The sequence below is a fragment of the Dermacentor silvarum genome, chromosome 5 (genome assembly GCF_013339745.2).
Source record: "Dermacentor silvarum isolate Dsil-2018 chromosome 5, BIME_Dsil_1.4, whole genome shotgun sequence".
NCBI classification, from domain to species: Eukaryota; Metazoa; Arthropoda; class Arachnida; order Ixodida; family Ixodidae; genus Dermacentor; species Dermacentor silvarum.
In genome coordinates this window covers 34,495,245-34,632,499 of record NC_051158.1, presented here as the reverse complement: position 1 = coordinate 34,632,499, position 137,255 = coordinate 34,495,245, and the positions used below count along the sequence as shown (strand labels likewise).

The 137,255-nt window shown below is 45.5% G+C and overlaps 3 protein-coding genes across 3 annotated transcripts; all 3 read right to left on the bottom strand.

The window, feature by feature from the left end:
- Positions 1-17,118: 17,118 nt before the first annotated feature.
- LOC119452346 (fatty acid synthase) lies at positions 17,119-24,246 on the bottom strand. Its single transcript, XM_037714557.2, has 4 exons — positions 23,893-24,246; positions 21,716-21,959; positions 20,485-20,724; positions 17,119-17,376 (listed from the first exon to the last, which is right to left on the bottom strand). The coding sequence occupies exons 1-4, from the start codon at positions 24,244-24,246 to the stop codon at positions 17,189-17,191; spliced, it is 1,026 nt and encodes a 341-aa protein (XP_037570485.1). The 3' UTR covers positions 17,119-17,188.
- A 2,543-nt stretch (positions 24,247-26,789) lies between these two features.
- Positions 26,790-47,055, bottom strand: LOC119454057 (fatty acid synthase-like). The gene is made up of 11 exons (XM_049667896.1): positions 46,846-47,055; positions 43,591-43,807; positions 40,845-41,099; positions 39,094-39,267; positions 36,965-37,923; positions 36,706-36,920; positions 33,171-33,325; positions 31,000-31,218; positions 29,627-29,956; positions 28,915-29,034; positions 26,790-27,140 (listed from the first exon to the last, which is right to left on the bottom strand). Exons 1-11 carry the CDS (start codon positions 47,053-47,055, stop codon positions 26,875-26,877), a joined length of 3,120 nt encoding a protein of 1,039 aa, XP_049523853.1. The 3' UTR covers positions 26,790-26,874.
- A 1,096-nt stretch (positions 47,056-48,151) lies between these two features.
- Positions 48,152-74,739, bottom strand: LOC119454056 (fatty acid synthase-like). Its single transcript, XM_037716069.2, has 10 exons — positions 74,607-74,739; positions 66,596-66,922; positions 64,767-64,967; positions 62,244-62,366; positions 58,703-58,936; positions 56,306-56,607; positions 55,489-55,881; positions 53,099-53,288; positions 51,577-51,806; positions 48,152-48,406 (listed from the first exon to the last, which is right to left on the bottom strand). The coding sequence occupies exons 1-10, from the start codon at positions 74,737-74,739 to the stop codon at positions 48,152-48,154; spliced, it is 2,388 nt and encodes a 795-aa protein (XP_037571997.2).
- Positions 74,740-137,255: the final 62,516 nt, after the last annotated feature.

Genomic DNA, 137,255 nt, shown 5'->3' with positions numbered 1-137,255 from the left:
GAAGTACCATGAGGTCAAGAACGGATTTTTTCTCGACAGTATCGGATTCGTAAACATATTGGCATATGTTTATGAAATTTCGTTATGGCATTTCGTTTATGTTTCGTGTTAGTGTATAGAGGCCTGCATATTATGCGTAATCACGCCATCAAGTGGTCGTTAACGGGATATTCTACCCGCCGGGGTGGCTCAGTCAGCTAAGGCGTTGCGTTGCTGAGCACGAGGTCGCGGGATCGAATCCCGGCCCCGGCGGCCGCATTTCGATGGAGGCGAAATGCAAAAACGCCCGTGTGCTTGCGTTGTAGTGCACGTTAAAGAACCCCAGGTGGTCAAAATTAATCCGGAGCCCTCCACTACGGCGTGCCTCATAATCAGGACTGGTTTTGGCACGTAAAACCCCAGAAAGAAGAACGGGATATTCAATATCCCAATACCACCGTACGTTAAAGCATTCACTCGGTGGCAACGCTGCTAAGCCTAATCAGCTACCGTGCATAATGTCTCGGCGATGGAGCTGGAAGTTATTATCGCTTCAAAAGTCGGCGTTTTGAAGGAAAGCTTGCAATGCAGTGCCCATGTAATCTGCGAGACCTTAAGCGCTTGTCCAGGTCGCGGGATGGAATCCCAGCGACGGCAGCCGCATTTCGATGGGGGCGAAATGCAGAAAACACCCGTGTACTTAAGTTAGGTGCACGTTAAAGAACCCCAGGTGGTCCAAATTAATCCGGAGTTTCCTACTACAGCGTAATTCATATTGAAATGGTGGTTTTAGCACGTAAAACGCCAAAATTTCTTCTTCTTCGTAAGCACTTGTCCAGATGCTCTTATGGCAGCACTTGCTTCCGCGCGATTTGATTTGGCAATGCGCGTTGTTTCCTCATTCGGTGAAATGAAGCAGCGTGGCCCGCATTTTTACCATCGGCTCTAATGTTCTCTCCGCAGGAATACGACGATGCCCGACTTAATCCTTGTGGTCGCCCATGATTTCTTTCCCGCTGCTGAGATCCAAAAACAAGTATTGCTACCTCCAAACATCTTCTACCGGCCCAGTGATATGTATTATGAGGCCTACTACGGACACACTATGGTAAGCAGCACGCAGGTTCCATAGATAATTACGGTAATCACCTCCTGCGCGCGTTTGAAATACTTTGCGTCTATTTGTATACCTTTACCGAAAGAAAAAATAAACTCTGTTTTAGCGCATTTCACTGCCATGGTTCATACTGCGAGCACTGGACAGTGTGTTGTTGCATCTTCCAGCACACTCTTAACAGCACTGGTAGCTAATTGGGGCAATCTGCTGCAGGTTAGGCGGGTGCTGGCTGCCAAAATACTGGGATATTGTCACAGTGGGATCCACAGTGATACGCTGCCAACGGCAATAGTTTGTCCGGGAGGACGCCGGATCGTGCTGGAACACGGGAGGGCAGCGGGACCCTATAACTGTTCCAATCTGTTTTTATTACAAGCTTCTGACGTCAAATTTACGTAACCGCTGACTAAAGCATCGGGCGGCGACTCGGAAGATTTGTGTGAACAGGCCGACGAAACGCTCTCCTCGTTTTTAGGGGGTCACTTTTGTTTGCGTCCACAGGCTTACAGGACTTCACAGGCTTTTTTACCTAATTGTCAGACCGGATTCGAGAAGCATGCAGACGTGGAGAGGGGTTCGGTAGGGCCGGGCAAGCGCAGTGAAAGTAAATAACCAGGGGTGCTATGCAGGGTGCGCCGAGTTTCGCGTTCGCACGAGTTTTGCCCGAGTTTGCTCGATGGCAGTCAGTGAACGGAGATAGCAAGGAAAGCGCAAGAACAACGGGCCAAAAGAAATGTCGAGATAAAGCCGCGTATGACAAGATGAGCTCACCCTGCGCGGCGTTTCATGCAAGCACAGAACACTGCCCAACGAAACGTTCCAGCGCCGTGTATTGTTATCAACGTATTATCGCAATTTAGCAATACCGTGACTGTCCCGCTGTCTATCTGCACACTTGCTGTAAGCCGCTTGCCACGCCTTTCTCGGGCGCGTCAAGGGCGTGCGCCTCCTCTTTCGGGCATTATCTTTCTATCCTCCGTCGAATGCGAACAGGGCACATGCTGTGCATTCCTGCATCTACACTTTCCTTCAATCGGATACTTTAAAATACAACAAATAAAATAACGAGCAATTTATTTCTTAAAGTATCGGTTTTTCGTTTTGAATGCTATAAATTTCTGATGACAAATGGAGGTAGAGCGAATGTAGATTTTGCGCTTTTTTGCCGTGAGTGGTGACAGTGAGGCGACAGCTTACAAGCGGATAAATTCTAGTGGGTCGCACGCACGAGGCAGTTCATACGGTGACAAGTCGCCAGGGGCGCTGCAGTGCTATTCTCGATTAAGTCAGTGATGCGCGGAGCCACTGCGCCGCGCAGAGTGCGCTCATTTTGTCGTACGCGGCTTTATCTCGACATTTCATTTTGCCTGCTGTTTTTTCGCGTTACTTGCCATCTCCGTTCACTGACTGCCATCGAACAAACTAGGGTAAAGCTTGTGCGAACGAGAAACCATAGCACCCCGGGGCCCGAATCCACAAAAATCTTTTTACGTTAGAATTGTTCGTAAGAAAGAATTTAAACCAATACGAATGCAAAACATATTATTATTATTTGAGGCGGCCGGACAGTGCAAAGAGCACTTACGGAAAGAAAAGCTTTGTGAATCTGGCCCCTGATGGGGAGGGTTATGCCACCTTCTGCCATTGGTCCGCTTCTTTATGGTTAGTTTTAGGTGTCTGGCAGAAAATCGCAACGGCGTGGAATGGAAAGTTAAAAATGAAGCTGAAACGGACCATCAGCGAAGAAAATTTGGCACAGTGACGTGGTACACGTCCTGAAGGGACCCGACGACGTTATACTGCCAAGCTAACTCTTAAATTATACACATATACTTCCTTTCTCCCCGGCCGCGCCGAGTAACTAATGCGAGAGCGATCGGCGGGCAGCCATATTGTATGCATTTCGGAACGGGGCAGGCTCCGACTGCTCCGCAAAATAAAAAAATCAGTTCTGTTCCGTATAATAATGTTTTCTTCATGCGCTAAATTCACTTTGAGGTGAAGATTTGCGGTTTTGTGACGTCGCGTAACAGACAGGCGAAGTGGGAACAGCCCGGAAACATTTGACGAATTGCCGAGGGCTGATGGTGAAAAACCGTAGAATCGGAAATATTTATTTTTAATTTGTTTGGTCCAATCATCCATACTCAGTGAGTACGCGTCATGTTTGATGAGGAAATTTCGCGGTTTCTCTGACGCCGCGTGGAAGACAAGCGAAGTGAAGTTGGCCTGAAAAAAAATTTTGACCATTCGTGGACGGCTGATTGCAGTAATGGAATAGAAACGTTTGGAAATAGGTTTACGTTACAGCGCCCCTGGTTATACCATGTTACCACTAGAAGTTCGCTTGACAAATACATTACTAGCTGGTGTCGTGTCGTAAAGTGTCGTAATGTAGCGACTGACAGACATTCTATTACGTTGTAAGAAATAATGAAAAATCCCCTTTTTGACAAAGCATTATTCTGGAGTGATATTACGGGTTGCATAGCATTCACTGAGCCGGCGCTCACCCTTCGTACTAGTTGTCACAATTATATGGTTAGCTCATTCCACTGATCAAAATTAAGAGCGACAAGCATATGCTAACACAAACATTTAGAGAGCGCGAATTCTCTTACCGTTGTGTTGGTGCCAGCATCTAGCAAATCATATTGTGTTTACATAGCTGCGTCGACATGCGCCAGGCTTGTCATTCGCTCCACAACACACAATCAGTGTTAGTCAGATAATGAACGAAAAGTTACCCTAGCTCTTAATCTTTCTGTATATGCCTACACCAGCGAAATACCGCGTCGGTGAGCGTTACCGGACAGGTCGCCTTTAGCCGCGTTGGAAGAAAGTTCTGTGGACAGGGGCTCAATTTCAACACTTGCATGCCACTTCTTAGGTGTGCAGTAAGAGAAGTCGATGGGATTTTATTTGAGTCTACCATGGTCGAAACTTCTCTCAAACAATATTTAATTCTTCAGAATAGATGAAGGGAAGGACCGCGCGAAGTGCAATGGAACGAAAAATGTTAGGCGAAACGTTAAGAGATAGGAAGAGAGCGGTGTGGATCGGAGCAAACGGGGATAGGTGATATTGCAGTTCGAGAAAGAAAGGGCGTCGAGCGTGAACGGGGAGCTTTGGGTAGATAACCGATGGACCATTTTACAGAATGGGTGCCAAGGGTAGGCAAGCTCAGTCGAGGACGGAAGAATATTAATTAGGGGGGGGGGTGCAAGTTTTTCCACGAAGTGACATCTGTTGAATCAGCGGAGCTGTGGTCTTTGTTTCTGCGATTGTCCCGTACGTTTCTGTTTTTTTTTCGCTTTTAACACGAAAGTGTTTTATGCCGGGGTCCACCAAGACGTCATAGAACATAATACAAAGAAAGAAACCAGAAGAAAAAGTTCCACAAACATGCAAAATTTGGAAATCGAACCCACGACCTCTCGGTCAGCGACGATAGATCGCCGAGCGTTTAACCCATTGCGCCACAAACGCATTTGCAGAGAGCTACACAGACGCGCCTTATATATCTAACACTCCTCCGTGTACCCGCGCTCTTGCTCGGGGCGGTGCCGCCGCCTACGAGCAGAAAAGAGAAGTACTGCATTATGACACTAACGCGCACCGACAGTGAACGCTTCGGTGGTCTCAGCACTACGACGCCTCGATGTCAGCATTCGAAGGGACGCTGGCATCAAGAAGCACTACCAACGCCACTTAGGTGGCGTTCACCGTACTCAGCACAGCGGAGCGTGGCCTCCGCAATTAGCTCTGAAAATGTTTCTGAAGTTGATCGCGGAGGCTGCAATTACGACGCGCTGTACGCGCTGATTTGACTCGGTGACGATTCAGTTACGTGCTTTGTCTTGCGCGTTGTATTAGTGTGTCAGTTACGTGCTTCGTCTTTCGCGTTGTGCTAGCGTGTGCAGCGTAGTGCAGCTTCCATATGCACGACGGTTGCTCATGGTCATCGACGTTGGTAGTCGTGATGGAGGAGACGTGCCACCAGGCGTCAGCGTGGGTGCATCAACGCCTAAGGGCGCTTTAGCCACAAAACACCAATAGACATTATATATCAATGTGCAATAAACATTACACTACTTCTGTGAAGACACGTTTCACTTTCGTGTTCTATACCGATTCCTATATAAGAGGGATCAACCACATTTTTTTCTTTCTTTCTTCGATTCGTCCAGATTCCTTAACTATATCCATGTTGAAGGCCCCAACGAGGATAAATGGGAGTGCTTCTATAGCACTCCGATTCATACCAAGTTAATGGATCAACTATGAACTCTTTTGCGGTCTTTACCACAAGCCCGGGACTTAAGCGGACGCCGTGCGACGTCCATCGTGCGAAGAGCGCGCGGCGCGAACTCCTGCTATTATACCCCGGCGCCTCTGCTCCTCCTCCACGGCGCGAGCTCCGATTGGTCGGATACTCTCCTCCGGGCGAGCGGGTGACGTGACCTCTCCGGCCCTGCTCCTGCGTGTCGGCGCCGTCATCGACGGCGCACGCTCGACTAAGAACAGCTCCGCTGTTAAAAGAGGCTGATGATGAAGAGGATGATGATGATGATGATGATGATGATGATGATGAATAGATACCTGTCCCTAGAAGCCAGCGCCGCGCACGCTGTGTCTGTCTTGGCATCGGCGGCGCATGAGCGGTTCATTCACTGAGGTTTAGATGCCTTCCCGAGACGCGCTGTGCGCTTAGCTGCGAAAACAACGAAGCCAAGTGGGTGCACCGTCGAGCTTTGCTCAAGCTGCTCTGCCGGAACCGGGACAGCGTTCTGACTTCGCACGAGCCTTGTGCGCACACTCACTGGCGTTCCTGCAAAGAATCTCTGTGCGTACCACACCGTGGTACATACACTTGTCTGATCGGAACGCACTGTAAAACAATTTACACCATTAAAACTGAATAAGAGTGTAAATCAGTCTATACATCAAATCATTACACCCTTGTGGACGTAATGTCGTGAGTACTAGACAGATTTATATCCTTATTCAAGAAAGGTGTAAGGTTGGGAGTTATACACAGATTTACAGCCTTATTCAAGAAAGGCGTAAGGGTGAGAGTCATACACAGCTTTACATCCTATTCACTTTTAATGGCATAGATTATTTTATTTGCAGACGCTGAGAAATCTATACAATTTTTTTTTTTACTGGGCGCCAACAAACGCTTACAATCGCCCAACAGCGATGTGCGACCTGGACAACGTCGCGGCGGACGTTTCTAATCGCACAAGTATTAAGTTCCTGCCTAGTTCCTGCCAGGGCGCCGTTGTTGCTAAGCAGAAGTGGTCTGGTGAGCTGTGTCGCGCCATGTCGCCTTTGCATATTGTTGTTGCTGCCGCATTCAGTGGTTGACCTTTGAGGGAAACTACACATTTTTTTGGGCGGTAGTATACACTGTATGGCGAAATGTTGTGCTTAGAAATATACGTGAAGATTCCGTAGGAACGTTCCAGGCGTTAAAGGGATACGGACACGAAATCTGAAAATTTTACGAAAATGCTGAAAATGAATCCTGTGTGTGATTATACCGAAAAGAAGTAGTCACTTAGCTCATTTTTGAGCCGATGGCTTTATTTTTGGCGTTTTTGTGAGCGCGCACCTCGCCGCCCGACCCGCGGGAGTTGGAAGGCGTGACGTCACGACACCCTCGTCGGATAGCCAGCCGGCCGGCTGCGGTCATTCGAAGAGCGCCGACGTTGCCATCGTGAGCATGGATTCAAGTTCTGGTGCATCTACCAGCGATGAGTACACGTCTGAAGACGAGAACCATTCCAACTTGGCAAGAAATATTACCGCTTACGGTTACGAGCCTTCCGCGTCAAGCGACAAAGAAGAGCAGGCGGCCGTGAAAGTGCCGGTCAGGTTTTCGCGAACCGCAGCGCGAAGATTGCGCTCTGCACCAGACACTTGTGCAATAATTATTTTTCATTACCTCTGTAAACTTGCTTTTTCAAGAGCGCACGCAGGCGAGGCAGCTGCGGGGTACTTCAGCATAGCGTGGATGACTGAATACATAGTAGTTTATGCCGCCGGCGTGAGCAACTGCTGTGAGGTATCAATACCTCCGAGACTTTCACGTCCACTTCGCCAGCTGTCCGACAGATGGCAGCACCTCTCTGGCGTTCTCTCCAGTCTTTCTCGCTTTCCTGTGGAGAAGCAGAGTTGTGTGTGTGTCTGCCCCGCTACCATAGGACTGATCTCGTGAGTCGCCATCACGCGCGCTAGCCTTGTATTTTTTTACTATGCTTTGCCAACATTTTTAAAGACATTACTGCCTTCGTGCCCAGCCTCGGGCATCTCGCCCCAGCCTCGCCCTCACACTGCACAAGAAGACTGCAAGTGAACGAAAACAGTACCGACATCTTTTCGCCTCCTCTTTTCCAGCGCGCCGCTGATCATTCCTGCCTTGCGTTTTCGTGAGAAGACCGATGGCACAGCGTGAGGCTTTAGGCATTGCCTTTCGAACGGCATGGCGAGGCTTTTCAGCACAGCCGGGCTGGTCACTTAATCATCGTCGACGAAGTGGTCCGCGCAAATGAAGTCATTCTTTAGAGATGTCCAGGCTGCGCATGATGGCTGACAGTCAGGTATCCAAAGTTTACGCGCCTTCTCGTCTCTGGGAAACGTGTGCGACGGCGTGTCACGACCGACGATGCTGTTATAACAGCAATGTCTGGGCATTGCCTTCCGCCGGGACGAACGCGTCGATACCGTGGGAAGGCGCATGGAGACGCACCACCTGCGTGGAGCGCCGACGGGGATAATGTTTCAGACGGACCACGTGCGAAGATCTCCGAAAGGGGTTAAACAAACGCTGCAAGGGACCGACACCCCCGGAAACACTGCGACGGCTGTGACCGACCTTGGCCGCGCGCACGCGGGTGGGTGTTATGACGTCAAATTTCAGCTTCTGCCGGCGGCCGCTTGGAGGCAAGGAGCAACAGAAAATCGCAAAAAAAAAGATGTTTCTCGTTCTTTTTTTTCAAAGCAGCTTGTTGTATTCGTCATTTTCAACAGTTCAACTTTTGTTCCTACGCAAAAAACCACCCGCCAACTTTTGTTTTAACACCCATGGAGCATAACCAAAAGGCACGTGTGAGGATTGATGGCTGCTTTTAAGACGTTTGGTACAAAACACATTATTTTATGGTGTACCCCGTTCGCAAAGAAATTAAAATAAAGGCTCCTTGAATAAACCTGCGATTGAAAGGATTTGTCGTAGTATGTTAACGTCTATCACGTATCCGGTGCTGCTGCCATTTGAGCTCTCACTCAAAACTCTCCACCCCTCTTAGAGCACGTTGACGAAACGGTGGTAGCAAATATGCAGATAGTGCGTGCCTTGAACTAATGCAACAATTTTTTTGTATGTTTAATAATTTGCCTGTTGTTTTCTTGCGTAATTAGGCAGATGGCATGCGACAGGTTTCTCACAAGAGGCGTCAGAAAACACTGCAAACACTAAGCACAACTTGTTTTACGAAGTAATATGTACAATCATTCGTGCATGTATGACCGCTTCAGTTTTCATTAGGCCAGAGATGCGGGACCAAACGGATGAATAACAGTCAACCTCCACCGCTGTCTTTGACATCGTATAATTCTTTGTGCGTCAAGGAGGTTTGTTTAAAACCTCATTGGTGCACGTCTTCTTGCGATTCTTCCAACTACAGACATCTAAAATTTCCATCATCCTCCTGTCCTGGCGTAAAAAAAACATAAACTTTGTATGACGTAGTTGCGATTAATGTTACATGTACATTGCGGTAAGTTAGGTGTTGCTTAGAGGGACAATGCAAATAGGATCGAAAGTTGGGTGAGTTGGTACGGTAACATTATTTCGTTGCGGCGCGAAAGGCCGATTACGTAGATGCCTTGTTAACATGTATCTGACCACGTGTTCCTTGGTTTTCTGTGTTTGTTGCATTCGATTATATAAAATTAAAAAATAATCTTCAGTTGAGAGTCAGCGCTCATCCTGTGTATGTCGTCTGCATCGTCGTCCTGCCGCGCTGCAACGCAATTATGACAATAGAGACGCTCGAACGCATGGAATTCAGTTGTAGAGCGTTTAATTAATCCCTTTGCGAAAGCTACGCGTTTCGTGGATTCCCACGTGTGTCTTCGGCCTGCATAATATCTTTAGGGGTGTGGTCACCATATTTAAACTAATCACTGCGTTACGTCACGACATGTTGCTCTCTGTTATGACGTCAAGATATTGTCGATGGTGCCAGCTGATCCATTAGGCAAACGCATTACACGAGACATGAAGCGAGAAGCGTTTGTCCAAAGATGTTTACAGCTTGCAAGACGCGTGCCAGTACTCGTTAAGGTAGCCTTTCTTCTTCTCACAACTATCCCTGCACGCAGTTTGACGCCATGACGGATGCCCTACACCTGCTCAGAGAAGGCTTATCTAGACCTATTGTCTTGATGCTCACGGTGTCAGCGGCACATGCGAAGGTTCAATTTCCGGACCACCGAAACCCAAAAGCCGGCCGCTACGCCATCTACCAAGCGGCCGTTTACCAAAAGGCAAATTGGAACACCTACTTCGATAACGCAAAAAAGGTGAGTTGAAAAGCGGTCTATACGGGATGTTATTCGTGGCTTTCGTGCATTCTTGCACCTTCCATGCACACCGTAATTAGGCGTCGCTTAACCCATTGCGCTGAGGAACGCTAGTTGGGCCGACATAATTAGAATACACCAGGAATAGCTCCGCAATTGACGTCCATAATGGTGTTCGATGAGGGCGCCACAAATTATTGTGGGCATGTTTTGGTGGACGGCGTGACGAAGCGTTATCACGATGGCGACGGCACAACCAGGAGGAGTCAGGACGATAGACAGACGGCGTGGATATGATGACGCTGCAAAGATGACGTCACTGCCACCAACATGGCGAGGACGACAACGCAATGACGACAGCTTGGTGACGATGACGAAGAGCTGCGCACCAGCGCGTTCTTCTCCGCTCGTCTACTCCACGAAGGCCAGGTGCTACTACCACCATTCACTCGGATTCCACGCACTGCGGGAGTCGGTACTACAGATGCTGTGTCGAGCCGGCAAGACGAAACACCACATCTCAACGCGACACGCTCCGCGGACTCGGCCAACGAACGCACCCCGCAACCGACAACCCTCCCCGCGATAATGATGATGATGATGGTTTCTGGCATTCTCTTCGAAACGGAGCAGCGACGAATAGTCGCATATTCTGTCTTGATCGAAGCAGGTTTTACTGTTACTGTTACTTTTGCGCTTCAATTCACAATAAAATGTTTTGTTAAAAAGTTAAGCGGAACAACACTGCAGATTTACGGCGAGTTTGATGGCGCATATCTCAACTGGCGTCATTTTGGTAATTCATTCCAAGTGGATACATCGCCTAGCAAACTCATCGGCTGCAATTCGTAAATTGCAGTATGCGCCGTAAAGTAATTAATAAAGAAGTTAATTAGTGACTTTTTATTGCGATAGAAATTACATGGACACTCTAGGCGAATTTCTGCCGTCGTCGCCGTGTAAAGTCCACGGGCGATAAAATCGTCGCCGCGCGCCCTCTGCTGTATGTGCGAGTGAAAGCATGGAACAGTGAGCCGGCGAACGCGGCTCGCGCACGCAAGGGCTGGAAGCGGGGACGGAGTAAACAGTCTTCCAGTCGCTCACGTTGATACGCTCGCCAGCGCGAAGCTCAATTCGCTCGCTGCGGCTGCTGCGTTCACTTCTCTCCAGCGTTTTGACAGCGAGTTTCCGCGGCCGTCAAGTGATACGTGTTCATGTTTGCTTGTGCGCGCGTGACACCATGCTTGTTATTTAGTTGGTGTGCCTATGTTTACAAGTTTACGCGGCCGCTTAAACTACTATCCTTACTTTGTATAGCTGTCCACTAATTGCTCTCGCAATCGATGCTTCGGCTTTCTGGCGAAGCTGCAACATTTTGTACAATTAAATGAATATGGGTTTTGATTTCTCAGGCAAGTAATGTCCGCCTCTATGAACAATCCAACTCAAGGAGTTGGAGCCAGCGCCGCTCTATCATGTATATTATCTGCAACAGGCCGTTCTTTAAAATTGCGGAACGCTTGAAAAAATCGCAGTTTCACCCGAAAGGCGAAGCATCGATTGCGATAGCAAATGAGTGGATAAGTATATGAAGTATGAACTTGTAAACATAAAGACACTAACTAAATCAACAAGCATGGTGTCACGCGCGCACAAGTAAATATGAACACATGTCACTCGATGACCACTTGAACTTGCTGTCAATATGCTGGAGTGAGGAAGCGCGGTGGCACCAGCGAGCGAATGGACCATCGTGCTGCATCTAGCATCAACGCGAACTAAGCCGCCAAAACACAGCGCACGGGGTCAAATAACGAAGGTTCTTGTTATATATACATTTCGACTAGAAAGCCTGATCCTCTAGTATGCTTATTTCGCGGCTTACGTGTACCCAAGACATGCACGATTCTAGGCAGGCAGCAGAATGAAAATTAGTTCGAGTTATTTGAAAGACTTCTTGCCTGTTTGATTTTGCAGTTGTGCTCTGGACAAGGAACTGAGTCTTTGAGAGATAACATACAGTACCAAGAGAACGCCCTTACCTGGCTCACGTATAACAAGTCTCACCGTGTGGAGCAGACGTACGCCTTCGACACATCTGAGACGCTGCGCTACAAGGTATGCTTTCCTTTCGGGGCAACTTGAACAACTGATATACGCGTAGGCCGCCAGTCTAACAAAAGAAGAAAGGAAAGCAAGGCAAAGAAAAGTAAAGCGAAGCAAAAATCAAAAAGCAAAAAGCAAACTAGCACTTTGGACGTCGAATCGCCGACGCGACGCCATATTGTGATATATTGTGGTAGGCTTTTTAGTCTAAGCAGAAGTAAAGACTGGTCGTCAAGTGACGATGCAACTGCATGCGCGAAACGAAGGAGCGCGCAGCGAACGATGCAACGAAATATGATGGACATTGTAACGCTTAAGAGACACAAAAAAGAAACACTAAGTCAATTTGAACCGAATAAGTTTAGTTTAGCGGTGGATAAGTTTATTACGAGAAGAAAAAAAGGAAGGCAAAAAGTTTAATTTCTCTAATTTCGCACCAAATCCCAGGTGCTGCTACTTGAATGCGACGTCAAGAATTCCACAGTATCTGTTCGTTCGTCGCTCGTTGTGACTTAGTTCTTGAAACTTGCCGAGTTCAGTCTTTGGCTATTTTGGAAAAAAATGCGGTCCACCTTTACGGATGAAAACTGAACTCCAAACTACGGTGGCTAGAAGGGGAGGTGGGAGCAACGCAGCCGCCGGAGAGCGCGGCGCGTGTTGCAGTGATTCATGTTGCCGAGTGGTGGCGCGAGCGTCGACGCTTAGATGCCTCCGCTGTAGTTTGGCTGCTGCCGGAGCTAGCGGGTGCGCTCGGTTTGCATGGTTCTGTTCCGTTCTTTTAGCTCCACGGCTCATTTCTGTTCGCATTCACGCTGCGCAGGTGTACCTCCTTGTGGTGACAATAGTTTTACACGTTGTCATGCCGTAAGAAGCCATAGCAAGTCGCATGAAACGACAGACGCACTGTTTTGCGCCGGGCTGCACAACAGGCTATGTTTCTGCTAGAAAAGCAGAACAACAACAACAACAACAACAAAAATCCCTTTTCTCGGTGCCTGAAGGCACTTCAAGCGTCGCAGCGGCCCGTGCCCCGTGCATACAAGGCCTTAGACAGGACTTCGAAGATCTGCGAGCTGCACTTCGAACCCCAGTTGAATCATCTACAGGGTGTCCCAACTATCATGCAACATGATTTAAAAATATCCTAATGCCTCGTGGCTGGGCAGAATCAAGGCAATGTTGTTTGCCGTCGCTTGTAGATACTCCAATTATTTTTTGCATTCCGCCTAATTAAATATTTTGTCTTAATTAATCAACTTCTTGAATATTATAATTAGATGAAAAGTGTCAATGTGAAAATTGTAGAGCAACTTAAAAAACTACCGATACAACTTTCTTTTGCTCAATACGTGCTACATAAAAGTGTTTTTCCGAGCGTGAAAGAAGCCAGCGAATACACGCAAAGTGCCTCGAGCGGCCAGTCGCGCGGCAATTTTGCGTGTATTCGCGGGCTTCTTTCACGCTCGGAAAAGCACTTTTATGTAGCAAATATTGAGCATCAGAAAGCTGTATCGGTATTTTTTCAAGTTGTTCTACAATTTTCACATTGACACTTTTCATCCAATTATAATATTTGATAAGTTGATTATTTATTAAGACTAATTATGTAATTAGGCGGGATGCAAAAATAATATGAGCATCTACAAGCGACGGCAAACAACAGTGCCTTGGTTCTGTCCAGCTACGAGGCATATGCAAATTTTTGAATCTTGTTGCATCATAGTTGGGACACCCTGTATATTGGATCATATAATCAAGTGCTGGCTGTCGTCCTTTTGAGTATTCTTCAAGGTCCCCACCGTTCTAATTCATCACATTAGTGACTAAAATAAGTTTGTTTACTTGACTCCTATGTGGAATGATTTCTAAAGCATAATATATTGGTATTAACCAATTTGACGAGCAGGATGCAGTGCGTCGCAGTAATATGGCCTAAGGAGCTCTTCACTGCGAGCCTAGAAATCGGTGCAGCTTTTTTTTTTACCCACACCAGTAGCATAATGTTCTTCCCATTAGCTGAAATCATTTTTTTTTCACTCCCGACGATTCGGGAAAGCACGTAGAACGCGTGCGACCGAGACCAGCGAAAAATATTTGGGCCGGCCGTGACCTGCCCGAATCTAATGCAATCTTTAACACTTAACCACTCATCAGCGGATAGCTGCTAGTCATTTATTGTCTCCTCTACTAACAAGGTGCGATATGAATTAGCTTAACGCTAGTTACTTCAAATATGCGATCGCTAATTGCGAACAAAAGCACCCGCTTCGAAACCCGCGGCACCAACCGTCGTGCCTCCGCGCCCGGGGAGCGATCTTGCCATGCATGGATCTTGCTGTCGACTGCAGCGCCGCCGCTGCTGCCATGATTGCTTGCAACACTCCGTCGCCGCCTTTGCTCTCACTTCCCCCTTCTAGCCACCGTATCCAAACTGTACCTCGAGCAGGCGTCGTCGAAATTGACGTCTCCCTACACACAGCCAGAATGACTTTGCTCGTATTTCAGAAGGGAATTATTTACTGTAGAGCTGCAGTAAATTTTCACTTTGGTTGAGATTAAGTGCAGTAAGTTCGACAGATCATGTGATCGGTGGAGTAAAGAGGGGCTGTTCTGGAGTTGTGCAATCTGTTCTAAACGAAGGAATATGCAGTTGAGGACGATAAAGTATAAGACGACGTGATAATCAGTAGAAAACTTGCAGGAAAAAGACGGAAGCTTCTGATCCAGGACAGGGATATAATTTGAGATAACTGAGGGGAGATCGCAGCCGTCATTCTGCAGAGGGCAGAAATATAGGATAATGGGAATGATGACGATGACAATGCGACACTATTTTCTGGGCAAGCCTTTTGCATGTGGTGAACACAAGTATATGTGGCAGTTGAAAAAAAAAAAAAAACAAAGTGTGACTGATCGATGCGCCTCACAGTGCATTCCAGCAAAGATATGGTGTAGTCACATGAGTCTTAATATCGGTTCATGGTTTACAGTGGTGACCAAGAAGGGACGACGCCGTAGGAGGCCATTGAGGTGACGTCAGTAGTGACGGCAATGGGTGACGTCAATGTACGTGAAAGCGGCCTAAAACAATTCTGGTTGCGCCTGTCTGAAGTGCAATTTAACAGGATCACTGCTTCCTACTACAGGTCATTCCCGGTGCGCCTTGAAATAGGCTAGACGGGCCAATTTTAATGTTTTTGATACCTTAATGGTAACGCTCGAGGTTTGGCAACGTAAATAACTTCTTAAAGCTGCTTACGAATCATAGTAAGATGTGTTTGCGCACCAGGCTTCGGTCTCTCGCGTACTGTCGGGCGATGCTTGTTATGCCATCAATGACTGTTGTCAACGTCCCCTTGTGAGGCGGTATTCTGAAGTAAGAGCAAAGACGCGTCTTACCGTACTCCTATAGCTTCTCTCCATCCTTGAGCTTGAGCTCCCAGTGGAAATGCCTATAGTGTTTCTACGGCCTCTGCGAATCGTTCTGCGCAGACCCGGAATTCCCCTCTGACTCTGAGCTGTTGTTGCGATGGTGTCTCGGTTGGGCAGGTGTACAGCATATGTGCGTGAACGGACTAACAAGTTTACCTGATTTCCTAGCTCATAACTCTTCTCTTTTGCAAAATAAAAAAAAAATTAAGCAAGGACAATGTGCACTGCTTTGCGACAGAGCAATAACTTTTGCAGGCTTAAGGATGCTAGTTTGTCCTATGTCTAACACCCTCATTCTTAAGGCATGAGATTGAATCTTCCATGGGAAGAAATTAACCTTTCACTTTGGCAACTTTGATTGACAAGTGAATCTTATGACATACAAAAGGACGGCAGGACAACTGCACGAAACAGCTTACTGATGAAACGAAGCCCGTATTGGACAAACTTCCATAACTGTAACTTTTGAATTAACTCCCCTGTCGGATATTTCGATGCGCCTCAGGTGGGAATATTAATTACAGTTTTCAACTACAGTTTCTCTCAGCGCAGTTGTAGTTCGAGCTCTCTCTCGTGACAGTAAAAGCATCTGCACAGCCTTAAGTTCAAGGGGGTAGCGACGAGACAAACCAGCACTCACAGGCGTGCAAAAAAAAAAAAAAATTAACGTACGCGCCCAAACCTATGTTCAGACTGCAACAATGACGATGTCTTTGGGTGTGTGTCGCGCCTTTTTTTTGCGTTACAGATGTGCCACATGTTCGTGAATTATACCACCGAGCCCCTATTCGCGAACATCAGTTTCGGCGTAGCTGATGCGATATGGGATCAGGATTCGTGCGACCTGCCTAAGTGGAAGAGCCCGCCGTACGAACGGGTCCGCATGGTGCGTGCCGTCTACTACTTCATGGCCAAAGAATTCTGGGATCCGAGTGACCTGTACTTCTGCATGAGGGTGGAGCCGTAGCCTCAGCTCAGCTGGTGCGACGACGACGCAGTCTTTCGAGCTGTGCTTGCCTTGGCTTTAGAGAGACTGCGCTTGAAGTTTGAATAAAAACATTTTTTTGCATTACAAACCATTATTTATCACGCACTTGCGTCGCGTGGCTGGACCTAGTGTTATTTCCGCATAAATATGCATACAAAAATATGTACGCTTCTGTAGACAAAAAGAAAAACAAAAACAAAACCCACTTAACGTTGCACTCGACCGCGCAACGCTTGAAACAGCGAAGCTGGGCGATCGTAGCCCAGCATTTTCCGGAAGTGCGCGCGAACTTTTCATTTCATTACTCATGATCATCATAATTTCTTTTCGCGCGTCTCGGACTTACGGCCGTCACTGCGCGTTGCAGAGCACAGCTTGCAACATCGACACCGCGTTGCAATGCCGACACCCCGATTCACCGCGTTGCGAGGAGGAATAAAAAAAAATTACACCATCTTCCCGCAGGGGAACCCTGAGTAGTATGCGAAGCAGCCATGGGGTCGGCCACGGCACGGCCCACCTGATGCAGGAACAGGTGTCCCGAAAACGGCTACATACATTGTGGTTGTAGACGTTGTAGACAATGGGGAGGTGACTGCCCCAACGACTACTCTAGCATGGTGTGATCACGCGACAGGTGAGTCATTGAGCACACCGGATGATGTCCTGTTTGGTGAGAAAGTGACAAGTTGTTCTTTCCTGGCAACATTTCGGGGCAAAGAAACACGATGATGATGTTAGGCAACGCGAAATGCTACCTATGACACATACCACAATCTATAAATTACTTAGGCTTGACAGTAATTGAAGTAAAGCAAAGCTGAGAAGGAAACAAATGGCAAGCACCGTTAACACGCAGTTTATTTGAAAATGTTATCAATGTAATTGTGGTGGTCTAGAAATAACTTTCACGTCAACTCCAGGTGACTTGAAAAAAAAAAAGAAAGAATCAGAAAGTGTTCACGTCTACTTTAATTTACACGTTGTTCTTTGCTCATTTCTCGCAATCCATTGAGGGTCAGCGTGCGTATTCCTTGCACGGACAGAGCCAGGCCGGTGTATTTCTCGATGACCGTCAGTGCCTGGACTCCCATCACAGAGTCTAAGCCCAACTCGCCGAGATTGATGTTATGGTTGAGCTTCGACGAATCTTGAAATCCTGCGGGAGCATCGCGGGATGATCAAATGAAACGTGAGAGTAACGTGGTCGAAGTTCGCATACGTCACTGCAATAACAGTGATGCATTCACGGATCTTGAAGGCAGAAGCGCATAATCATGGATGGTTACAGCCAAATTGATGCCCGTACCTAGTGCAACGGTAAATATGAGAAGTATTTGTAAAAACACGACTGGCTGCTGTGTATGAAGCAAGCTTCTGTTGCGATCGATAAACAGTAGCAGTTCCAAGATTCGGCACCTTTGCAAGGGGAAGAGAGTGGCTGGTTTAGGAAGAAGCTTTACTGCAGGAGCTCCTATCAAAACGCAACAGGAACGAAAATCCTTTCACTCCGAATCTACTGTAGAAAATGTGACGAGGTTCGTTGTATATAACAAATAGTCAAAATATATCATCAGGTCGGAGCCAATTTTTCATTTGGCCATCGATGCTTCTTCAAGTTGTTTACCAAAATGTTCTTGTAGGAAAACCAAGATAATTTAAGAAAACTGTAGCATGAGCCCTAGAACTATGTAACTTGGGAAAATGAACGGTATCGCAGTTGCTTAAACTAAACGTATTAGGAAAAAAAAACCACAATCCGAAAAAAAAAACTTATGTATTATGGACACCCTAAACTGTACCGCTAATTTTTGAGGAAGAGTTTCGAAAAGCCTAACTAGACATTGTAAAATGTTGACATAAACGGTACACTTATATATGACATTTATCTACCTCAGATGGTCAAACAAACAAAATCCCCAAAATAGTAATATGTTTTTCATGCATTGGTTTGAGTGTACTCTGTTTTATACTTGTTTATTCTTACAGATTTTAGGCAATTTTTGTAAAAACAATAAGCTCCAAGATTAAACTTCTGCTCAGAATTGGTAGAGCTGAGCTTTCTCTGCTAAGTGCAGTAAATATCTTTAATAAACGTTCATAAACTATCTAATGAAAGCATCCGCGTTTCACGTTTATTTGAAAGGGGAAAATTGAGTTAACCTCAACCTAGAACTTCCTCAACCTTTCCTTGGCCAATCGCTGGTTTTTATTGTGGAATAATGATTGTGCCGGTTCATAATATCTTGCAATCTTTTTGTATCTTGAGTAGTTGTTTTTCTGCATTAACATTGATATATGAGTGCAGTGCTTGCACATTGTCTTGACTTGTCCTATGCTTTTCTTAATATCTGTAGCTCGCATTGACAAAGCGAATCATTAGTGAAATTACAAATAAAGAGGATAGCGAGATATAGAAATGTGTATACGCCCCAAAAGAAAAAAAACAAGAGAATCCTATATTACAACAGCCACGTCGACGAAATTCTTCTTCAGTATTTGACTACGTTTTACTGTATTTACCATTTTACTATTGCGCTGCAGCTGTACTGTGCTCATTTTAAATTTGCGAAGTATTTCTCCCTGGTTATATTGTGAAGCCAACATTTTATTACGGTGCTGGACTGAAACAAGAAGCGAAGTGCATTGATTATTACTGAACTTTCCGTGATTTTTTTTTATATCTTGCCATCTGTGAGATTTTGCTGACTCTTACTGTATTTATGTGCCATGTCTTTATCATTTATATTCCACCTTGTGTTCTTTAAGTTCGCCACTAACTGGTCGTTTGGGCTGGGCCCTGTGAATATAACATACTAATATGGCATTTTTAGGGTTACCGCGGAAATTTGACATTTAGTATTGTTAGCTACGCGCGGGTGAACGTACTGCACAGGACGTCTTCTTTGGAAGTTTCAGATGATCTTATGGTAGCCAGAAGCTCTACTGCTTGAAGTTTCATTGAGTCGTGCTAGACGTTACCAGCCTAATAATGAGAATGCAGCAAATGTAATCCATTCGACAAGCCGAAGCTAAGGTATTTGAACGAATCTCATTCTCTAAAAAGTCCTCTACCTGGCCTAGAAATTCTTTGGGAAAACGAGCTTAGAGTTTTTTCAACTGAGCCTAGCGGTCACTCATTCAAATGATGTCTTAGCAAGGAGAGGCGCAGGTTATTCTAAAAAAAAATGCTGGTGCAGGGGAAGATAAATTTAGTGGCTGCAATGGGCTCAGTCAAATATTTACCGTTAATCGTTGGCGGCATGAGCACTTTACAGGTGTGTTCAAACGTGCGCGAACATCTGTGTCCTGATGAATACGCTGCACTTCGTTCGCGGATTACACCCTTGCTTCTTACGACGTCCCGGCGTTTATGAATAACTTGGAAATCACCATTCTAGACCATCTTCAGAGCTGAAGATTCTTGGCCCGTGGCAGTGTCCGTCATTAGGTCAGAAACTTAAAGAGTGTCACTGGAGTACCTGAAGTCGAACAAGTCTCCACGACCGTTCATAGACTCTGTGTGCACCTTCGGCTGAGCGCGAAACTGTGGCATTTACTCTTCCTTCTCTCCTTGTGCCCTATCCGTTTGCCGACCTTCAAGGTAACAAATCAGACGAGCATCTCAGTACCCTCCGGGCGCCTTCCATGGTTTTCGCTCCTGAATCCCCTCCTTAGCAAACGCGCCCACGGTCAGAATCAGGTGGACCAGCGGTTCTGCTAAAGATAATAATTTCGACGCTGTGGCACGCAACATGAAATTAGAGACTGAATGCCGCAGAGACTCGGCGTTGCAAAACATCGTATGGTATTTATTAGCTGCAGGTTGTCAGTCTAAGTGTACAAGAAGTTTTTTTTTCTTTGGTTGCTTAGAACCCCTAGTCCGCACACTTGTAATCACGAGTGTGCATATTAAAACTGTTCTCGGCAAAGCAATCTACTAATGGTTCATTCTACGTCCTTCTTGATATCACAAAGGGTTACCCAAAGCATTAAATGATTGTACCGTGCGCAAATCAAACAGAGTTATGACAAACTCCTTGGGCTTGTTTAGTATCTTTGTGCGACTATTTTAGGCTGAATGAGTGACCATCATTTTTATAAACTGGGTTACGCTTGCCGATCTCGCGTTCGAGGTGAGCTAACGAAGACATTTAGCGACGACTAAGCATGGTCTTCGTATTGAGCGAAAACATGCCATATGCCGAAGCACTATTTTTTCTTATGCATTGCAGACGAACAAAGCTTAAATGTTTAAGCATCTCACCGAGAATTCGTGCCACCGAGTCAACGAGGGGGTTCTTTTCTTGTTTCTTCTCTGAACTTGAAGTGACTTCAGCCTTGACCAAGCTGGAGACCACGGGGTGACTTTGGTTCAGGAACTTCTCCATGACCGCTAAGGAAGACTTTATATGCTGGGGCTGTGTCGCCTCGAATGCCGCTTGGTGGCGCTGGGCCTCGTAAGTGAGGCCACCCTCATCGATGGCGCCCCATTGGATGGCCACTCCTAAGAGACAATTGAGAAGACAGAAAGAGAGGAGAAAGAAGTCTAGCCTTTTCACGTGGCACGTTAGATGCTACCCAAGAGGCTCTTGTGCTTTAGTAGTGACTCTGAGGTCGCCGTCTCTGCGTTTTCATATGATGGTTCGTAGTGAAGATGCGTTTGTACGCATCTGTACATATTCTAACATATTAGCATGACACGTAATATTCCCAAATTCTCAAAAAGTCAAAATTTCTTTCGATCAGTATTTTTCCAAAGAACTCTAATCGGGCACAATATATCGAAAATGTTGCACACCATGGCGTAGTTACATAAGCGCGACCAGATGCCTCGTTTGTGGCTATTTCGCACCCCATTTTCATCAAAGTTCGAGTGTAGCAAAATCACAATCCGACAAAAAACCTATTTCACTCGGTAAACCATACCCTTATCCTTTTCTGCTCAAGTCACGCGATCGTGCACTCAAACAGCAGGTTGGATAGGCGGCCTGGCGTCTTGTAAACGTGGGAAAATGGTCCTACATTTTGTTGTTCAAAGACTGCAAACAGGTGGCAAGACAGGCTACATTAATACCGGCGATACTTTTACTTAGTTGCGAAATTGTAACTATCCTTTCCCCCACAAATACGCACATAAATAGCACAAACACTGAAACATACTAGTCGCCGATTTGACTTGCAGCACCCCCTGTCTCTGAATTAGAATGCAGTACGTCGGAAGAAAAACCCCTTGTAATAAGTCTGGGTGGATAAACACAACAATAACATCTACATGTTTTCAAGCAAGAAACGCGTGTCTTCAGTCGTTATACGGAAGTTAATTCCTTGCTTTTGTCGCCAGAAGAAACCAGACATAGCTTAAATTTACAATTTATGACCTTGATGACAATTTTCCCTGAACAGCCTCACACACTGGACAGATAAAACAAATTTTCTTGCATAGTTCAACCCCTAAAGTGCGTTGCATTATACATGATAAGACGTCGTCAACTTACCGGGAAACCCGTCCGCCACGCGGCGCTCACACAAGCGCTCTAATATGGAGTCGACGTAACCGGATAGCGTCCTGCCCGAAGTCCCGCGACCAGAACAAACTGAGGAGAAGATGACAAAGTGGTCGAGTTGCGGGCATAATTTTCGGGAATGCTCGTCTAGATGCCGCATGCCCTCGGCTCTGGTCTTGTAGTCGGTTTGGTACACCTCGGTCGCGTGATTGGCTACCCAGCTGTCTTCGTGGCACTGTAACGAAAACAAAGTTTTTCGTGATTACGCCTTCAAGTAGGACATGGTGTAAAAAATCACTTGGAAGGGAAGGCTGTTAAGGAACAAAGCGTTGACAGATTGAAAAGATAGCGATCCGCCTCGTGAGATGTCACACAATTATCGCGACTATTGTCTAACGCAATCGTCCATGCTGCAGCAGCAGCATCAGCAGCGACAACGAAAGCGCCTAATTCAAGTGATTAGTGTTGAATTCAGAAGGTCCGCCTATGTTTAAGGTATAGTGATTTCAGGAACTATTCCATCATAGCCGAGCTTTCATTACTTAGCGTCATTTTTTGAACCACATACATATTCTCAAGCATACAATTCTTAAATGTGGTTTTCACGTTTCTTGAACCAGTGTTTCTGAACCATGTAAATATATCTTGAAATCTATTGAAAGATATTCTATTGAAATCTATTGAAAGATTCAGGAATCTGAAACTGAAGACTTCTTCAAACGATCGTTGCACATGCTTTGCCTCTCATTCGCAGTGAAGCCTTTCAAATCTGCATCATATTGACACGTGTACGTGTTTATCTTGCTCGGGTGACCGCCTTTCACCGGCTAACAAAGGGTAAACGTTATCGATCAGCGCAGGACGTGCCTGCATGTGTCGGAAGTTTCTCGAAAGTTATCTTTAGTTCGATCCGCTGTCACCGAACCTTGTGTAATCTGATGGTGTGCTACGCGAGTTGTGTAGTACTTTCTGGAAGAAATGCGGGCACCAGTAATTACCCTGGAACTGTCGATGACTCATGTATAAAAGCCAAGACGCTTTACCCGCAGATCAGATTTCGACGATCGTCGACTGTGTTCGCCGCTATTGTTGCGCCTCTAGTGGCACTTTCTTTTGTGGGCACACGTTCGCCCAATAAAGAAGTTTGTTTCGTCATTCACAGTTTTGATACTGTCTTCTTGACGGTCACTACAACGTGACAATATGCGATGTAATTAGTTACAGCGATGCATGATATTTCGCTGCGTCCCAAACAGGCTCTTCACTGAACGCGGGTATGAGGAAAAGCAATTCCACGATACTGTGACCTTCCCTAACTCATCGTATATGTTTTAATGCGGGAGAGGACTTCACTACGTTGTGCATTGCGTTTCTTCCTTCGTGATGTCATTTTACGCGTAGATAGCAATTGAAGACATCTGTGTGTTTTTTATTTACCGATTTGTTTCTGCTAAATCAGAGGCACCTGTCGTTCCAGGTGATCACGGAGGGCTTTCCTAATGACCAAAGCTCTGTTTCCATTGAAACAAACCCGCTAATCACTCTATTCTCGCTTAAGCAGGCGCTGACACAATATTTTGGGTAAAAGAACACAAATTAAACACGGGAAGAACGGGCCTACAATGAGAAATGCCGTAATGGGGGAGCTCCGCGTTAATTTTGACTACAAAGTGTTCTTTCCAGTAAACGCAGATATCAATAAATCTACGAACGTATCTGATTGCGGCCACATCAAAATGGGGGCGCCAGGTCATAGAATCGAATAAGCGACCTCGTATTAGCCACTCAGCTACAGCGATGGGTAAGCGGCCGCTCAGCCAAGACGAGTCGCTGACTTCTAGGGCAATGTATGTTGGGATGATACAACATTATGGGACATCTTTACTTCCTACGCCTCCAAGACGGGTCGTGCAAACGATCAATACGCAGATTATATCATCTGAAGAACTTGAGGCAGCACCAGCTCGCTGTGCCTAAGACTACTGCAGTAACAAATTTCGAAGTGAAAGAGGTGATTTAGTATTTTGAATATATTTATACCGACAGTACTAACTAACGCAGCTTCTAGCACTTGCAGTGCAGCAGGATTTATGGGCAAAACGAAGGTACTGTGGAAAAGTGCTCATCTGCAGCGGATGGCTTAGGCTGCCAAAATGTTTCCGGCTCACCACAGAAACGTTGAAGATGCCGCCGATAGGACCCATTGCTTCGGCCTCCTCGATAATCTGCAGAGCACCATGCGTGGTCGACACGTCGGCTTCGCTGACGACTACCGAGGCGCCGGCTGTCTGCCACCGATGCAGGCAGAGACGTTGATACCCCGTCAGCGCACCTTGACTTGCGGTGAGAAGAAGATTCCGGCAGCCTCGACTGACCATCCAGTGCACGAACTCGAGAGCGAAGCTGCTCGCTTCTCCGACGATGACGTACGCCTTGTGCCTGTAGAAGTACGTGCGGGCGATGGCTTCTACCGTGAAGGGTGGGCTGCTGTCCTTGACTTCCTGGCTTTTCTCTGGTCGCATCTGCACGAATTTGCCACACATCTGATTTTGAGAGAGATAGCGAGATAGAGAGAGATAGAGAGGGAAAGGCACGAAGGTTAACCATATTGACTAGGGTGATGCACAGAGTTTGTTGCCGAAGGGTCGGAGGACAAATTTTGGAAGCATTGCTTTCTTTGGCGTTTTTCGCTCCTTAGCTTGGACGGCATTTTCACGAGGATGACCGTGTAAACTGGGCCGGTTCCGGAGACAATGTAATGAAAGCTTAATCCTGTAGACAGTGTGATCAAAGGTTGTTACTTGGTTGGTCGATCCTGACACCACCGACAATACCAGTGCGCTACTTGCATGTCATCGTAATAGTTAGAATGTATTTTGTAACGTGCACTGCTCCTGGAGGCACTGCAGCGTCACAGTACCACACATCACATAGCGGTAACCATCAAGTAGGCCAATAATATTTGCCGCAGCATTATATCAGCATGTCTACCGGGGACTTAGGCGGAAGCTTTAGTTCGGGGGCTTCTGTACAAATACAAAACGACAGCAACGAATTTGGTGAGGTTTGTTTCACATCATTTTACCTAGCATATTTTTTTAGGCCACCCTTCTGTAAACAAAAGGTTGAAAATTTGAAAATATATATAAACAAAGCTTTCTAGTTTGCAACTCTTTTGCTTGGCAATGAAAAAAAAAACACAGCTATTATCAGATTTGTGTAAACTGCGTATAATTTATACATATAAAACGGACAAAATACACTGGTCTGAAACACACCACTAATATGTGAGCATGATTTTCGCAATACCTTCGCGAACATTCTTATAAATTCGCGTAAGTTGTCAATTTATATACCAAATTTGGTGACATTAGGCGACTCAAAAGCAGTTTACAATACCGCGATATCTCTGTTTGACGCGCAGGTTTAAATCAGTAAATCCGGTGGTATACTTTTGTAAACTTACGGTGGGTTCAGAATTTTTCTGCAGTACTTTAGGCCATAAATCAAAATATTTTCTGGTACATTCACTCGGATCAAAATTTGTTTCCCAAATGAAACAAATTTCGTTCAAATTGATCAAACGGTTGTCTCATAAAAGCATGTCTGCGTTTTACATGCACGCGAATTGAGGGCATCAGCGTTGGTGCCGAGATAAAGCTGCCTCATAACATTTACAAGCACCCTCCGATAATTTCTGGCCAATTATCTTTAAGCTCGTCTTCCCTCACCGGGTCTATTATTACCGAACTTGCCAGCCTAGTATTGCAAGAAGTAACTAGCTGTAATTAAGCCTTCCTTTCTTACTAGTATTCAGAGCGTGCGAAAAACAAATATGGTTTTTCCACGCGAAAGGAGGAAAGCGGGAATGCATTGCGGGAGGGAGGGGGGCGGTCGACTTCTACTCTTCTAACAACTGCGTACTATGCGCCGGTGCGGGCTGTCGCGCGCAGCGTATCTTGAAAGCAATCTCCAGACGGCTGTGACCTTTGTATGCGCTGTGCTTTCGCAGCTCAGTCTCCGTTGAAGCAATAGACCGCACGAACCTTCGCTCGCTGCGGCGGCCACGCTCGTTCGCGCCAGCGTTTTGACAGTGGTTGTCTGAAGTCATCGAGTGTGATCTATTCATGTTTGCTTGTGCGCGGTGACACCACGCTTGTTAATTCAGTTAGTAGGCGAATGTGTCCAAGTTTATGCAGCCGATAAAACTACTATCGCTACTCCGTATAGCTCTCTACTAATTTGCTATCGCAATTGATGCTTCGCCTTCCGGGCGAAACTGCGACATTTTTTAATTGTCCTGAAAAGCTAGAAAACGCTGTTCTAATGAACCTCTTCACCCCAACTTGGATCACTGGGTATTGGAAACAGGTTATGTGCCTCACTTCAATAAGCCTGTTTCACGTGAATTTGGGACATTGGGTATCTGCAACTGGGATGTGCCGCTCTTCAATGACAAAAGAAACAGACTTTATTTTTTCCCGTGGTGGGCGGAGTCGAACCCACGTCACAAATATCCAAACAACCTTGTGTAAATATATATCCACACACACTTCGCTTCGCGGCGCTAAATGGTGCCGCGTATCCATAGGGAAGCGTACGAAAGCATCGCGGCTGCAAACTTGCCTCATATATGACGCGCATCGGTGGTTGCGCTACAATCTATGTATATATTGCTTCAATGCTAATCGCAGTCACGTCGACATTAATGCTGACATCGGTTCTGCTGATTTTTTTCTATGATGGAAAATAAAGTTATTAGATTCTACTAAGTGTAGACAAAACTGGGGACGTATTCTGCGACGATCCCTTTGGGCGATAGTATCGCCTCGGCGACAGTATCGCCGTGAGGCGCGCGCTGATTGGCTGGTTGAGCAAAATTGGATGAGCTGATTGGCTGCTGGAGCACTACGTCACGCGAAGGCGATACGTGCCGTGGACAATAGCTACGCGCTTTGCACGACATACCGCGGACGCAGTCACATGTTTTACCACGCGTTCATGTTAACCTGCGAGGAGACTGACAAGCTTAAGGAGCACTTGAAATCAAATTACCTGGAGTACAACTTTGCCGGCGTTCGTTTCGGAGGCTTGTAGCGTGAATGCATCCACTACCTGAGCTCGCGGAAAGACTGTGGCAGGGAGCGGCCTCACTGCACCGGATGCGATTCCAGCACGCAGTAGTTCAGCGACTCGCCGCTTATCCTCCGCAGCGCTGGCAGTCGTTCAAGGGAGGGGAATCTGTCGGAACGGCGCTGACTGCTGATAACATAGCGCTTCGGGGACAGTTCTTCACGCGGTCGATGCGAAGATGTGCCTATGGCATCAGTAACAAGGTATCGGCCGTTCCATGTCAGGCAGTGAGCAACAGCTTTACTACTGGCACCGTGAAGAGTGTCGAACACGAGGTCCACACCTGAAGAAAGAACGAAACAAGAAATTGATGGTGCTGAAAGCAGAGAACATAAAGGAAATTTGTAAACACAAACATTGAGACTCAGGATGATAGGAAGTCCAAGGATCCTTACAGAAAACCTAAAGTTCAAATTAAAGCTGAGGGACATAACGGTGCCAGTATATAAACCGAGACTAAATACAAGCAATATGAATAGATGAAATCGCCTGCAGAGTAAAGGGGTGAAATGCAGTGAGGGGTGACATAGCGAAAAAAAAAAATACTGCGCCACATTAGCAGAAGGGTAGGGAAGTACGAGGAAAACATACAAAAAATAATGAAGTATCTTAAGCGCGAACACTTTGGCACGCACTGGAGATGGCTGCTGAATGACAACGTGCCGTTGTAGTTCTTCGCATGAATGGCATTTGTGCGTCAGAGTAGCCGTGAATTTGGCCTCGTGTTTTAATTTCTATGGAAACGAGGGTAAGTGGAAAGCTCGAAACCAAACGAAGGTCCCGTTTTCTTTGCAAAGCTACAGGCTTTCAAGCTTTTGGTTTTGTCCACATTCATATGATCACCATGACTGTCCTTACAATTGCAGCTCTTCATTGGGATTAGTATTCCTAGCATACTTCAAGCAGTTACTGGCATCTATCTATCTATCTATCTATCTATCTATCTATCTATCTATCTATCTATCTATCTATCTATCTATCTATCTATCTATCTATCTATCTATCTATCTATCTATCTATCTATCTATCTATCTATCTATCTATCTATCTATCTATCTATCTATCTATCTATCTATTGATTATCTATCTATCTATCATCTATCTATCCATCTATCTATCTATCTATCTATCTATCTATCTATCTATCTATCTATCTATCTATCTATCTATCTATCTATCTATCTGTCGATTGATCTTATGTATCTGACCTTAGTGCATTGGGCGGCTGTGCTGCCGCAACCAGGTTCGAAACCAACCGTCAGGCCAACTAGGGTCACTAGATGTGCGACACTAGGTAAGAGTCTCTCTTCAATGGACCTCGTTCATGCCAACTTATGTCACACGGTATGCGCCGCTCACCAATGAACAGCCTTGACGCCTACACTGGTCGCGGGGTTGCGCTAGGGGTATGTGCCGCCGTCCAACGACAAATAATTCCTGTAAAATTTCTCTGGGGCAAGGCGTGATTGACTGCAGGTGAGATATATTCAATCTAATCTGAACATATATTCACGCCGCGCCACGCCTCGCAGCGGCCCGGCTAGATGGTGCAGCGTGGCCTGAGGTAAGCGCGACACAGGGGCCCCGGTGCATACATGCCTCATGCATGACGGGTTTCGGTGGTGCCAATACGACGTGTCCCTACATTGCTTCGATGCTAATCTAATTAATGTCGACATCCATCTTGAAATTGGTTCTGCCGGAATGATGGAGATATAAACCTCACCACTGCGGGTTATTACGACGAATTTTCAGAAAACACGATGCAACAATTTCGACGCCGGCGCGGAACCTATGAAATCGCTAATCACGAAATATTTGATTAAACTTTGATATGGTCTACATGTGTAAGGGTTTTTGTAATACCAGCGTGTGCATTCACAAAGATAAGAACTCTTTCAGAAATGGCGCTATCAGGCAAGAAGGACCCTCAGCAAAATCAATCAGAATAGGAGGTTGACATGTGTTGTGAATGAACGCTTGCGAAATGTACGATGCGTTTATTATCTGTGCTCATAAGCGGGATTTGCATGAGCCATAAAATATCAGCCACTCACCTTTATCTTTGGTCTGTTTAAGGATGTGTTCTTCGAAACAAAGGCCGTTGTAGTTTACGATGTGGCTCTCTTGAAGCTCTGGGAAGCGGGTCATCAGGAACTGCCTCTCTTTTGAGGAACCTATTCGCCACGAGAAGATGGTAAAACTATTTGAAGCCGCGAGCATCAATGTCTTCCACCTTTATAAGCAGCGCATTTTACCTAAACAAGACGATGCAAAACTATTTCAACACTTGGCACACCAGGAGATGGAAAGCGCAGAGCAATAACAAAGCTAAAAATAGCACTTTTTATATTTTCTTGCTGAATGCAAGCAAGCTACAGGCATCTTGACGTCACCGTGCAACATCTTTTGTGCGGGAGGCTGCCATATTGGAATTGTTCTGAAGGATGCGTAACTGCTTTTTACTTTTAGTCATAGTAACTTGATGCGATTCTACAGTACGAACTGACATACAACGGCTGTTATTCTACATAATGCCTGTATTGTATAGCGAGCTTCTATAAACGCCTTTTCCTTAGTTTCAGCAGGTTATTGCCCTTTACCATGCTTGTTTGGTGCAAAATTTGTTCGATTTTAACTGTGCAGATTGCTTAAGATAAATAAATTGTCAGGACTCTACAATCAATGCTGTGGACTATTGAGCTTTCCTTTGCAAAACTGAAGTCATTGAAATATTTTACAGAGGCCTGCCATATTGCGCACGCTTACCGACAGTTGCGAAGACGGTGCATCCCATGGATAGAGCGATGGCGATTGCAGCCTGCCCAATGCATCCACTGCCGTATTGGACGAGCACAGACTCGCCTGCCCGCATACTGCCCCGCACCAACAGGGCATAGTAAGCGGTTGAGTAAGATAAAGGAACGGTTGACGCTTCTGTCAGGGTCCACGCATCAGGAACTTCCCACAGAAGGTCGGGGTCTGCAGCAACCACGGTAGCGAACGCCTGGCTTGACACGAGGCCCATGACCCGACGTCCTGTTGGGTCCGTTCCAGAAAACTCTTGTCCGAGAATGGATTCCGAACGCGCCAAGTCGCCTGTACCGACAGAAAGAGCAGGATGTCGGCGGGTGCCTATCGGTGACTGTGGCCATTGAATTTTCTCGCTCAAGGTTGCCAAGATCGTTTATTTAGAGCATCTACGAATTTAAAACAAGAAACAATTTTAGATGCTCAGGTTAAACGAGAACCGTGCTGCGTATCTTACGCCCTCGCTTAGTAAGGGATATTATCGTTTGTTACGAAGAAACACAATATTTGCAAGAATCACATAGGTATTTTCTTTCAAAAAACAAATGATTCAAATTTCGCAATTTAACGTGTAGAAATATACAGTGGAATATGTAAAACGGTTAGTGGTGGGCACTTCAGGGGACCTTTAACGTGCATCGAAATAAAGTACACAAGAATTCTGGCGTTTCGCCCCCACTGAAAGGCGGTCGCAGTGCCCAGGAGTGAAATCTTTGACTTTCCGCCCAGTCACAAAATGCGATAGTCACCGAGCCACAGCAGTCGGTCGCGATACAAAAGGTTAAAATGTTTAAGAGGTTTGCTAAGAGATTGTCCAGCAAGTCAATTGAGGTGATAAGACTGTCGCTCTAAGACCAATAGGGCTATGGGCGAGTCAATCCAGGTTTTAAAGCATGGAACACACAATATCAATACAAAAAAAGAACACATGAATAAAACGTGGAGGTGAACACAACCATGCTGACCGCTGGAGTTCATCCCCTCCCGATCTCCTTCGGTGTTGTGCTGTGTTTGCGCGTCATAAGGACACGATTACGTGCACGTTTATTACCTGCCGAGATACTTTGCCTGTAATTTGTAACGAGAACACATTGTTAAATTACACGGGCAGATTTAGTGGCAAGCAGCAGCTAGGCAACGCTTGACACGATAATTGCGTTACATGACCACAGTAAGAACTGTTGTTGTAGCTCCGGGTTCTCTGTATTCCGTGGTTACTTCTTGAGCTTTGTGACGGAACTCGGTGAATGGAAGTGCGGGTGACGACTGCAAAACCGAAGCGCATATTTGTTCCTCGTGGGAACATATATACTAATTCGAAATGAACTCACCTACAAAGGCCTCTGGCGGCAGTTCTACACTGGCGAACATGACGTCTCGACTGTTCACCGCCGCGAAGTGGACATCACACAATATTGGTTCAGTACCAGTCTTGATGGTGGACAGAGAACCATACGGCACCGGGGATTCGTACCAATCCAGACTTGAGAGGTCACCACGTTTCCGTGAGTTCAGGACAGCAAACTGTGTGTTCTTCTTCATGGTCTCCACTAAAATTGGCGTTCATGAAAAAAAAAAAAAGAAAGCGTAGTCACTGCTAATTTTCCTATCCCTAAAGCAAAATATACATTAGAAACGCTGTTTCGCCTTCAATGGGAGATATTTTGATTGCACTTGACCATATTAGGAAGCGTACTCTTTATTACTGTGTCACAGCGCTGTTTACTCTGTGTTCAAGAATTTCGGCTGGTGTAGGAACTGCCTTAAAGTACAATTTCAAGGCGCTTTCGTTGCTGCATTAATTGTTAATTGTTGTGTAAAATGTTTGATATAATTTCAAGTGTGTCCATTGCTCTACAAATTGGTGAAATGCGTTTTCTCATTGCCATTCCGCTTTTGTGCAATATTTATAGCAGGTATGCGTAATTTTTAAAGATATATTAAAGCGAGAACAACAGAAAATATTTAATAAAGAAATGGCAGACAGGTCCATACTAAAGAAGTGGAGAAGACAGGACGACCACTAGCCCATTGATGTTTGCTTTAGTGTGGAGTGGAGTGGGGTGGGGGGGGGGGGGTATGTTAGGTTAGCTTAGATTATCTCACATTGGCAACTAGTTTGACGCATTGTTGTTGAACGCGGTATGGCACGAAACACATTATCAAATCTTATGTTGCGAAAGCTGCAAAACTTCTGAAGAAATAACAGAGGTTGCAACATTTCTGAAGCGACAATCACAGCAGGCGCCTTTGGGAAGAGATGATGCCAGGGATCATGCATGTTTCCGAGTAATAATGTGATCAGTCCTTTTGGTAAACCCTGATTATCTTAGCGTGTCTTGTCTTCACTATAAATATATATTCTAGATGAACTAATAAATCAAAATTGAGTGGCGACTTGAACACTATTATTCGCCGATATCAGGGCTTCCACGTCAGCGATGGAATTTGCCCATGTTGGACTGTAACAATGTAAACATGAGACAGCGACGCATATAGGCAACTGTGATATAGCCTTTGATTCCGTGTTAGAATAATATTACCGACGCTTGCTGCAGACTACAGGGCGCCGCCGCATTAACTCAAGCGGTAACGCAGCGTTCTCAGTGGTAATTTCTGGACGTGAAATACTCATCGTCATCTCGAATGGCCGATAGTATCGGTAATTTGAGCCTGCACTGACAGAGTACGGTTGGTTTGTTCCGATGAGTCAGTTCCCACCGCTTATACAGGCTAGCAGTGAAAATACTTCCCCGGTAAATAGAGTGTTTCCTGCGACACTGAACTTTCGTTTCTCTACAACAGTGGGTTCGGACACAACGTCCCGGTCCTGCAGGATGTAACTGTACTTCTTCTTCTATACCTACCTTCAATTCTGGCCATTACATTTTCTACACTCGCACACCACTTACAAATGTGGATCATAGATGCTGAAACACTATTAATCTGTGCTGCTCAGCTGCAGACTCTTTACCGAGTTTGATATCGGCTCGTGTAGTACCGTTGAGCGCTTTTCTTATTTCGCAAAATAACGGCTATTTCGTTAATTTTCTTGTTTAGTGGAAGCATGTACGTATTCTTTTGGTTTTAATTTTATGTTCATTTATTTTTTTGTCTCTATAACTTGAAAATAATTTGCATTTTACAACATCTCGCGGACTGCTCGTCTGTATTTGGTGCTTTTCAGTTAAGGCGAGGTGCGTGTCTGCTGAATAAATCATTTCATTATGCCTATTTGTTGCCAGCCTGTATGTGATTGGGATTTTGGCCAAATTCCTTGTGCTTCATGGGCTTGAACACACCTCAGGAGCTGTTGAAGAGATGGCTTTTTCATTTCTACCCGTATGCGGAGTGATTGCTGAAAATTAGAGCTAAATCGAGTAAAATTACTCGTGTCGAAGTAGTTTTAGCACTAGCCTTAATAGAGCGTGTCTGCGGACCATTATGATTCTTCACATGGGGTCCTATGAAGCCAAAGAAGCATGCGAAAGGCAATACTCACATGATTTTGCGACGACATGTCGGTAGGAACCCCACTTCCCATTGCGGTAAACGTTCATGACGAGGTCATTTTCTACCACGTTCTGGTATTTTGGGTTACTCGGGTTGAAGTCAGCTACCGTGTTCGTGTTGGTGGAACCAGCATCGAACACACATCTGCGTTTCACGAAGTGACACAGACGAGTTGTAGTCTCGCCAATGAGAACAACTAGCGAATTGTTACTGAAGTAAGACCCGCACTGTCTTGAACGATATCAGCCTGAGCATTTGCACTACTTTTGTGTCCTGCTCTCTCTGATCAGGTTTTTAAAACTGACGCTGTATTTGCAAACCCTGCCAGACTGCTGACCGGGGCAGCTCTCTTGCCGAATAAAGCATATGTGCGCGACATCACGTGCGTACGTGCCGGTGTCCATTAGGGCAAAAACGCTGGAATATAATAGGCCAGGAGTAGTCTCTGCTGTCGTACTTCTGTGTGCATTGTACCATTTTCCACCGTCTTTCCTTCGACAAACACCAAGCATCGCCTTCATCCTTGTAACTTCACTGTTCACGACGTCCAACAGTTTACGTTCGCATGAAAGGCTCTTAATCGTCCCGCATAGCTTGTGAACGGTGTACTGCGCAATGTAAACATTGCATGACAGAAACATAAACATTAGTTTAGTGCGTGACATACTCATTTCGTGACAATATTCATAATGCATAAAAAAAGCATAGTGGTGCATAACAAAAGCCATTGCATGAGATTTGACGTGAAAGAGAATTACAATAATGACGATATATTGCATCGCATTTAGTTTCATACATCAAGATTACCGCTTCGCGTAACCTTCGCATCACATATATTCCAACATGTGTGTTTGATCTGCACAATGTTGGTTATGTCTTGCTGCTGGCAGAGGTGTTCTTTAATCCGTGTTTTGGCCGAGCGTTTTGTTCAAAATAATCCACAGTAAAGAGCTCCGCAACCACTACCTTAGTGAAGGAATGCTGGCCATAGATTCGCACTCTTTCAGCGTCAGTGTGAGGCAGTGCGTCGAGCTTGACTTTATACTGGCGAAGCCAGGGGGGCCGGTGTTCACGCTCAGGTTCATGACCGGATCGTGATGCGAGTTTATAAAAAATGCGACCTACACTAGTCCATGCATCTTTAGTGATTTCTCATCGTGGTTTTCAGGGGACGTTAGGGATCTGAGCCGCGCCATGATTTCACGTAGATAGCGTTGGAAAAGAAGTGGTAGAAATCAAGAGCAGAGCGCTAGCTGTGCTAGTTCCTTGGCTTCAACACAACGCATGTCAAATTGTGTTGCTGGGTGCCGTATTTTGCATCGCTGTAAATATTTTAATTTTAAGCTGTTTCAGAGCGTTATGTACAATTAAATAGCGTTACCCGCTGTGGTTGCTCAGTGGCTATGGTGTTGGGCTGCTGAGCACGAGGTCGCGGGATTGAATCCCGGCCACGGCGGCCGCATTTCGATGGGGGCGAAATGCGAAAACACCCGTGTACTTAGATTTAGGTGCACGTTAAAGAACCCCAGGTGGTCCAAATTTCCGGAGTCCCCCACTACGGCGTGCCTCATAATCAGAACTGGTTTTGGCACGCAAAACCCTATAATTTATTTGAATAGCGTTGCACATCGCGGTTCATTGTTAGAAGGTACAGCTACTTAGAAGGGAACATAAAATAACTTGCATATTTCTTCAATGCGTTCCATAAAATTGACGGTTGCGTTAAACAAGCAACCCTAATCAACGTTTATTTTGTAGGATTTCTTGTGAAATGGACCTCTATGCAACGCTTGAGTGCTGGTAAAGTGCTGCTATTTCGAAGGGTCCCGCTGTGTATATTTGCTTAGCATAATATGGAGTTGCAGAGCAGCGTATGGCTCCGCTATTACAAGTGGCGCCGCAGTAACGTTAATAAGATAAGCGGCGTTTCTTAACACGATTTTTCTGAGTCACTGAAAGAACTGGCTGCCTCCTAGAGTCATTTATTCGATCTTTATTTTATATGGTTAGAACGATGACATGGCGATCATTTCCGGGGGGGGGGGGGGGGGGCTACTATAATAATAGTGCGCCAAAGAGGTAGTGCGACGAAGCACAGTGATTCTGAGAACGTAGCTGAAGACTTTATACGACAAAAAAAATGTTGTAAACGTCATCGCGACCTCAATAGACAATTTTACGGCGCGGGGGCGTCAATATGTCGTCAATATTTTATCGTCCTTGCTCTTGCCCTCCAAACTGAACGCTCTGTCTCCTTGATAACCCTCACTTTACTTCTCGTTGATTTCATTGTCTTTCTCGTGCTCTGACTGGTCATTGTGATTTAAGAGCTCTAAGCTTTCTACGTTTGTAAGTGATGGCTAACTTGTGTGGTGCGCCGTTTTGATGAATAATGAATACATTACTTGAAAGCGTGAGATTGAACTAAGAGTAAATAATGCGAGATAATGGCATTGCCAGTTGCCAGACGTTTTGCATGTAACACTTTAATAGCGAGTGCGAGCCAAATTAAAAGTGAATAGCTTTGCCGCTATTGTATATTTTTGTTCGTATTATATGACACTCATTAGGAACAATGACACCCAATGTAATACTGGTGTGGCCATTCCGTGAATGTCATCGAAAGCTTACGTCATGTATTGCGAAATTGGGGTCAGGCAGCTACTGGCGTGGTCGTCGTTATCTAGTCAACATCGGTGAACCTGCGACCGCTGAAGAAAGTTGCTTGGAACCGAGTCCTGGAGAATACAGCAAATTACACGCACTTGTGGAAGCTTTAGGATCAACATAGAGACAGCATATAGTCGCCGACAGTGAGCCTCAACATGTATCCTAAGGCCGGTGTCAATTTCAAATTAAAGCTTTATTTGGCCCCCCCTACCCCCCCCCCCCCCCCCCTAATTTTCCGTGGATAGCTGTCCAGCTGAGTAAACTGTCGTGAGTGCCAAGCAATTGCAATCTAAGCTTGGGTGATGTCTGAGGCAGTGTATTCAAGGGGCGTGACGTGGGGTACCCATATTTAAACCAGTGTGGGATACCTGTGTGCGCAAATGTTTTCATACATTGTTTAAATCGGATCATTCTGAAGCCAGCATATTGTCGCAGTTCCAACAAGCTTCGTAGCATTACTCAACAGAGGTACCGAACGAGTGCCTGCAGCAGCATTCTCAGCAGGGGTACTTGGTAGGCTGTCACTTGACTTTGAGAATAATCTTCCCGTGGTACCTGCCTAAAACTTTTTCCATAAGTATTCTGGATGATATAGATTCTGACAAGGCGCCGTCAACTCTGACTTGAAAATGTAAGTTTTAGTTGACATCATCGAACAACATTCTAAAACATTTTAGAAATTGTGCTTCCAGTCCTCCCCTTTTTAAAGAAGGAGTCTATGGGGTTACGTGTATAAATCAGTCGATGCAGAAAAGATACATTAGTCTCACATTGGTGATCAGGGATATATAAGTTCGGAATCGATGACTCATAAAAACAAAACAAAATATTTGAGCTATGTGAAGATTTCTCACCTGATGTGGCTCCCACCGGACTCGTATCGGAGGCAGTTCGTCAAACCAACAACGCCGCCTGCTCCAGCCTCCTCCGCGAGTAGCCACATGTTCTCTCCTTGCGGCTTCCATTCGTAGTCAAGAACCTTCTTCTTTATCAAATCGACTGAGTCGCTATGTTTGCCGTTAACCTGGAATATTTCCTGCTTCGCCTCTTCGACGGCACGGAACGTTTCCTGAACAGATAGAGGGCAGACACGTTATTCGACTTGAAAGCCACGAGGCGTAGACCCTGCTTCAAGAACTGCGCTTCCACCTCGTCGGCAGGAGCTGCTTGTAACTCGATGCCCCCAATTTTACCAAGCAGCGATTCAGTGGGTGTCAGGGCTGTGCGCTGAGCGAGCAGAGCGAAACCATTTTCTCTGCAAATGGAAGAGACTTCTTCGGCGAGGGTCTTGGTTCCACTAGAGGACCACGTGGCGCTTCGGGCCACAATCAAGTCTACTTCAGGAAGCTTCTTCCTGGATGCTGCCGAGCCCAATGACACTACTGTGGTACCTTGAGGAATCTTTCCTGACAGTCTCTCCGGAGATGAATGTGCTATGGTGTATTCGATAGTGGGCAGCAAGTTGAACTTCGAAAGGTACGTCGCCAGCCAGGAGACCAGCAGGGAGTCGCTCCCTTGAGCTGCCAGCTCCAGTACTCGGAGCTTTTTGGGGGTGGTGTTTTCGACCACGGTGTCAAGGAGAAATCTGAGAGGATCTTCCTCAAAAAGGGCGCTGTTGAGTATATCGGTTTCCAAGTCTTCCTTGTGTGTAGGCAGAGCCGACTGGATATACGCCGCGACGGAAGTGTCAGAGCGATTTTCTTGCTCATGGATAGTGTTAAGAAAGCGCAAAAGGGCATGGCTCTTATCAGACTCGTTAAGGTACTGGCTGACAACATGCTCCGGAACGTTACGGACGGCACTCATGACGTCACAATGAAAGGAGTTGCTCTCGCAGAAGCTGTTGAGGACCTGCCTCGCAACGCTACAGCAGACTTCAATGTATTCACGTATGAGGGACTCTCTGTTGTCCTTGCTTTCTTTGTCATCCAAGTATGGCACGAAGCGATACTCTTCGACGAGCGGTGTCTGTTGTTCGGCCCCGCTGTCGATGGTGTAGGTCTTTAGACCTCGTATGACGACACCTCCAGCGCGACACGTATCTGTCATCGTATTGCAGACAACTTCCACACCTGTGAAAAGAAGGAAAGCGAGAAGCGTAGCTGAAAATATGCACATGTAGAATTGTTTATAATTTTAACCTTGCTTATGGGAGGGGTATCAGGAGAGAGTTGTTAGACGATGAGATTAGGTTGGGGGTAAAAGTCTACTATTCACACATTTTTTTTCACTTTCCTAGACATGAAAAGCTGCTGCTACTGAAATTTGCTGCGGAAATGTATTTGTCCATTTAAGTTCTCTGAGAGATATTGACTGTGGCAACACGCACGCACGCACGCACGCACGCACGCACGCACGCACGCACGCACGCACGCACGCACGCACGCACGCACGCACGCACGCACGCACGCACGCACGCACGCACGCACGCACGCACGCACACACACACACACACACACACACACACACACACACACACACACACACACACACATATATATATATATATATATATATATATATATATATTTGGTTTGATTGATTGAGTAGTTATGGCGTGTTGCAGGATCATCTAGGCTTTCTTAATCTGTTCCGTATATAGGTGTCCTAAACTCTTAAACGTTAAACTGTAAGCCCTTCGAGGCACAACATTGGCCAACAAAATATAACAAAATCATTCTTCCGCGCATTTCATGAACCTTTTATGTGAGGATGTTATGCATGTTCGTTGCATTCTTAGCTTGACAGAACCCATTACACAGCGCCCGAGGATATCGTGATAATTATTCTGCAACAAAATTGCGCTTTCAGCATGCAGCCTATTCCAGCTTGAAACGGCGAGTACATAATGGCACACCTGACCACTCATTCCAGACGCATATTTGCAAATCAAGTACGTAGCGCCAGCACGTTGCACACCTTTTACGAATGGAAACACCTTTCGCTTTTACTGCAGGCTTTGAGGAAACGACCGATTTACATGTTTATTGCATATAGGTGACTTTGGTTTCGATTCATGCTTTCATATTTTGTCATTCTTTTTCATCGGCTTCTAGGTTCAGAATAGCAGGTTAGTGCACACGAATAGCTCGGGCCTTTTCTTAAAGCGATAGATCGTCTCGTTCTGTTTATATCTGTCCGTAAGCTTGTCATCAATAATCACTACGTTCTCTCAGTTGAACACACTGTTTTATTCTGCCACCATCGTTCTCATGCATACTATTTCGGAAAGTAATGCTCACCTGTGTCCCCAGCCTTCTTGACAACTTCAGCGTGAATGTAAGGGTCGAAGCGACACGATTCAATGCTGGTAGGCATGCGGAGCGCTCGAAGAGGGCTTTTGAACATGATGAACTGGATCATGCTGTCGACGAAGGTCACCCAGTTCTCCTTCCATTGGAGTTTTCCGTGCGGCTCTGACCATAACGGCAAGCAAATAAAGAAGCTAGTGTTATTTAACACAGCGTATACGAAAGGTTAAAACATGTCAAAACACGCACTTATTCATTCTAAAATAGTGAGGAGTCTGCAGTGACTGACAGCTATCACACAATGACAGACTGTCGGTCTAGTCGGTTCATGCTCAATAACTTAGATCACATGACATATGCACACAGTCCTACACGGTATGTAATGTACACGCCTGTCTTTCTTCTTCCGTTTCAGTTGAATGGAGTATTCCCTGAGAGCACACCATGTACGATACCTGTCTGTCTTGGAGAAAACAGGGCCAAATAGGAGAAGCTAGAGGAGGGACTCACTGGTGTGGATAGCCCCAGATTTCAGTTAGTTTTAACTACGTTATACAACATCAGAAAACCTAGAATATGAACACATATTATCAACATTGCGTTGGGTGACGGTTGAGAACTACTTTCTTAGGCACAAGTTCGCACGTACTTCATGAACGTACAGTACAAGCGCTCATACTAAACTTTTGGTATACACAACGCAGTATCATGGTACTATAAAGATATCACTTGAGTCACATTAAAGGCTATCAAGAAAAGGCCACGTTGGAACCACACTATCTTGTGCAAATCCTTACAGGTTCTAAACATAGTGAGGTATACGTATAGCCCATATCTCAATATCACAAATATGCAGTGCCTTCAAACGTGAACATAATAATAAAAATGCTAAGCCAGCTACACACAGCTTGCTTGCATAATTGATTTATATGCTTAGGAGGTCAGAAGTTTCGCGAACAAGAAGAGTACAAAGGAAACATGATAAAAAAGATTAATTGCGTGCCGACAGTATATGTGTTTATAGACATTTTGGGACAATCGCAGTAGTAAGCCCACTTAGGTTTGATTGAGTTTTCAAGCGAGTGTGTGTTCTGAAATATTTATCATGCAATTTGGTTCTCAATAAACTAATTCAGCATTCAGAGGCGCAAGTCCCGACAAGAAGACGAGGCCCCCAGCTTGCGTAACTCATTCCTTACAGCACCCCAATATAGAATCCCGGTAACAGCTTCGCCCCTAATGTCGGCTTGTACAAATGAGAGCAGCTTTCGCCTTTCTTTTATAATCAGCTGCGTCAAGCGGGGGTCTCTACTAGTCGAAGTTGGCGCCTGCGAATGCGAAGTTTCCGCACTGAGCGCTAAATTTGATTATATACATCTCGGAAAAAGAGAGATTTAGAAATGCAAATGAAATTGTTTTAGCTTCGAATGCGATTGTCTTCAGATTTATAATATAAACGCACACCGTAGTCGTTCAACTTACCAAAGTCAATCAACACACTTTGGTTAATTATCAATTTGCTCCTTCTTCTCGTTCGCAAAACTGGTGTTCACGAAGGTGCATAAAGCACCTGTACAAGCAGCGCTTGCGCAACTGTAGCGATCCCATTAAAATGAGTGATTGCGCGTTTTGTTTTTTCACCGTTATGTACACATGGCCGCGAGATTAAGTTTGCTTTTGCTTTAGAACAGGTTGAGAGGAAATAGCATTGCGTCCCGCGCACACCTCAATGAATGTCTGACCTTGTATGTCAGCCTTCATGATGCCTCGGAAAGCTCCCTGGTAGTCGTAACCACGCACGGTGAGGTCCTTGTATATGTCCTCGGAGTCTAGCTCGTAGGCTATGCTCTCGCCAGATGTCTCCGGCAACTCCGTGCCGATCGCCGAGGATCCATCTTCGGCAACGCGAATGCATCCGCTTGCTGCCACCGTGCCTTCCTCGCACACCTCGAACTCACCGGAGGAGTACATGATGGTCACGACAAGGCGCACGGTACCTGTTCACATACCGGCGACATTATCGTTAATGCATTCAACAAAGTGCACTGTAGCTTCCGCTCATATACTAGAATGCCTTTTTTCCTGCGCATAGTTACTGCTCAAAGGAGCACTGTTGTGAAATCGTCGACTTGTCACGCCTCTGTGTCCTGTGAAATTCCAGATCCTCTGAATTACAGAAGGAATGTTTGAAAGCTTCAGAGCGGTCTAAGTAGCTTACTAGAAAAAAAAAACAATAAGGTTTAATGTCAAGAAACTTCACAGCGAGTTATGAGCGACACTCTAGTGGATGGCTCCGCGTTAATTTTGACGCGTAAGGCTTTTAACGTGCACGCGAAGCACCGCTCACGTGAGTTTTGAATGCATTCCGCCCCCATCGGAATGTGAAAACCAGGAATCGATCCTGAGACCCTGTGTAACGACCGCGGTAGGTGTGCAATTTACTATAATTTGTTCTTTGTTTTACGACGCAGTTACAGCTTGGGCGCCCCTTCGGTGGATACGTCATGGCGCACTGGCTCGTTCCTTGCGATCGCTCGAGCCTTTTGTCTTTTTTTCTTCCTTTTTTATTCGGGAAGATCTGCCGCAAGTCATAAAGAATGCCAGAAAGTTAATCGTCACGCAGGAATGTAGCCGGAAAGAACGCCTGCTGCCATGCCGGTTATTTATATTTTTTTGATGGCCAACGTCATCAAATTTAGGCTATATTGTTACGCAACGTCAACAAACGTTTACGCTACCCGTTGTGACGTCACAATAATACCAGTGACGCGAGGTTTTGTGACAGACTTAGGTATGAAATTAGCATATCTTAGAAAGTGTTTCCGAACATTCATACTTGGTGAGGTCACTGTTGTACGTGCAAGGTGCTTGTGGATAAATTCCCGCGGCTCTGAATATGTGGGCCAGTACTCTTCTTAATGGGACACTTAACTGGAATGGTCTTGCTTAGAAATAGGTACGGGAACAATTATATACAGGTATATTTACAAGCGCATCTAGATGTATAGCACTGCCCAGAATGAACAGCCCCAGCCACCTTATAACGTCGTCATCCTCATCGTCCGTTCAGTCATGTTAGGCCTGCTCTTGCCTAACTATCCAAATGAAATAAACAAATAAAATGTCCGTAGCGATATTAGACTGAGCTCGATCACTGCACGACGCTTTTGAAGTACCAGAAGCGCCAGTCTCACCGAGAGCGGACGATTCGTGCGACAGAAAAGAGCAAGAACAAAAGGCAGGTGGCGATACCAGCTTAAAGTTCACGCACTAGCGCACTATGACGTCATGGATTATGGCAGCGCCATTTCGCTACTTGGTAGCAGCATATATGATAAACAATTAGGTTCCGAGCGGTTGGAAAAAGACACTCATTCTAGCAAGTTCCGAGAATGTTACCCTTGACAGAATGAAAAACGGCCCAAATGCGCGAAATGACTTTGAAATTTGTCAAAACACGTTGAGACATTGGTACCGAAGTTTAGCCACAGAGCCACAACAAGGAACACCTCAGAATTCACGTTCTCTGCCATTATTGCACTACCGTCTGCCATAATAAAACTGGGAGTATTGGTGGATCATTCCGTAATGTAGGATTATTTAGTGTTTCCCTCTTGTGTCCATATAACGTAGATATACTCACTGGAACATTGAACGCGCCGGTCGCGCTGCACCTGAGGAATTATTATTTGATGAAAAACACAGAAGAGATAACTTTTTTCGTACCGGCAGAAATGCTTGTTGTATTTTCTGGAGTGAATTTGTCGTAGCCGGCACACAATCACTGCCCACACTTTCAAGTTTTAAGCGCCATTTCGAAGCGTTGTTTAGAGTGGCCGAGATTGCGTAACTCTGCGTAACATTGCGAATGCGTATATTTGCGTAAATCCGTGCATCTCGCTTATTCTCCTTAGTCACGTGTTATAATGGAATGTCGATGGGTGGGTCAAAGTTACATAACAGTTATTGTGTGCCACTGCAGGCTGAATTGATAGGAATTCGAGGTGGTGGACTGATTACTTCGGCATTTTCTTTGGAGCAATCGTAATCACATAGTCAGTGAATCTTGATTTAGCGCGCCGCAACAGAAGTCGCGCGGTTTTCATAAAATGAATTCAGGTACCTATTCAGAACACGCATATTAATTATGGGCTGCAGACATTTTGAGAACAAAGAACAGAAGCCTGTTGCTTCAGCCTTGCTGACGAAATGGCAAGCTTTGCGCATTCTATCAAACGTTCTGGCACCTTCACTAAACTGGTGGTGCGTTAAATGTAGCAATAAAGTGAAAGGTAGTGGTATTGAGTATGCAGATGGTTAAGTTTAATCGCAGGTCAATGTCCATAGTTTTCTTTTTACAACGACAGGACAGAATTGGCGGGCCGTTCATGCACGCGATTTTGACAGCACTGGCACCAAGATTTATAGTTCTCGGTACATAATAGTGTATTTATATATGCACACAACTTTCCCTTTCTCGCTACGTACCCGTGTCAGGTAGGACGACGTTCTTGTGCAGTTTGACATTCTCGAAGATTACGGGCACCTCCTCGATAACTTTGCCGCGACGTCTGCTCAGAGACTTCCACGCGAGCACCAGGTAACCACCGACTGGGAATGTCGCCTCGCCAGAGAGCCGATGCCCAGCCAGGTAGGCGTCGTCCTCCTTTCCGCCGATGTCAATATTGACAATATCATCCTTCCCCTGTGCATGATAGAGCGACTCGTTATCATATAGTAATCACTATATATATACAAGCTTGAAGTTTGTTTCATATTGTTGTAACACGATCTTCTTCAAACATATACAATGAACAAAAGCATAGCATTCGGGAAACACGATGTTACATTTCATTAAAATTAAGAAACGTAAAGACATATCAAGGTGAATATAAATAAACGTGCCCGGAAAGACCACTTGCCACCGGCGGCAGTCGAGCCCAGGTCTTCCACAATGTACAAGTGCGGTGTGGTGCTTTTTCGCCAAAAGGACCGACAACTGGCCAACGTCTATTGTGAGACGTTTATGGAAATGAAATGACCGTGATTTTTAGTGACAGACTCCAGCACACCGTTCGCAATTTTATTAGGAATTATAATTTTAATTTGGCAAAGAAATGCTCAAAAACCAGTAAGTGGCGCCGCCTGACGGCGAAGTCTTAGCACCTCGGATGTAGTATATAAGGTTACTTTACGTAAGTCGGCTGTTATTAAGTACAACATACTTATTGCTTGAAATTGGGGTTCTGTGGTCTAGACCACAGAACTTAAAGCTTCTTTCGTCTTTGGAATGGTACAAAGACATATCGACGAATTGTGCTGTGAATGGGCGCCAGCACTGCAATTATAGCACTCCTGTCATATCCTGCCAGTCAGCTTGGCTTGGCTAAAAGCAAGCCTGGCGTATGCAGCCTGCAAAAGTATGGCCTTCGAGATGGGGTTCTATTACTTTCAGGTAGCCGTCGCTGGGGCGTAGATTCGGACTTCACCTTTTATTGTAAAAATGTGTCCAATCTTCATACAACATGAATCGCAGGACCATCGGCTTGATAAATAAAATTACCTACGCTTGAAATGACTCCGCATCTATGCATCTCTTCCGGTCTTTCGTTTTTCAACAATATTATAATCCCCTCTTACTTATGTCGACTGCTGACCAGATAATCGTTCCACCTTGTTCGAATCGCAACGCTTCTGGAAGTGTTGGTTTCGCGATATGCCGAACATATGTGGCGCCAATGGCCGCCACGCCGACGCTGTTGTAACCATAGAAGTGACACCATGGCCTTCGAGATAGGAGCACCCATCGCCCCATTTCGAATGCCATCAGCAGGTTCAGCACGTTTGGCAACCACGGCGAGCCAACTTCCTTTACGTAACATAAATGATCCGCGGCTGTTGGGCGACACAATAGCCACGACAGAGTCAAACAATGCAATTTGAGGGTTAGTCCCATTCTGCTTGTATATTGAACTTCCTGCGACCGGTAAATTGGTTTTGTGTGAGTTAATTATCATAATTACTTTTGCGTTTAGTTTTTCACATGGTAAGAAAATGTCTACAGCAATAACGGTTGGGAGCCTTAAGAAAGTGCTGCAGGGTGGCTTTAAATATTTTGAGGTGTCAAATTCAGCGCATCATGTATTTTACGTTGGGCATTGCCGAGTCATTGTCCAATCTATGGCCGGTTCGAGTTACATAATGGCTGCCAAGGATACCGAGGCGTAGTCGGTGGTGTATGAAACAGATGAGAAAATTTGCAGGCATAGAATAGAGCCAGCCGACATGAGGCAATTATAAAGAGAGATTGCGACTAGAGGTATTTGTTCTGCAGTGGGCATAGGCAGATGATGAAGGCTGCTCACACAAACTTGGAGGGAAAGCGTGGCTGCGTAAATAAGGAGTAAATCCGCGTCTAACGACCAGCCATATGTGTGCTGATTGGTTCGATATATGCAAATTCTTTGGGCATTAAATTTTCCAGTAACGTTTCTGAGCTGATTGTCAATTCGTAATACTGGGCTTCCTTGCAAACCATGCAAGTGAATTACCTGAATAGGAATTTATGGGAGCGTTGGGATAGTATAGATTAATTGGTATGGCGGCCTATTTTAAATATGGCACACAAATCCAGTTGGCTGCCAAAAAATTATCTTGCGAACACATTGGTAAAAAGCTGAAGGAAACCTACAATTTGGTCAACTCTGTTCTTTAGGCAGCAGTAATTCTAGACCCTTGATTTAAAAAAAAGGTCATATAGAGATTCTTTTCAACAATGACCAATAGCAGAAGGTCCCAATACACTTTATGACTGCCTGATAGCTGCTTTTGTATTTCGTAATTTTCGATAGTGTGACTATTACAAAAAGTAAAATGGGCACCATTCCTATGAATATACCTAATGTTTTCTGGTACAGTACTGTATCCTTGCGGTCATTCTTTTGGGTTCGTGAAAAGAACCAAGCATGCGAATGATACTGGCCAAATTTCATTCCCAGATCAAGCGAGTAATTTGATTTATTTGTCGCCGCGAATATTCCTGTTGTGCGCTCTCTCAAAAGCATCAGAGCTTGCCATCTTGCTAAAAACAATTAAAAGGGAGAAATACACTTTCACGTTTCAGGTTTCGTTTAACAGAAACATATATCTGAGCCTCTCTTGCACAGTGGCTTATAATATTTTTCAGCTGTTTTTGATGGTTTGAGGGTTTGTTACAGTCACGACATAATTTTAATTCCCAATTGATATTTCGCAGTATATTTTCACATTGCGAGCTCAAGTTATTCGACGTCTTGGAGCATTTGTTCAGAGTTGTAACCCTCTTCTAAAGCGCAAAATACACACAACAGCAGCAAGAAGGAGATTTCAGTGCAATTTAGTGCCAACGAAATATTTCAGTCAGTATAAATGGTCTTCTCCAGAACATTCTCACACTTCGCTAAACGTGTTACAACTGAAAATTAACGTGGAAGTTCTATGTGTAATTATAAGAAGCAGCACGCCTAAAAAAACGTCATTTGGACGAAGTACTTTGGTATGCCAGTACAAAATCCGCGCACCTTACTAGTGTGCTTTCTTTCAGACGTATACCGGCTTGTTCGCCCCAGTTCATTTGGTCGCTTCTTCGTAGCACAGAAAGTAATTGAATATGGCGCCCTGCTCAATCGGGCGATTCGGAAAATAGATAAAAGATTTGGGCTACTGCGCGCGAAATGAAACATTGTGACGTAATTCCTGACTCACCTCTACAAGGGTAGGAACGTCTCTCCACGATGCGACGGCCCACTGCTGCGTGTGGTCCCAACTGACCAGGTGGCCAATATTCGGTGTGCCGCGAGGCACTGGCCACGGGACAGGCGGGTAGAGCGCGGATAGGTCCATTTGCACTCCCAGAGTATGGAGCTTGCCCAGGGAACCCAAGAAGAAGGAGTGGTTGTCCGTGTCTCTCCTCATGAGGCCGACGCAGGAGGCGCCAGAGCCCAATGCACGGCGTAGAATCGACTGCGGACGAGTGACTCCTTTAGCGACATTCGTAGAGTTCATGGAGGCCGTTGGTATTCAGTGTTGTTTTTAAATTCGTACAGGAGGTGTGAGGAGCGAACAGGGAAAGCAACGGTGGGGAGCCCAACCAGACGCGCTATTGGTTTTTTACCGTACATCGTGAGAGGCTGGCAGAGAACGGAAGAGAGAAAGGGGAGGGGTGAAGGATACGCGAGCACTGCGAATCCGTAGGCTTGCCTGTCACGTCCACGATCGGCTACTGAGGCCAATCCATTCTAGAGAGTGTAAAAAGGCCCGAGTCGCCTTGAAAGCCTGCAGCCCATAGACGGTAGTTCAAGGACAGCTTCCTACGCATAGTGTGGGGATATCTCACTGACATTGCAGGTGTTTCCAGCCTTTAATGAGAAGAAGAAAACCACAACGTTTGCCATTACAACAGGACAGCGAGGAAGATGGTCGTATATTGATTTTATTGGCTGAGATAACGCACCAGAAAAGCCACGGGGCATCAGAGAGAATGGTTCAAATTGTGGTACATGTGTTATACCAAACTCGTAGGTGGTGGTTAAATGGAATCACATTGGTTGCGACAACGCAGATTCCAGGGTGGTGTTTGTGTATAATCGAGATTGTAAACGCCATTTCCGTAATCTGATGACACTCTCTATATCAAGTGACAACAGCGTTGGCAAAGTTTTCTATACAGCAAGAGCCTTTTTCGCCGAGCGATGTCTTGTAAACAGTTATAATTCCATAAAAACGACCACCGCAAAAAATGAGCTGCAGGACAGCCGGGGTGAAACGTTTCAGGGATGGAGGTTCCACGAACATGGTGCGTTTCTAACAAATGTATTTCTGGCCCCCTCCCCTCCACCCTCTTCTCCCCGTAAATAAGAAAAAAAAAAGAGCACCATACTTCACTTTCCTGTTGGCGGACACAAGTACAGACATGAAATAGTACTGCGGACTGGGTGCCAAGGCTGCGGAATTGTCCAGCATTTTTTTTTTCACACCTTGCGCACGGTAGCTATAGACGTTTCACAAGTGGCTATGGCGGCTGCACATCTAATGCAAAAAATGTGGTGATGCTCGTCCTTACCAACAGAAGGCAGTGAGGAGCGATCTCGACCACTATGGCGTCTTTAGGCACGTGTTGCAGGGCCTCGCAGAAGAGCACGGGTGAAACGAGGTTGTTGACGAAGTACTCGGCAGAGCAGTGCTGAGCGATGGGCTCCTTCCAACGGCTCTCGGGGACAGAGGAACTCACCCAATTTTTTCCACGGGGCTTTGGCTCCAGAACCACCTGTTCCAAGACCATACGAGAAGAAAGGCTTGCTTTGTCCTATTGCTTAATGCCGTTGAAGTTGCTTACTAGCATTATCACAATTTTACAGCGCTGCGCTAGACGAAATAAACGCAAACATGAAATGCACAGGGCGGCCGCTGCGCATCAATTGGCTTTACTAGGCAAAATATTACAAGCTTAAAAGAAGCACAATTGCGACGGCATTTGAGAACGCCCGATAGATCACTGAAATCGCCCATCGCGCGCGCATACCGCGGAGGGTAAGCAAGCTTTTTCTGGTTCACCTCCCTACTTTACCTTTGTTTCGCTGTCACGCTCTTATACATGCATTCAATTTCTTTACTCAAAATCTGAAGAGAAGCTCTGCCGAAAACTAGATCTCGAATCTCTTTTAAATTCAAGCTGTCAGATCGATAACAGTGGAGTCGAGCTCAAAACGCTGTGTTTAAGGGAGACCACCAGTGAACTGATATTGCATTGGAAATGCGCTTGCGAGATTAGCAATATTATTTGATCGCGTCATTTACAACCATGTACATATTTAGGAACCATCGGCGTCGCAGTAAAGGCGTTGCCGTGCCAAACAACACGATGCACGATCTTCCTGCTGCATTTTAGATAAATCATTCGCATATCTACCGAACTTGAAATGCTGAATCAGTTCGCCGAAGCTGTACATCAGAAGCAATCAGGCTATATCAAAGCTAAGAGGGTGATATTTAAGAAATTTAACATCTTGTGTTAATACCTCTGATGGGTATGGGCCTGATGAGCCAGGAGTTTGCTCTGTTAAACTTGACATAAAACTCTTTGTGTTGCGAGACTATTTTGTCAACCTTAAATGCATGCGCTATTCGAAAAATAAAGCAGAACGTTTTTTGTGGTAACAACATAATTTCTGGCCTTATTTCAGGACATATATGTGTCGAACTGTTCGTATTTTCGTGGCAGGTGTTTGAGCAGAAATGTCAATAGTTCGACCTGTAATTCTGCCATGAACAAAAGGTTGCTGTAGTCGCAATGAAAACATATGTCGGTAATTCGCCATTTGGTCTCTGGTAAGACAAGACGGATAGCTCCGTCTTGAAGATCGAAAGCTTCTCCGCAAGGGCAACCATAAAGTTTCCAAGAAAAGTTTTCAGAAGCAACTCTGGAGTTGAGATTGTTCAGATACCAGTCATGGGTATGATGAGAGTAACATTGATTTCTTCACCCTTGTGGATTTGACGTTGATTCAAATCCATCACAGACATCCGATGTCGATTTGACGTTCACAAAAATGTGATGGTCAAATGCGAACCTTTTCTCTGTATTATAAGAGCATTTTAAATCAAATAGGTGAACTTGAAATGCTCTTACTTTCCTACAAACCTCACTTTGTGGTTTTAACCGAGACCTGGCTAAACAGCCACATTGGTGACCATAAAACTGTTGCGTCTGATTACTGCATCTAACGACGTGATCAGTGGCTCACGTGGCGGAGGTATCGCAGTGATCGTTAAAACTAATACAAACATTCATGTGATGCAACAGATAGAAGATTCTGAACGATTGTTTCATAGTATTTTAATGAAGGATTTATTGTGTGTACTCGGGGCTACTTACGCCTGATATTGAAATGTCATTTTTTTCCTAGGCTGTGTGATCATTCAGTTGAACATAGCAGATGAAATATTATACCAGGAAAGTTTATTTACCCTCAATTGACAGGACATATTTAGTGTATGTTGAGTCTGACAAATGCTGATATAATTCGTGATATTAAGCTGCCTCTGAACGTTGAACAAATTTAATGTGAATACACTAGAGTGCGTTCACTTTTGCGAACTCTTGTTTTTCACTGACGCCTTTTGCAGTGAGGTTATCGCGGCTGAGCCGTGTATTTCGAAGCATCATTTGTTATCTCCTTTTTGGAGATATAAGCGTGGTGCGAAATGCACTCAGCGTAATGTGACCAATGTTGGCAATTTTGAGTACCGCGATGACATATCAAGTATTGACTACATAGAGAATACCAAGAAGAAAATGTTCTTAAAAAGAAAATGTTCAGAAAATGTTCTTTACCTTATATGTCTTCATTTTAAGAAAAACTCGAACAAACTCAGGTTTCTGTGATACAACATATATGTCAAATTTAAAATAGAATACATGCTTGTGCGATTTGGGATCCCCAAACTAAACCATATCAACAAAAGCTAGAGATGTTACAAAGCAAAGCTGTCAGGTTTATTTTTGGGAAATATAAATGGAGTGACTCTTCTACTAAGCTTATGCATGAAAATGGCACTTCAACATTACCAATGCGTTGAGAATATGGTCCCATAGTGTATTTGCATATTATATTAAAATCCAAGCATGAAATGTCCATGCGTGCATATGTTGAACACTTAGGTACCCGAAATACTGGACACAAACATGATCATGTACCAAAACCAATTTTTGCAAAAGCCAATGCATTCAAACAGTTTTTTCTGAGTGACGATTTCCGACGGGAACGCCCTTACTACAACGGTATATGAGGCCGCTGATTTTAGCAAGAAACTTCAACAGATGTTCTTCCATAAGTCTGATTTTTGTTCGAATTAATGTTTTTATAGGTGCAGAGATATAGCCCGGTTGATTTGTTGGTATGAATACTCATATTTGATTATTTGTGTTTAATACTGCTTTATATTAGGTACCCGAGTTTTACACAAATTATCATATTCCAGTCCGGCTTGGGCGAACCTGGCCTGCGGTATTGTGAATTGAAGGAAATAAATAAATTTATAATGCGTTACCTTTCTAAATTTCCAGGAAATCATGTATTTCTAAAAGCATGGCGTCATTAAGTGCATGCGCACATTCAAAATTATCGCGAACTGTTTAATTTATAACGCTACTTCTTTGCAAATGATGGCATTGCGGAATCGTAAAGCTGTTTGTATCCAGACGAACAATTTTAGGTTAATCCATGTAATACTGACTATTCCGTTTTTTGCTTGCCGCCGTGCTCGGAGCACCCGTACACAGTTGTGCTAGAGTTCTCTACTGTAGTTTTTTTTTGTAAAAAACTACATGGCAGTGGCCATACGTGAAGATTACGACACTTCTTTCTTCGTACTGCAACTCCTTTTATTGTGTATTCCAAGGGTAGTTTCCTTGGCCACTGCTCGTTCATCACTCACCTGTTTATATTCTTGCAGCAGCGCAGGTCCTACGCGCTGCATCTGAGTGCTGTGGAAGGCCACGTTCATAGTATTCACAATTCTAGCAAACAATTTCTCCGCTCGCAGCTCCTTCACCAGGTCGGCAATGGCGTCCTCCGGTCCGGACACGGTCACAGAATCCTCGGCGTTGTGGCATGCAGCTTCCACACCGTTACGGCCACGCCTTTTAGCTTCTTCCCATGTCAACCCTGCGAAGGGAGGCCCAGGTGGATTGTAATCTCATTGGCTATAGGTGATGACTGCCCATAAGACGATGCCTTAGACGGGGACTAACACTAATCTTCCCTTCCGAATGGGCACACATGCAGAAATAATCTTCTTAGGAGCAATCGTTGAACCAGACTGAACGAAATGTTTTCAACGAAAGAAGGTAGCTAAGTAGGACGAACTATTTTGTATAGAGATCAAGAAATATACAAATTTTTTAAGTGTTAGACAAAATTTAAGTAACAAAATAACATTTCTTACGGTACGCGTACATCATAACCTGGCATCGAAACTCTGTAAACTGCATCTATTAAAATGTGTGAAGAGAACCAATGTCACGAATTGCTAAAACGTTTAGATGAAATCGTGCAGTTTATTACGCTATTTTTGCAAAAGCTTTGTGTCCAAATGAGGCGTACGTGTATACAAGAGCGATGTATAATAAATTGGACATCGTAAATATGGCGATGCAGATTATTGCAATATATATGGTTTTATTGGCTACGTAGAAAACTTGATTCCTATATCAATTAGAATTTTCCGTTTATCGATGCTGTTGGTTAAAAATATGAATGCGTAGATGTATAATGGTTCGCAAGAGTCGGCAAGCCCTAGCCTTTTCCTATAAGTGGAACGAAGCTCCTAAATATTGCTTGCTTTGACAATTCGCAAAACAACCTTCCTGTTCTCATTTGCATTTCTGAAAACAACATGGGATGCTCAATAAAGGTAGAGCTCGCTGTTAAGAAGTCTCCGATGTAATAGTTTACCATGGAGCATTCGCGGCGTCGTTATCGGAATGATTCAGACTTCGAACACTTCGATTATCATTTCCATTTTCCTTCTTTTTGAGCTTTCTTGTATTTCTTGCGCACTTACAAGAAAAGTTAGCGCAATATATCAAATTTATATTATTCTTCCAGTGTAGTCTGTGGAAGCAAACTTACACGCCGTGCTATTCACCGAAGAACTGTCATTTGGGCTACGGACATTGCTTTATCACCCTTCTCCGTGCTTTTCCTTTTGCGTTCTTCTTTTACGCCTTCAAAAGGCAATTTACCCTCCTGTTGATCGTTTTTGTCTGAAACACACAGTTGATCAAAGTACGGTGAAGCATTCGCTGTCGACCAAGCGCGTGCCAAGCTAACTCCGCTTGTATCATCACCACGACCGCGGTCATCATCTGTGGAATCGACACGGCAATTACAGCGTTGGTTTTCACAGTTTGCTCTAGGCTGCAGACCACTTCGTTATTACGAACCCCAATGCTTACCGACAGCGGCCATGGCTCCTCTTGGAAGATTGCCTACATCAGTGCATCGTCCACGCCAGTAGGCGCACAGCATGGCCTGCTCTGCGGTCAGGCCCCCGTCGGCATACGCACTGGCGATCTCTCCCAGTGAGTGACCCACAATTCCGTCGGGCCGAAGACCGACAGCGTAAATGACGTCGACAAGCGCCACCTGCGGATGTATTGTAAACCACCCGTTTCCTTTCTTTCAGATGCCACAGGAATAGTGCCTCTGCTGAAGGCGGTTTCCAGTCTGTGAAATCACCGCGAACTTTTTCCTGGTCTAAGCGAGATTGCATCGAGATTGCGTCAATATTGCTGCGGGAACTCCTCCATTGTCAGCAACCTTCAGTTAGGAGCCTTTTTACCGAATTCTCTAGCAGGTTCATGATAGCGTTCCCGCAGAAACGTGGTAGTGCGGCAGCGCTGTCATGAACCAGGCAGAACCAGGCAGAAAGCTAGGTGGGGTGATGAAGTTAAGAATTTGCAGGCGCAAGTTGGAATCAGCTAGCGCAAGACAGGGGTAATTGGAGATCACAGGGAGAGGCCTCCGTCCTGCAGTGGACATAAATATAGGCTGATGATGATGATGATGCTGATAATGTTACAGAGACGGTGGTACTTGTACTTCGGGGAAGAAATGTTAAAACTTGATTGACCTCGGTGATCCTAAAGTTTGTACAATGCCGCAGTTTCTGCGTAGCGTAAGCGGCTACGAGGAAAGTATTGCGCTAAGTGGCCTGGTCCCGGAGATAGCGAAGTCTTGCGTGTCACCTCAACGCGCGAGCTGTCACAAAACAAGAAGACAGCAAAGTGACACGAGGTGCACGCGCCGCCATAGGGCAGTCTAACCAAGGAGGCTTTAAAAACTTTTTTGAAACCTCCTTAAACCTCCTTTAGTCTAACAGCATGGCTCAAAGCACGATCTTCAACAAGGAAAGAAGACAACAAAGTGCTGCGGTGTGCACGCGCTGAGTGTATCAAATAGTTGGCTGGCTTTGGAACTGGGTTATCGTGGCCGCATGGTTAGAGCACGCAGTTGCCGTGCTCTACAGGCAGAGTTCTTTAGCTAATTGACCAGAATCATTTTGTGCTCTGTTCCGTTCGGCCTTCCGTTTCGTGTGCCGAAAAACCCGCAGTGCCACCTAGGCTCGAATAGGTGAATTTCTGTGACTATACAAAATTCTGTATGCTCCCTGCCACCTACTTGTGGGCGCATGCACCTCCGACGCAATATTTTGTCAGAAAGCGGCCAGGTTCAGACACATCTGCCCAAAGCCCAAACTATTAATATTTTGTCGACACGCGACCGGCGCACTCGACATCGGAAGACCTGCGTTGCATCATAGGGTAGAAAATAAGAATTTCTCGGTGTGTTTATTGCTGCTAATGCATTGAATATAAGAATTTGGTGTCTATGCCACACCGTAAGGAAGTAATCATTAAAACGACGCTACTGGGGAGATCGTTATAGTGTGGGCCGTATACTTTGTAGTTGCTTATCTCTTCAAACACGGCAGCCTTGGTTTCAAGAGTAGAGTATGAGCTTCATAAGTAATGATTCCAGAGAATGCTAAGCACTATATGACACTAGCCACTGCGGAGTTACTGACCCAATTTTTTTTCTGAAAGCGAAGCGCATAAGTAACTCGCCTAACTACCACAAAATGTCATAAATGGGGAAAGGAACGCTTCGAAATAAAATATTCACTCTTAACGGAGAGAAAGAAACAAGGAACGGGCCCATATACTACGTTGTCCGCGTGGACTGCGTAAAGGAAAAGGGGCTAAAAATAAAGTTATTGGGGTTAACAGCAAGAAAAGCAATGAAAACAACGAAGTGTTACAGTAATTCCACTAATAAAGCTGTGCTTTCTTTGTTTTTCGCAACTACCACGTACCGAAAAGCAGTGCCCTAGAGTGAACGTACATTGATCGACATGCTTTTGGCAACAACTAAGTCCTGCACAGAGATTCGCATGCAATACCGAGGCCACACGGACTTATGGTAAAAGACTGTCACTGTGACATGTGGATTAAAACCGGCACATGGACAACACATTCATGAAACTTTCTTCCGTTTTGTTATATACACACCCAATAGCATAAATATCATGCTTCCTGTTATATACGAATACATACTACATATTTTATTTAAATCAGTGCAATATCGACCTGCGACAATGAACATACACATGCCCAGGGTGTCAAGGTGCACTTACCCGTTGAACATTGGACCACATAGAAGAATGTGACGTTCAACATTACTTATCACAAATCTATGGCCTTTAGAACACAAATATAGGTGTCCTCAATACGTCACATTGCTCACACCGAATGGCGCACAGTACGTTGACAGCTCGCAAACTTACCTGAATTGCTACGATGGATACAAGGACGTTCGCCACGGTCTCCGGGCCTCGCGGCTCGTCACTAGTCACCAGGTCGATGAGGTCGAGGCCGAAATTCCTCGCGAGTAGGTCGTGCGATGTGTGGATTGAGCGGGCGAACACGTCGAACTGCATCATCTGCCTTGCCATGCTGTTCCACTGGCAGCCCATGCCGGTGAATACGAACCACAGTGGTCTCCGCGCTGGGAAGACCTTCTCGACGACCTTGGTCGCGGGTTTCTGTGAGCCGTCCACAGGAATCAAGGCGTAGCCGCGGAATGGGAACTGCTTTACGCCGGGCTGCCCTACTCGGTTCAACAGGGCGTACGCAGAATCGGGGTAGGGTCCATCCGCTTCCAGCCTATCCAGAGTTTTCTGCCATGCAAATAGAGGTTCAAATGTCAGGCGTGACGCCCCATCAAGTGTTCTGTAATATGATAGGAGGGTATGTTGAGTCGGTGTTCTTATGGATATTCGTTCTGTAGTCGTGTTTGCATTGGTGTACAACTGGCATCCAGTAGGTATATATTGTAATGATTCGTCAGTTATAAGATAATTTATTAGAACGGCCGAGGGCTGTCATTTTGCCATAGAAATTATTTTCGTCAGCCTTCTCAATGTGGTGAACGAGGAATAGGGATGCGACGTAATGTATGAACCAGAGGCTCCACATTTTCGGCAGCTGGCTATACATCCATGATGCCGGCGGTGCGTTAGATTAGCGTTAGTTTCTGAGGCGCAGAAGAAAATGTGAATTCTCGGGGCGCATCACAATACCCGAAGACGAGAAAAAACCCACCCTCAGCGAGTCTTCACTCCTTCCAGCCATGAGAACGAGTCGAGGGAGCTCAGGCTTTTCCCGGGTCATTGTGTCCACGTGCGGTCCCGGGTTTGATTCGAGAATGGCATGGACGTTGGTCCCGCCGAAACCAAACGCATTGATGCCAACTGTGCCGCCATCAAAGGGTGTCAGCTTGCAGATCACCTCGGTGCTTCCGTCGTGAAGACACGAAATGCTCGGGTTAGGATCCGTGAAGTGCAAGTTTGGCGGAATCATGCCTGTCTCCATGAGAATGATCACCTTGGAAATTGTTGAGATTGCTGTGAAGAACAGATAAAAACAGTGAACATGAACAAACTGGCGATCATTTTATCGGATAAAGGGAGTGAAAGAGTTAATATAGTAGGAAGAGGGATACGATAAAATAATTATGGAACAAGAATGGGGGAGCTTGACTTCAGGCAATGGGCAGGGAAACCAAACTCCAGCATGAATGAGATTTAAAGGCAGTTTATAGATTATTCACAAGGTCCAATCACAACTTTTAATGATCCCCCGTTGCATATAGTGTCATTGCGACGCATTACTCAGGTTACTTAAGGAGATGAACATTACTGACGTAATAGGCCACAGTGAGAATTTAGCCGATGAATAAAATAATAACTCAATGCTACAAATTGTAATTGTGAAGTTCAAGCAGGTCAGCGCTCCAAGCGTTACAAGGTTAGTGCAAGGCTACACATAAGCCACAGTTTTTCGGTTAAAAAATACATTATAGCAGACATATAAAGAGTAGCGACTACTGCAAGGAAAACCCTATTAGCACAAAGCCAACCTTAATCGCCAAATGAAAATTTAGCTCATGCTACGCTAGTCACAAATATCGCTGAAGTCGGGAGATCTTATGATAAGGACCGCGGGAAATTTGTGAAGGCCCACACCAGCTCCCGTCACGCCCGTCCAATATAGCAACACGACCGCACAATCCGGTAATTAATTACGAGCTTTGCTAACTCACCACTGATTATTTAGGGTGCTCACGAGTATTTACGCTACTGCTGAAAAGTTTCATCTGGATACGTCTGCTCATCTACTACTGGTGGTCGTTTGAAGGTCAGCCGCTTTTCACAACGGGTACGAAAAAGCTCCTAAAAGCTCATCCTAAACCTACATACCACGTGAGCGTGCAAATGGCAAATGGAAATTGTGAGAATAACAAATTCTAACAGAAGATGAAAGAGGTTCGTACATATTTTCGCGGAAAGGTTCTTTCTGCTTTACTATGGCATTTTTCTTTGTTCGTCGTTTCAGTTTGTCCCGCGTACACGGCGCATGGAGGGATTTTGAAAGGAATATCGTGGAAAGCTTCGATTTACAACTAGGAAACCTGATGACTGCGCAGCACCCCTCCATTAGGAATCTGTGAGTATCCATCGATCAGGACGGAACAGTAACGACATGAATCTGCAGTAAACATTTCAATCATACCTATCACCTAATACCACATGTTAAAACATTGAAATTGGGCACGAAAGAACGAGATACCAGGCGAATGGTTCACGCGCTCATTATACCATGCATATTTTCATACATAGCATTCGGACACCTTTCCCGAAACAGATACGGATCCCGTATTCACTCTACATTACTTTAGCAAGGATCGTATCCACAACATAGGACTCTATGACACACATGGAATGCTCAAGTAGGGACCCTTTCATATTTGGCAAATCCACTTTATTATTCCGGCAGAAACCATCTAACGATGACTATAGACATAAATGAAATTAGCACTGAAGCAATCTAGCGATGCACCGTATTGTAACCGCCAAAAGGCGTCATGTGTAAGGCCTATACTACAGCCGGGCACTTCCCTTGGGATACGCTGCATCATCTAGCGCCGCCTCCGCAAAGTTAGCGCGTGGTGCACGTCTCGTATATGATTTACGCAAGATTGTTTATATATATATAGGGCATGAGATCAACTTTGCGCCTCGCCGGATAAACATTACAATATTTTTCTTGTCATTAAAAAGCGGCACATACTTAGTGGGACGTACTCTGTTAGCCAACTTGGCGTGAAAAAGGTTCATTTCAGGGTGGCACAAAGTCATTAGCACATACCCAGGGACCGCAATTGGCGTGAAACTGTTTGTCTACAAACGGACGAACAGGAGAGTGGGTAAGGTTCTCCCAAAATGCCAATGACCCTAAAAATTTAACATTGACCATTACAAATCTATCACTAGGTCACCAATGGCATCCATGTTTTGCATTCGGCCCACGTGTGTGGGCTCCCAGTACGACCAAGGCGTTGCCTTAGGGAATCGTTTCCTGTAATTAAAGCGCGCTCTTGTCACGGGAGTGTAATGTGAACAGCCGCTATTATAGATTCTACAGGAAACGCTGTCTTACAGGAGGCGGCTTCGGCGTGGCCCGCGTTGCTCTTGACCGCACCAATTTTGAGGGGTCTCTCGCGCTCCGGAACACAGAAGAATCTGCCGAGCGCCGCCAATTCTCGAGGGTCTCCCACCTTCGTTCCTGTTCCGTGGGCTTCGATGTAGGTGACCTTCAGTGGGTCCACGCCGGCGCCGGCGTAGACTTCGCGAAGCAGCTCCTCTTGCTTCTTGCTCGACGGAACGGTGATCCCTGCGATATTCAGGCAGTCACTTGATGCTACATGTTCCCATTGCTCCTACGATTGTCGTTACTTCACCCTCGGGTCCACTGTGATGTACAGACTATGCCCTTTTCAATCGGGATATAGAGTAGAATCTGGTTAAACGGATCTCAAGGCCTCGGTGAAATATGTTTCTATTCACAAGAGTTCGGTTTACTGAGAAAGAAGGTCTGAAGTATGACACGGCCACATACAACCTCTTAATGCTGTTATTTATGTTAAATTTAAGTACGTGAATGTACGTACAAGTATTGTTTAAGCGTGGTCGACAGCTACTGGATAGGTTAGGCTTCTTTAGTTTCGGTTTTGTGGAGGCGCGGACGACATATTAAAACAAAAATATAGCTCTTACTACTGCAGTTGGTTTGAAGTCGCCACGCCACCGATTCCGAACTCCGCCTCCTATTGCCATTTTAGGGGCGAAGCTCCTTAGGGTGAGGGTCTGTCCCTCCTCTGTAGTATGTAGTAGCAGTAGTAGTAGTAGTAGTCGTCGTCGTAGTAGGTAGCAACGTCTACTTTTATAAAAAAAAATCCGAAAGTTGTGTCCGTAGCGCGGAATCGAACCAGGGACCCCTCACTTCCGAACGCGCGGCGCTAGCCACTACGCCACGAAGCGCACATGGACACACGCACCACGATGACAATAAATACCCAACATTAACGAAAGACCGCGTTTCTAACGCGTTTGTGCTAGCACGTTACGGCCCGTGTAAGAAGCTGGTGTAAGACGCTGTGGCCTCTCCGCCTTACCCCCGTGTTCATAAACGCTCGTCGACTTGAACTTGACTTGCCACCGCCTTGGGCAGCGCGTTCGAAATGCGTTGAAGGCGGTGGCAACTCAAGTTCAAGTCGAGGAGCGTTTATTAATACAGGGGTTATACTCTCTCAGCAGTCATGTGTTGGCGTCGGCAAACGCGGTGCACGTTCCGGCATGTGTAAACGGCTGCGTAAGACGCTGTGGCCTCTCTCCCTTACTAGAGAGTACTGCACGTTTCTAACGCGTTTGTGCTAGCGTCCCCTTAAGCGGGAGATGGTGCAATTATAATGAAGGCGCTGTTATAAAATAGGAATGACGTCACATATGGCGCGTGTCATTGGTGGAAGTCAATCGTTCGATTTAGTGCGGCGAGACTGGGCGAATTACACGGAAGATTCACGGTTTACCGATGATTCCCTCCGGAGCTTCGCCCACTCATCATCATTCACCCCGTGGATATGCGGTGTTTTTTTTATCCAGAATTTTATTCTAGTGACTGCAAGTTCTGCAGAAACAGGGCCGACCTCCCACACATAATCTGGGGATGTCCCGACAGTAGTCAATATATGCAGAAAGACACCTCGGCTTTTCAAGCAATAAAACGATGGAGTAGTGGGAGAGCGCGCTGCTCAGCTCTGACACGACCATCCAAACTCGGGTCGTCCAGGTAGCCGAGGACGCCACCAGGACCCACGGAGTCCTGGCCGCCGCCTTAGGAGGAAGAAGGAGCTACTCTACCTCACACCCCTTCTCCCTAACCCCATCCGGACACAATAAATGTTCTATCTTCATCTCTCTCTCTTACTGATCCAATCAGTGGCAGAATAAGACACGTGGTGGTGCAGGAAGAGTCAACGTTATCAAACGGCGTGCTTAATGCGTCTTAAATTTTGCTTGTCCTTTCGTTATCTACGTGGCGAGTGGCTTTGCCGCGAAGCTGTGCAAGTCTGTACATGGTATGGATTAAAAATTTATCATACATTGTTGCTTGATTGAGCCTTTGCCACCACTTCTTACAATGGCTTTCCGTGTACACGACAGGTGTCGCAAAAAATATATATTTTAAACCTGCGTGTTTCTGAAAAAAATCCTGAAGAGCTTGCTTCTTTAGTTAGGTTGACAGAGAGTTAGGAAAACGTTTGTTCCGATTAAGGATTCTTCTCCATTACCTAATTTCGAAACCTACGAATTTAGAAGTTGTTCTTCCGTTGAAGTGGCAGTACCGCTTAAGCGATTTCCGTTTACCGAGATTCTACTGTAATTCCTGAGGTCACTTCCGGCAAGAAATGCCAGTTTTTTTGCTTCACGTCCTCCTCGTGTTCGCGCCAGCTTGTGTTGAGGAAATTCAATGTTTGCACGTGTAAGTACGTCTCCGAACTGTAGTGTGTAAATACGATATGCCTTTTTCCTACAAACACGAGATGACTAGACAACTTTGGCCGAAGATGAAGTTGGATGATCGACTATGTGTTATATCATGCGAGATCACGATACAATAGGGTATTTATATATCTGTAATAATGTTTTATTTCGTTTAAGGTAATTTGCCGTTGGATATTTTCGCTATCTATCTATCTATCTATCTATCTATCTATCTATCTATCTATCTATCTATCTATCTATCTATCTATCTATCTATCTATCTATCTATCTATCTATCTATCTATCTATCTATCTATCTATCTATCTATCTATCTATCTATCTATCTATCTATCTATCTATCTATCTATCTATCTATCTATCTATCTTGGTATCGCATCCTTAGACCCGAAGTCCGCTTATGGACATAACTTTTCAAGCCGGTACTTATTACCGACTGGTATATTATGAACGTGAAAACACCATTCTTCGTTCAAACATCCCGTTTAGGTATTGGAGGCAGCATCCACATGTAAGCCCCAGTGTGTAGCTTAGTCATTCTATGAGAACGGGGAGAAAACCTGAAAACGTGAGGTGCGGATTCAGTTGCCTTCAATGCATGTTATTGTATTTCTGCAAGTTATTGTTATCTCCTTCTGGTTCCGAAATTAGTTTTGGTGACCACATTGATCGACATAACTTTGCTGTTCATTACCTCTCCCGTATAGCAAAGACCATTTAAATGCGATAACGATACAAACATAACACAGATAAAAACTGGCCTTAGTTGTACCCGAGTTTGCTATTTGCTCTGCTGGTAGCCCCGAAGGCAGTGCAAAAATCCTGGGTATGCCGGCGCTGATAGCAGTGCACGCTAAGGGGACGAGCCAAGGCTTCCAGTGCGATATAGTTATCCAGATCAACAGTTGGCTTTCATCGATGTAGGAATGTAATATGTCCTGCGCGGCGCAGCTGCCGCTGTGAAAGTCATGGAACGGAGCAGGAGGACAAGCAGTGGAGTGGCGTGACGTAGTCACTTGAATACAGAAGCGGAAGTGTTGTCGCGTGCGTGGGGCGAACGGACGTGATAGCGGCTATGCACTCCGACACAATAATTGTCATGCACGCTGTTTTCGGCGCATATGGCAGCCAGCCTCACCTTCAACCTTGTAGCCGTCTGCGTTGCCCCTGACGTTAATCAACTTGGCATAGAACCTGAGTGCTTCGGAAGCAGGCTGAAGAAACATGGCTCCTATGGTTTCACTTCGCACGTAACCGTCCGCTGCGCAAAAAGATGCACGATGTGTTAAAGATCTGTTTAGAAGCGAATGGCTCGTATTTGTGCGACCAGCTTCTCCAAGTTAGCCGAACTCAGATGCAAGAAAAGAAGAAGATTACTTACTAGAAGGTTCATGGCAAGTACTCAGCACTATACAGTACGCGCCCACTCATCACAATGAGCCGCTGAACCACGAGTGTATTTTGCACACAATTAAGGGTAAGTAAAGCGAACTGCTTCGATGCCCGTCCACGCGTTGCACTTCGGCGCGAATCTTGAGCAGAACCAGAAAAATTAGTTCTACGGCAAGTACCTTAGAAATCATCCGCCAATCAGTTGCCTATGTGATGCACGGACAATTTTATCCGCCAATCTAAAATAATAATATCTAACATAAGTAAGATTCTTTTGCCCAATATTACACAACAGATCAAAAGGTTGGTGTAATGAATAGGATTTTATATTCGAGACATATACCATGTGTCCCAGCTAACGTTAGCCTTGCTGAAAAAAATATAAGAAACATACAGTGCTAAATTCTATTTTAAGGTCTTTAGTGTTCGGTAACCCGGCGTCAGACGAACACGCACCGTAAGTCTTGAAATTGTATCCCGCACTGCGCCTTTTTAAAATCATTATTTTCTTTTAGCATCTTGGCTAATGTTAGCTGGGACACTCTTATATAGTGCTCAGGCTTCTGCGATTCTTACATGTGTTTAGGCGATCTGGCCATAGAAAATTCATACAAGAAATCTTGCCACATCTGCTAACGCAAGTGCACCTGAACCTGTTAGGCCGTGGCTGAAGGTATGTTCGACGTCTCGCTCCAAATTTGTTTACAGGTGCGTAAAGAGATCCGGCAGTGTTCTTATGGAAGTACGACCGACGTTTCTCGTTGGTTCAACACTCCAGGCGCATTTACGCCGTCATCATTGCCGTCGGCGTCGCCGCCGGGATGTTCCGTATAATGTCCAAGTGGCAATAACATCGTCACCGCGCACCGTATGCTGTATGTGCGAGTGAAAGCTTGCGAGGGTGAGCCGATGATGGTGGCTCAACCTCGCGCCCGCAAGGAAGAACAGTGGGGAGGTAGCGTGCCGTCCTCCATCGCGCGTGAGGTACCAGGGGGACGTGGGCCGGGGGCGTTCTACCCTTGCGGCGGCTGCAACTAGTACATTAAAGATGTATTGAATATGTGAAGAAAAGACAACTAGTATATTAAAGATGTATGCAGGATTTGTGCGCGCATTGGTGCAAATCTACATGAAAGAAATTTAATACAGGGTCCAGAATATTTCGCTGCGCGTGTTCGCAAAATGTTTCACGCTCACCGAATCACTGTTCTTGCTGAAATTTTGCAGAACGATCGCATTTTGGCGTCAAATTTGTTTAGTATTACTTGGCCCGATTACTCGCTGTCATTTTTTTTTCAAGAATGGGAAACCGCCTTCGTCTATGCGAGAACTGGCGTCCGCAAAGCCAGCCCTAGCACAATCTTGTGTCGCCGCCTGCCGGCATCTGCAGAAAGGAACCGATCACGATACGTGTTCCAGGAGCGGGCAGCACTCAACAAACCTCCCTGACCGGCTGCTTTCTGCACATGCCGGCAGGTGGCGACACAAGTTTATGTTATCGCCCTCCCTGCAGCAGCTCGCATCCCCATAAGTAAATGTAAATTTGCACTTTTTTTTTTAAAGTCAGGAGTTAACTGTGGTAAGTGTTATACTTACCGAAGTAGAACCAAAAATGCGATCGTTCTGCAAAATTTGCGCAAGGACAGTGCATCGACGAGCGCAAAACCATTTTCCGAACAGGCGCAGCGAAATATTCAGGACCCTGTAGATCGCGTGCCAACATGGGTACACCAGAGCGTGAGAAAAAGAAAGCAGGAATGCGCCGAGATATCTAGCGATATTGGGAATCAAAATGGCTACACAACAAATTTGGCGGTAAATAGCGGTCAAAATTTTGGTGTTGTCACCACCCTAAAACAGCGCTTGCATGTAGGCTCCCTAAGATGGCGAGATGGCGAGCGCCACCTGGATGGTGTTATTGCAAGGAATAGGGTGGGCGGCGCCGCTCTATGAATGATAGAAACGCTGGAAAACGGATTTCTGTTTGAGTTTCCGCGTAACAGAATTACGTTTTTTCGAATATTCAAATTATAATCCGACGCTATCCTGTATGTAAGTTGTATTTATGTCGTACTTTAGGATTTTCTGACGCATTTTAGTTTGAGGAATTCTATTAGTTCACTAACGCCTCTCCGCTACGCGGAGGGCCTGCGTGATTGTGGTTCGAAACGATTTTTCGTGGAACGACGGTCGGCGCCGGCACAGGATTTCTTGCGACACGGGGCCCTTAACGCTGTCGCGTTAAAATAGAAAGCACTCAAAGGCTCACCGTTGGCGTTGAATGTCTTGCTTTTTCCATCTCGTGATAGCATGCCGAATCGGAACTCGCTCAGCGTCGAGAGCGGATTGAGCATGACGTTGGAGCCCCCAACGATGGCGGCCTCGCATTCACCACAGCGAAGTGACTGCAGGGCTAGGCTCAATGCTGTCATCGTGGAGGAGGATGCCGAGTCCACCGTGAAGCTTGGTCCTGGTTTAGCAACAGAGCAAATAGGTTTTATAAAGATCACCATCCTTGAGTGATTTCTTTGGGTACGAACTCGCTTAACTGCAACAGCAGTCCGAACGACACCTATGTTCACGAGAGAACGGAGGCTCGAAGCGATCAACGTTAGCCGAGCAAGCGATGCCTCCTCAGACTGGAGCCAAAGTTTTGACTAAAGATTTGCCTTTGTCACATGGCCAACACACCTGTCGAAATGTTGGCCTCGCGGCTTAGAAATCGGTTGTTGGATCGCGGTTAATCAATGCAACAGCAGTTACGTCCTCGACTGAGAATGGGTAGTAATGCAGAGCTTTGTATTTTCGGTAGGTTACCGAATGTCCTTGGTGACAAACGAGTGGCCTCGACGAAGGCGAATTTGTTGTCGTGGGACAAATTTAGGCCAAGAAGGGTGTGGTATCCTTTAGCCGACTCGCCTACTATCCTCCTACGGCAGTGGTAACATTTATTCAGGCGAAAGCCTTACATGTCTCATGGTGAGGCCTCCATTTCAAGGTCGTTTCAAAACCGCGTCATCGATACGAAATAGTCCTGTGAGGATAAGAGGCGGTAATGCACACAAAATCGCGATTAATGTGGTAGAATGATTAAGCAAATGAACCGAAGTGATAACGGATATAGATCGAGAGAGAAGCATTTGGTGAATTAAGAGTGAATTGATGGTTAAAATAAGGGGTTTAGTTGGGTGATGGGAGCAAATGAAGGTAATGATGAGATAGAGTGAGCTAAGATAATTGAGAGTAAACGAGAGTGTATTAAGAGTGAGTGAGGGTTAATCAAGTGGTGATAGAGTTAATCAACAATGACGAAATTTGGAAATTTGGAGTAATAAAGCAAACCAATTGTGATGGAAGTAAAACCGAAACGATAGCGTGAATGAAGCTGAACAAAGCAGTGATAGGGTGAACCAACAGTTAATGAAGTGTGAATTAAGAGTGAATAAATGGGTTATGGAGTGCGGGAGTGACTTGCAAAAATATATGTGAGATTTCAGGCTCAAAGTTAGAGTGACTCAGCGAATAAAAGTGCAGATTTACGGTTCGAATTTGGTGAATTATAGGAAGGGTGACTGTAATTTGTGGTTTCAGAGGGATGATGACTCAGCCAAAAAAATTCGTTGTGTCATTGAGTTAGCGGCGCTGGGGCTTTAGCCTTGAAATCGTCTTAGCTGTAGCTTAAGAAACACCTAGTAATTTTTTGGTCGCGGCTGTTTCTTGTTTACCTTTAGACACCAACGTTACACAGCTTCATCGCTGATAACATTGACTCCCCGGTATTGTTTCATTCATTGGACACTTGTTCATTAGGAAGAGGTCGGTGACACTTTTTTAGCGAAGAATTACAAGCTTTCTCACGTCAACTGAGCCAGCTATACAGTTAGTCGTTCGGTGAGCACGTCCCTCAATCAATCAATCAATCAATCAATCAATCAATCAATCAATCAATCAATCAATCAATCAATCAATCAATCAATCATTATTTAAGCTAATATATTATACAGTACATCAGCCAGGCATTTAAATAAAAGCTTAAAAGAATCCGCGCGACCTAAAGACAGGAAGTTGCTCTATGCTTCGGTGCCAGCTGTCCCATACCGCAAAAGTCGAGGCAGTAGGAGACACGATTCGAGAACATGTGCAGAGCCGCTCCGGTCACGATGTAACCGTCAATCGTGGCCGAATCACCGCCCAACGCAGTCAGCGTCTCGGACAGCCCGCAGCCGACGAAGACGCCGATCTTGCGTCCGCGTAGTGTCGCCGGATCGTAGCCGGCATCTACGATGGCTTCGTACGAGCTCTCCAAAAGGAGACGCAGCTGAGGGTCCATGAGCTGCACTTGCTTAGGCGGCACTCCGAAGAAGCTTGCGTCGAACCGCGACAAGTCTTTGATGGTCCCCATTCTCTCAGGCACTCCGAGGAAGCCTGCAAGGCGCAAGTTGCGCGCATGAAAAAAAAAAAAAATGAAAGTGTCCCGTTTTACTCGATATTCGGCTGCGTTATTTATTCTTTAGTCATTCACAAAAATGCCGACAGGTGCACTGCTAAAAGAGAGAGGGGGTTAAACATCATTTAACCATTTCACAATGTTTGGTGCCCGCTAATTATACCGCTTACCAGCGTTCGGAAATGTTAGTTTTCGTGGAGCTTTATTTTTCAGAAATAAAACCTACAATATTTGAACGACTTAGGCGCGAACATATTTAAGAAGTAGGAGAGGGATACTTATAACCTGGCACAGCAAATGTGCCGTCATAGAACGGAGAATTGCTTTAACCTGGGTATTTGTCGTAGTTTGTGAAGTTCTTGAAATTGGAGCTTCATTAGCATCTCAAAAAGAGGACCTTGCTCGATCATTTGAAAACGAGAATATGGTGGCATGGTATTGAATGCGGTTTTCCCAGATAGTATATTTAGTAACTACGGATATACCATAGTATAACCAAGCACACTAGAGCTGGGGGAAGTAAGGTTCGTAATGCCTCAAGCCTTACAATGGATGGAACACACACTGCAAAAGCAATGTTTGTTATATGGTTTCATCAATACATCTTATCCGAGTCCCGATTAGATGTGTTGTAAATTGTGGCCAAGTATCCTACTGTCAAAAGGCGAAGAATTTATTAAGATATATAATTACTTGACAGTTATACGCAGTAAGGTTACTCAGCTGCATGAACTGCTATAAACATTCGCTTACTAACTAGGTTAACAAGCATGGTTTCACGCGCACACAGACAAACATAAACTCAACTTTCTCAATGACCGCGGACACTCGCTGTCAGAACGGTGGCTTGATGAAGTACGGTAGCATCGAGGAGCGAACTTCGCCTTCCGGCTGCCTCTCGCTTCAACACCAAGTAGGCGTGCGAGAACACAGCGTACCAATGCCATTAGCTATCTCTAGTTGGCTAGCTTGAGAACACATCGCAGATTAACTCCAAAAAAGGCCGCGCGCGGCCCGAGTAGAAGCGGAGACGCGCGCTACCCTGCCCTCCTTCCTGTTCCTAGCGCTGCTCAACTCCCCGTTCCTACCCGTGCACCATCCTCTCCTGCCTCCCTTGAGCGACGAGAAGACGACTTCTGATATTCCTCGGCTCACACTCGCATGCTTTTCCTCACACCTACAGCATACGGCGGGCGGTCGTGGTCTTACCGCATTTGGATTTCATATGGAACATCACGGCAACGACGACGGCGGCGGAAATTCGGCTGCAGTTTCTTATAATTGCTGTCACAATAAAACTCAAAAACGATTGGATTTTCTTTTGTTCAATTTAAAGAGATTGAACTTTGTTGAGGTAGGTGACGAGCGTAGTTAACATACGTATTCCTGCGAACGTCACATGACTTATGACATATTCAAAGTGCGTAGTGACCTGGCAACACTGGCCACGTCCGCCATTTTCTCTGAGCTGTAGTTTCGAAGCGTCTATATATTTTTTTGCGCAGCAATTAATGCAGTGCGGCTATTCAGGAGTCTGAAAGGAAACAGCCTCCTTCATTGTCTAGAGTACTAAGGAAGGGAGGAATTTCCCTGTGCCCTCCCGAATCAACGAAGCCACTTCCTATAGTTTTCACAACATTGTATATTCACCCGGGATAATTGAGAAAGCTTAGGAGTGAGGATCAATGGCGAATATCTCAACAACCTTCAATAGTGAGCAGTGCGAACGAGGCATGCTCACGAGAGTATGGAGGCTCGAAGCGATCAACGTTTAATCGAACAAGCGATGTCAGACAGGAGCCAATGATTTGACAAAGAGACTCGCCTTTGTCACATGGCGAAAAGTACCACTGTCGAAACGTCGGCCTCACAGCTGAGACATCAGTTCTTCAATCGCTGTTAATCAACTCGACGGCAGGTAATTACTTCCCCGACTTCTCTAAATTTCCAGAACGTTGTTCAAACTCCGGAATTCTGTGCGAAGTGGCCCAACTATGTGGAAGAGATTACATCGACGCGATGACTGACGAGTGGTTGCAAAGACGTTAGCGGTGGAGGCGGCGGAATGACAACGACACTGCGTTATTTGGGTGACATAAAGACAGCGAATTCTTGTTTTTTTTTCAATAAAAACGCTATTTATGACTGCTGCGTGAATATCGGAGCAATGAACGACTGCTGTACTTTGCGAACAAACTATGCACGGTAGGGTGCACTGTTACTGGGCCGCTAGGAACCCGCCGACGAGAGTTAATGTGGAAGGCTATCAAAATCGGCATCCCCTTCGCTTCAACAATGACTTCTTAGCAGAACAGGACATTGTTGAACATGATCCGCTGCAGCACGAAGAACATCACACAAGAAGGCGCAGCAATGATGCATAGAACCGCGACAAGTCTTCGATGGTTCCCATTCTCTCGGGCACTCCGAGGAAACCAGTAAAGGGCAGGTTGCGCGCATTACAAAAGGAAGCTTTTCTAGCTTACTCGGTGGTGGAAAGCCGCGCTGATCAGCTCAGATCTGCAAGATAAACTATGGGCCATCCAGCGAGCTCGACAGGCGGTCGGGAGACAGGGTCTCTCAACCCCCCCTTGGCGCGGCCTAGGCCCAGGCTTCAACCCGCTGGCCTCAATAAAGTTGTTCCACTCACTCCACAACGTTTGAAGGCAGATAATTCTAGTGTTTGCCAGTGTTTATAAAAGTTATGCTTAGCCTAACTTGGTTTTTAGAAAATTAATGCCTGCAACACTTGGACGGCTTAAGCGCGGATATATTTCAGAACTAGGAGAGAAATAATTATAACGTGGCAAAGCTATTGTGCTCTGACACAACTAAAAAAAATTTTACCTGCATTTATGTCTCTCCAGTTCTTCCAATTGGACCTTGATTGTCATCTTATAGACATAACCTAGCTCGATAATTCGATAAAATGAATGCGATAGTAAGTTGTCGAATGCATTCTGTCCTTGCAATATGTTTAATAAATACGGATACCAAGCATACTAGAGCTGGATGACGCAAGGTTAAATAAGCTTCAAGCACAACAATAACCGAACAGCATATCTGTTTCCCACTAAAAATATCGGTTTGTTATGAAAGTATGTTAGCATGGTCTGCTTTATCAATACATGCTAGTTATGCTAGTTCAGGTGTACTATAAATTTCACCCAACTATCCAACAGGAGAGCCTGTTTGAATACATTGCCATTGAATACTTTAATATAATATTAAAAATAAAGATTCTTACGCAACGTTATTGATTTCATTCTAGTATGTTTCATCTGCCTTCTTTTTGTTATCATTATATCATTACTTAACGAAAGTTATTATTCAGTTGCGGTTAGCAAGAATCATTAACTGCGCAGTAAATTACTCTTACGATTAAGTATCCAAACTCGTAGACTGGGAAGTGAGGCTCAACGGCGAATATTTCAGCAACCTTCAGTTTGCAGATGACATTGTCCTGTTCAGCAACAGCGGGGAAGAATTACAACAAATGACTGAGGACCTTAACCGAGAAAATGGCAAGTGTGGGGTTGAAGATTAATATGCAGAAGACAAAGATAATGTTCAATAGTTTGGAAAGGGAACAAGAATTCAGAATCGTCAGTCAGCCTCTAGAGGCTGTAAAAAAGTAGCTTTATCTAGGACAATTACTCACAGAGACCCTGATCATGAGAAGGAAATTTACTGAAGAATAAAATTGGCTTGGAGTGAATACGGTAGGTATTGCTAAATCCTGATTGGGAGCTAACCACTGTCGCTGAAAAGAAAAGTGTACAATCATTGCATTCTACCGGTGCTAACACATGAGGCAGAAAATTGGAGGTTAACAAAACAGCTCTACAACAAATTAAGGACCGCACAAAGAGGGAAGGAGCGAAAAATGTTAGGCCTAACGTTAAGCGACAGGAACAGAGCGGTGTGGATCAGAGAGCAAATGGGGATAGCCGATATTCTGATTCACAGAATATCGATATCGAATATATGCTAAGAAAGTGGAACTGGGCAGGCCATGTAATGCGTAGGATGGATAACCAATGGACCATTAGGGTTACAGAATGGATACCAATGGAAGGGAAGCACAGTCGAGGACGGCAGAAACATAGATGGGGTGATGAAGTTAGGAAATTTGCAGGCGCAAGTTGGAATCACCTAGCGTAAGACAGGAGTAATTGGAGATTGCAGGAAGGCCCTTCATCCTACAGTAGACTAGAGCACTGCACGGGCTCGGGCTTACCCGAAAGCCCGGGCCCGGCCCGGCCCGGGTAGAACAGTTTTTTCACGGGCTGGGGCCGGGCTCGGGCACGGCGTGTGCTTTTTGACCCGGGTCCGGGCCGGGCTCGGGTTTTTTGACACGGGCCCGGGCCGGGCTCGGGCTTTCTGGTGGTATGCAGCTTTCTGGTGGGCCGGGCGGGTAACGTAGATTATTTCCGGGCCCGGGCCGGGCCCGGGTCTCGCCATAAAAGTTTTGATCGGGCTCGGGCGGGCCGCCCAACGTAAAAACGGGCCCGGGTCGGGCCCGGGCTGAAAAAAACGGCCCGTGCAGTGCTCTACAGTAGACATAAATATAGGTTGATGATGATGATGATAAAATTACACTTTTATCAACTAACACCACTGACATTAAATAATCATCGACGTATATAACGAGCCCTTGATTATACAAAAACCATTAACAGCGCCAGCTCGAAACCTTATGAAGGAACGGGAAACACTTATGCACGATGAGACTTTTTTTCTTGTGTTTCCAAAGACTGCATTTTCTTTAGGGTGGCGCGAACGCAATTAACGTACATATTTCTGGAAGCCTCGCATAACTTTTCACATATGACAGCGAACAATAGGGAATATTCAAAATGCGTCGTGATCTGGCAACTCTGGTGTCAAATCGGCCATCTTCTCTGATGAGTTGCGAAGCGCTTGTATGTTGAGCTATTCAGGACTCTAAAATTTAACAGTCACCTTCATCGCCCAACTGATAATGAGAACCAACTTCCATGCGCCCACACAATTCAACCAAGCCACGTCCACTCATTTTCGCACCCATAGTTATCCGCTCGAACCGAATTCTCAAGAGGTGTACAGCTTTGAAACTGAAACCTTCACCGAGCCTCTATATTGGAAGACGTGCGCGTCAAACCGGAACAAGTAGTCATACTTTTTAGAAATTTCGACTGAGGCCTTTAAAACTACCTCGCATTGCATTGCAATCACCGAGATTCTTTGGCGTGCGCAAGAAAACACATTTTTTGTGAAGAATCTAAGCTGATAAAGCAACATGCCCTCCACAAATGGGTACGGCACGTGGTTGCTCCGTTCTCCATGGATTCTCGCTTGCAGCGTTTGAACTCAAATTGTGTGGGTCAGGTCGCACATCCATGTCCAGTCAAAGTGGAGGACAAACGTGGTCGTCAAGTTGAGAGCCAGGAGCTAATCTGTTGCGTGCGTCGTTTTCGAACGTTTGCCGCCGCCTGGATCATATTTTCGCATGATAGCCTGTTTAGTGCCTTCGCTCTTACACGTGTTCTGTTTAAGAGAACCTGCTTTGATAGAATTTGCTGAGCTGTCTGAACTTTTCAGTGTATACAAGACATTATAATTGCCCCAATCTGCATGCTCATGCCAGCGTGTCAAAGCGCTTTTTACTTTCTTTTTTTTCTTTAGTACGAATCAAAATACAATTTTCATGAACATCGCATTGTCTTTTCGGAAGTTTCCTTCATTTCTAATTTGTATGAAAAAAAAAAAAGCGTAGCTTGCACTGGAGGCACAGTGCTAAAGAGACAGGGCATCTGATGGGCACCTAAACATAGTCCTGGCTTTTGGGCTACGCTAAGCACTATCAAGTCATCCCCAGCATTTCCCGGAATTTATTGATCTTTGATCGATTATCGATTAGCTATTGATTGGCTATCGATTGACTATTTCAAGGTATTCGCCGCGTATTTGGACTAGGCTAAGCACTGCCAAGTCATCCCCAGCATTTCCTGAATTTATTGATTATTGATCGATTATTGATTACCTATTGACTGGCTATTGACTGGCTATCGCAAGGTATTGGGCACGCATTTGGGCTAGGCTATGCATCTACGAAGTCATCCCCAGCATTTTCCGAAATTTATTGATTATTGATCGATTAGCTATTGATTGGCTATCAATTGGCTATAGACGACTGACAGAGCTTAAGTAGTCCCGGCCATGCTTATGTAGATTTAGCCAGGCTCAGCTTCGATATTTGACAGTGGTATCTGCCATTGCGCTTGGACCCTTTCTGCACTACCGCCAAGATCGGCCCACGTTTTTTCCGACGCATCACGGACTTACGGCCGGCTTAAGCAGCTCCGCTGTTCAAATATTCGGAGCAAACTGCTGGCCGCCGCAACCTTTGAGGTGTTTCTAATGTTTGCGCTGAAACGCCAAATGCCTACAAGATCACGAAATGTGCAGTAGATGAAAGTGTAGTGCCTTTACACCAACTCACAAAAATAGTTTCACTCAGATACAGGCTAAACAGGCGCACGCGCTCCCAAACAAATTTTTGAATGAAAGAAAGCGTCGCCCTTGAACGGTCTTATAAACCACGTTGACTGGAACCCCTCCCCCCCCCCCCCCCCCACTCCCCCCAAGAAAAAAAATCTTTAAAGGAGGGGGGGGGGGGGGGTGAAATTGCTTTTTTAATACACGTCATAGTAAATACACTAAGACAATAGACCGAGGAGGAAAACATCGTCCTTGCTTGCAACTGTTTAGCATGCGGCTTTTATTATCATACTCCGTTCAAATGTATCACGAATGCACTTATTTGCAGCCTGACACATACACAACATTCTACTATGGTGTTGTGTTAGGCTGCTGAGCACGAGGTCGCGGGATCGAATCCCGGCCACGGCGGCCGCATTTCGATGGGGGCGAAATGCGAAAACACCCGTGTACTTAGATTTAGGTGCACGTTAAAGAACCCCAGGTGGTCCAAATTTCCGGAGTCCCCCACTACGGCCTGCCTCATAATCAGAACTGGTTTTGGCACGTAAAACCATATAATTTAATTTTTTTTAACACAACATTCTACTTGAACCAGAGTGCGTATATTTTTCGCTGTTGAATATGGTAATATCTATTATCTATTGCACAACAATATCTGTTGTCATGTTTATGCATCACATGCTGTGCTTAATCTGTCACTCGAACGTATTGTGATCCATTTGTGGGCGTATAATGGCTCTATTGCAAGATATGTTTTTGTCCACTACGTGTTACGTAGAATGCGTATGTTCGATTCTAGCGCATAGGTAAGTACACCAGATATTCTGGGGCCACTTTCTATGGCTATTCCTTTCGCTCGATTGTAGACTTTTTATCTCATCCATCAGACAACCTGCTGGTATCGGTGACTTGGCGTTGCGATAGCATGCGAGCCATTCGCGGAGATTGAAATAAACGGGAAACAATTATCATCCGAAAGTGCGACACTTGTAACATTTGTGTGTTGATTTAACAGAAGCCACTAGATCCTTCACATACACTTCTCGTATCGCAAAAGCCACACATTCTGCACCGTTCTATTATCTAGAATTGCGCACAGTCCGTGACACAGTACAATGTTTATCCGCATTTTTGACAGCAGGTAAGATTGAAACACTTTACAAAGCGTGTGCTTACCTCTTGGCCAACGAGCCTCATCGTCTGTGATAAGGTCAACACCCCTGAAGAGCTTCTCCTTGAATTCTGACAAGCTGTCTGCTTGCGGGTATCGTCCCGAGATGCCGGTGATGATAATGTCTTCTTTCGTCATGGTTTACTGGGAGTGGAAAGAAGGCTTCCAAGAATGAGCTGTATTTTGAACATCCCATTTTTACTACTCTGACTTCTAATACAGTCCATGGCTTAGCTTGGCTTCAGTCTCTCTCTTCAATTTACAGAAAGAAAATTGACCTTGGTTGCGCTTAATCCTTTGCTTCTACCACATAGACCCCTAGACCACTGTCGCAGATGTAGCCTTTTATTTCATGCAAAATTCAACTAGACGCAATAAGGGAAGAACAATTCTCCTTGGTTTGAAGAAGGCTGCATGCGGCGCTTTACGTTGATGCTGCACCTACGTTTTCCCCATGGGCTTTGAGAAATTTGGCACGAGCTTTTATTGAACTTTTGCGTCACCACTTTACGGAAATCACCAATGCGAAGCATATTTCAGCCACCGCTGAGTGACGTCACTATCTATGATGCAACATGGAACACAAATAGACATAAAGAACTGCCACACGATGATCTATTTTCGTTTTTGCCTTTAGAGAAAGCACGTGGTATTTAGTTGAAGCAAAGGTAGGTGAGGTTTACATTGTTCATGATCGTAGACACGTGGCTGTTGTCATACAATTGTGGCACCTGAATAATCAATGCGATTTTTTTAGAATTGCAGCAAACCAGACAGTGTTGAAAACCAAGTCCAATAGTTACGTCTAACCACACCACTCAGCAAACAATCATTTCTTCAGGTTAGCAAAAAAGCAATCATAACTAAGGATTGATTGTAAACGGTACATGTAACCACGCTGTTTTAATAGCAATACAGTTTTACGTTTGCAACAAACCATTCATTACGGAGAGGTCATTCAAATGTGTGCCGATAACAGTGCCGCTTTAACAAACAATGTTAAACAGGTTCCCAAGAAACCAGTCGGTGATAAGAAGTGACAGCAAAATGTACACCCAATTGGGCCACTTTAACAAAGAGTTATTTATATCGTTTTATAAACAGTCTCTTCGGTCGTGAGAACTTGCCGCAAAATTTACGGCAAACAATGGTACCTTATAAAATGATGTTGTTGGTTTGAGACATGCCACCAAGCATTATGCGATGAGAACTGAATGGAAAACATGCATTTACCCTTCTACTTTGCCAAGGAATTCGTTTTTCAAGTTTCAAACGACTAGTTAGTGAGAACTAGCTGCCAAAGCTACATCTATCCGTGTCATTTCAGGGAACCATAGAGCTTGCAAGTCTCAGTCATTGCAACAGTTTGCTATTAGGCAGTTCTTGGTCAATACGAGGTCTCGTGGCACTCCTTCTAAGGGTATAGCCAATGTTGCCATGCTGCCCGAAGGTGGCATCATAAAGCATCTGCGGTCTTGTTTTCTCCCATCAGCAAGGCAACACAACTGAATGGGCAAAATGAATATGGTATCAAGGACTCTCAAGCTCTAAATGGTAATATACGGCAGCTGTCACTACTGAATCTTCTTGAAAACTATAGTCGATCGCATGCTTTGCCTGGTAGTGATATCAAGTTACTAGAAAAAAAAACACGATTATTACATTTCTCCTTCTAAAGCGCCCTTGATACTTCGCATATTATCCAAATTAAGAAGGCCCCTGCCCTAACGACTTTGCACATTTCATACATGGAAATGATACTAACTTTTATACACTGGCGTTGGCATACACAGCATCCAGTGGCAACGAAGGTTGCTCGATGCTCTCACTGCTGCAACAGCTCGCGAGATACATGGCTACAAAAACTGTCGCTGCTTTATACGCGCGCGCCTCGAATGTCGTTAAACCGACATGCGGATGTTCTTTGAGAGCTTCCTCTAGCTATAGTGACATTCCACCAACAACATTCATATCTATTTCAAAAGGACTTTTCTACAATTTATGAGGTCAAATGCATCGTTACTATAGCATGTGCTTTTTATTACACCTTTTGCTTGCAGAGTTTATAGAAAAATAAAACAGAACACCAGAAATAAAACCGGGGACACTGGCACCCAAGAACACTTGCTACAAGTAAGCCGGTCAGTACCATCCTACTGTTTAGGATTGTTTTTAACATAAATACGAGATGACTAAGCAATGTTTGTTCTAGGCAAGCTTGTTATTTTAAACCTGCAATATGAACCGCGTACCCCTTGCTAATGTTTTTATAATTAATACAATTATAGATTGATCAGTAAAGTGCGTGAGTCAGTCAGCCGATTGGTCGGTCGTGTGTGTCGTGTTTGCGATAGCTGTGAATTTTGCATTGCACAACAAATAATGCAGATCCAATTAACCGTGGCAATCAATGTATGAAAAAAATTTGCACATAGCTGCCGATCTCGTGACATTTACGGTTTTGCAAAGCGTTATGCCGTAGACCAACATACTTCTGCAAGGCGAGCAATTGTGTACGTGACACTGGCGTGTGTGTGACATAACGCGGAAGCCGGCGATAAACAGTCTGACGGCTGGCCGGTGGCATTACTGATTTATTAAAGTGTGGTGAAAAAAACAAAAACGTTACAACTGGTTATGTTAGGACTTAGGCTGGTCCCGGAGACGGTGCAACGTCGTAAAGTCTCTCATAGTTCCAGGTGCCTATAAGTCACGAATACAACCTGTGCATATCGCCACCTGGCGTTGGCCTTAAAGTGGCGTATAGAAGACGATGTAGCAGAGTAACGGATCCACGTGCCCTTGCCAGACCTGAGCTACCCGGAAAGCCCAAGACTGACCCTTTGTCATCCGCCTACTTGACAAATTGGTGGAGGTGCTGGGCACAATGACGTATTTCGTGCATCAGACGACGTCCAGCAGCCGGAATACGTGCCCTACGCCTGTGGATACCTCAGTGCATCGAGCAAACAGCAAAAAAAAAAATTAGACCTGCCGCCAGAATTGGAGCTACCTACCGGGACAGCGTCTGCGAAATGAACTCCTACCGCCATGGAAGACCCCACGCAGACGTTCTGTATACCCTTCAGAAGCCACGGACGCTGAATACCTTTCATCGAGAAACATCTGAAGATGTGAAGGACTGGCTAAATGAGTCTGTATGTATCGCTGATTTAAACCACTGGGATGACGCATCAGAACTCCGCAAAGTATACTTCAGCTTAGAGGAAGGCACCGCAGTTGGTTCCAAAATACATAAGGGGACCTAACATTCTGGCATAAACTCCCGCGCCAACTACTGGCGTGTTACACAAGCTCTGATTGCCGCCAACAAAGTTATCGTGCGCTCCAGTAACATGTTCAGATGCCAAATGAGACCGTCACGATGTACGCCGAAAGCATAACGCGCCTCGTCAAGCAGGTGGATCCAGACCTGCTAGAGGAGAAACACTGCGACACGTTATGCATGGTGTGAAGGAGCAGCTCTTAGCTGGTATGGTGAGGAACCTCCCCCTCCCCCCTCCAAAAAAGAAAGGTTGTGGCACGGAGTTTCTTGCTGAAACCGTCATGATGGAGAAAGTGCTTCGTCAGCGGTCTCACCTATTCGACCGGCAAATGAACGCAGCATCAACTTCCGAAATTGTTTGCTGTGTCATCGGCGAGGAAATCGAGATCTGCAGTGTGAACCAGCCTGTGGTCGGTTCTATCGTTAGGCGTATCCGCAATGAGGTCCAGAGAGCAATCAAGGGCCTTTTCCCCAGACATCTGAGACCGGCGCCTGTGCTCACAACTATTCAGCGCCTGAAAGATGTGTAAACCGCCTTGCGACACTGCAAGGCTACTTCTCGTCCGGAAGTCGCGGTTCACACCATACCTCCAGTCGCCATTCACTCAGCCCGCGCTGGTTTAGGCTTCGACGAATGCCATGCGTCCCCGCGGAAGTCTGATATCTGGCGCACTTCAGACAGACGACCATTTTGCTACCGCTGCTGTGAGGCCGGTAACATATACCGCGAATGTCCGTACCAATAACTTGGACTGTGGGCTCGCATAAACAGATTCGCATAAACAGCGAATCTGTTTATGGCATGGGTTCCATAAAGTTTTCGTGTCTGTCAACAAAACTATCATCATCAGAAATGACTCGAACGTCGTCATCTTCTTCCAGAGCTAGCTCGTTGGCACCTCTCCGCGCCACTACGAGAACGCTTTGGGCCTCTGCTCACGCGTAAGAGCTGGCTCCGTTGCCGCTCATCATTCCAGCGTAGAATTTCACTTCTCTTCTGTCGTCGCAGTGGGGAGGCCGCGTTCATTTCTTTATTTACGGGGGTATGATACATTGCTTAAGGGGGTAAGAGTCATTCATTGTCTCACGTGATGAACGCATTTAATAACAGAGGTGATACGAGAATCTGTGTGCGTGCGTCACGATGACCACTGATCAGAACAATCAATATGTTCGTACCTTTGTTCAAAATTCGATGTAACCTCCGTGTCGTGTGCTAAACAGCTTCGCTGGTCATCTACCTACATAAGGTGGATTGGGTCATGATCTTTCCTTTCACTTGCCTCGTGCTAAAGTTGGCCATGGGGCATAGGAAAGTGAAGATTATCTCGCTCACCAACGTATACCACATTTAAGTAAGTCCAGGTTAGCCTCTCCGAGACCATCTTCATCCATTCGCCCATGTTTCGAGGTGACGGCATGAGGGGCACGCCACGCCCTCGTCGGGAAAACTAAAAGCAAGTGGTCTTTGTCGGCGAGGTTGCTGAAACTAGACGGCGCGGAAGACCTCCATTGCCGCGTGCATGAAATGGTGAAGATTAAAAAAGACAGAATTATCTACCCGTAATGAAGACACCGCATTCCAGTTTGAGTGCTGTGACAAGTGTATAGCCGGCCACCACATTTGAAGTTCGTGGCAGAGTCTCGCTTGACATACCTGTTCTGATACATACCTGGTCTTGTCACTGCTATAGTGCCTACGGGTGCGGATTATTCTAATGTAAGCAGAAAACTGGCAGTGGCCCCTTATTAAATTAAGACGCCTTGGAATGGCACACGCATTAGCATGGCTGGCGGCCACATCGTTATCCCACCGGGCAGCCGATCCACTCGCTCGACATGTCCTAGAAGACGTACCCTTCGTAAGGACCACAGAGAAAGAGACTGCGTTCGAAGAACTTAGAGAGCGCCGGCAAACAACACCTGCTCTTGCCCACTTCGATGAGCAAGCCCATAGTATTAACTAAGCTTATTAGCTCTCGATGTAAGAGCCAGAAAAGCGGTAACTTGTCCTTACCACACCATGTTTGCTCTCTGTACACCAGTTTCAAGACGAGACATAATGTGCACATTTTAGAAATTTAAACCTTTACAAGGCGCGTACTGTATAATGCTGAGTACTTGCCATGGACCTTCTGGTAAGTAATCTTTTTCGTTTCTTGCGTCTGAGTTCGCTGACTCGGAGAAGTTGCTCGGGAAAATACGAGCCATTCGCTTCTAAACTCATCGTTAAAACATCGTGCATCTTTTTGCGCAGCGGACGGTTACGTGTGAAGTGAAACTATAGGAGCCATGTTTCTTCAGCCCGCTTCCGAAGCACTCAGGTTCTATGCCAAGTTGATTAATGTCAGGGGCAACGCACGCGGCTACAAGGTTGAAGGAGGTGCTGGATGCTATATGCGCCGAAGACAGCGTGCATGACGATTATTGTGTCGGAGGGCATAGGCGCTATCAGGTCCGTTCGTCCCACGCACGCGACAACACTTCCGCTTCTATTTTGAAGTGACTGTCTACGTCACGCCACTCCGCTGCTTGTCCTCCTGCTTCGTTCCATGACCTTTACAGCGGCAGCTGCACCACGCAGGACATATTACATTCCTACATCGATGAAAGCCAACTGTTCATCTGAGGCTCTATTCTCGACACGCATGGCGGCTGCGCGGCCGCCATTATCCGCCATCTTGGCTGTCTCATTGGTTGTCCAGAGGTCATGTGTTTTGAAATTTGTGGCGGGAAACTGAAGTCTTGCAAAATGCAATTTTGCGTTTTCATCAGAATGATGAAACGTGACGTGGCCATTGTGGGTATGCCCAAAATACCCAAAATGTGGGTATGCCGGCACTGATAGCAGTGCAAGATAAGGGCACGAGCGAAGGCTTCCAGTGCGATATTGTTATCCAGAGCCGCTATTCTGGACATTCCGCCGTTTTCTTCGAGGCGCTCACGCCCTTATCGTGCACTGCTATCAGTGCCGGCATACCCACATTTTTGCACGGCCTTCGGGGCTACCAGCACAGCACATAGCAAACTCGGGTACAACACAGGCCAATTTTTATCTGTGTTATGTTTGTATCGTTATCGCATTTAAATGGTCTTTGCTATACGGGAGAGGTGCTGAACAGCAAAATCATTTCTGTCAATGTGGTCCCCAAAACTAATTTCGGAAACAGAAGGAGACTACAATAACTTGCATAAATACATTAACTTGCATTGAAGGCAACTGAATCCGCACCTCACGTTTCCAAGTTTGCTCCCCGTTCTCACAGAATGACTAAGCTAACCACTGCTAAGCCTCGGTGATCTATTGAGTACGAGACCTTTCTGCACACAATCGGTCATGTTTACATCAAAAGCGGTCTTCAGCTTTTTTTACCTCGTTATCAAGACACGCCAAGGGAGACTGGCAATTTCACCTTTTTCTCTGGCCGCTGAACTTAACAGGGAAACAAAAGGTAACTGTAGCATTCATGGCATAGATACCAACAAAAACACCTCGCGCGCTTACAATACGGACGCGCAGCTGTAATATAGTTTATTAAAACTGTCTCGCCTTGACAAAGTATATAAAACAGTGCGCCCGAAACCGAATATACACGTTCCAGTGGCACGATCGAGGCGCGCTTTCTTCTGTAAACTAAAAAAGAAAAAAAAAAGAATGATTTGCAATTTATGCGATAAGCAAGAATACCTGGCAGTTATAAAAATGATATGGAAACAACCTAAAAATGTCTATCATAAGAAAACCAATTTCCCGAAAGGCATGAAATCTGCTAACATACAGAAAAAGGAAACAATAGAAAACGTCACGCATAAGGGGGACCCTGAAAAGACACAGTGAAGTTACCCAGAGATAGATATTCTGATAAGCTAATATAATTATATATCACAGCAATATAAACCGAAACAGAAATTGAATTGAAGAACTTGTTGTTTTCGTAAGTGTAGTTTATAAGACGAAGGGGAAATAATATTGGGGAAAAAAACCTACTTTCTGCCGGAGGGAGTCGCATCCACAACCTTTCTTGTTCTTTTTTCGAACATAATTTTTATTTAGCTTGTCATTTCGAAGCTTCAGTTAAAGCTGGCAATAAAAGCCCCTATGATTTCTTTGGATCCATTACCTTCATATAGCCTCATAAATAACTTGAATATCTCCACAATGTTTTCTTTATATGGTTGTAATGTACAAAAACCGGGCACCTCAGTTTTTTCCTATATATATATATATATATATATATATATATATATATATATCCTCTTCGGTCCCACAGTACCTATTGCTTTTATCAACATGTAAGTATTACCTCAGCTGCAATTACGTACATATCTAAACCCGATTTAAGGTGGCGGTGCCATTCCTACGGCATGAGCCCCCCGTTTTCAGTACTTTTGGAGCAACCATGGCGGCTCTTCTACTTGGGATATAAAGTAGCAGTGTATACCATAAAAAGCCTAATTCTTGTAGATTCCAACTATAAATTATATAGACAAATTTATTAATGTTATTTAGAAATAAATGTTCAAGAACAAGCATGAGATACATGGTTTTTGCGAACTGTCTCAGTTGTGACCATATTTGGAAGGAACTACCGAATTTACTACATTGCTGCTTGCTGTGTAGCTTTAGGACATATTTATTATATTTCCTAGGCGCGGCAAAATATTTTAAAATTTTTACATTTTGCAAGATTTGCTTTTGAAGATTGCCAAATATCGCAAACTTCTCTTTAAACAGCCCGGCAACTACAGGTTCAAGAAAGTTAAATTTTGGAAACGTTAGAGTTCAAGGAATTTGCATCTAGTACGCAAAAGTTCATTCAGGTACCTTCATTAGGTTTCCTAATAATGCGGCCGAAATCGAACAATATTTAGAATTCTGGTTTTACTTTTGCCCATTTTTGCGGGAAGGTACTAAAGCTACGAAGCTGCGGTCTAAAAATAATAAAGGTACATGCATGAAATTTTGCGTCCTAAATGGAAATTGTTTGAACTCTAATTTATCCAAAATTTTGCTTCCTTGAACGTGTAGTCAACGGGCTGTTTACAACAGAATTTTGCAATATTTGGCAATCTTCAAAAGCAAATTATCCAAAAAGCCAAAATTCAAAATTATTTTGCTGCGTCTAGGAAACAGATAAACATGTCCTAAAGCTACAGAGCAAGCTGCAATACAGTAAGTGCGGTAGTTCCTTCTAAATATGATCACAAATGGGACACAGTTCGCAAAAACCATGTATCTCATGCTTCTTCTTGAACATTTATTTCTAAATCGAATTATTCAATTTTTTTATAATATATATAGTTGGAATCTACAAGAATTGAGCTTTTTATGATATGTACGACAACTTATATCCTAAGTAGACGAGCCACCACGGTTGCTCCAAAAGTAATGAAAACGGGGGGCTCGTGCCGCCGGAGTGGGACCACCGCCTTAAAGTCTGAAAAAAATTTAATTAAATTATGGGGTGTTACGTGCCAAAACCACGATCTGATTATGAGGCACGCCGTAGTGGGGGACTCCGGAAATTTGGACCACTTGTAGTTCTTTAACGTGCCCCTAAATCTAAGTACACGGGTGTTTTCGCATTTCGCCCCCATCGAAATGCGGCCGCCGTGGCCGGGATTTGATCCCGCAACCTAGTGCTCAGCAGCCCAACACCATAGCCACTGAACAACCACGGCGGGTGCCTTAAAGTCTGAAGCATGCGAAACTGTGGGAAGGTTGCTAAGGCGCATTACTGCAGTAAGGGTTTCTGACAATTCCCGCCAATAGCGCCCTAGGTTGTTGTGCCATGAGAGAGGACAAAAGGTAACCGTCGAGTACCTCTTGATTACTTTGAGTTGACACAAAAATAGAGGATGCAGCATCAACAAGGCAACACACCACGCCATGTTGGGTTTTCGTCTATGTTTTTGGACAATAAAAACGGTCTTTATGACTAGAATCATAAGAATACGGTAACTTTCTCCGTTTACATGGTGATGCTGTCTCCAGTACCTAACCGGGATGTTTAAACGAAAAATGGTGTCTCCACGTTCATAATATACCAGTAGGTAATAACTACCGGCTTGAAAAGTTATGTCCATAAGCGGACTTCGGCTCTAAGGATGCGTTATATATATATATATATATATATATATATATATATATATATATATATATAACGAAAGTATTCAGCAGCAGATTACCTTAAAGAAAATAAGAAATTATTACCGTTATAGAAACACCCTATTGCACCACATCGTTCTACGACACGGCACCCGGTCACACGTAATGACAGGTAAAGAAGCAAGTTCCAAAGCTAAGCATGAAACTCGTTTTCAAGCTGAGGTGTACCAGCCACCGCCAGACATCTGTAGATTAATGGAATGACAGAGAGATTAAATAAGACCATTACAGACATGCTGTGACCTCCAGCGCGAAATCGGCGACAAGATTGTTCCGTTCGTCATGTTCGCATACAACACTGCAAAGCTGGAAACGATGCGCTTTACACTGTTCCACCTGGTCTACGGGCGCAACCTACATATACGAATCTGGACGCTATGCTAGCGCACGTCAAAGACAATCACCTCGCTCTATAGATCCTTCTTCTTCTTCTTTCTGGGGTTTTACGTGACAAAACCAGTTCTGATTATGAGGCACGCCGTAGTGGAGGGCTCCGGATTAATTTTGACCACCTGGGGTTCTTTAACGTGCCCCACAACGCAAGCACACGGGCGTTTTTGCATTTCGCCTCCATCGAAATGCGGCCGCCGCGGCCGGGATTCGATCCCGCGATCTACGAGCTCAGCAGCGCAACGCCTTAGCTGACTGAGATACCGCGGCGGGTATAGATCCTTCTTGCAAATTTGGCTGGTTTCCCGCAAACTTTAGTGTTTGTATTTCTTGCGCTGCCTAGCGGGAAAATTTGTTACCTTGCGGGAGGCGGGATCTATTTTAGCGGTTCTCCTGTAACGCTGTCTTCTTTTTTTTTGTGGCAGTACCACAACCAAGATCTTAATTTGTTTACAATAATTCCTGCGTCACGTGTCGCAAACATGTAGCTTATTTTTTGAAGTAAGTGGAAATTCAGCGTATTTTCAGTCAGATACATAGTATTAAAACTAAGGTAAGAAATAGAATTTCCACTGACATGACAACTGAGCGGGCTGCTCTCCGAATATATTATATGTGATGCTTCATTTGCATGATGCCCGAGCGTGTGGCCACTAGATCGGCACGGTGGAGGCCTACTGAGTCGGTGATGGCACCGACCTTATATACTCATCCACGCCAGCGAACAAATGCACACAGAGTTTTGTTAGTCTCTTGAATTTCCTATATTTGGGTTACTTCAATCGTCACTATTCACTATGTGCCACCGCGTACGGGCCATTCTTTGGCAATCTTCTAAAACGGGTATGCACAACTGTTAAAAAAATTCGCTCTATAAGTGCATTTAGCTATGTGTCGCCCTTCTCTGTGGACACACCTCTCTTCAGTTATTTTTTTCTTCCACAACAATTATACATCTCCTTTTTTGTCACCTTTCATCGTCCTTTTTGGCGTTCTTTGGCCAGAACTGGCCTTTAGGCATGAAAATCTATTCATCAATCAACGCATCGCCCTCGTCCGCGTGACACCACTGCGTCGGGTTCTCGCACTGTGCGACCTGTGGATTTGGGAATTCAGTTTCGGCATAGCTCGTCAACGGTGTAATGCATAAACGTACATAAAGTGTGCCTAAAGACGTGACATGTGCGGTGCGTAAACAAGCACATATTGCATGAGAATACGCGTTGCATATGATGAAAATGAACGCAGTTGTGCACATCACACTTCGTTGCATGGTATTTACTTGACCGTCTTACTGGAGCTTCACTGCAACACGTTCGGTTGGTTCCCCCCCCCCCCGGCATATTCTAATATAAAGCAATATTTGCCTCATACGGGTGTACCGTGCGGTTGATGGGTTTATGTCTTGCCTCGAACCGAGCCTCTCGGCGTGCCTGCTGCTACCGTAAGCGATCTTTTAAAGCTTGCAATCAATGCTGCTGAATTTATGGGGATGCCACCAGGTCGCAACTTCTCTTCCATTCGAAGTAATATCACCAATATGAAAGTATGCTTAATGACGCAATGGCGGCATGGCAAGGGTGTTGTGCTGCTGAGAATCAGGTCGTGGGTTCAATTTCTACCGACGGCAGCCGCCTTCTGATGGTCAATAAATGCAAAAAAAGACCGTGTACTTGCGTACTGGTTTGAGATCCCCTAGTGGTCACAATTATTGCGGATCCCTCGATAACGCAGCCCTCCTTAGCCCCTGTCTTGTTTTGGGAAATTAAGCTTTCTCAATCAATCAATCAATCTATAAATTATTCATTTTACTATAGTATTCACTAAGCTTATTGGCTCTCGATGTAAGAGCCAGAAAAGCGGTAACTTGTCCTTACGACACCGTGTTTGCTTTCTGTACACCAGTTTCAAGATGAGACAAAATGTGCACGTTTTGAAATTTAAACATTTACAAGTTACAGCCGAGTGTGTGCCTCGTTGTTTCGAGCAAAATACATCCACATGAAAAAAGCAGTGGTTCTATATAATAGTTTCTTTAGGGTAGCATGGTATATTATGGTATTTGACAGCAGCAGCGGCGAGAGCGTAGCGTGCAGCATCTGAGCCGCCTGTTATTCTTGTACAGGCAAATTCCCGATTTCGTCAGCCAAGCCCACGGCCGACCCCCGCCTGCTACCCTTACCTACCAGCCGCATCATCCCAGGGACCGAAGACACGTGTTGGGTCCGATACACCTGCACACCCGCCTTCCGGGGACAGTCTATGTGACCTTCCGGAAGCCCCTGCCTATAAATCAAAGCCGATGTCACCGGCCCGTCTCAGCAGCAGCGGCGACAGCGTAGCGTGCAGCATCTGAGTCGCCTCTTATTCTTGTGCAGGTTAGTCTTGAAACTACAGTTTTTGTTTTTTCATTCATATATTAATATTCTGCTGTCGCTGCTGCTGCTACTCTGGTTCTCTCTTTGCACTTTGTACTTCGTTCGTGTGCATCGTTGCCGACTTGTGTTTGGGCCCACTTTTGCCCGACAGTGCAGAGGATGGGTGGGAAAGATGACGCCAAGGAGATAAAGGATCTGTCTAAACAGCTTGAAGCCTTCAAACGTGACATGCGAACGGAGTAGAGAGAACTGAAGGAGAGTGTAAAATACTGTGCCGATACGTGCGATGAAGTGAGCGAATTCAAAAAGGAATTCCTATCCTTGAGGGATGAGATTAAACAGCTACTCAAAGAAAACAGCACCCTAAAGGATGAAAACGAAAAACTGACACAAAAAATCGAAGAACTTGAACAGTATCAAAGAAGTAATAATCTTGAAATCAAGGGTATTCCGAAAACAGACAAAACAGATGACGTCATGAAAATGGTTGAAAAAGTAGGTGAAGCTCTTGAAAGCATCCAGGAAAGTGACATTGACAATGTCACTGGGTCCCGACACCGAAACAGGTGTGCACAACATTGTTGTTCGCTTCGTCCATCGAAGGAAGCGCGATGAATTGCTCGCCAAGGCCAGAAAGAAGTGGCTGACATGTAAAGATCTTGATCTGGAATCTAAAAACTCTGTGTATGTAAATGAACACCTGACACAAAAAAACAAGAAACTGCTCGTAGCCGCGCGCAAGAAGAAATCCGAGGTGAACTGGCAGTTCGTTTGGACATCCAAAGGACGGGTGTTGGCACGGAAAAATGAGACTTCAAGGGTCATCTGCATAGCCTCCAAAAATGACCTCGAAAAAATGACGTCAGAGGGCGAATAGATTGTCAGGCCCGCCTACATTACCTCGAAAATTCTTTTAAGATGGGATTTGGATCGATCAGTGACACTTATTATGACGTCCTCCGTCTCAACAGAGAAGCCACAGGTTTAAAATATTTTTCAACTGTACATATTAATGCCAGAAGTATAAGGAACAAAGTAGTTTCTGCACGGCAATGAAAAAGGAGCTCAATTGGGAATCGCTATCAGTCTCGCCGAAAGAAACTGCGGCTAAAACTTATGTATGAAATATATCATAACAGAACTGGAATTGATAGGGAAATGTACCTAAAACCGCCAAACTATATGTCTCCACGCACTGACCACCAGTGCGAAATTAGAGAATACCGGGCTAGGACGGGCCTGTATGCCAATTCCTTTTTTGTTAAAACTATTGCTCAGTGGAATCGGCTGTCATGTGAACAGGTGTGCAGTGTTAATCAAGATGTTTTTTTTTTCATGTTTGTAACCCCCCTGCTGTAACGCTTTCGGGCTAAGCGGGGATATGTCTGAATAAAGAATAAAGACGAAATTGACAATCTGATGTCGTCAATAGAAAATGAATTTGATGTTTTATGTTTTACCGAAACTTGGTTATCACCAAACGACCACATACCTTTCTTTGAGGGGTATCGCTCGCAGCACATAACTAGAATCAATCAAAGGGGAGGTGGTGTAGCTATGTACATAAATGAAACGATACGTTTTACAGTAGTGGAAAAATTCTCTGTAGTTACCGAAGACGTAGAATGCCTTACTGTACATTTAGGAAAGGCCTCAACATCGGTAATATATAGGCCTCCTACTGGCGACAAAGAAAAGTTTTGAAATTTTTTAGACATGTTGCTATCACATGCCTGTTCTAGCAATGAGCTTGTGATAGTCATGGGAGATATCAATATAGATATGAGCTCACATGACACGTGGGCATGGGAACTGAAATCACTTCTTGCTTGCCACGCCTGCACAAATCATATTAAGTTACCAACCAGAGTTACAGCGAATAGTGCCACTTTAATTGACATCTGTGCTATAAACGTAAATGAAGATGAAGTATTTGCCGGCGTTCTTGCAAGTGACATAAGTGACCATTTACCCCTATTTTCCTTTACCAATTTCACTAACAACAATCGCTCTACCAATGCGCCTTGTTATCGCCGAATAATAAACACTTTTTCTTTAGAACACTTTCGGGAATTAATTGTAGCTATAGACTGGCAGGCGGTCTACAATGAAAGTGATGTTAACACAGCTTTTAACATCTTTCTTTCAAACATACAAAGTTCTTATGAATCGGCTTTCCCGCTACGATATCAACGAAACAGAAATAAGAAAGTACGAAAACCTTGGATAAACCGTCATTTATATAACGACATAAAAACGAAAAATGCGATGTACCACCTTTTTGTAAAAACACGTGCATCAAGAACAGTTCGCGGCATTCAAAAAGTTCAGGGATCACCTACAAAGCAAACTGAAGAAAGCCAAACAAGATTACTACCAACAATTGTTTTCTGTCATACGCAAGGCAAACAAAACGGATATGGAACGCTGTGAAGAAAATAACGAGTAGAAAGTCAAGTTGCACGTCACAGATACAACTGCTGAACAAAAGTCAAATGACGAGCATGAACGAACATTTTGTACAAGCTGGGTCAGGTGCCTCGAGAGGAGGTGAAAGAAGCATGGTTCGTGTAATCGATATCCCGCCGGAGACCAGCTCTATCTTTCTGCAATCCACAGATAGTGTTGAGATACAAAATCTGATAGACAAAATGAAGTGTACAGCCTCGGCAGGACCGGACGGAATTCGGCCGGAGCCGATTAAATATTACTAAATTATTTAAAGCGCCAAACAGACGACACAAGAAGAGACACGGACGAGCGCTTACTAACAACTGATGTTTTATTGAAAAAAACACACAATATATAGGCATATCTGGCGGCGTAACTCACACGTTGTCGAAATTCACATGGTAACCAGGCAAAATGGCGATAAATAGATTGTAAACGATGGTGAAACTCGAATAAAAGATGACATATGCGACAAAAAACACGTGGTGTATAGAGCCACAAGACCATAAAAGATAATGGTTAAGCGATACACAAAACAGCGCAGTAACCCCATTAGAAAGCTAACGATTAAGAGTTAAGTAAAAAAAAAAAACTCTTAATCGTTAGCTTTCTAATGGGGTTACTGCGCTGTTTTGTGTATCGCTTAACCATTATCTTTTATGGTCTTGTGGCTCTATACACCACGTGTTTTTTGTCGCATATGTCATCTTTTATTCGAGTTTCACCATCGTTTACAATCTATTTATCGCCATTTTGCCTGGTTACCATGTGAATTTCGACAACGTGTGAGTTACGCCGCCAGATATGCCTATATATTGTGTGTTTTTTTCAATAAAACATCAGTTGTTAGTAAGCGCTCGTCCGTGTCTCTTCTTGTGTCGTCTGTTTGGCGCTTTAAATAATTTAGTAACATGCACCAACTAGCCCAACAAAAAGTTCTGCTTGAATACCGATTAAATATGTTTCGTGCGAAATAAGTGTCGTTCTAGCTTACATTGTCAATTTGTCAATATCTTCAGGAATTTTCCCTGATGCGCTAAAAACCGCTCGAATAACACCAATCCATAAAGGTAGTGCGAAAGATCAAGTCTCAAATTACCGGCCAATATCGGTCTTAAATACATTTTCAAAACTTTTTGAAAGTGTCGTGGTTGACACGTTGTGGTCTTTCTTGACCAAACATAACGTAATCTCTAAGCACCAATATGGTTTCCAGAAAAATAGGTCAGCATAGCAAGCCCTTCTAGATATCAAAGATAAAATAATTGAGAACATTGAAAAAAAATCACAGCATATCCACGGGGTGAATGATGATGAGTGGGCGAAGCTCCGGAGGGAATCATCGGATCTCCCGCTTAAGGGGACGCTAGCAAAAACGCGTTAGAAACGTGCAGTACTCTCTAGTAAGGGGGAGCGGCCACAGCGTCTTACGCAGCCATTTACACATGCCGGAACGTGCCCCGCGTTTGCCGACGCCATCACATGACTGCTGAGAGAGTATACCCCCCGTATTCATAAACGCTCCTCGACTTGAACTTGACTTGCCATCGCCTTGGGCAGCGCGTTCGAAACGCGTTGAAGGTAAGGCGGAGAGGCCACAGCGTCTTACACCAGCTTCTTACACGGGCCGTAACGCTTTAGCACAAACGCGTTAGAAACGCCCTAGAAACGCGGCCTTTCGTTAATGTTGGGTATTTATTGCCATCGTGGTGCGTGTGTCTATGTGCGCTTCGTGGCGTAGTGGGCTAACGCCGCGCGCTCGGAAGCGAGGGGTCCCTGGTTCGATTCCGCGCTACGGACACAACTTCGGAATTTTTCTTCTCATTTTTCTCAGACTGGTTACACACTACTACTACGACGACGGGGACGGAACGGGTGCCGCTATAAGGAGCTTCGCTCCTAAAACAGAAGGTTACACTTGGTCTTTTTTTAGATTTTGCGAAGGCTTTCGACTCGATTGATCATAAAATATTATTACATAAATTAGAAATCTACGGGGTACGTTTGTTCAGATAAATTCTGTTGCCTCTGACATTTTACCTATAAAGCAGGGTGTACCTCAGTGCTCGAAACTGGGCCCACTATTGTTCTTAATTTATGTAAACGATATTGTAGGAATACCTGACTCACCCGACTTGGCAATGTATGCCGATGATACCAACGTATTTTTTACATCCAATGACACTTCCGAAGTTACTAATATTGTTAACGCGTATCTAAATCGCTTGTCAGTTTGGCTGAGAGAGAATAGTCTAGAATTAAATACTGCAAAGACAACTTACATTTTATTCAGAGCTCGTAACAAGAACATACCCAAAGAGATTAACATTTATTTCAATGAAACGGCTACTAACCATGTCCAGGAACAAAAATTCTTAGGCGTATGGTTTGATGAACATTTATCCTCGGGTTCACATATAAGGATGCTTTGCAATGACCTGTCTAAATCTGTCGGTATCATTAATAGAATAAAACATCTAATTCCGCTTTGGCTCAAACAACAGTTATACAATGCTCTTTTTTTACTCTAAACTCTGCTACGGGGTCTTGGTATGGGGTACAACTTCAAAAACAAACTACAACAAATTAATTCTTTTACAGAAACGAATCCTTCGTATGTACTGCAATCACCAAGGCCGTTTCGTAGACCTTGAAACAGCTCCATTATTTCAGCGCTACTCCCTTCTTCGAGCAGACAGAATATACTATAAGACGCTTCTGGTCACCATACATAAACAAAAATTATTCACCAAAACGGACAATGATGAAATATCTTGTTACCCTCTACGCCGGAAAACCAGGCACATTCCAAAAACAAGAACAAATTATGGAAAACAAACATTCTTATATCAATCGACAGAAATATTGAACAAGGTAGGAGAACTGTTAAATTTTAGCGCTTGTGAAAGATCGTTCAAAAAAGAGCTTAGTGCATTATTACTCGCCGAAGACATTGCTTTCACTAGTTATTGATATTTGGTTTCTTTCACATTTGTACGTATGCATGTATGACATAAAAAGTTCATATAGGTACCATTTGTGCTAATGCTTCTTTTTTTTGGTTTGCTCAATACAATGAAGACATCTATGTTATCACCGCTGTTGTAACTGTGGGGGCTGGGACCTCTGTCAGGCCTCTGTGCCTTTAGTCCCAGTCTCCCCTCGTTTGAACGAGAAAATAAAGTTATTCATTCATTCATTCATTCATTATTATAAACCCCACCGTTGAACTTTCTATAAATACGTATTTTGGATGTTATCGTTTTTTAGGAGGACAAAAGTGACGCGACACCTACTAATTTTGTTGTTACCGCAGTTTTCCACACATTCGAACGAGCTGCGATTGTTAGAAAAGTAAAGTTTCGACATATGTGTTGATTACTTATACCTAATAATCTATTCAGTGTTCTACTTAGTCATCAGGACCAATGGCAATTCAGAGATGAGTGGGCTAAAAAGAGGGCACTAAATTGTACAGGTTATGGCAAGTTCCTGATCACGCAATTGTAGCTATAATAGGGGAGCTATAGCAATATGGTAATACATTTTTGGTAAGCTTTACTAGTACAATTACGCATAAGACGTAAAAGATCATGTGCATGCAATCGCTGGGGAAAACGAGATCAGCTAAGGCTGCGCAAGAAGCAGTATGGTTGATTGATTGATTGATTGATGAATTGATTATTGGGTTTTATGGCTCAACGACCAAAGAGTATGGCTGGTGAGCGCTGTAGCAAAGTTCGCAGGTGTTTAATGCTTTCCGTGGTATGCTAGATTGAAGACTTCTCACATCTCTTTGTTTGGCAGATTATGATTTAGGTAATATTTCCACTAGGTGTATTTTCTTTTAAACGTTAACAGAGATTGAAAAAAATAAAAACGATTGCCTCGTGCACTGCAATCCCTCGATAGGGTAACGTGTTGTCTTTCAAGATGCCTTTGTGCTGTGGTCATTTCTTCTAACACAATGATTGAATGCACGAATGTACTAGTTGGGCAGGATTGTCCTAAAAGGCGGGCGTTACATGCACACGAAATCAAAATGCCTTTTAAGTTACTAAATAACAAGATTTCACTACTGAAGTTTTGCCTGATTACCTTACGGCACACATTGTATTTCATGTATTGTAACCGATGTGATTGCAAGTCATATCCACTTTTCTTTCTCGCCTGGGTTGCCACGGGGCATAACGCCATAATAAAGCTAAATATAAACATGCAGGCCCGTTTCATAGAGATACTGCTACAGTCACTTATAAAATGAGTTGTCCATAATCCAACTTACATAGTCTTATACTTGAACACTCATTAAAATCTCACATTTAAGAAGAGTTTCTCAAATTGTATTTGTCCCAGGACACGACACATTGCACAAAGGGCAGGAAGGTGGAATGGGTCGGTAGTGGGTCGGAGTGGGTCGGAGTGGGTCGGCCGAAAGCAAACCTCACCCACATACTCTCGGCCTGTCCGGCTTCTCCTCCCCCCGGCGGGCCGACACCACTCCAAACCTGGGAGGACTGGGAGACCTCACTGCGCTCCACGGACCCGGCAAGGCAGAAGATCTCTGCCAGCCGGGCTGCCAGCGTCATGGACATGTTAAACATGAACGTTTGAGTGCGGTGGGGCGTGCGGGCACCCAGGGGGCCTGGGACGTCCCAAATACCCTGTCAGATTAAAGCTTTTTCCTCCTCCTCGGCTTCGGAAGCCCTCGCCTCGGGATCGTTGGCTCTTCGCTGACGGCGAGCCTCGGCTAGTGAAGCCCTCACGCTATAATCGACAGGCCGACGACGAGCCCTTTCTTGAGCGAGTTCACGCCGGCGTTCATCAAACGCAGCTCGTTCCTTTGCAGAGCGCACCACGCGTGCCCTTCCCATCTGTTCCAGGGTTGCCAGGTTGAAAAGACGAAAAGTAGCCAAAAAGTAGCCAAGTAGCCAAGACATGTTTTTTTTTTTTTTTTTTTGCCGCCACCGGCCTAAAGAAGTAGTCAAATTGGCGCAAAGTAGCCAAACCTGGCAACCCTGAATTATGTACGCCGAAACTCATCTGAGGAGAAGGTAGGATGGAGGAACGCGCGCCAACCCGCTTTCCATGCATGTCCCTAGGGCCTCGCGACACACCAAACGAATCTGATTGGTCGCGCGTGTGTCACCTGATCACGCGTGTTGCATATCCAATGCGGGTGTGCACCACGCGTGATTTCTTTCTTTTTTTGAAGCGAAAGCTCCATGACGCTACCTCGGGCAGCCGTCGGCGACTCAGCAGTTTTCACCTTGAGAGCTAGAGGTCAAACCACAAGAGAGCATTAAGGCGCGTCTATAGTCCGACGTTATCGGCACGCAGGCGACCGTCATCAAACGCATCAGAGTTGGGCCCGGCTGCGAGTTGCAACCAAGGGCGCTATAACGTAAAATGATTCCAAACTGTTTTGATTCCAGACTCCTGACGTCAAATTTACGTAACCACCGACGCAAGCATCGGGCGGTGACCCGCAGCGTTGTCTGAACCACCCAATCAAACAATCTCCTCGTTTATAGGAGGTCACCTTTGTTCGCTTTCAAAACCAATAACATTGTCTACAATCAGCGGTTTTATTTATCTAATTGGCTGACAAGAGGCGAGGAGTACGTTCTAGTGGAGAGGGTTTCGATGGGGCCGAGCCAGCACAGTAAAAATAGATAACCGCATGAAGAGGGTGGTGGCCGCTTCTCCGATTGGTCCGCTTCGCCTTACTTAGCTTGCGGTGGCTGGTCAAAAATCGCGGCGGCGTGCAACGGAAGGATATGAATGCCGCTAAAACCGATCCTCAACAAGGAAGAGTTGGCAGAGCGATGTCGTATGCATGCCGAAAGGGCTCGATAACGTTTTACTGCCACGCAAAAAGGTTTATCATGCGCAAATAAATACATTCTCACCGGCAGGTGCCAGTAGCGAGGGCCTGAGCGATCGGCGGGCAGCCATCAACTATTCCTTTCGGAACGGGGCAGTCTGTGGCTATTCAGAAACATCTTCAGTTTTGTTTGGCATATTAATGCATTTTTTTCGCATACACGTCACTTTGACGTGGTGAGTTATCGCGGTTTTGTGAGGTCGCGTGACAGACAGGCGAAGTGGGCGTAGCCAGAAAACATTGGACCAATAGCAGAGGGCTACTGGTGAAAAGGCATCGAATCAGGAATGATTATGTTTCTTGTGTGCGGTTTAATCATGCATAATCAGTGTGTACACGTTATATCAGATGAGGAGCTATCGCGGTTTTTGTGACGTCGCGTGACAGACAGACGAAGTTGGGAGTGGCCCGAAAATGTTTTGACCAATCGTGTAGACTGATTGCAGAAATTGGAATCAAAACAATTTGGAATCATTTTACGTTATAACGCCCCAAGTCTCACAACTTTACTGATCACCACAGTGTCCTCATAGGCATAAAAAATTATGTGTAAACACTGTATTCATTGCAAACATGTCTGTATATCATTGCGAAACCACACCAGGGCAGTGAAGCTTTCGCTATCAACCAGGGTTAAGCAAAGCTAAACTACACCAATTTTTTTCTCTCTCTCTGTCTCCCTTCCTTCTTTTCTTTCTTTTTTTCTTGTCCTTAGTATGTGCCATTGAGCTTGGACCCTTTCCGCACTATCATCAGGATCGGCCCACACGACAGGGGTACGTGCCATTGAGCTTGCACCCTTTCTGCACTATCGCCTGGATCGGCGCACTTTTTATCGTGACATCACCACCACCACCGACACTTGTGAGCCTATAAAGCTTCGCTTACTACTCCCGATACAGCGTTCTGCTGCTCAATACGTGCTACATAAAAGTGTTTTATTGCGATAGCAATTATATGGACACTTCAACCGGATTTCTGCCGTCGGCGTCGCCGTCGCCGTGAGGTTCCGTATAGATTCCAAGGGCGATAAAATCGTCGCCGCGCGCCGTATGCGCGAGCGAAAGAGCGCGGGGGACGCGCGCTATCACGGAGGGCGAACTCCCCCGCGCGCTATCACGGAGAGCGAACGCACGGTGGAAAGCAAACGCGACCGTCGCCCGAAAGGCTGTGGGGGTATGGGAGGGAGGGAGGCGGGTCGGCGCTGTGCTCCGGCACCAAAGGCGTATCTTGCCACTCAATCTTCCACGCGAAAGCAAGAAACGGGAAGAGGGGGGGAGGGGGAGGGGCAGCTTCTCCTCTGCCAACAACTTCTCCTTTGCCCGGTGGTGCCGCTCACCCGCACCGTCTCTTATCTGCACACGGGTCTGACCTTTGTATGCGCTGTGCATTCGCCGCTCAGTTTCCGTTGAAGCGATAGACCGCGTGAACCTGAGCTTGCTGCCAGCGTTTTGACAGTCATTGGCTGCGGTCATTCAGTGTGATCTATTCATGTTTGCTTGTGCGCGCTGACACCACGATTGTTTATTCAGTTAGTAAGCCAATGTGTATAAGTTTATGCAGCCGATAAAACTACTATCCCTACTCCGAATAGCTCTCTACTAGTTTGCTATCGCAATCGATGCTTCGCCTTTCGGGCGAAACTGCGACATTTTTGCGAGCGTGAAAGAATCCCGGGAATACACGCAAAGTACCTCGAGCGGCCAGTCGCGGGGCAATGAAGAGGAGGAAGACGACGTGTTCCCGATTGGTATAGGGTTGCCATCTTGGCCACCGTTAGTCTACGCGTAGAGTATTGCGATAGCAATTATATGGACACTGTCGGCGAATTTATGCCGTCGTCGTGAGGTTCCGTATAAAGTCCACGGGCGGTAAAAGTGTCGCGGCGCGCCGTACGCGGTGCGTGCGAGTAAAAACGTGTGTCGGTGAGCCGGCAATTACGGTTTGCACACACAAGGGCGGGAAGCGGGAAAGAAGCACGCATTCTTCCAGTCGCGCACCACGCTCCGGAGGGAGGGTAGGGGGTTGGAACGGCCGCGCTTCACTGTGGCCGCGCGCTCCCGCCGGGCCGCAAGTCTCCGGGGGGTTGGTGAGCAGGTGGAGGGGCCACGCTATACTGCGGCTGCGCGGCCACGCCAGTATGGCAGGCTCCGGGGGGAGGGGGAGGGGGGCGGGGCGTTCTGTGCCGCTGTATCTTGAAAGCCATTTGCGGCGGGAGGGGAGTCCACCCTCCCCGTGTTCTCGCGGCTAAGATCGCGTTGATGCCAGTGCCGGCACGAAGCTCAATTCTCTCGCTGCTGCTGCTGCGCTGGCTCACTCCAGCGTTTAGACAGCTAGTTTACGCGGTAATCGATTGAGATGCGTTCGGTTTCCCTGTGCGCGCTTGACACCATGCTTGTTGATTTAGTTAGTGTGCCTATCTTAACAAGTTTATACGAACGATAAATCTACTAGCCTTACTTAATTTGTACAGTTGTCCTCTAATTTGCGAGCGCAATCGATACTTCGCCTTTCGGGTGAAACTGCGAGTTTTTGCAAATAATATCGTACATCAGCTACACGTAACAATATAGCGGATGTCACCTGCTTAGCTTCCCGAGCTATGACATTATGTTTAAAGCGAGGCTGTGGTTGAAGCTACATGCAACGTATCCGTTGAAATTTTGTAATCACTTTTTATGGGGGTACGTCTGAGGTCTGACTTATTTCGTTTTGTTTTGTCGTGTTTGACGTTAAGATACGTCTGAGCGTAAGCACGCTGAAATGCTAGATAAATGCTTCCCTCGTATCGGAGTTCATGCCCTGGGTTCGGATGTTGCGGTGCCCGCATCCATAACTCGTTTTTTACGGCGGCAGCATGTTGTGTGGCTATTTTGATTCAATGCCAAACGCTTTACCATCGATGATCATCGTGAGATGGGTTCTGCCGCATTTTTTTTTTTGCGCGAGAGGTTAAAGGCCTCGTGTCGCAAAATATCCGGTGTCCGCATCCGGCGGGCGGCGCCGACCGTGTTATGAGCGAAAAATCATTCCGTACCAGGCATACCGAACTACGCAGGCCCTACGCGTGGCGCGGACACATTATTGAACTAATTGAATTTCTCAAATATAAATGCATCAGAAAAGTCGTAAAGTACGACTAGCCTGCGGATGATTATGCAGACGTAGAGTCTGCTCATGATTTATTGGCGTCCCCTTCGAAACGGGGCGGTGACACACATTCACCTATGCTACTTGATCTGTTTAGCTATGCTGTACATGTTTTTCATTCTAGCATTCTTGTATACGTCTCCTTAATCTTTTTCCTCTTCTTCGAAGAGGTCCATCCATTTCTTGACCAATCCACCATAACGGGTAGGAGCCACATACTAGCCGTTATGGCGGATTGGCCAAGAAATGGATGGATCCCTTCGAAGAAGAGGATGCAACATTTCTTGGCATATCCCCCCGTATTGGGTAGGAGCCCAATGCAAACTACCTTGTACCGCAGTCTATGCAACTGCTACAGCGCGTGCCACCTTGTGTAATATTATGCAACTACAATGTGAAGTGCGCACGTATTGACGCGACGCAGTGCGCATCTCAATCTCACATCACGTGACAGCTCGCACGATACGATAGTAATGATGATGGTGATTTATTGGCAGCCCCTTTGAAACAGGGCGGTGAAAAGCAATCACCTCGCGAGCGTAATTTAGTCAGGTATGCCATACAAATATTTCCTTCTAGCATTTTTTATACATCTCCTTCATCTTATTTTTTTCTTGAAGACAATGCAACCGTTTCTTGGCATATCCCCCATATTGGGTAGGAGCCTGACGATAGCTGCGACGAACACCGGTGGCGGCGGCGGCGTACAACGTCGCCAATGGGAACGGCAATTGGAATGAACGCTGTAAAACCGATAATCTTATCAAGTGATTCACTTATTTACATACAATACATGTCCTCTATAAAAAACAATAAACGAAACAGAATTAAAACCAATAGCAGCTGCAAAAATACCTATATGATGTATTTGCTTGATACGAAAGATTGCTTTATGCACTCTTAAAGGGCTCCTAAACCAGCTCTGATATTTCTTACACATTTCCGGACCTTTCCGGTATCGCCAGCAGTCGTCTTGACGTCACCAGTGTGCATGTGGTGATGTCACCAGGGGTAGACGATGTCGATTGGTCTGACAAGAACCTACGACTTCCGGTTATTCATGTGACTTCCAGCTACGTGGAGCTTGTATGTTTCTTTTTTTTTTGAGGGGGGGGGGGCACACGTTACCGCGGAGCACACGATTTACTAGATTTGCTGTTCGCGATGCGGCAAGCTGTGCTCTGCGGTTGACGTACTGAGAACGTTCGGGAACAACGCACAGTCGATTGAAATAAAGTACGAAAAATAATCGCAGCTGTGGTGTTACAAGGTACGGAATGGAATGGGACAAGTGCCACTGGCTACAAAGTGAAGTTCACCAACACCAAGTGCGCAATAAATACGCGAATCTAAAAAAAGTTGTCGCAGTTTCACCTGAAAGGCGAAGCATCAATTGCGATAGCAAATTTGTAGAGAGCTATACGGAGTAATGATATTAGCTTTATCAGCTGTATAAACTTGGACATGCAGCAGCACCGGCAACACGCAGAACTGTTGTCGACACCGTCGGCGTTTTGTCCGCGTTCGCTCAAAATGCATGCGGCGTTGGTGACTGTTGCTGGAGCCTCTGATATAAATAGGCACTTGGTGCCGCAGCTAAACGTTGCCTCCCTTCCCTCCCCCCCTCCTCCCCCACGGCCTCTAGCGCTTCGGAAGAAGGCGCGTTTGCTCTACATGTATGGTGATTGTAAAGGAGGAAAGAGACGCCTACTTCTGCAGCCCTTAAGGGAGCACGGCGCAGAACGCGCGTTTGTTCTCCGCCGTGCGTTCATTCCCCGTAAAAGCGCGCGCTCCTCGCGCTCTTTCACTCGCACATACAGCGTTCGGCGCGCGGCGCCGATTTCATCTCCATTGACGTCATACGGAACCTCACGGCGACGGCGACGGCGACGCCGACGGCAGAAATCTGCTTTTGAGTGTCCATATAATTGCTATCGCAATAAAATATAAAACACTCTATAAAGCGGCTACATCCATTACACCATTTATACTTTCGATAGTGTTCGAACTTTGTTCCGTTTTCTATAATGGTCTCTTTGTATTGTTATGCTTTGAGTAGGTAGACATTGCCCGCTTTAACGACATATGCATCAGTTTACGATGGTTAGAAACACAATGTTGTGGCACTTAAATCATTGTTTCAAGCGCTCGTAACAGGCTATAATCTGCTTTTTAAGACATATACAGGTGCCATAAACTGTATTTTAGGCTTGCATAGGCTAAATGATAAGAACTTCCGCTGTACATCTCAGGATAAGTTATGACTGTCGAAGGAAAAAATCCGACCAAAGACCCGCATTGTGACAATAATTGCATTTTCCCGATAAAGCAGAAATAGGATAGATGCATAGGATATAAGACTTATGTAAAATCTTGTAGCGACATGGGAAAAGTTGTGAATGCAGTGACAAACAGGCACCATCATAAAAATTTCGGGTTTCATGTTGATCCTTTTTTGTATTAATGATCAGTCTGTGTGCAGAAATGGAACGCTCAACATTCAGTGAATTTAGCGACACGTAGTTGTACATAGGCTCTTTAGATCTTCAATTGCCCTCTCGAAGTGCGGTATGTAACGCGGTGCGAAACTTCAGACATTTATTTCAGTATCGAAAATCCGGCATTGTTTTGCGACACAGACTGATGTTTTGAACAAACTCTATCAGTAGCATGTTCATTGGGGATGGTGGCGTACCTTTGCTAAACATCTGTATTGAGCCATACATTCCTGGTCAAAGTTGCACTTGAGCATTCAACTTTCTTGGCGATGTCGTCTAAAAAAGTGGCAGTTTCACCTGAAAGGCGAAGCATCGATTGCGATAGCAAATTAGTAGACAGCTATACAAAGCAAGGCTAATAGTTTAGTGGGCCGTATGAAGTTTAAACATTCGCTTACTAAGTGAATATACAAGCACGGTGTGACGCGCGCGCAGGTAAACATAAACACATCTCGCTCGATGACCGCGGAAACTCGCTTTGAAAACGCCGGAGTGAGAAAGCGCGCCTGCAGCAGATGACAAATTGACCTTCGCGCTGTCTGTCGTCTCGCTTCAACGAGAACTAAACGTCTAAAGCACGGCGAAACGAAGCTACCGGCACTCGGCGCATGCACTTTGTCCCCAACACAGATCGCTTTGAACATGAGGCTCGCGCGGGCGCGCATTTCGTCCACATTACAGATCGCTTTCAAGGTACGGCGCCTGCGCGACCGCGCTACTACTAAGTGGTTCATTATGAGAAAAGGAAAGGTTGGCGCTATCTTCTGCAGCCCATGAGGGAGCACGGCTCAGCGCCTTCCTCCCTCGCGTGCGCTACATTGAGCGGCGATTGCCGGGTCACCCTCGTATGCTTTCACTCGCACAGGGCGCGCGGCGACGATTTTATCGCCCTTAGGTTTTATACGGAACCTCACGGCGACGGCGGCACCGACGGCAGAAATGCGCTTGGAATGTACATATAATTTCTATCGCAATAAAACGGGAAATGCGATCACGTTGGCGATAAGTCACTTTCAAGTGTGTCATTGTGTAAGCAGTTTCGATCCATCTCACTACTTCGGTCTAGCCTGCAGCTGAGCTGTTAATAACAGCAATACCACCGTCAAAGAAAAAAAAAACATTTTGAGGCTCAGGAAATTCAACAAAGGCACTAACGTTGAAATATATATATATATATATATATATATATATATATATATATATATAGTGTAAATACGAAGTGAACTTGGCCGCGGGCGCTCGCTATGGTGTGAACGAGGAGAAGACGAGGACGAAGCAGAATATAGAACCGCCGGCCCAGGAACGGGTGCTGTCTCTGTGTTTGTTCCCTTACAGTGGCGCAGCCGACAGGCTTCGAACCTGTGCGGGGAAACACCAACGGATTTCCATGCACGACATCAATAACCTCGAAACACTTCGGCTGACCGAGCGGATCCTCATTCACACATCAGGCTCACACATGGCGGGATGGCTGTTGCCCGGGGCCACCACGGCAACAGGGGAGTCGTGGCACTTCGGCATCTTCTGGTGTTCAGCATGCGGCCAGCACCGGACCCTCGTGGTTCCAGCGGCAGTGGCGGTGGCAGTCCTTCAGTTCCGAACTTCCGATTCCTGCTGCAGGATATCATGGCGTCAGCGGCCATTGACTAGAGCCATCAATTACCACAGTCTCCTATTTCCGAGGAGCACCCTGCTGCACCTGTCGACGCTGTTGTTGTTAAGCGTAGCATCCACGCAGGTGTCGGGGGGCTCCCTTCGGAGTCAGTGGGGCGACCAGGGCATAGTGGCCACCGCAAAGAAGCGCCGCTTCAGAATGGCTCCGACTGTGCCCTCCGGTCATTTAGAGCATCACCGTCCTTGGACAGCCTCTCCAACTCTTCCTGTGATAATCATCGGAAACCTGAGGAGAAGCGGGGAAGACTTGTAGCAGTCGCACCACTCGCAGTGATCAACGAAGCACCCTTTGAGGGAATCTCCTCGGCTTCGGCTGAGACAGACAGCGCTGAGCGGCGGGATGGTCGTCGACGAGACCTGCGACCAGCGCGCAACAGTCAGTGCCGCCCGCCAGAGAAGCTGGTTGCGCGCTGGATGGCTCATAGATGACGACTTGAATGCTTGGACGGGTTGCGTGATTCCTGGCGCGCCGGAAATTTGCAGCGTGGCCGAGTGTAAAGACGAAGTGAACTTGGCCGCGGGCGCTCGCTAGGGCGTGAACGAGGAGAAGACGAAGCAGAATAGAGAACAGCCGGCGCAGGAACGGGTGCTGTCTCTGTGTGTTCGTTTACAATAGATATTTATAGGCACGACATAGGTATCAATAAAATGTTTCCAGACCCACAGTTAGTACTTGTATGCTAATTAGGCGCCGTAGACATTTTAACCTAAACTTAGGGTGCCTAATAATGACGCCCAAAATTGAGCTCTTTTTCTTCTGCCTCAACTCAGATCTGGTACTGTTTTAACAGATGCACTCAGTTTGCGAGTGGCGATGTCCCCTCGTGCGTTCATCAAGGGCCTCCATTGATAAACATGGCAGGCGATGCTCGCTGTTTCATCTTTGTGCTGTTGACAAGCTTGGATTTGTTTGCAGTTGTAGTCAACGTCGGTCGTAACACGCTGTATACATACGCGGCAACACTGGATTATAGCAGCTATTGTTTTTCGAATTAATGTATTTTTTAAAAATCGCCCGTGGTATATCAGACATATTGCGGGCTTGAGACACAGTATTCAGGTAGGCCGACATCAATTAGAGAAGAAATAAAAATGCATAATTGAATAATTTATAAAATTTCTGACATCAACTTTTCATAAATAGTTTAGGGCACATACTGCAGTTTCGCAAATTGAAGCTAATGATTTTTATGGACGCATCTATTTAGAACGAATATTTCAAGTAGCACCAATTTCGAAACAGGCCCCATCAAATGTCAGTAAACATCTACTGTCGTTCCAGTAACATTTTCAGCAAAACGTCTTTTTATGCCTTGAAGCAAAAAAAAAAAAAAAAAAAAAAAAAAACATTACGGGGCTTTACGTGCCACTTGAAACCACGATCTGATTATGAGGCACGCCGTAGTGGGGGGACTCCGGAAATTTGGACCACCTGGGGTTCTTTAACGTGCACCTAAATCTAAATACACGGGCGTTTTCGCATTTCACCCCCATCGAAATGCGGCCGCCGTGGCCGGGACTCGATCCCGCGACCTCGGGCTCAGCAGCCCAACACCACAGCCACTGAGCAACCACGGCGGGTATTCCTTGAAGCAAGAAATCAACTCGAACGCCAATGTATTCCGCCGCATATTTTGCGTGTGAATCTGTAGAAACCGGTATCATTCTGTGTATTCGATGCAGTGGGATAGACCTTCCAATCTCACAGGATACAATTTATGAATGTGCCATATTGCACTAAAGTAATTACTTTAGGAGGTATTTAACAATCAAAAAGTCAACAGCACCTTTCCGGCGGAAATGACGGCATTTGCTTTCTTTCGGGGTGGTTAATTCGAATGTTTCCACTGTAAGCGTTGCCGTCGTGTTTCAGGCTCGTAGTAGTGGCACCATAATTCGTCCCCGGTCACAATTGCAGACAAGAAGTCATCACTCTCATTGTGATACCGGGTCAGATGAGTCAAGGCAGCGCCGAACCTCTCCGTCTTCAGGCGGTGGTTCAAATCTTGGGCATCTATTGCGCACACAAGAGCCGATAACCGAGATGGTCTTGAATTATGGTGTGAACCAAACCGTGACCGATGTTCACACGCTCTGCCAGTTCATCGATACTTATCCGTTCTTAATTGTCTCATCAACTTTTGCAATCTTGTTGGAGGTGATTTCACGGTGGCTTTGGTACGGTCTTGGATCGACTTTCCAACTTTCGCGACCATCTTTGAACCGTTCGCTCCAACGCTACACAATGGACAATGAAATGCAAGGTTCACCGTGCACGGCAGCCATACGGCGACTAATTTCTTTTTGGGAAACACCGTTCAGCTGTCCACAACCTCACGACGCCACGCTGTTCAAGTTTTGGAGCGTCCATTATGTTCCGCAACCATGTTAAACCCAGCGTATGAGAGCATTAAAGAACATTTATCCTTACACCTGCGTGTCACTTTTGTAAATGAGAGATGCCCGTGTGATACGCTCATGCCTCGCAGATAATGGACCGAACCATTATTGCGCGGGGTGGGTTGGCTCACTTTTGTTTGACTCGCTCTCATATATGAAACGCTTTCGAAGTTTCCCCGTTTCCTTGAGAAGCCCCCCCCCCCCCCCCCCCCCCAAGAAAAAAAAATGGCAACAATTTTGTATTTATAGTAAATGGGGGCCATTCTGTGTGTGCCGTTTACCAAAAGCTTGAAGTATACGAGCAGTACAGTTCGTGTTGCGGGTCTCCTCTAGAGAACTATACGAAGCACGTTGCACAGGTTTAGTGGACGTAGGAAAAAAAAAAAGTTACTGTTGTGCGTGACGAGTGATAAGTCTTTAATGCACGTTGGTTAATTACAGTCGTTGTAGAAATTTACTTATTCAACCGTTCCAGAGCGTCGTACTGTTCTTATCCGCCATGCTTCCTCAAGTCCTAAAACACTTGTGCAAGACGCCGAGTTGAAATTTCGTGCAAATGGGGGCCACGTGAAGTGTAAGGAGTAATTCACCGCGTGGGTTCGATATGCTGAAGATGAAATGGTGCACCCTAACTAATTTTGATTCGTCCGCATTTGAACATACGATGATAGTGCAAAGACCGGACAATATTGCATACGACGAGACGTGCAGATGGTTTGTCCGTTACTTGCATTTCGGCGAACTCCGATAATTATTTGAGTAAAGTATGAAAGAACACTACGACGGTCACCGGAACACACGTGCACAATTCATGATAAAAATATGCTTGCATTATCGGGTCGGCGCCGCCCACCCTTTCCTCGTCTGTTTTCGCACAAGTAAGGCGGAATGTTTATTGCAGAAGTCTGCTTTATAAGGGAGAATTTTTGTTCGCAGTAGTCTGCTTTTACATGCCTCGTCGACCTCAAAATGAATTTCTCGAGCCTCGAAGATCCTACTATTATCGCGTGAGCATTGTGCCCGGCATATTTCAGTGCCTTATAACGGCTTGAAGTGCCGGGATCTGCGATGATACGCGCGTGAGCGCAAAGCGCACTCCGGTTTGAGCATCGTCGGCTATCTTGATCGTTTGCACACGCCAGACCTGGGTTAACACCGCTGTCTTGTTAAAAAAAAAAAAAAGAGCGGTGCATGCACTGTAGAACGTGTGCCTGTCAAAGATGAGTCATCCATGATGCGCTTTAAATTTTTATTTCATTCAGCTGTATCCGCACGTGCGTGATGGTTAGAGGCCGGATCTTTAGACATTAAAAAAGCGCGTTTTAGGCGCCAGAAATAGGCAGGCAAAGCAACGTTTTAGGCCTCCAACGTCGTAAATATAGGCACAATAAATTTTTACATAAGCGCAAATAATTTCAAACGAAGACGTGTGCGGCGTATATCTACGATAGGAAAACAAGAAATGTTATTCCCTACGATGACACAAAGGCGCCAACAGTTGAACATAGCCTTGCAATTGTCCCATAGAACAGCTGAACTATTGACGATCAATTGGCTTAATTCAATAAGCACACTGCTCACATTCATGTTCAATGGCCACTGTACTCGAGCGTCGCATATAGTGAAACAGGCACGAAAAAGAATATTTGAAAGCTGGGAATACTGATTAAAAAAGGCGATACTTTGTCTGCTTGACACAATTAAATTAAGACACAACAAAAACAGACAAATAACAAATGCAAGAGAGACTACGATTTATTAAGAAATTAGCATGTTCTTACATGAGGACTGTTAGGTACAACTCTTGGCAATTTTCTCATATACAATGACATTATCCGAATTGTACAGGCAAGACGTCCCAACACTGCCAAATACACTTCCGCTCATTTCAAGTGCACATGTTTGAAGAAATCTGTTTGGAGAGCACGCGGAATAGTCTAAGAATCCCCTGTGAAGATTGTGGAAACAATAGCAAGCTACGACCATCTCCAGATTTTTGGATTCAAAATTGTGCCTCTTGTCACTGAGAATGATTTCATACGCTTAGAAGGAACGCCCGACGGCGTCTGTCCTAAGTGAGAAACTTTCTGGAAATCACATCGTCTGCCTGATTTTGCTGATTTACATCGGACAAAGATAGCTGCGGAGATAGGTAAAACGTTTTGTTGCTCAGCGGATTCGTGAACAGGCAGCCTCATTTCAGGCCACCTCTGCCACCTCACCATCGGGCGCTTGATGGCGGACTATGTACGCTGCCAGGAAGTTTGCTCCTGTAGTTGTGGTGGCACAATCGGCTACACAGGGTGGGGGGTAGGGATCCGGAGGTGGGATAAGGTAACGTAGGAGGTGGAGGTTGGTATATCCAAAGGATATTGTTACGCGAAGGAGTATGTAGGAGACATACGATTCTGTCGACGACTGGACACGGGAAGCAAGCTCTTTTCGCGCAGCCTGTTGGCGACCTGACGGGTTGCCAAATAGGTCGCGAAGCCGCTCTTTTAAAGTGTCCCAGCTGTTTATCTCAACCTCATTGGTGCGAAACCAGACAAGCGGTGTCCCGTCCAGATAAAATATCACATTGGCAAGCATGATGGTAGGGTCCCAGTGGTGGCTTCGGCTAACACGCTCATACATGCTTAGCCAGTCGTCGACGTCAACGCCATTTTGGGCGGAGAATGTCCCAGGATCACGGAGACTAGGAGCCGTAACGTACGTCGTGGTTGGCGCCGCAGGTGTAGGTGGCGACGAGGTGTTGCCATCGGACGCCATGGCTGAGAAGACGACGGTGCGGCCGCTTCGGAGCTCCGTGGCGAGGACGGGGAACGTTCCACCTCCACCAGAATGTTACGCGAAGGACGAGTCAGTAAGACTACCAACTATTTACAAGTTGTATTTACAACAGTGGTTGCAGCGCTGAGCGGTTCGATTCACAGCGCGAGCCCAGCTCCTTCTTCCTCTTCTTTTCTCGAGTGATGGCGCCCGCGCCTCGTTCGAACAACCAAATACCACACGCGTGTAGCAATATGATTGGTATCTTCGAGGTCGCTATGCAAGGTATGCTGGGTGATGCTAGCAACATAAATAATAACGGAGGAATGGTTTTTTACAGCGAAGTTGTGTATGGCTAGTGTTCCATTGATTTTTCGTGTCCGTGGGTTAAAAGAAAACAAAAAAGGTCAGCGTGGACCGATCCCGGAGATCGTGCTATACCGGGCCGACTGGCGCTGCAAGTGAAGCAGACGCCTAATAATAGTAATACATTATTCAAGATCCATTGTTTCAAGTCGACGGCTATACTGAAATCGTTTGCGAACAGCAAATGGACTCACGAGCAGTGGGCGTTGCCATATACGCAAAGGCCAAATATATGTACAACCCTTGACTTGCCAGAGGACAATGCCATCGACTGTGCGGATGTCTGTGCCGCACAAACGAAAGACTGAATTGTGATATCCGCTGTGTTTATATCTCCAGGCACACCCAAGTGTGATATCGACGAGAAGTTCATGCGCACGCACTTTGCATGGATTAACAGTGGTGACACTACTACCCTGCGACCATCGTCGGAGACATGTGGACATTTGAAAACCAGACAAGAAATGGTTCTCTCAGTTTGTGCTAGAAGAGTTTGGCTTGAAGTGTGCCTACACCAATCCAAATCACTCAACTACTCAAAAACACTTGTGTATAGATAGAACTTTGGCCAAGATTCTGTCTAAGGCTGTAAGCGAACCGATCAGTGTATATCAGCCATCACAAAGCTATCGTCACTACCGTTACGAAATGATGAAAATAAATACCTGTACCCTTGTCTAACCTTGTCTGATGTATTTGATGTGCTACAGCTTCGCTGGTCATCCCCCTTCACAGAGTGGAATGCCTCCTCCTTTTCTTGACTTGCTTTGAATTATGCTTACTTTCTTGCTTTCAAAAAATTTAAATCTGCAATCTGGTAAAGGAAGTTATATCTTTATAATTTACCATTCAATGCTGACCAATTGAAGTTGGAACATGTAAAAAAAATCCGAAATAACCCAATTAAGATGAATGTTGATGTTAATGCGATTATCATTCAAATGTAGTGACGCACAGTATTGCCGTGGCCGAGACCCTTTATGTATGAGGTGTTTATGCAGCCGTGCTCCTCTCTCGCGCTTTCCACTGAACACGCAGTGCCACCTGGCGGCGTCCACGCGAAGTGCGCGCGTGGCGCCTGCAACAAGATATACTCAGAAAACATTTTCGTACTATGGAGGGTGCTTTTTCGGCCATACAGATTTTTTATAAAACATTGCTGAAAGCGTTTTGCAAACGAGTTCATATATGCGTGGCGGACATGCTTTGCCGCTAATAACGTGAGCTTCAGAGGACTAATTAACAAACAGTTATTCTTAACCTTTTTATTAGTGCCTTGGGGGTAGTTGTCTGAATGGTAAATTTTGAGGCAGTCACATTTTACTGCAGACCCACTTTCTAAAGATCTTCAAAATCGCACATAATTCGATACATCCATGATCGAATTGAAAAGGTCGATCGAGGCGATATGAAGCCTGAGCGCGGCCCGCTGCGCGTCGGAAGACAACGCCCCGCAAAGAAGTGTGGGGTGAAGTCTGAGTGATAGCATGTCGCAGCAAATCCTGACCCGACACAGAGCCGCACATGCTTGTCAGGTAAAGTATGACGTATCAGTAGCTGCCACGATTGGCCGAGACGTTCAGTTTGAAACTTCTTCGCGCCTGCCGTCACGGAGCGTTTCGGTCTGATGTGATGGCGGCGCTGGGTTTCGATATTGCCCGGATTTACCGTTGAAATTCGATGATAAATATCTCGAATTAGGCGCGACGTTAGATATTAAAACAAAAAAATGTGGGTACATGAAATGTGACTGCCCTCAAATTCGCCATTTAAGCAACTGTCCCTAAGGTAATTAGGAAACTTTCATAAATTAGTATTTCGAAGCTCACGTTATTAGCGGCGAAGTATGCGCGCCTCGCCAAGGAACTCGTTTGCAAAAACGCCGCGTTCGCGGTGCTTTTAGCCACGTTATAAAACATCTGTATTGTAAAAAAAACAAAACAAAAAAAAAAACACCGTATATGAGGCGGTTTAGTTTCCGTCCAGTACCGGATATAACTTTTAACGATATCGTTGACACTCAAGAGTTAACGATATCGTTGACACTCAATACCCTGTGACCCCAGTTGGCGTCAAAGAGAGAAAGTGAGAGAGAGAGAGAGAGAGAGAGTAATTAGTTGATTCAATAAACGTTTATTGAAACGGTTGTTGCGTTTTGTTTATATCTATGGCTATCACACATCAGCGAGCTTGCACAAACGGCTGGAGCCACCTTATGCCACCTGCAGGTTTGATATACCGCAATGTTCCGCAAATAAGTACAACTTTTTTTCCCTGTATGACTGCGCCTATGGGTTCCATCGTCTCGTACTTACTTCGGGTTCGAAGGTATATAATGTGTTTAAATATTGTTGCTACTTACATTTCATTTTTTTTCTATTTTCATTATTTTCTTGCTTTCGTTAGTTATTTTTTCTCTATTGTGTTACATCAATTGCTGGTGTATTACTTGGGGTTAGTATTTTTTGCTCGAACGTGCAGAATCAAAACAGTAACAACATTTGTGGATGAAGGGACGAACAGAAATCATGATTTGAAAAAAAAAAAGAGAAAACGGAATGCAGAAGTAACGTAACGTATGGGTTAAAATCTAGGTGAAGCAAAGGTTTAGTAAAGCAGTTAAGGGGGGTGGTAGCCCCGTAGAGAACGTCAGATATTTTTGCATTTCCTCAATTTTATCTAAACAATTTCCTTAAAGTTTGCAGGGGTTTAGAAAAAGATTCGGCATTATGCATATGAAGCTTCATGTAAAAATGCGGCGAAGGGTTTTAATTGTTATCTTTCATATCTTTAAATGTCAGTACTTTTAGAAAGGAACATTTACAAATTAGCAAAAACAATTATTAGATTGAAACTCCTGGTAAATATCGTGACAAAGCCGGTTTTTCACTGAACTTTCATAAGAATAAAATTCACATTGTAATTCTTTTCAAAGTAAAATTTTCAACCTTGACATTCCCGATACAAGGTCAATTTGGAATTGAACATTTTTTGTGTAAAGAAAAGCCTACTTGAGGTTCACTAGATGCAATGGCAAATTAAACCAATTGGGAAAGATTTCAAACAAAAAAGTTTGCTGGTTGTGGAGATAATGTTCCTTTTGTCAGAAAAACACTGTTTCCCGAAATCGCGTTTAAATGTTCACTTGTGCACCACCATGTCTAAAACCCAACAGGAACATTATTTCCCGCATCATTTATCATTCAATCCTTGCGAAATGTTTCCTTGCAATTACTCCGCCTTTTCTTTTTAGATTGCTCTCTCGTAATTGAGCGAAACACGAGCGAACACCATGGGTCTCGCCCTCGTTAGCGCAGCTTGACCACGTTGTTGAAGTAGAGTAGGGTAGCAGTTTACGCGGAATATGTGCTCTTTATTCAGGTTTGTTGAAGAATGAGGTATTCCTGTCTTATAAATGCTGCATGTGAACTCAGTAACCCTGTTTGTGTTAATAGTTAAAGATATTTGAACTAGGATGACAAAAATCGCTGATGCACAGACAAGCCAGCGGCCGCCGAGGGTCAGCAATGAAATTTTCGGTGAACGTTTAAGTATCTGACGAGATAAAATCAGTTATAAATTCAGAAGTTTTAATTGTCAAAGCAACGGTACGACTTTAGGCATGTTTCTAGCTCTTTTGTAGAAGTTCTGTCAGACTGCTATGCACCCGAGCAAATTTTATAGGGGGAGGAGACTTTGGCGCCAACTTTCAAGCGCTTCCCGTGGTCATTTGGGCATGAAATTCTAAGGATATATTCTCCGGTTCATGAAGTATTTCTTGGCGGCAAAAGTTTAAACAATTTCTTCATTATAACTCGTAATCGTGTGCAATGTTTATCCACAACAATGGTAACTCCATTGTAATGCACTTAATCTTTGTTTATACATTACACCGCTCACACGCTATGAGGTGTAATATAATGTAATGTAACCGAGAGAATGCAAACGCCACACGAGGCAGTTTTTTAAGATTATGGGGTTTTACGTGCCGAAACCACGATCTGGTGATGAGGCACGCCGTAGTGGGGGACTCCAGAAATTTGGGACCACATGGGGTTCTTTAACGTGCACCTAAATCTACGTACACGGGCGTTTTTGCATTTCGCCCTCATCGAACTGCGGCCGCCGTGGCCGGGATTCGAGCCCGCGACCTAGTGATCAGCAGCCCAACACCACAGCCACTGAGCAACCACGGCGGGTCACGACGCGGTTGCTTCGTGAGGCGACGGAATGACGACAATGAAAGGACCATGACTGCAGGAGGACTACATGAATACGACGACATGATGATGGCCTGATAAATATTGAATGACGATGACATTATGGCGGCAATGTCATCACGACGGCTGTAAGAAGACGACATAATGACGATCAGGTGATAGTGACGAAATGACAACTACGGTATGACAACTATGGTACGACGACTATCGCATGACGACCACTCTATGACGACGATGACATGACCACAACGGCATAAAGACAATTGAATGACGGTGCTTTAATGACGCCCGTATGATGACACTGCCGTAACAAAGAGGTCATAACGGCAATGGGATGGCCAATCTTTGTAATTACAACGATAGAATGATTACGGCAGCATTGAGACGACGGTATGGCCGCGAATGAATGACGACAGCTGAAGAACGACCCGCCGTGGTTGACTGGTGGCTTTGGCGTTGAGCTTCTATAAGCAGGAGGTCGATGGATCGAATTCCCGACACGGCGGCCGCATTTTGATGGAGGCGAAATGCCCAAACCTCCATCTACCCTGCATTGGGTGCACATTAAAGAACCACAAATGGCCGGTATTAATCCGGAGTCCCCCACTACGGCGTGCCTCATACGCAGATCGTGGGTTTGGCACGTAGATTCCCAGAAAAAAAAAGACGCTGCATGACGATGATGCAGTGATGAAACCATGGATAATGACTATAGAGCATCGGTGTTATTACACCGGCACAATGACAGCTGTAGGACCATAATGAATGACTACGATGGCACGCGATGATATAAATAACTGCACCGAATTATTATGACGGCGCAGTGTGATAACAAGGAAATAACAATGCAGTGACGACAACAGATTGAAGCCGGCGGAATGATGACGATGCATACGGAATGATCGACCAGCCGCGTCACCCAGAACTTCTATCTTACCACGGTATAGAAGCAGCCATCGCGCTCTTGTGCTGGCTGCGCCCCCACTTTCTGCGGCACGAGACCATGACACCCAAGCCGCCTGCTCTACCCGAGGCGCCACCTACATCAACCCCCCCCCCCCCCCTCCCGCACCCCCCGACATCGTCCTTCACATCATCGACACGGAGATTTAGTCATCTCCTTTAGCTAAAGGTAAGGACAGTTTGGGGCGCTGGCATCATCATGATACCCGATCAGGGGCAAGAGCCTGCGGCATGCAGCCGAGCTGGACCGGCGAGCTAATCTGGCAGCCGCATCCGTTGGATCCTTTTGCGCTGCTGTAAAGGTTCCCTGCTTGCCTGCAGGGTGTCGTGTCTGAGAGCCTCAGCTGGCCGTTGGACTCACAAGACACGGCCCGAGTCCACTATCTATCTATCTATCTATCTATCTATCTATCTATCTATCTATCTATCTATCTATCTATCTATCTATCTATCTATCTATCTATCTATCTATCTATCTATCTATCTATCTATCTATCTATCTATCTATCTATCTATCTATCTATCTATCTATCTATCTATCTATCTATCTATCTATCTATCTATCTATCTATCTATCGATCGAGATGTGTCCCAAAAGTTCAAACAGTGCCACACTCTGACTCTCCACTGGAAAGCACCCAGATGACTTCTAGTAGGAGCCAGGCTACTACTAGAAGTAGTACGGCTTGGCAGCATTTTCTTCGTGCACTTTCTGTGTAACCCATCGTTAGTCTTACTCGAAATGGAGATCGGCGAAGAGAAGGCACAAAGCATCAATAACAAAGTTCTTGTGAAATTTCAAAATTTTCAGATTTCCGATTGGCCTATAAAGCTAGGAACTGCTTCAAGCGGGTGCAGCGTTTTCGGTAAGGTCGTGAATACACCAAGGAAATGCGAGATCAGGACGCCCTATACCACTTCGGACCAAGATGAGAATATCAAGCGGCATGCATCGTCTTGTGTTCAGTAACTGTTCAACGAGTGTTACAATATAAGAAGCACTTAGTTTTGGGAAGTCGATCGTTCACCTCATCTTGACTGAAAATTTGTGAATAAGAAAGGCTTGCGCCAAGATGGGTGACGAAACTATTGATTTGAGAAATGTTGATTTCAGAAGTTCACGTGATAGCGATGAATTCTTGCAAGGGGTTGTCACTGGCGCCGAAACTTGAATTTACCAATCCGATATCGACCTGAAGTCGCAGAGCGAGGAGTGGAAAAAGAAAGATGGTCCAAGGCCACAAGAAGGTCGCAATGGTGACCGTGTATTTTCACCGCCATGGAATAGTACAACACGAATTTATATATGAATATCAAACTGTCAATGCAGCTTTCTTCGTATTGGTCCTGAAGCATATTAAAGATCGTGGGTGGCGTGTGGAGCCAAATTTGCCAAAGGAGGGGCGCTGCACCTTCTGCCTCTGCACACTTAAATTTACATTGATAGTACATTGATAGTTTGTGATTATGGGCACGCTTTCACAACTCTGTTGGAACACCCTCCCTACTCACGAGATTTAGCACCCTGCAACTCATTTTTACTCCCCAAATGCAAACAGGTGCTCCGGAGACAGAAAGACAGAAAAAAATTACTCCATCTCTCGCTAAAGGGAACCATGTGTGGATGCGAAGCAGCGGGGAGATGGTTAGCTTGAGCGGGAGATGGTTTCGCGGCAGCGGCCCGAGCGCTCATCGCGGCGCTGCACAGGAGAGAGAATGAGGCGCGCGCGCTCCGTCATTTTCATACCGCGGAACTACCGTGGCGCCCCCAGCGGAGTGTGCAGCTGTCGCACCACTTGTCGTGCGCGCCGCTCCGGATTCTTAGAGAAGAAAAAGGGGGGAGCGTAGGAGAGGAGATATAGGGGAGGGGACGCGCGTGCGCTGTGGGGGTGTGGCACGCGGGCGCCGCTCCGTACAGGATTCCTAGAGGAGAGAAAGGGGGGAGCGTAGGAGAGGAGAGAGAAAGGGGGAGGGGACGCGCATGCGCTGTGGGGGTGTGGGACGCGGGAGGGACGGACAGAGCCGCCGGCAAGAAATGCTTCCTATTTAAAACTTTATTAGTAGCAAGTGAGTTATTTCGACTCATCTGGGTCCCTGGATCACCGCGCGGTCCCACACTACGTCGCGACGGTCATGTTCCTCTCGTTCCTGACGTCGGCAGCCCGAGTCACCGCAGCAAGTTACAATGTCGAGTGCGTAAACGAGGGCAGGACCTCCCAGCTCTCCCAGCTCTGCCAGATTGAGATGGTGGGCTGTCCCTAGGGGGGAGGATCAGCAGGAAAGCCACAAGGGTCACCACATAGGGAGCATGTACTGGAGGTGCCACAGTAGTGGGATTGCAGCTATGGGAGAGAGCGGGCCTGGAGGCGTTTCTAGAGGATCTGTTGGGAGTGTGTAAGGGAGGAGTTATAACGTGTGAAAAATTGAGGAAGCCGTAAAATATGGACGCAGCATGAAATCAGTAAGAAGAAAACTAGGCATAGGACAAGGCAAGATGTATGCACTGAAAGATAAGCATGGTAATATCATCAGCAATTTCGATGACATAGTAAAAGCAGCAGAAGAATTCTATACTGACCTGTACAGTAGCCAAAACAGCCAAGCTTCTTCCATTCGAAATAGTGATGAACCGGATACAAAAGCTCCTTCTATAACTAGCGATGAAGTTAGAAGGGCCTTGAAAGATATGACCAGGGGAAAAGCGCCTGGAGAAGATGGAATAACAGTAGATTTAATCAAAGATGGAGGAGATATCATGCTTGAAAAGCTTGCGGCCCTTTATACGCAATGCCTCACCACTTCAAGTGTACCAGAGAGCTGGAAGAACGCCAACATTATACTTATCCATAAGAAGGGAGACGTTAAAGAATTGAAGAATTACAGACCCATTAGCTTGCTTTCAGTATTGTATAAAATATTCACCAAGATAATTTCCAATAGAATCAGGACAACACTTGACTTCAGTCAACCAAGAGAACAGGCTGGCTTCAGGAAGGGGTATTCTACGATGGACCATATCCATGCCATCCATCAGGTAATCGAGAAATCTGCGGAGTACAATCAACCTCTCTATATGGCTTTCATAGATTATGAAAAGGCATTCGATTCAGTAGAGATATCAGCAGTCATAGAGGCATTGCGTAATCAAGGAGTGGAGGAGGCATACGTGAATATCTTGGCAAATATCTACAAGGATTCCACAGCTACCTTGGTTCTCCACAAGAAAAGTAGAAAGATACCTATCAAGAAAGGGGTCAGGCAAGGAGACACAATCTCTCCAATGCTATTCACTGCATGCTTAGAAGAAGTATTCAAGCTCTTAGACTGGGAAGGATTAGGAGTGAGGATCGATGGCGAATATCTCAGCAACCTTCGGTTTGCAGATGACATTGTCCTATTGAGCAATAATGGAGAGGAATTACAACAAATGATTGAGGACCTTCATCGAGAAAGTGCAAGAATTGGGTTGGAGATGAATATGCAGAAGACAAAGATAATGTTCAATAGCCTGGCAAGGGAACAAGAATTCAGGATCGCCCGTCAGCCTCTAGAATCTGTAAAGGAATATGTTTATCTAGGTCAATTACTCACAGGGGACCCTGATCATGAGAAAGAAATTTACAGAAGAATAAAATTGGGTTGGAGTGCATACGGCAGGCATTGCCAAATCCTGACTGGGAGCTTACCACTGTCGTTGAAAAGAAAATTGTACAATCATTGCATTCTACCGGTGCTAACATACGGGGCAGAAACTTGGAGGTTAACAAAGAAGCTCGAGAACAAGTTAAGGACCGCACAAAGAGCAATGGAACGAAAAATCTTAGGAGTAACGTTAAGAGACAGTAAGAGAGCGGTGTGGATCAGAGAACAAACGGGGGTAGACGATATTCTAGTTGACATTAAGCGGAAGAAATGGAGCTGGGCAGGCCATGTAATACGTAGGATGGATAACCGGTGGACCATTAGGGTTACAGAATGGATACCAAGAGAAGGGAAGCGCAGTCGAGGACGGCAGAAAGTCAGGTGGGATGATGAGGTTAGGAAATTCGCAGGCGCAAGTTGGAATACGCTAGCGCAAGACAGGGGTAATTGGAGATCGCAGGGAGAGGCCTTCGTCCTGCAGTGGACATAAATATAGGCTGATGATGATGATGATGATGATGATGATGAAGGGAGGAGTGTGGAGGAGGGTAAGTCCGACGGTCCAAACGGGGTATTTGCGTGAGCTCTGCATAGCTGTGCGCCCGCTCCCTCGAAAAGCCCGGGTCGAGGCTGTCCTGAGCCCGGCAAATGAAACCTCCGGCGAATTTATTGGCAGTGTCGTTTCCGGGCTTCTCAGAGTTAGCCGGCACCCACTGGAGCTCTACCTTGCATGGTAAATTCTGGGTGGAGCTGTTCAACAAGTGCCAGGCAGGAGTGTGAATCCTGCCTCTGGCAAAGTCGGGTAGAAGGAAGGAAGGAAGGAAGGAAGGAAAACATTTATTTGGTCCCGCAAGTTGTGAGTTGCCTCACAGAGTGGGCTGCTCGCACGTTGGGACCGGGAGGCAGAGCATTTTGGCCGCCTCGTGGGCTTTATGGACGCCCCATAGTTGCTAGGTCAGGTCCGGACTGCGAATCGCGGCCTTTAGTCTGTCCCTAATCTTGGCGAAACTTTCGTTGGTTCGATTGCTCGACCAGAGAATGTGTTCTAAGTGAAGTGGTGCACTGAAGTCTGCACACTGTGTGTTAGGATATTTGTCTGCCAAGTAGAAATGTAGTCTTCTTGGTGTGGGATAAGTGTTTGTCGTAGTTTTAAAGTAAGTGCCTGTGGGCCTTTTTAATCTGGGGTGCTAAATGCCCTTCGGCGGAGATAGAAATGTTTTGTGAGCTCGTTGTATGTAGAGGGGGCACCCCTGTTCTCTTGGAGATGGTTTGTACCATAGGCGGTAAGTTTTCATTTTCCCGGAGAGGGGGGGGGGGGGGGGGGCTGGGGGCTGGGGCCCGACCAACTTTGCGAAACCTACCTATATATAGCCTCTGCTAACAATTTTTTATTTTTAGCTGTATGGCGAAAGCAATTAAATCGACACTTCAGGCAAATTGTCGCCGTAGTCGTCGCCGTGATGTTCTGCATTAATTCCAAAAGCCATCTACATGAGCGGCCCATACCCTGTGGGTGCGGGAAAAAGCACGTGACAGTGAGCCGAAAACGTTCGCGGCTTGATGGGCATTATTTCCCATGCGCTCAATATTCGGGTTAGTTGTAGGTCACGTAATCAAACGCGCTGACGCTTATGGGGTCCGCGTGCCTTATCTAATTGTTGGTACTCATTGGTGGGTGCAATGATAAAGGGCGACCAGGGATGGCTGCTAACTTCATGCGTGCTGTCTTCCTTGCTGGGCTACCTTTCTGCGCCCCTAGTGCAACAGAGTTAAGAGACAGAGGTCATCAAAGATCACTCACAGGGGCCGTCAGTAGTGGACATAAAAATAGGCAGATAATGATGATGAATCTAATTTTCAGAGTTGCGGTGAATCGCGCGGCTGTACGAACCGTTCTTAACAATGCTTGCGTTGAGAAAACGAGTGCTCGAGGTCATCCAGTGCGGTATTTACAGGTTTACATGGTCCGTGCTTACTATGTCCACTATGCTTACTATTTTAATTTTAGGTGAATGTTTAGTACAATTTATAAGGCCACTATAACTCGTGTAAGGGCCACACTTTTCTGTCGCGATTTTGACGAGCCTTTCATGGCACCGGGTCATTTGACCTCATTTTTCAAACTACGAGTATGAAATCCGCCGTAAGCCTCCGCGATTGCCTCCTCTTGACATCCAGTAGCGACGCGCGAAAGTACGCTGCGCGCAACAATTCGCTGTTGAGCTCGATCAGAATCAGAGCACGGAACGCGATTGCTTCTCGGTTGGATGCCGTTTATTTAAATATTGGTTGTCAAGTTATGGGAGCGGCCCTTACACGGGTGCGATCCTTACACGGATTTACAAGGTAAGAATCTTCCTTCATGTAATTGTCTTCTACTTCGCTATCACTAATACTGCTTCGCCTTTTCGGCCAAACTGCACTTTTATTTTTTTAGTACTTTGTGTCCGAGTATAAGCGTTTCTGCGCATGACTTCTAGACTTCTATTTATTCTGATTTTGAGTGAATCCGGTTTGGCATCATTTCGGTTACTGACTGAATTCTATATACAAGGTGTTTCAGCGAACAGTTTCCAAAAGTTTTAAAGCTGGCCTGTAGCACATAGTCCAATTCTATTTCATGAGCTCGTCTACTCGAAGAGGCGGCCATTACTTGCACAAAAATTGACATGCATAATCGACTAATTAACAAAATTAACCAATTAAGTTTTAGATGCGAAGCATCTTATGGTCGGGGCTATGTCACTCCCTCCCTCCATCCATCCATCCGCCGTGCGGCGTCCACACCCCTACTGCGCATGCGCATCCTCCTCCCCCTCCTCTCCTCTCCTCGTCTCATCTCCTCTCCTCTCGGCATTCCTCCTCTCCTCTCCGACGCCCCCTCCTCTCCGGATTGCGCAACGAATGGCAACACCTGCAGCTCCGCGCGCGATAATGCGAAGCAGCTTAGGTTAGAGGCGCGACGGTAGTGTAGTGTAGAAAACGTAGTGTTATGCATCAAAGCGCAAAAGTATGAAAAGAACAAATTATGTGATTTTACGTGCCAAAACCACAATCTGATTATGAAGCACGCTGTAGTGGAGGACTCTGCAATAATTTAGACCGCCTGGGGTTCTTTAACGTGCTCCTAAATCTAAGTATACGGGATTTTCTAGCATTTCGGCCCATCGAAATTCAGCCGCCGTGGCCATGATTTGATCCCGCGACCTCATGCTTAGCAGTCCAACACCATATCCACTAAACAACCACGGCGAGTAAGCGCAAAAGTAACTGGAACGCCAATACATTTCTCCGTAATGTTCGGAATTAATATCTCGAAACTGGTGCCATGCTGAGTATTAGTTCCTAGTGCATCCGCCTCGCGAATTCCACTGCTAGAATTTGTAAATCGCAACACGGGCATTAAGTTAATATGTTTAAAACCTAATTGGTGATTTTTTAATTAGTCGAATATGCATTTAATTTTTTTGTGCAAGTAATGTCCACCTCTTCGAGTGGACCAGCGCATGAACTAGAATTGTGCTATCTGCCACAGGCAACCTTTAAAAATTTTTTGAAAGTGTTTGCTGAAACACCCCATATTTATGGCTTCTGCATGCAAGAGGTGATGTTTCCATCCCTAATGCGTAAATGCTGTAAATAATTGGAAGAGCTTTTTTTTTCTCTTTTATTTTGTCGCCAGTCGTTAGCATTGCCTACTGGAAAGAGAATCAATATTGAGACACATATCACTCAAGTGCTTTTCACACGCCGTTAATAGAAGACTCTGCCGAAGGGGTCACTGAAGTCTGCAGGTTTTTTTCAGGGTCAAAAAAGCACGCAAAGTAATTTGAAGTGAGGTGAACATATATCAACATATTCATTTTCTAGGTATAGGCTATCCATTTAGTTGGCTACCTCCTTCTCTTTAAAAAATATAATAAACTTTGTCCTTTGTATATATTTAAATATATTGTGTCGGTGCGTAGTGTTCTCAGCGGAAATAAAAAAAAATGTTAACTTGAGGAAACACGGATTAGGTAGCCGCCGCTGGTGCTTTTAATGCGCTTGTCCTGCTATTGTCAGGATTTGCCGAAAGAAAGCGAAAGTATAAATTAAAAGCCGTGCTCGTCTGCGCGAACAATGGTGCCGTAAGCTTTTAGCAACAACAAAAGTGAAAATGTGCAGGCAACGCAAGAGAATCCGCAAGTTACGTGGGTAGCAGAACTCTGGTAATGACATTTTAGGGGCGGGGGGGGGGGGGTGGGGCTCAGCCCCCCAGGAAAATTCCGAAGGGGGCTCGAGCCCCCCCCCCCCCCCCCCCCCCAGTCGGCGCCTATGGTTTGTACCGTCGAGGGTGCCGTCGCGGAGGGTCAGTTCTCGCGTGCTCTTCTGGGCCATCTCCTTGAGATACAGGGGGGGGGGGGGGGGGGGGCTTCTCTATATTACCTATGTGTGCTGAGAACCAGCATAAGGAATGGTAATAGATCTTGCTCTTTTTGAACCAGCATAAGGAGTGGTACTAGATCTTGCCGTCTTTGAATGTCTAAATGTATTGAGCATCCGAATGTGCAAGGGCTAAGGCGATGGCGGTCTCCTCTGCCTCCTCAGGTGATGTGTAATGCCTGTTATGATATTGTACCGGTCTGACAAGCTCGGACTGCACTTTGTGAATCGCTATAAATATATGGTCTACTTCTATCAGTTAGTGCTAGAGCGATCGTTACTTGCTCCGTGACCTCTAGTTAGTCAGTGTTGACCGTGGCTGAGTTTATGGCTTTGCCTTTGTTGTCTACCAGCTAGCAGTCTTTGAATCTCTGAATATATTGAGCATCCGAATGTGCAAGGGCTAAGGCGATGGCGGTCTCCTCTGCCTCCTCAGGTGATGTGTAATGCCTGTTATGATATTGTACCGGTCTGACAAGCTCGGACTGCACTTCGTGAATCGCTATAAATATATGGTCTACTTCTATCAGTTAGTGCTAGAGCGATCGTTACTTGCTCCGTGACCTCTAGTTAGTCAGTGTTGACCGTGGCTGAGTTTATGGCTTTGCCTTTGTTGTCTACCAGCTAGCCGTCTTTGAATCTCTAAATATATTGAGCATCCGAATGTGCAAGGGCTAAGGCGATGGCGGTCTCCTCTGCCTCCTCAGGTGATATGTAATGCCTGTTATGATATTGTACCGGTCTGACAAGCTCGGACTGCACTTTGTGAATCGCTATAAATATATGGTCTACTTCTATCAGTTAGTGCTAGAGCGATCTTTACTTGCTCCATGACCTCTAGTTAGTCAGTGTTGACCGTGGCTGAGCTTATGGCTTTGCCTTTGTTGCCTACCAGCTAGCAGTCTTTGAATCTCTAAATATATTGAGCATCCGAATGTGCAAGGGCTAAGGCGATGGCGGTCTCCTCTGCCTCCTCAGGTGATGTGTAATGCCTGTTATGATATTGTACCGGTCTGACAAGCTCGGACTGCACTTCGTGAATCGCTATAAATATATGGTCTACTTCTATCAGTTAGTGCTAGAGCGATCGTTACTTGCTCCGTGACCTCTAGTTAGTCAGTGTTGACCGTGGCTGAGTTTATGGCTTTGCCTTTGTTGTCTACCAGCTAGCCGTCTTTGAATCTCTAAATATATTGAGCATCCGAATGTGCAAGGGCTAAGGCGATGGCGGTCTCCTCTGCCTCCTCAGGTGATATGTAATGCCTGTTATGATATTGTACCGGTCTGACAAGCTCGGACTGCACTTTGTGAATCGCTATAAATATATGGTCTACTTCTATCAGTTAGTGCTAGAGCGATCGTTACTTGCTCCATGACCTCTAGTTAGTCAGTGTTGACCGTGGCTGAGTTTATGGCTTTGCCTTTGTTGCCTACCAGCTAGCAGTCTTTGAATCTCTAAATATATTGAGCATCCCAATGTGCAAGGGCTAAGGCGATGGCGGTCTCCTCTGCCTCCTCAGGTGATGTGTAATGCCTGTTATGATATTGTACCGGTCTGACAAGCTCGGACCGCACTTCGTGAATCGCTATAAATATATAGTCTACTTCTATCAGTTAGTGCTAGAGCGATCGTTACTTGCTCCGTGACCTCTAGTTAGTCAGTGTTGACCGTGGCTGAGTTTATGGCTTTGCCTTTGTTGTCTACCAGTTAGCCGTCTTTGAATCTCTAAATGTATTGAGCATCCGAATGTGCAAGGGCTAAGGCGATGGCGGTCTCCTCTGCCTCCTCAGGTGTAGAGCCCTAGGGAAGGTGGTGAGCCGGAGGTGGCATTTCGGACATGTGACTTCAGAAGGAAACAGCGTCCCTGCTGGTGCGCTTTACTGCAAAAAACTGATGTGCCCCCTACCATGTTCCTATATGTTCACATAGATTTATATGAGAATCATCATCATCATCAGCCTATATTTATGTCCACTGCAGGACGAAGGCCTCTCCCTGCGATCTCCAATTACCCCTGTCTTGCGCTAGCGTATTCCAACTTGCGCCTGCAAATTTCCTAACCTCATCATCCCACCTGACTTTCTGCCGTCCTCGACTGCGCTTCCCTTCTCTTGGTATCCATTCTGTAACCCTAATGGTCCACCGGTTATCCATCCTACGCATTACATGGCCTGCCCAGCTCCATTTCTTCCGCTTAATGTCAACTAGAATATCGTCTACCCCCGTTTGTTCTCTGATCCACACCGCTCTCTTCCTGTCTCTTAACCTTAGGCCTAACATTTTTCGTTCCATTGCTCTTTGTGCGGTCCTTAACTTGTTCTCGAGCTTCTTTGTTAACCTCCAAGTTTCTGCCCCGTATGTTAGCACCGGTAGAATGCAATGATTGTACACTTTTCTTTTCAACGACAGTGGTAAGCTCCCAGTCAGGATTTGGCAATGCCTGCCGTATGCACTCCAACCCAATTTTATTCTTCTGTAAATTTCTTTCTCATGATCAGGGTCCCCTGTGAGTAATTGACCTAGATAAACATATTCCTTTACAGACTCTAGAGGCTGACTGGCGATCCTGAATTCTTGTTCCCTTGCCAGGCTATTGAACATTATCTTTGTCTTCTGCATATTCATCTTCAACCCAATTCTTGCACTTTCTCGATGAAGGTCCTCAATCATTTGTTGTAATTCCTCTCCATTGTTGCTCAATAGGACAATGTCATCTGCAAACCGAAGGTTGCTGAGATATTCTCCATCGATCCTCACTCCTAATCCTTCCCAGTCTAAGAGCTTGAATACTTCTTCTAAGCATGCAGTGAATAGCATTGGAGAGATTGTGTCTCCTTGCCTGACCCCTTTCTTGATAGGTATCTTTCTACTTTTCTTGTGGAGAATCAAGGTAGCTGTGGAATCCTTGTAGATATTTGCCAAGATATTCATGTATGCCTCCTCCACTCCTTGATTACGCAATGCCTCTATGACTGCTGATATCTCTATTGAATCGAATGCCTTTTCATAATCTATGAAAGCCATATAGAGAGGTTGATTGTACTCCGCAGATTTCTCGATTACCTGATTGATGGCATGGATATGGTCCATCGTAGAATATCCCTTCCTGAAGCCAGCCTGTTCTCTTGGTTGACTGAAGTCAAGTGTTGTCCTGATTCTATTGGAAATTATCTTGGTGAATATTTTATACAATACTGAAAGCAAGCTAATGGGTCTGTAATTCTTAAATTCTTTAACGTCTCCCTTCTTATGGATAAGTATAATGTTGGCCTTCTTCCAGCTCTCTGGTACACTTGAAGTTGTGAGGCATTGCGTATAAAGGGCCGCAAGCTTTTCAAGCATGATATCTCCTCCATCTTTGATTGAATCTACTGTTATTGCATCTTCTCCAGGCGCTTTTCCCCTGGTCATGTCTTTCAAGGCCCTTCTAACTTCATCGCTAGTTGTAGAAGGAGCTTCTGTATCCGGTTCATCACTATTTCGAATGGAAGTAGCTTGGCTGTTTTGGCTACTGTACAGGTCAGTATAGAATTCTTCTGCTGCTTTTACTATGTCATCGAAATTGCTGATGATATTACCATGCTTATCTTTCAGTGCATACATCTTGCCTTGTCCTATGCCTAGTTTTCTTCTTACTGATTTCATGCTGCGTCCATACTTTACGGCTTCCTCAATTTTTCCCACGTTATAATTTCGAATATCCCTTACTTTCTTCTTGTTGATCAGTTTTGAAAGTTCAGCGAATTCTACCTGATCTCTTGAGGTGGACACTTTCATGTTTTGTCGTTTCTTTATTAGGTCCTTTGTTTCTTGGGAGAGCTTCCCTACAGGTTGCTTTGGTGCCTTACCTCCCACTTCAATTGCTGCTTCTGAGATCAGCCTAGTTACGGTTTCATTCATTAGCTCTATGTTATCTTCATCTTCCTGTTCTAAAGCTGCATATTTGTTTGCGAGCACCAGCCTGAATTGGTCTGCTTTTACCCTTACTGCCTCTAGGTTGGCCTGTTTCCTCGTGACTAATTTCACTCTCTCTCTCTTCAAATTGACGGAAATCCTAGACCTCACTAACCTATGGTCACTGCACTTAACCTTACCTAACACTTCTACATCCTGCACTATGCTTGGATCGGCAGAGAGTATGAAATCTATTTCATTCCTTGTTTCTCCATTAGGGCTTTTCCAGGTCCACTTCCTGTTGCTGCGCTTCCTGAAGAAGGTATTCATTATTCGGAGCCTATTCCTTTCCGCGAATTCTACTAACATCTCTCCTCTTGCATTCCTAGAATCGATGCCGTAGTTGCCAATGGCTTGCTCACCAACCTGCTTTTTCCCCACTTTTGCATTGAAGTCGGCCATGACTAAAGTATACTGAGTTTGCACCTTTCTCATTGCTAGTTCAACATCTTCATAAAACTGTTCTATTTCTTCATCATCGTGACTAGAGGTTGGGGCATAGGCTTGTACTACCTTCATTTTGTACCTCCTATTCAGCTTTATTACGACGACTGCTACCCTTTCATTAATGCTGTAGAATTCATCAATGGTGCCCGCTACGTTGTTATGCACTAGAAATCCTACCCCGGATTCTTTCTTATCTGGAAGACCTCTGTAGCAGAGGACGTGGCCGTTAGTCAGTACTGTGTAAGCCTCACCAGTTCTTCTAACCTCACTAAGGCCAATAATATCCCAGGAAATGCCTGATAATTCTTCAAATAGTCCTGCTAAGCTAGCCTCACTCGAGAGGGTGCGCGTGTTGAACGTTGCCAGGTTCAGTTTCCATTGGCGGCCTGCCTTGACCCAGAGATTCTTAGCACCCTCTGCCGCGTAGCAGGTCTGACCGCCGCCTTGGTCAGGTGCTCCGCAGCCACTGGGAACTGAGGGCCATGGGTTAATTGTCGGAGTCATGAGGGAGGTAGTGGCCGAATACTGCACCAGGGAGGCCAATTCCTGTTCTGATGAGGGAGTGACTTTGATGAAGCTTAGTGGGCCTGCCTAGTTTGGTTGCACCTGAACTAGTATAGCCCCACTAGCTCTCGGCAATATGTATTTTTTTTTTCTTTGCCGGTGTCAGGCACCACTCCATGCCTGAAAATGTAGTGGAATGGAGCAGGATTCGAACTTACGACCTTCAGATTTGAAGTCGGGTGTTCTACCTCTACTCCACGCCTCCACCTATGAGATATAGGTGTATGTATATGAGAATATACAGCTTTTTATGCAGGATCCTATTGTAAAGATTACTTATGTATCTTTTCCAGTAACCGTCTTTCTTCGGCTAACAAAAGTTAAATGATATCGCTCAGCGCAAGACGCGCTTTTCCCTAAAGGAAGTTTTGCGAGTGTTATGAATGGTTCTATGTGTTGCCTATGTTGTCGCCGAGCCTTGTGTAATAAGACTATGTGCGCGATGCGAATACTGGTGCACATCCTAGAGCTTACACAAGCACCAGCCAATACGCTGAAAGGTTCATCGAGCCAAGTATAAAAATCTGACGCGTCTGATACTCAGATCAGATTTCGATGATTGACGAGTATGCTCGTCACTATCATTGTACTGATGGTTATCTGTTTTGCTGGGCACAGGTTGGGCCAATAAATAGTTTCGTAAATTGCGTTGTGCCAGTGTAGTTATTCGCCGTCACGACAACGCGACACTAGAATCATATAGGAATATGGATACAAGGCACATGAGGCATACGGGATTTTTCAATGCAGACGCTTAGCAGAAAATTACTTCAAAGGGTGCCTCCAGCAATGGAAGAAGAAGTGATACACTCTTTATTGGGGGGAGAGAGAGTGAGAGAAACTTTAATGGATAAAATGAAATTTGAGGTCCCGTGGTTGGGGCCCCTAGTCCAAGGCTCCACTGGCACGAGCGGCTCGCTGGGCTTGGTCCAGGAGAGCCAGTTGGCTGTCCTGGTATCTTGAAGGTCAATTACTCACAGGGGACCCTAATCATGAGAAGGAAATTTTCAGAAGAATAAAATTGGGTTGGAGTGCAAGCGGCAGGCATTGCCAAATCCTGACTGGAAGCTTAGCACTGCCGTTTAAAAGAAAAGTGTACAATCATTGCATTCTAACAGTTGGCTAACATATGGGGCAGAGACTTGGAGGTTAACAAAGAAACTCTAGGACAAGTTGAGGGCCGCACAAAGAGCGATGGAACGAAAAAGTTAGACCTAATGTTAAGAGACAGGAAGAGAGCGGTGTGGATCAGAGAACAAACGGGGATAACCGATATTCTAGCTGACATTAAGAGAAAAAAATTGAGCTGGGCAGGCCATGTAATGCGTAGGATGGATAACCGATGAACCATTAGAGTTACAGAATGGATAACAAGAGAAGGGAAGCGCAGTCGAGGACGGCAGAAAACTAGGTGGAGTGATGAAGTTAGGAAATTTGCAGGCGCAAGTTGGAATCAGCTAGGAACAGGGGTAATTGGAGATTGCAGGGACATAAATCGTCCTGCAGTGGACATAAATATAGCCTGATGATGAATGATGAATGAATGATGGCGTGACGACGATGACGGCTTGATGACAATTGGATGACAAAGCTGGAATGACGGTGATGCAACGACCACAATGGCATCCCGACCACGAGCACATGCCTCTGGGCTCGAGCTATTAGACCACTTTGGTCACTGGGGCAGCATAGAAGGCGTGACGACCACGGCATGACGAGTGTGAGATCACGAATCTAGAACGACGATGATGGAACGACCACCACGGCATCCTGACCCCGTGGGCACATACCTAGTGGCCCGAGGTAGTAGACAAGGTCCACTGGGTAAGCGTAAGCGGATAGATAGATCGATCAATCGATAGTTAGATAGAGAGATAGAAAGATAGACAGAAGTAGGCAAACAATCCTAATAGCAGTAAAACACTGCAAGTTCCGTCCCAGGGGCATTACGCTGAGTGGGAGTGGTGTCGTCCGCCCATGTATTTTGGAGGTCAACATGGTCAATAGTGTAGGTAATAAAGACGACGCTTCTTTTCTTTCAAATTTTAGGTGTAGAAATATCAGAAGGTAGGCTACTTTAAAGCCGGCTATCCCACAATTCGGAATTCGTTACTTAAGAAACGCTAAAGAAAGCAAAGCAAGAAGAAAATATCGACAAACACTATACTCACAAACATACAAGCACACAAGGAATGTATCTACGGCACCACCACCGAAAGCACAGTCCAGTGTAATTATAGTACGGTCACTTATCTCACAGGAGCAGAAGAGTCCACGCGCAAGTATCTTCATGCAAACAACGCCCAACAACAACAAAACAACAACAATGGCAACGACGATGCGAAAGTATTTTAGTAAACCGTGTTCGCAGTGAAAGTTGTGCTACTGTGCCAGTAAATCAATTCAGAGACGGATGAATGAATGCAGTCTACACATTTTTATTACGAAATTGGGATAAGGTGAAAAGGAGCTGCGTACGATTCGATTTACTCGTTCGTGCAAAACTGCAGGCATGATCCCCGTCTGCCACCGACTGCGTTACGCGCCCGTTGGAGTGCGTTTTAATAAGGTAGCTGCGCAATCACTTTTCACGCCGCCGATATTTAGCAATTGGTCGATGGTGAGCTGTCGGATCTCGTGTACGGACAGGTTGAGGCCGCATTCTTCCTCAATCAGCTGCTGAACGTCCACGCCCATCGCGGAGTCCATGCCCAAGTCGCCGAGGGTCGCGGTGGGATCCAAGTTCATCGGATCTCGAAATCCTGCGGGAACACGTTAGTTACGAACATCTCAATAAAAAGGCAATGTGCGAGGAAAAACACAAGAGCAACTAACTGTTACCCGTAAATGAAATGTCGAATTAATAGGAAAATTGAAACGAACGCGTACGAAAGACACCTTCTCGCAGATTAAAGCCGAGGCTACAAGTTCCGCATAGCGCGGGTGGTGGTGCACCATTTAGCACCTGCAGCCACCATACTCCCGTCTATTGTCTCGGATATTTACTGCTTTATTTGTTTCTTAATTATTTATTTATTATATTCATTTATTTATTCATTCATTGTACCCATGGAGGGGCATTACATCGAGGATGAGAGTTGACAGACGCGCCAAAGATGTACATTGAGGAAGGTGAAACAATGACCGAGGTTTCGAACAGAGACGGATAATCAATCAAGGTAATGAAGGCTTGGCAGCAGACCATTCAAGTATATTTGGTTGTGCGCAGGAAAAATGACCGCTGGATTGTGGGTGTGTCAGCTCTTGGAGAAAAAATGGCGTTGAGGTGGCTGTGGCGGGAAGCACGGTGGACTGGGCTGATCAGGTTGTTGAAAGGTGGGGAAGCATAAAAACATTGACCTAATGGCAGAGGGGTGCTATTTTACAGCGGGGAGCGAGTGTGTCATGTTGAAGCTGTGTTCTTGAAGCCGGAATGCTTGTGTTACAAGCGTACCCGTTAAGAATGAGTCTAGTCTCGTGGTGTTGTACTTATTCTATAGATTTAGTAATATTAGCTTTCTACAGCCGTAATACAACACTGCCACATTCTAGTTTAAGAATGCAAAAAATTTATGAGCAAGCAGCTTAAAAGAGAAAGGTGCGATTTCAGTGTTACGGCAATGGGACCAGCTACTCTATAAGCACAGTTACCAGCGTGACTAACGTGGTGAGTACAGGCTCGTTCCGCAGAAATCCGGACACCAATGTATTGAAAAGATTCAGATGGGTATATAGGAAAATAACAAAGGTAATAGACAGGAATTAATATTCACGCTGATTGAACGCGATCATAGAGATTTTCCGTACAATAAATGACCTTAGCCATTTCTTGGTCTATATTGTATTTGAAGACAGCGTTCTGGGGCGTGAGAATGTCCTAAGCGCTAGTTATTGGGGAGTACACTATGCAGTGTTGTCAGCAAAGAGTCTATTGTTTGTTGTAATAATCGGCAAGTCATTAATATTGTTACCAAGCAATGCTCGAGACAACGCTGAGGACAATACAGAACGACGACGATCTCTGATGTCGCGCGGACTGGTTTTGCATCTTGCATGCCTTGTACATATTCTGTAATTATAACTTAAACCTCTCTTTCCCCGTAACAATATATATTCCATCTTAAACTGTATCTTAAACAATTAACTGTATCATAAACTGTTCATAAATAAGTTTGCCTAATTAAGTAGCACCAAAGGTCCTCGGTTCGACTACCTCCAAAGGACGTTGGTTCGAGTGCCTTAACTATACCTTAATTGAGGTAGAGTTAACTATGGCACTCGAGCCCATCACCTATGTTGGTGCACCATGTGGCACAGTAGCCCGATGAATTTCGGTGCCATAACGCCGGACAACGGATATTACGACCCATAAGCCATCTAATGCTTTCGCCTAAGTAAAGTGAATTCAGGTGGATTAAAAGGGATTAAGGTTGGTACAAATTAGAGCAATGCGGATTAAGGTAGAGTTAATAAGGACATGTGACAATGCAGGACGTCCCGTATCATGGTCACGAGATAATTTGAAGTGAAATTGATTCCGAGATGCTTATGTATCACGTCACGCCACGCGACGCGTTAGAATGCTTTGGCATTCAAATCACGTAAGAATACTTTAGCAACTGTCAATTTTTGTTACACAGACGTATGTGGGTTATCATACTTGCGGTTTGCCTTTTTGTGAAGCTGTTGCAAGTTAATCGTCCTGACCTTGCAGGTAGTTTAGAGCATTCGTTGGACAACTACGAAAGAAGGTGTCTTTGGTTATGTCCTTCCGCACTGCTCAGGATTGCCCAAAGTGCTGCATTCAGTCCGTCAGCGTTGGCCTGCGCATCTTGTCGCACAGGCCTGGGCAGCCCGGGATGACGAATCCAAAATACGCCCAATTGCAACACGATAGCTTTGAGCAGCTCAAAACCTCCTCCCACTGGACGTTTCATTGTATGTAATCACTGTAGCAAGTTGCAAGGTGGGCGAAAGGGGGCGCGGAAGGAGGGTCAGAAGAATTGTGTGAAGTAGAAAATCTACTGACAGGTGGAAAAGCGGCGAATGCGCTTGTGTGCGGCAGGCGCGCTGGATTCCGAAATAAACACGGATCTTATATGCTTTGCAAAATGACTTCACCGCAGTAATGCTGCGTAATGCGAGGAAGCATACACAGTGTATTGCGTTGAAGGAAAGAGAATTTGCGCAATTACTCAGGTAAAAATAGCCTGTCATTACATAGTACACTTTCGTGGTGATTTCGGGACACCAAAAAAAAAAAAAAAAGACAGGAACCCACATGGGTCCGTGGGTTGGCCATTGTCCTCCTTGGTTGTCCAGTAAATCTGGAAAACATGGACCACCCTGCTTCTAGGTTTGATCCCTTCGCTGCCCATTCTGGGCCAAGGACATCCTGCACCAGTCGCTTTAACATGATCTCACATGCTTTTTTGAAGCCTCTGTTTGGCGTTCTTATTTTCACTTTTCATTGTACATGATTTTGCTGCATTACATTTAGGTTTTACAGTGAAGCTTACTAAAAAACACATCCGTCATTATGGATCTTATCATCATTATCATGTAAGACACTTGTCCCGAAATGTTCTCCACCACATTATACTGCATGGAGGGCGCTGTACTTACGCGATATCTGTGGACGACGTACGTCTATGCATACGTGCGCGTTTATATCTGATATCTATGACCAGTGTGACGTGAGGTTGACAGCGACAGCTGTATTACTTGTTAATAGCAGCGTTGTCAACAGTTTGCCGCGGCAGTAGGCCATAATATCCCAACTTACTGATCAGGATAGGAGACGAATTCATGCGGATGTCATCATGATCTTACCATCAATGTGATAAGAGCTCATATTAAAATGGTATAACAGTCGCATAACAGAACCTGTGAGTTTCCTTTTGACAACCGATTCGTGATCCACCTTCATCCTGGATAATAGATCCAGTTGTACCGAAAGCTATGACCTGCATAATTATTTCCTTGGCCCCAACAAGCATGATGTGTGCCTAAAACTGAATGCTTTGCAGCTGCCTACATCAGGTAGAACCCTTCTTTTTAATGTACCGAAACAATCCGGGGTGGTTGAAGCTGCTGCTCTGAAGCGAGACACAATTTTTTGTTCGCGCTACAGCTTCTTTATCTCCGCATAGACAAAAAAAGAAAAGCTATTTCCAACAAATAATGCATTGCAACATTCAATTACCCATAGCCATTTCTATTTCTGAATTTGTGCACAGGTGTGAGATGTGCAAGGGAAAAATTGTCATCCACCCGAATGTGGCACCAAGCTACAAAGCAAACCCGTACGGGTGTCTCAGAAGGAACGCTTCGCAGGTGAGAAAAAATTCGGCCTGCTCCGGCATCAACCCGGAAGAATTCATCCTCAACCAGGACGAATTTTTACATTGTGGCTTCGTGCCACATTCGGGTGGATGACAATTTTTTTCATTTCAGGATACTTCGTCCACCTTGCGGGTTTCCGCAGAACTGGTTTCCCAGGTGTAGGACGCAGGAATTGAGATAAGCAATCGCAGAGGTTCAAATACATAGGGCGCATACCGGCTCTGTGGATATCTTGATGTTAGGGGGGCTAGATTAGCAAGTAACCTTTCTTGCCGGAACATTCGCACGCTAAATGCGGAAAGATTTTGAATAGATGTGCAACAGGTTTAATGAGACAAATATAGAAAACTCTGTGGATATACCAAAAACGCGCGCGACGGAGCAGACGAGATCCATCTTATCTGGGGTCTTATGGGGCTCCAAAGGCAGGTTTGTCCTGACCAGGCTTGAGACGACCGGATGACTTTGACCCAGGAACCGTTCAATTACATCCAAGCAGGATCTAATTCGCTGGGGCACTGTGCCATCTGACGTCACTTTGGGGCTTCCGTCTTCAAGGGCGCCCCACTGTATGGCGAGTCCTAGAAGGACATGCAAAATAATTTTTACCGCGAAGCATGTTAACGCAGCTGACGTTCTCGAAACCACTCTACGTGTGCTGTCCCGAAATTTCTGGGAGAATTAATTGTGGCAACGAGTTACCATTTGCGGGAAATTAGGGGGAAGATAGGTATGATTCCTAGGCGAGGTTTACGACTAAATGTGAGGGTTTTAGTAATTAGTAAAACAAACATTTGAAACTGCCTTACGGGTTTGTATGGCATTTCGTTCGGTTCATATTAGGGCCGCTCTGTACACATGAACGAAAAAAAAAATGAAACCTAGTCTTGCTGTTTTTTGCTTCTAGTTTTCTTGTAACGTGCAGAATAGTCACTTACACTCAAGAAATTTCTCACTCCTTTATTCTATGCACGAAAGCTTTCCATCAAGTTGCCAGAAACTTATACGAAATTTCCAGGCTTAACAGCAGCCTTTGCCGATCACATGGCGACAAATCTTTCTGGTGCGAATCGCAGGCACTTTAAGGTGTTTGTGAATGCCATTTTCTACGGCGAAGCTGTTTATAGGTAGGCTTCCCTGCATTTTTGCTCTGCGTGTGCAAAAACTTAGGTACCGAATTTGATGCTAAATCGTTTGATTCTATGCAAAACATTTTACGTGTCACCACGTGGATATGCATTTTCAGTAGATTAGTTATCAATAGGATCCATTTTCATGATCAGTAGGCTTTCAGGTAGGTAATAAAAATTACTCAAAGAATTTACGCTGAAAGACTAGCGTCGGCCATGTCTACGTCCGCACCGCCCTCTCTTTGTCAACGTTCCAAGAGCTTGCGTATCTAGTTTCGTTTCCTACCTCTCTCCCATGTTGGCGGTGGCATATAATCATTCAGGTAATATGCCGTACTCTAGACGAAGAGCTCCCCATAGGGCCCATTTATTGAAATCGGGAACTGCAAAGGCGCTGTCATGTTGCTACTCTATGCAGGCGCTCAGGCGCCAACGACTACATGCGATTCAGACGAGGCGCCCAATCAGCGCGAATCCGAGCCTCCGTCATTATGGTAGTGCGATGTAGTTAAGCCGCTTGTAAACGCAGCCTTTTAGACAGCGTAAATTTTACATCCACATTTTCTAAATAGCCATCCGATCTTTCTGAAAAATATACGGAACGAAGAACTTTTGCATAATATTTTCAAACTTTTTGTGCTACAAAAGTGAGCCGTAGCAAAACGGCGGCGCCTTTGCGGTTCCCACTTTTTTCGTCCAGCTTTTCCTCTAGAGTTAGTAAACTAACTCTATGCGTCGAATCCTCACGCGTGTCTAGTTTCCTCCGGCTTCTCAGAGCGACGGTCCCGTCGTCCACGCGAATGTATATAAAAAAATCAGAAACACAAGTTGCCGTTCTTGATTTTAAATTTCACTGTTCTTCTGTCGTCGTAGTGGGGAGGCCGCGTTTAGCCCGGACTCCCGAGGCACAACGTGCCCAAAAAGAGCCACGGCAGGAACAGAGACGAGAATGCATTCGTCGCCGGCGGGCGGCTAACACTACCGGTGAAGATTGTGCAGAATACGCCGACCGCATGCGGAACGCCATGCAAGACGACCAAAATGGCCAGGTGCACAACATGGTAAAAAGACACAGGTACCGGGCTGCTAAATTGGACAACTTTAATATACCTCTGTGTTGTGTGCTAAACAGCTTCGCTGGTCATCCACCTTCATAGGGTGGAATAGCTCATGATCTTTTCTGTATATTTGTGCATTGATGTAAACACACATGTACTCGGGCTCATAAACCAACTTCGTTGATAAATGCAAACAAAACATGTCGTTTATTAGTACATATTATTAATAGCCAGGCCTACCTTTCTTATTGCATCTGCCGGAACAGGTAAGGGAAAGGACCGCTCACTCGGACTGCTTACATGCGTTTCAGTCTGCGTTAGCAATTAGTGGCTACAACGTTCGCACTAAAAAAGTCGAAAGTCATTCTATTTGTCGCTTCGATTCTAAGACGACGTATTATGGGCTAACATTTCATCTCCCTAAATGTCCCCATAAAAAACATACAACTCACCGGGTAGTTCATCTGCAGCCCGGTTCTCACAAATGCGTTCAACAACAGAGTCGGCGTAGCCACTGTATGGGTCACAAGGGCTACCACAACTTGAGCACAGCGATGAGAAGACGAGGAAGTGGTCGAGATGAGGGCAGCATTTCCTAGACAGCTCGTCCAAATGTATGGTGCCGTCAACCTTCAACTTGATGAAGAAGTCGAGCTCATCGGCATTACGCTCCGTGTAAGGCACGTCCTGAAGTAACTGTATTACGAAAAGTAAAAAAAAAAACAAACAAAAAACTTATTATTCCCACCAGGGTTCCACTGTTTGAGTCATATTTTCATAAGTCTCAGGTGTAGTACCTAGAAATTAACTACGACCATGACACGCTAACCCAGGCGCTACAATTTCCTTGGTGGGAGTAGGGGTAACGATATGCTGATTTAGACTTTACCTTCCTTTCGCGCTGAAATCTCTTAAGATGAGAATGGTTAAGATTGTCGTATTGAGGATTTCAAAGATTTTTAGGTGTAAATATACTGCGAGAGAGAGAGAGAGATGGTGAGGAAGGCAGGGAGGTTAACCAGATGTTAGAATGCGGTTTGCTACCCCGCTCTGAGGTACGACGGAAATAGGGGTTAGAAAAAGGACAGAGAGAGAGAGTGAAAACAACACACAAAAAATTGCACATGCCGGAAGAGCGTTATAATCACAGTTGGTCAGATAGGCCGGTGGCTCGCAAGAAGCGCAGAAGCGCCTGCACGGCCTTCTTCTGTGACGCTAAGGCCAGTCCGTGGTGGAGAATTTTTTCTTCCGACGGAGGCCGGTCGTCGAATTAGTTGAACGCGTTGTTGAGAGATTGTCTCTGCGCACTGTACTGCGGGCAGTCGCACAAAATAAGTACAATTGATTCTTCATTGCCGCAATGGTCACAGGCTGCGCTTTGCGAAATGTCATACCACGAAAATGAGGTGGCGGTGTTGTCGCAATCAATGCAGCCAAAACAGACGGTGTATTCAGCTGGCGTGAAATATCTGAACAAGCAACATTATTAGACGAGGCCAAATTTATAGTAGTTTCTTTGCGAAGATTGCTTTTAGAAGCGCCGAAGACCCACGAGTAATAGAAGTGACGATGTTCCCAAAAATGTGGTTGTTTGCTGTTTTTAACCGAACTGGGTCGGTTTACAAAAAAAAAAAAATGTTGTCGCAGTTTCACCTGAAAGGCGATGATGATGATGAAAAACATTATTGAATAAAAAAAAAAGGGAGAGGCAAGGGAGCGGGTAGGGTGGGTCCCTAGTCCAGGACTCCAGTGGCCGTTGCCGTACGCTCAGCCTGGTCTAAGAGACCCTTCTGGGTCTCCAAGTCAGCTCGAGCGAGGATGGCCTCCCAGGGCTCCCTTAGTGAGGTCAGTATCAGGGGCGAGTTAATGTTCGGTGGCCTACATATACATTCCCACATAATGTGGGGAAGAGAAGGCCGCCCCCCGCACCAGGGGCATTGACCGGCATATACTGCTGGCCACATTGCGTGCCACAGTCGCAAGTGCGGAAAGGTGTGAGTTTGGATTTTTCGGTACTTCCGAGCGTCTCCTACTCCCAGCTGCGGATGCGGAAACGCGTAGATTTGTCGTTCGCGACGCTGGTGCTCCAGGATGTCGTGCGGGGTGTGGTCCTTTGGTATTTTACTTGGGGCGTCGTCTGCTCGGTTCGCTAGTTCGCGAGCTAGTGCGTTCGCCCGTTCGTTTCCTGGGACTCCCGAGTGTCCCGGGCACCATGTAATGCCGTGTGATGCACGTAGTGTTTCGCCTAGTAGCTTGAGGGTTATGCGCGGTAGACGTCCGTTTATGAACATCCGGCATGCTGCTTGCGAATCTGTCAGGACCGCTATCGAGTTCCCGCTTGCGTCTGCTTGTCTGATTGCTAGAGCTATTGCAGTTGCTTCAGCTGTGCTCGTGCAATGGGTGCGCACTGAGGCCGAGATTTTGATGTTTGAGTGTGTGGAGTAGTTTACTGCCGTTAGAACGTGACCATGATGGGACTTTGCGACG

Bases quoted from the DNA above. Each gene is read 5' to 3' on its own strand.
- LOC119452346 (XM_037714557.2), bottom strand. From the start codon at position 24,246: ATGCGACCAGAGAAAAGCCAGGAAGTCAAGGACAGCAGCCCACCCTTC. The intron at 21,960-23,892 runs GTGAGCCGGAAA...TTTTCGTTACAG, and splicing joins GCATCTTCAACGTTTCTGTG to TGCCACGAAGACAGCTGGGT. The intron at 20,725-21,715 runs GTAAGTTGACGA...ATTGTCTCTTAG, and splicing joins CGTGGCGGACGGGTTTCCCG to GAGTGGCCATCCAATGGGGC.
- LOC119454057 (XM_049667896.1), bottom strand. From the start codon at position 47,055: ATGAGGAGAGACACGGACAACCACTCCTTCTTCTTGGGTTCCCTGGGC. The intron at 43,808-46,845 runs GTGAGTCAGGAA...TATCATGCACAG, and splicing joins ACGTTCCTACCCTTGTAGAG to GGGAAGGATGATATTGTCAA. The intron at 27,141-28,914 runs GTGAGTGGCTGA...TTCTTTCTTCAG, and splicing joins TAAACAGACCAAAGATAAAG to GTGTGGACCTCGTGTTCGAC.
- LOC119454056 (XM_037716069.2), bottom strand. From the start codon at position 74,739: ATGACGAAAGAAGACATTATCATCACCGGCATCTCGGGACGATACCCG. The intron at 62,367-64,766 runs GTGAGCCTTTGA...CTTTTTGCGCAG, and splicing joins CAAGACATTCAACGCCAACG to CGGACGGTTACGTGCGAAGT. The intron at 53,289-55,488 runs GTAAGTTTGCGA...ATACATCCGCAG, and splicing joins TATCCATCGTAGCAATTCAG to GTGGCGCTTGTCGACGTCAT.